The sequence below is a fragment of the Lycium barbarum genome, chromosome 8, assembly GCF_019175385.1.
Source record: "Lycium barbarum isolate Lr01 chromosome 8, ASM1917538v2, whole genome shotgun sequence".
Lineage (NCBI taxonomy): Eukaryota > Viridiplantae > Streptophyta > Magnoliopsida > Solanales > Solanaceae > Lycium > Lycium barbarum.
This window is the reverse complement of record NC_083344.1, coordinates 1,073,308-1,178,643: the sequence shown is the minus strand read 5'-3', so window position 1 is coordinate 1,178,643 and position 105,336 is coordinate 1,073,308. Positions and strand designations below refer to the sequence as shown.

Sequence of the window (105,336 nt, the reverse complement as noted above, 5' to 3'; positions counted from 1 at the left end):
TAGCTCGGACCCAAACTAAAGTTAAAATTTATATTTGTAAATATTTTTTGATATTTTTTTGCTCTTACTTCTTTATTTTTGTAACATAAGTTTGCACTTTTTAAAGACGTCTAAAATATTAAAACATAAAAAGGTATCTAAAATTTAAAGGGAAACATTTAGATTATATATTAGACTTAAAAAAATCAAACAAATGATAGCGCTTCTACTTTCTATTTTACTGAACTTTTTTGCGACTGTAATCTCTGATAATTGATCAGTCGTGAAATTACGCGATATTCGACGCTAATTCCTTAAGCTTTTGTGACTCCTTAAGCACTTTTGTTGTTACTTTTTGTGTTTTTATGTTGTTTTGTAGGAAAAGATGCCCGGAGAGCATAAAAGAGCAAAATGGATCAAAATGGACCAAAATGGAACAAAATAGAGCAAAACAAGCCAAGTAGCTGAAATGAGTGATCGGAAGAAACCAAGTGAAAAGAAAGTCAAAAAAGAGGCCAAACTGGACATTTTTGCAAAACTGTCAAAACTGGACAGTTTTGCAAAAACGGGACAGATTTGCAAAACTGTCAAAAGTGGACAGTTTTGCAAAAACGGGCAGAATTGCAAAAACAGAAATATGGGGGCAGATTTTGACATTCTTTTAAACTTGGAAGAATTAGAGGAGCTACAAAAGAGAGGCTTAGGGAAAAACATAGACATCTTTGGTCATTTTGCAAGTTTTGGAGGCTAGGGTTTCACCTATACAATTGGAAGAGAAGATTGGAGCACTTTAATGAGATAATTCTTAAACCTTTCTTCAATTCCTTGTTTTGTATTGAATATTTTAGTGTGTAGTATTTCATTTCTAGACTTGAATTTCGTTTATGAAAGTATTCTTGATTAAAGTTTGGATTAAAACTCTTGTTTTGCTTATATATTGAATGATTTTTATTGCTATTGAAGTGGGTCTTTGTTGATTTAATTAATCTCGTTCTTGAATGTTTCCAAAGGGATTAGCTAACCCTAGGACTCACCCATTTACTTAGATTGAGCTTGGAAGAGAAAATCTAGGTTGGGAAAGATTAATTAACAAGAATTTGGGTCATTAAACTCATCTAATAACTTGAGCTCGGAAGAGGATAGTTACTTGAGGTTAAATTGATTGTGCCTAATATCACACTCTAAGGCTTGGAAAAGCTTAGAGTGAAATTCATTGATTTGGTTGGAAGACTTTCAATGAGATTTGAGAAATCATTATCTATTGACACAAACCCGCTCTTAGTTGTAAAATCATAAAATACGTTGGATCGTTACTTGAGTGTAATTTCCTATTATCCAAACTTGTGGCCATTGATCATTTTACTTGCTTTCTAGGTTAGTTTACATTTCCGCATTAGTCATAATTTTCTCAAAAACCAAAATATTACCTATCGTTTGGCTTTAGCGTAGTTGGTGAAAATTCCTAATCTACTTAAATCACCTACATATTGTTCTCTGTGGGATTCGACCCCGACTCATAGTTGGGTAAATTATATTTGCATACGACCGTGCCCATTCTAATTAATAGGGTGGATTTGGACGTTATCAAAAATGGCGTCGTTGCCGGGGAACAATTTGGCGTATTTGAGTTAGTTTGGGATTTAAGCTAACTTGCTTTGGTTCAAACTTTCATTGCTTTATTTTATCTAAAAAAAAAAAAAAAAAAACTGACCAGTTTTGCAGAATTGCAAAACTGTCCAGTTCTGAAAAACTGTCCAGTTTTTGCTTCTGCAGAAACTGTCCAGTTCTGAAAAACTGACCAGTTTTGCAGAATTGCAAAACTGTCCAGTTCTGAAAAACTGTCCAGTTTTTGATTTTTGCAGAAACTGTCCAGTTCTAAAAAAAAAAAAACAATGGCATCATATAATGAAAATTGGTCGGATGGTAGTTATGCATACTTTGATGACCCTTGTCTTTATTGCGGAGGACCACACTCATGGCAAAATTGTTTGAATTCTTCCGGGGGCGGGTTGTGCGCACAATCCCAAACCTATGAGTGGAGTATATGTGATAGATGTGGTGGTCAAAATGGTCATTGGGATAATTGTGATTATTTGTCCTTCCCTTCCCCGAACCCCCACTATGACTATTCTAGTTTTGATTTTGATAATAGTAGGGATATGGAAATGGAAGAAGCCTCAAATGCTCAAAATGAGAGGATAATGCTCATGTTAGAGACCATTCTTGAAAAAGTTGAAAAACAGGACTTAGCGGTTAAAGACTTGAGGCAACCACTTGATGACTTGAGGCAAGCAATTAATTGCAATGACAAAGCTATTCACATCTTGGAGGATCAAATGAAATCATTGGTTCATACTTATAATTCTCAACAACTTGAGGGTGTTGAAAGTAGGCAAGAAAGTGACCAAAACATGAATGTCTCCAAGAGTGAATTTCTACAAGCTTTGAATGACTCTCAACTTGAAGAAAACCTTGACAAAGTGGAAATAGTGAGCCAAGATTGGCTTATGTCTCAAGCTCAACAACTTAGAGTCTATGGGGATCATCGAGAAGACATTTCGAGGATGGTGGAAGAATTTGTAAAAATCCATGTTGAGCAAAGGCAAGAGTTGAAGGAACTTGAAATTGCTATCCGTGACTTGAAAGCCGAATTGAATGCAAAAGTTGAGGTATGCAATACTCAACATCAAATAGTCATGGATAGTAGTTTTAAGTTAGTTTCCAATGAAAAAGTGGTCAACATTGATTTTCAAGAGCTAATGATGAATTGTCAGCCGACCAATCCAAATATAATGCAAGATGCCGAGATTGAAGAAATGATACTAGAGTTGCATAAAAAAGTTCATGCAATGGTTTTTGAAGACTCTAGTTCATTTTTGGGTGAGGATGTCAAAAATGAAGTGAATTTGAAAATGGAGCGCCTTAGACCACATTCCAACCATTTTTCAACATTGTGCTTGGTTGATGATATGGAAGTTGAACTAACCGAGCCTATGGAGAATTGTGGAAATGAAGAAGAAAGCGTTTTCATTTTGAAGTTTGCTATGCCAAGAAGACAAAATGGCATGCCTCACTTAAGGGCCAAGAAGTGCAAAATGCGACACCCGAGAGTTGGCCTCCTTGTTTTTCTACCACCGCCCCATGAGCGTCATCATGACCTTGATTCAAAGTTGGGGCGCAAATTCATATCTTCCAAATGGAAGGAAAAGTGGTAAAGGTAACCGTCGTGCCGCGACGTTAAATCAAGCGCTTGGTGGGAGGTAACCCATCGTTTTAAAAGTTTTTAATCGTTTTGGAAATTTTATTTTTTAGAATAGTTTTAGTTTATGGTTTTTGACTAATCCGCAAAGTTTCACAATTTTTGGAGTTGTTTTAAGCATATCGAATTTCCGGACAGCCTCCAAACCAGTAAAAGCTGCTAAAATTTTTTTTCAGCTGTCACAACCTGCGAATCGCAGGTCTAACCTGCGAGTCGCAGGTCTAATCGCACATGGTGACAGACAAAAAAAAAAAAAAAAAAAAAAAAAAATCGCTGACATCACCTGCGACTCGCAGGTCATACCTGCGATTCGCAGGTGGGGTCGCAGGTCATGACAGTGAGTGTAAAAAGAAAAAAAAAAAAAAATTTCTTTCTCTGTTTTGTTTTGATTATGTGCAGTGAGGACACTGCAATGTTTATAGTTGGGGGTGGCACGTAGTAGCGCATTATATTTTGAAACTTGCTCAAAAATTTTGAAAATTTTGTTCTTTTGACATGTTGTGGATTAGTCACTCTTATTATTTTATTTTCTTTCTTAGCTTCTTTCATTAGTCTTGTAAGTTTAGGTGTAGGTTCTCCTTTGAGGAAAAATGTGAAAACTCTTGGCTTGTTTGGTACTAATAGAGTTAGTCTCTTGCATGTGAAATTGAAATGTGAATACCTCTCCAAATTGTTGTGAAAGTTAAAAAGCAAGGTGCATAGGAAAGAATGATCTTTGTGACAACTTTTTGGCTCATTTTGTGACTCTTTACCTACTAGTGTGTTGACTTTGGATTATGAGATATTGCACTAGTTGTTCTTGCTTGGAAAGTGAAATTGATCCATCTTGACTAGTTCATATGCCATGTGTGTGAGTGTTTGTTGAATAAATCTTGTGTTTACTTTTATCATCTAGAACTTGCCCGGTTAGTCTTTCAATATTAATTTTGATCATATTGGTTGGAGAGATGACCTTGGGCTATCTTTGTGAAAAAAACCTCTTTAGCCTTTGTAGCCTACCATTGCATAAATAATATCACTAGTAACCCCATTTGAGCTTATGACCTTTTCTTTGATTGCCACATTACAAGCCTTTACCATGTTTGATGAAAAGTCTCTCTTTTGAACGTTTCCCTCCTTGAACATGAAATTGTGAATTTGAGGCCAAAAGCCTAAGTTGGGGGTGTTAGTGTTGCTTGAGAGTGGTGAAGGTTGGTGTTGTGAAAAAGTCAAAAGAAAGGAAGAAAAATTGAAAAATACAAAAAGGTTGCAAACTTTTTTGTGCAAAAAAAATGCATCTTTGTAAAAAAAAAAAAAAAAAAAATTGGCAGGTGACATCACCTGCGACTCGCAGGTCAGACCTGCGATTCGCATGTGGGGTCGCAGGTCGTGCCAGTGAGTAAAAAAAAAAAAAAAAAAAAAAAATTTCTTTCCTTTTCTATTTTTATGTTTTGTTTTGATTATGTGCAGCGAGGACACTGCAACATTTATAGTTGGGGGTGGCATGTGCTAGCACATTATATTTTGGAACTTTATAAAGGAAGTTGGAATAATTGGGGAAACTAGTATGCAAAGGAAGGAGTGTTGTTTTGAAATGAAGAGGAAAGTGGACGAAAGGTTTTGTGTAGTGTTCAAGGAGGGCGTAGTCACTTGTATCCCAAATACTTATCCTACCCTTCCCTAAGCCTACATTACAAGCTTAAAAAGTCCCTATGTGATCTCCAACTAAATGTTCTTGAGTTAGTGATGATTGAAAATAAGGGCAAGCTTATGGTGTGATATTTGTTAGCACTAGAATTTCTTTGTGAGTGTGAGTGACTTTGTGTATTTGTCCCTTGTGTTGTTGTTGTGAATACAGTGATTTTGGGACTTTCTTTCTTGTGAGGGCATATGGATTACGATAGATTGGTGATGTTGAAAAATCCAAAGTTGAGTCAACTGAGCATATCTAGTAAGCTAGTAGTTTTGAGTCACTTATTGAAACTTGAGTGTTGTTGCTTGATAGTTTTATATCTTTATTGCATTCTTGAAATTGTATTTTGAAATGAGGGAGTTATTTGGTTGAAGCTTCACATGCTTGTAGTCTAATTGTTGGTACCAACCAAAGTCATGTTTTTGTGCTTAAAGTAGTTCCTCATTGAGATTTTTGTTTTAGTTTGCTTGAGGACAAGCAAAGACTTTAAGTTGGGGGTGTTGATCAGTCGTGAAATTACGCGATATTCGACGCTAATTCCTTAAGCTTTTGTGACTCCTTAAGCACTTTTGTTGTTACTTTTTGTGTTTTTATGTTGTTTTGTAGGAAAAGATGCCCGGAGAGCATAAAAGAGCAAAATGGATCAAAATGGACCAAAATGGAACAAAATAGAGCAAAACAAGCCAAGTAGCTGAAATGAGTGATCGGAAGAAACCAAGTGAAAAGAAAGTCAAAAAAGAGGCCAAACTGGACATTTTTGCAAAACTGTCAAAACTGGACAGTTTTGCAAAAACGGGACAGATTTGCAAAACTGTCAAAAGTGGACAGTTTTGCAAAAACGGGCAGAATTGCAAAAACAGAAATATGGGGGCAGATTTTGACATTCTTTTAAACTTGGAAGAATTAGAGGAGCTACAAAAGAGAGGCTTAGGGAAAAACATAGACATCTTTGGTCATTTTGCAAGTTTTGGAGGCTAGGGTTTCACCTACACAATTGGAAGAGAAGATTGGAGCACTTTAATGAGATAATTCTTAAACCTTTCTTCAATTCCTTGTTTTGTATTGAATATTTTAGTGTGTAGTATTTCATTTCTAGACTTGAATTTCGTTTATGAAAGTATTCTTGATTAAAGTTTGGATTAAAACTCTTGTTTTGCTTATATATTGAATGATTTTTATTGCTATTGAAGTGGTCTTTGTTGATTTAATTAATCTCGTTCTTGAATGTTTCCAAAGGGATTAGCTAACCCTAGGACTCACCCATTTACTTAGATTGAGCTTGGAAGAGAAAATCTAGGTTGGGAAAGATTAATTAACAAGAATTTGGGTCATTAAACTCATCTAATAACTTGAGCTCGGAAGAAGATAGTTACTTGAGGTTAAATTGATTGTGCCTAATATCACACTCTAAGGCTTGGAAAAGCTTAGAGTGAAATTCATTGATTTGGTTGGAAGACTTTCAATGAGATTTGAGAAATCATTATCTATTGACACAAACCCGCTCTTAGTTGTAAAATCATAAAATACGTTGGATCGTTACTTGAGTGTAATTTCCTATTATCCAAACTTGTGGCCATTGATCATTTTACTTGCTTTCTAGGTTAGTTTACATTTCCGCATTAGTCATAATTTTCTCAAAAACCAAAATATTATCTATCGTTTGGCTTTAGCATAGTTGGTGAAAATTCCTAATCTGCTTAAATCACCTACATATTGTTCTCTGTGGGATTCGACCCCGACTCATAGTTGGGTAAATTATATTTGCATACGACCGTGCCCATTCTAATTAATAGGGTGGATTTGGACGTTATCAATAATCCAGATTGAGTTATTCATTTGTTTCTATGAATTGAACCCATATTGGCTAACTTATTTTTAGAATATTACAATATTCAAAATGTTGTATGATGAAATCAAAAGGTTGACTTATAAATAAAGATAAATAATTAAAATTCTTGGTATTGCAAGATACTTTTGTAGATGATCTTTCAAATTAAACCACACAAAAATATACTGAAAAGTCAATGAAATTAAATTGTTCTTATTTTAAGTTTTTTTTTCCTTCCAAAGGATGCATGTTAATTAATAATATTTTTTTCATTTTTCTTAATTTAATGTGAAGAAGCAAAATTTTGGAGGTTTAAAACAAATAGAGAGAAGATTATGGAGAGGACCATATGACATGGCTCATGTTTATATTTACAGTAAGACCTAATAAATGCTACTCCCTCCGGATTAAAAAAAGAGTCTACTTAGCCTTTTTTTCTAGGATAAAAAAAAGAGTCTACTTAGCAAATTTAGAAAGAATTAATCTTATTTTTTCATATTTGCCCCTATTAAGTGTTATATGATCAAATCCCAATGCCCATTTAATTAAGGGTAGTTTAGTCAAATTACCTATTTTTACTTAGGAGTTAGTGTTTTCTTAAAGGGTGTGCAAATGGCTAAGTGGACAATTTTTTTGATCTGGAGGGAGTATAATTACAAAAAGAAATTTTGCTCCAAAAGTTACCTAAATTAATGTATAAGGAAAAATAATGTTAGAGGTACTCCTCCAGTGTTATAGATGTTTTTAGCTTTGGCACACTCCTTAATAAATCACTCACTGCTAAAAGTAAGAAGTGTTTTGCCTAAAATATTCTTAATTAAATAATATCAATTTAATATGGATTCTTAATTATGTAAAAATTCACTTATTTAAATAAGGATAAATTTGAGAAAAAAATCTCTTTAGTTACATAAAAAATCATTTACTTTGAATTAAATATAGAAATTAAAACACCACATACTCCTAAGTAAATTTATACTTGAGTAGATGAAAAATAAGACAGTAGCAAATATTTTAAGGATTAAAATTGTTTTTAAGCTTTTAAATTTAGTTCTAAAATTATTGGTTATTAAAAAATATGTTATATTTTTGTCAAGAATACTTTAGGAATAGAAAATTTAAGTCTCGTCGGATTGCCTCTACGATCAAACAATTTAAAAGAAGGCCTTTACCCCCTGTTTGGATGGTGGTTTCCCGTGGTTCATTAATGTATGGTTTTCTAGGAAACCATGTTTGTTTTCATTGTTTTCTATGATATTCTCTTCATTTTTTTTAAAAAAAAGGTGATGTTTTTATCTTTTCATTTTGTTTCAAAACAAGTGGTGTTTTACATATATTTTGCTTCAAAATAAGTGGTATTTCACATAATCAAGAAGGCATTAATGATGTTCTTCCAATTTTACACTCATCTAAAACTAAAGAGCTACATCTTTTTCAAGGTATTTAAGGGTAAGTTAGTAAAAATACATCTTACTTTTTAGGAATGAATACTTTTGTAAAGGATGTGATCATGCTAAAAGCACCACTGATTTTGAAATGGAGGGAATATCACATGAGCACACATGAAGATCGTTTTGTTGGTAGATCAAAGTATTCACTTTCTCTTGTTGCCTTGTTTTTCTAACAGATTTATTGGATATTCCATCTTTTATTTTTAGAAATTTATGAATAACATGTGTTACATCTTCTGATGTCAGCTTAATACAAAACTCCTTCCTTCCCCAAACAAAAATTGATCGACTAAAATGTAATAAATAGATGCATTTAGTTTTTGAAATGTTGTATTTGTATAGTCTTTCTCCGTAATTATAAAGATATCATGTGTAAAATATAATAAATCAGTGAATTGGTATGAGAAAGTGGATACCATAATAGTCTGCAGTAATTCTTTAAACTAAAAATAAATGGAATCTACAGTACTGCTTAGAGGCCACAATACTCAATCTTTGGAAGTTACCGTGGAAAATGAAAATTTTGGGACCCACGTTTCTTGAAAGATGTACCTGACTACAATTCTTTAAAAAGGATATTGACAAACAAATTAAAATGGTCCGGTATTTTCGTCCAAATAGGAAAAAGCAACACATACTGCTATTGAGTACATCAGGCCTAAAGCAGACAAACTATTAAATTTCAAAGATGCCCCTCAGAGTTGAATTTAATGTCGTAGAAGCGCATACGTCGATTCGATTCTGAACTGACTCTAGCAGCTCGTGTTAGCACGGCCTAACAGTTTGTATAACATTACCTCTAGTTCAAAATGTCTTATGAGGCTTTTGTGAAGAAAACAAGAATTTCAAAAGCAATATAGTTATTTTCTCTTTTCAATTTATGTAACATTTTTCGTTTCTTAAGAGTCAATTTAACTAATCTTTGAATCGAAATTGGATTATATCATCTCAATAGTTTAAAATTAACATTTGCATACTCAGAAACTACTTGAAAAGTAGAATAAGTTACAGTAATTCTCATGTCAATATGATAAAAATATATATATGTTGTAAAGTATTGATCAAAAGTCGGTCAAAGTGAACATTTGTTTTGTGCGAACAAAAGCAATGTAGCTATTCTCTTCAATAAGTAATTGATTTATTCTCTTCTTTTTCATATTTATTCTATGTTCGTCAACAAACACCTCAAGAAGCATTTAGTTTGCTAGCTCAAGCGAAAATCTACAATTATACATTCGACGATAGTTTCTACAAATAGTTGCTCGAGTAGTCATTTAACATGTAATGATGAATGGGTCATTGATTTTTTAACAAAATCACTTGATAGTTGATATTCACCTCAATTTGATTTAAAAGTTACAGATTTTAATTTAGGTACTTGAAAAATATGTACGTACTATTCAATTTTAGTGAGCCATCATTTTGTTTAATTTGAAATAGCAAAATTGAGCAATCAAATTAGTGCGTTCACTTACGGTCTAGCATGTAACCATTAAATTAAACTATATATTTAATCAAGTAAGAATACAAAATGAAAATGAAAAAGGGAGTATATCGCTCCTATGTAGAAAATGTATATAACCATCCTTTCCCAACACGTGGCAGTATATTGGTTCAAAGAGCAAGTGATGTGTTGATTTTATCTAATCAACAATCTAGCAATTAACTGAGCCCACAAAGTGCTAAAGTGTCTTTGACAATCTAAGAATAACAAAACAACTACAATAACCACACAAAGCTAAACCAATTAGAATAACAATATAACCTGAAATGACTAAAAGAGGCTTTGGTCGACGATCCGGTGGTTAAAACTCCGAAATAATAACATGCTAGACAACGTATGCCCGTGCGCAACCCAATACTTTGAATTATAATGTATTTATGTGTATGTAATTGTGTTTGAGTAGTGATAATATATATTTTTTTATATTACTAATAAACATACATAAGTTTACACTGTTTTTATGCATATATATATATATACACACACACACTATGTTGAAAACACGATTAATATAACATTGTAGTTTGTGCTCCGTATCCAAAATTTTATTATATTAGTGTTTGCTACGCATACAAAGTTGGCAAAAATTTATTAATACTTTTTAAAAGAGAAGACTTGTTTAAAAGGAAATTATTTTCCTCTCTTTGAGATAAAACAATAACAATATTTAAGCATCAATTGATATTTTGAATTTTAATTCAATTAATTTAAAAGAGTAAAATATTCTATTGTTAATGTATGTAGATTGGACCTAAGCAATACTTATTATTTTTTATCAAATTTTGATTTGGATAATTATAATTCAAATTATTAAATTAATTTTATATGTTTAAAACGAAACAAAGTATAAATTTGATTTTATATTTAAACGAAGAACTACTATTTTTTAATTTTTGATAAATATTCTTGGTTTAGCTCATTTTACTTGTCATGTTGTCTTTTGCACGGTTTTTTAAGGAAACGTCAATTAGAATTAGAATTTGACTAATTTACCTTATTAATTATTTGATCTCCATTTAATATTATTTTTTATTTTATGACATTAATCTCTTTTCACATTTATTAGAGTAATAAAAATGAAAAAGTAATTAAATGCTATCTTATTTTAGAAATATAAATATTTTAAGTATATTTATTTAATAAACATAACAAATATAGCAAATACAACAATTAAATATTTAGATTAGATCTCAGGCTAATATAAGAAAATAAATGAAATTGTATTGTTTAGCTACTTAACCTTTTGAAGAAAAGTAATAATATGGAGTCCATGTTTTTTGCTGTACAATAATTTCATTTGCTCCCACTAATGGATTGATACACATGTGACAATGAATCCACCATTATTGACTTAATGGGGATACTTTAGGAATTACATGAATATTGTGTGATTTTTTAATATGAGGTGCACGTTTTTTTTTTTGACAATATGGGGTCCAATTTTTTTTTTTTTGTTTTACATGAGTTTGGAGATGATGGGGTCCATTTTTTTCGTTTTTTTTTTTAATATTGCTGGGTGTTTTAGTATGGGCCCCATCTTATTTATTATTATTTATTTTTTTAAAGAGTGGCTGACGACGAAGCATGGGTAAACCCATGTTTATTCCTGTGCTGCGCACGAGCCCAACACCTTGGATTATAGTGTATTATCACTTTGGGTTGTGATAATATATATATTTTATATTACTAATAAATATATACATAAGTTTGCACTGTTTTTATGCATATATATAGACACACACACACACACACACACACTATATTCAAAACACGGTTAATATAAGAAAAGAAAGGAAATTGTATGGTTTGACTACTTAACCTTTTGAAGAAAAGCAATAATATGGGGTCATATATATATATATATATATATACAGACACACACACACACACTATGTTCAAAACACGGTTAATATAAGAAAAAAAGGAAATTGTATAGTTTGGCCACTTAACCTTTTGAAGAAAAACAATAATATGGGGTCCAGCTTTACAATAATTTCATTTGCTTCTACTAATGGGTTCATACACATGTGGCAATGAATCCACCATTATTGACTTAATGGGGATACTTTGGGAATAACATAAATATTGTTTGATTTTTTAATATGGGGTGCACGTTTTTTTTTATATTGCTTGATTTTTTTAATATGAGGTCCACTTTTTTTTTTATGAGTTTGAAGATAGTGGGGTCTACTTTTTTTTTTCCTTTTTCTAATATTGATTGATGTTTTTAGTATGGGGCTCACCTTATTTTATTTTTATTTTTTATTTTTTTAGGGAGATGGACAACGAAGCATGGGTTTATATATATATATATATACACGCACACGCACATTATGTTCAAAACACGGTTAATATAGGAAAAGAAAGGAAATTATATGGTTTGACTGCTTAACCTTTTGAAAAAGAAAAAAATATGGGGTCCATATATTTTGCTTTACAATAATTTCATTTGCTCCAGTAATGGATTGATACGCATGTGGCAATGAATCCACCATTATTGACTTAATGGTGTTACTTTGGAAATAACATGAATATTGTTTGATTTTTTAATATGGGGTGCACTTTTTTTTTCTTTCTGGCATTGCTTTTTTTTTTAATATGGGATCCACTTTTTTTTTATATTGCTTGATTTTTTTTAATACGGGGTCCACTTTTTTTTCATGAGTTTGAAGATGGTGGGTCCAATTTTTTTCCTTTTTTAATATTGATTGATGTTTTTATTATGGGGCCCACATCATTTTTTTATTATTATTTTTTTAGGAGATGGACGATGAGGCATGGGTATAAACCCATGCTTCTATGTAGTAACTAGACGGCAGCACCGGCCCAATACTTTAGATTATAGTGCATTTATGTGTATGTAATTGTTTTTGAATAGTGATAATATATATATATATATATATATAAAGTATATATTATGTTCAAAACACAATTAATATAACATTATAGTTTGAGATAAAACAATAGCAATATTTAAGCATCAGTTGATACTTTCAATTTTAATTCGATTAATTTAAAGGTGTAAAATACTTATTATTTTTTACCAAATTTTGATTTGAACAATTCTAATTCAAATTATTAAATTAATTTTACATGTTTAAAACGAAACAAAGTAGAAATTAATTTTTTATTTAAACGAAGAAATACTATTTTTTTAATTTTTAGTAAAAATTATTGGTTTAGCTCATTTTACTTGTCATGTTGTCTTTTGCATGGTTTTTTAAGAAACCTTCGATTAGAATTATAATTTGACTAATTTACCTTATTAATTTTTTTTTGAACGCCTTATTCATTATTTGATCTGTATTTGATATATTTTTTTACGACATTAATTTCTTTTCACATTTATTAGAATAAGACGTTATGGGATTAACTGGGTATGTTGTTGTTGTTGTATTTATTAGAATAAGAATAAAAATAAAAAAGTAATTAAATTCTATCTTATTTTAAGATATAAATATTTTAAGTATATTTATTTTAGTAAACATAACAAATAAATGACATGGCGGAATAGCAAATACAACAGTTTAATATCTAGATTAGATCTCAGGCTAATATAAAAAAAGAAAGAAAATTGTATGGTTTGACTACTTAACCTTTTGAAAAAAAACAATTTCATGGATTGACACGCACGTGGTAATGAATTCATCATTATTTACTTAATGAGATACATTGAAAATTACATGAATATTGTTTGATTTTTTAATAGGGGGTGCACTTTTTTTTTTTACATTATTAATTTGCACTATTTTTATGCATATATATATATATATATATATATATATACATATACATATATACTATGTTCAAAACACGATTAATATAACATTGTAGTTTGTACTCCGTATCTAAAAGTTTATTAAATTAGTGTTTACTTCGAATAGAAAGTCTGTATTTTTTTTTTACATAATTTTTTTAATATGGGGTTCGTTTTTTTTTTTTTGATATTACTTGATTTTGTTAATATGGGGTCCACTTTTTTTTACCGTGAGTTTAGAGATGGTGGGATCCACTTTTTTTTATATTGCTTGATGTCGTTTAGTATGGGGTGCACTTTTTTTTTTTGGACATTATTAGTTTGTACTATTTTTATGCATATAATATATATACATATACTACGTTCAAAACACGATTACTATAACATTGTAGTTTGTGCTCCGTATCTAAAATTTTATTATATTAGTGTTTGCTACGAATATAAAGTATGTACTTTTTTTTTAACATTATATTTTTTTTAATATGGGGTTCATTTTATTTTTTTGATATTGCTTGATTTTGATAATATGGGGTCCACCTTTTTTTTCTCATGAGTTTGGAGATGGTGAGTTCCATTTTTTCTTCCTTTTTTTATTGCTTGGTGTTATTTAGTATGGGGCCCACTCCCCTTTTTTTTTAAGGGACAACGGACGTCGAAGCATGGGTCTAAACCCATGCTTTATATAATTTGTTTTTTATATTGCTTGGTGTTGTTTAGTATGGGGCTCACCCTTTTGGACATTATTAGTTTGCACTATTTTTATGCATATATATATATATATATATATATATATATATATATATATATATATATATATATATATATATATATATATATATATATATATACTATGTTCAAAACACGATTAATATAACATTATAATTCATGCTCCGTATCTAAAACTTTATTATATTAGTGTTTGCTAGGAATACAAAGTCTGCACTTTTTTTTTTACATTATTTATTTTTTTAATATGGGATTCACTTTTTTTTTTAATTTTGCTTGATTTTGTCAATATGGGATACTATGTTCAAAACACAATTAATATAATATTGTCGTTTGTGCTTCGTATGTAAACTTTATTATATTAGTGTTTGCTACGAATACAAAGTTTGCACTCTTTTTTTTTGACATTGTTTGTTTTTTAATATGGGATTCACATTTTTTTTTATATTGCTTGATTTTGTTAATATAGAGTCCACCTTTTTTTTTCCGTGAGTTTGGAGATGGTGGGTTCCACTTTATTTACTTCTTTTTTAAAAAAAACTATTGGTTGGTTTTTTTATTTTTTAATATTGTTTGGTGTTTAATATGGGGACCACACTTTTTTTTAAATGATTAATTGGTTGGTGTTTTTTTGAATTTTTTAATATTGGTTGATGTATGTTGTTGTACAATAATTTCATTTGCTCCCACTAATGGGTTGATACGCATGTGGCAATAAATTCATCATTATTGATTTAATTGTTTGATTTCCTAAGCACTTTTGTATTTTAAGTATGTTGTTGTACAATAATTTCATTTGCTCCCTCTAATGGGTTTATTCGCATGTGTCAATGAATTCATCAGGCTATATGGGCCCACAATTTTTTTATTTTTTCAAAAATTGGTAAACGGATATATATATATATATATATATATATATATATATATATATATAAGTATTTTAAGTATGTTGCTGTACAATAATTTCATTTGCTCCCACTAATGGGTTGATATGCATGTGGTAATAAATCCATCATTATTGATTTAATTGTTAGATTTTCTAAGCATTTTTGAATTTTAAGTATGTTGTTGTACAATAATTTCATTTGCTCCCTCTAGTGGGTTGATACGCATGTGGCAATGAATCCATCATTATTGATTTAATTATTTGATTTTCTAAGCACTTTTTTTAACATTGTTTGTTTTTTTAATATGGGATTCATTTTTTTTAATATTGCTTGATTTTGTTAATATGAGATTCACTTTTTTTTTTTCCGTGAGTTTGGATGTGATAGGTTCCACCTTTTTTTTTCTTCTCTTTTTTTTTATTACTGGTTGGTGTTTGATATAGGGCCCATAATTCTTTTTTAAATATTAGTAGTTGTTTAAAATATGTGGGCCACAATTTTTTTGTAATATTAGTAGTTGTTTTTAAATATTAGTAGTTGTTTAAAATATGTGGGCCCGCATTTTTTTTAAATATTAGTAGTTGTTTAAAATATGTGAGCCCACAATTTTTTTTGGGCCCACAAACGGACGACGAAAAAGATGCCCAACCCACCTTTCTATATAGTGGTAATATATATATATATATATATCCCATGAAGTAGGAATCAAAATATATCTACTCTCTCTGTCCCAAAAAGATTGTCCTCCTTTACTTTTTAATTTGTCTCAAAAAAACTGTCAGCTTTCTACATTTAGAAATAATTTAACTTTATGAGATGATTTACAGCCACACAAATATCTAGGATTGTTTTGGACCACACATTTTAAAATTTTTCCTTTATTTCTTAAATTTTGTGCCAAGTCAAAAGAGGACAATCTTTTTGGGACGAAGAGATTATATGTTTTTTTTTTTTAAATATATATTACATAGGGGGTAGGAGAAGGGGAAGGGGAAATGGGGAAGGGTAATCTACACAAAAACTTTCATCAACCCCTCAATTACAAACAAGTACATTTAACCCCAAATGCAAAGATTAAGACTTTTTTCATCAATGAGGACTAAATAGCTCAGAAAAGGGTAATCTACACCAAAAAATAGTTTCCTCAGCCCCTTAATTACAAACAAGTACAGTTACACCCAGATGCAAAGATTACAACTTTTTTTCACCATAAATGATTAAAGTACTAAGAAAAGGCTAAAAATGCTAGTCAAACCTGCAAAGATTACAACTTTTTTCACCAGTATGAAGAATCATGCCTCAATAAATTGAGGTGATTACATTTTCGGACTGCTCAAAAAAATATTAGCCAACAAAATGTATAGCTTTTGTAAATTAAATATAAATATACATATAATATACATATTTTAGACATGAAATATACATATAATATACAATCAATGTATTGGTTTTGTAAGTCACTTTTGAAAGAAAAATAAACAACAAAAAAAGGAGTATGCAATCAGTGTGTAGGATTATGATTATGAAGATATGGTTATGAGCACAAATATTCTTGAGAATACTATAAACAACATATATGATTATGAAGACTAGATGGCGTATGCCCAACACTTTGGATTATATAGTGTATTTATGTGTATGTAGTTGTGTACAATTGTAAAGATTTATGCATTGGATAGTGATAGCATATATATATTTTATACTGCTAAGAAACATATGCATATACATAGATGAAAATTAATACATATACACAAATGTTATTTGTTTATTAAGCGGGATTATGTGGCCATGATAAAATAGTGAAAAGTAAAAGTAGTGTAAAAGTGACACGTGGCTAAAAACATAATTAATACATGCCACTTGAAATGACATCATCTGTTCGGATGTAATTTTTATGAGCAGGGGAAAAATAGGGAAAGTACGAATATATTTAATACTAAGCTACAGTAAGATTCTACTTTTAACTAATGGAATTATTTAATGGCAAGTGCTTTGACCAAATTGCCCTTGCTTGCCCTTGGTCGAGATCCACTTCTTCAACTCATGCTTCTATATAGTTTAGTTTTAAAAAATGGAATTTGTCTATTACAAATTTAAAACTATAAAAATGGAAGAAGTTGCGTGAATTGTCCTTAAATGGGCTGGTATTTAATTTTTACCTTTAGCAATTAATTTTAGGAATAATTTCAATAATATACTTTGCAGCATAAAATATTATATCCACATAGTTATATTTTAAATTTGCACCTATATAGCCAACTTTTTTTAATTTACATTATATCCACATAGTTATATTTTTAATTTACATTTGTATAGCCAACTTTTTTTACAATAATGTTTATACACACGATATAAAACATTATACACTTAATGTAAATAATGTGTCGATCTTATATAAAAGTGTATAATAATGTATAAAAGGGCTATTTTGGGTAATATTACAAATATGAGTCATTTCAGGTAAATATTTTTTTCAAATAGACATAGGCTGTTATTTTTTATAAATTTTATGCCCAGTGGCTATATGTTTTTAATGGTGCGGAACATAACTCGTGAGACATTATGATGCAGAAATATAAATTTATACCCAATTTTTTTTTAAATTTTTTTTAGGGACAAAAATTAAACAACAACACAAAATAAGGGCATAAGTGACAATGAGCCTAAAAATTGTGGAGAAAGTTTTGGTAGGATCTATAGCACACATGTGGATACCCAACTTTTTTTTAGGAGGTGGACCCACCTTTTTTTTTTTTTTTTTTTTACATGAGTTGGAGGTGGACAACGAAACCACCTTCATGAATTTTTGTTTGGGGAAGGAAGGAGTTTTGTATTAAGCCGACATCAAAAGATGTAACACGTGTTATCCATAAATTTCTAAAAATAAAAGATGGAATATCCAATAAAACCGTTAGAAAAACAATACAGTTAGAAAAAGTGAATACTTTGATCTACCAACAAAGGGGGCCACTTTTTTTGGACAATCATTCAATAATGTTGCAAATGCAGCGCGTGGTATAGAAATCCAACTAAATGAATGCACCATTATTGACTTAATGGGGAATACTTTGAGAATTACATGGATATTACTTGATTTTTTAATATGGGGTCCACATTTTTTTATATTGCTTATTTTTTAATATGGAGTCCACCTTTTTTTTTTAATACATGAGTTTGAGGTAAAAAATAGCACCACCTTTTTTTTAGATTGTCTAAAAATGAATGATATATTTTTATGTTTAGAAATCATTTAACTTGATTTAAATTTACACAAATATCTATGACTTGTTTTAGACCACAAGTTTCACAGATCTTTCCTTTCTTTTTTAAACTTCGTGCCTAGTCAAATTATGTCACATAAATTATGACAGAGAGAGTACCTTTTAGTATTACAATTATGGAATTTTTACTACAGAAAGTATTATAATTCAATTAATTGAAAATATCAACAAATTATTTTAATTAGTCTGCTTCTCTCATAGATGACTTTCCTTATTTGGTTCTCCAATTGAAATATTTGAAATACATTTTCTCCTACCGAGTTTCATGCTATCATCTCTTTTTAATCAACAACACTGAAAAACGCTTTCATGCGTCAGCATCTACTGTAGTCTTAAATTTTTAAGTATAGACCAACTTCATCATTTTAAGAAAATATGTGTATACGTTTTTTGACCGTTTATATTTCGTCTTCTCGATGTTATTCCTCATTATTTGTGTGAGACGTATGTGTCTAAACTTCTACTATATAGAAGCATGGTTCTACTATTATAGAAGACTGGGCCCCATTTTTTTTAATTTACTATTATAGAAGACCGTTTATATTTCGCTTTCTTGATGTTATTCCTCATTATTGGTGTTAGACGTATGATATAAATTTTAAATCTTTTGGTTTTATGACTTCTTTAGCAATTTTTGTGTTCAATTTAAATCGTTATTTCTTTTTTCCCGAACTTCTCTTCTTTACATTTTCTCTAAGCGTACCTTTACCATTTTTTGAACTTATTATTACTACTAGTATAAGTATCAGCGCGATGCGCGAATTTAAAAGAATAAAGGAGAAAGTAATAATTATAACAATCTTGATTTGATTCTCTTTGCTTTGAAAATTAAATCTTTATATTCATGATCTTTCCAATAAACATTAATACCAACGCAACATGCGAATTATATTGAAGAACTAGTGTACGTGACCGCGCTTCGCGCGATTATAAAAGTAACAAACTAAATTTATAAAATACTTTTGTGGATGTAGCCAAGATAAAGGAGATAAAATATGTACGTACATACAAAATTAATTTTATAACTTGATAAATCACAAATATAGTAGCTTATCTTCATGGACAACTTGATTAATTTTCCAGAGGATGTTAGTACCTCCATTAATGTGGAATAATTGAGCTTTCCCTTAGTAGTGGTACTGGTTGTTGAACTCTTTAATAAGCTTTGTCAAAAAAAAAAAAGTTTTAATCACATTAAATGTATTTTAAGGTAAATGAAAATAAACGCAGAAATAAATACAGCAGAATTTGGATCAATTGGGTAATTTGGAAGTACGGAATTTTCACGAAGCATAGATGTATAAAGTCAATGTAATAATTGATATTGTGACTTGGGATATTTATATTTATTTGCTTACTTCAGTTTTTCATTTGTTACACTTATATTGGAATATCTTATGTAGTTTTAGTTTTGATCAAATGCACTTATGATGCTTAACCAGTTAGTCACTTTATATGACTACAGAGCTGCTCTGTCCTACTGTTCCTTGTCGAGTTGTCGGTCTCCGTTCCAATTTATTTGTCACATTTAATTAGAGGCAAAATTAAGGGGAAAAAAAGTTTTTGATACGTAAGTCAAATAAAATATCATAATTTTACCTGATAAACATGTGCTAACATTTTTTCAATTAGATAAAACAGAGACAGTCAAGTTAAAATTGAAATAAATTAGAAATTGAGAAGGAAAAAAGAAAAAAACTCAATGCAAGCTTTCTTTTATTATATTGATATCACCATCCCGTCTCATGGTTTGATTCCGACTGTTATCTACTCTCTCAAAATCATGTAAAAACAAAGAAAAACTGCCATATTATTACATCTCAATGATCAACATAGTGAAGGAGCAAATTTTAGTTTGTAAACCGATTAAACCACATATCAATATATACAAAATTAACTAACAATCAAAATTATCGTATATTTTATCACAAACTAAAAAACCTGACACAAAAGAAATTGCTACCATCAATAGGAAAAGAACTAACAACTGACATACTTAATACAATACAACATCGTAGCATTTTATCAAGCCAGCATAAAAAGAACCAGATAAGTTTACCATACCAAGCTCATAAGAACTTTATTATATGAAGCATTTTAGGCTTGATATTTCAAAGAAGTTTTTGGCCATTGCTATACAAAGCAAAAAATATGATTAATAATGGAAGCATTACCTGATAGTATCCAAAAAGAGAAGGACCGGAAGGGTTTTGTGTTGTCCTTGTTTTTCTGGAATACTTTTTCATTTTATACATGAACTTTAACGTTAGAGAAAGAGTTTGTCTTTACTGAGCTGAATGCAAATGGGCAGATTTTAATGTTCTTTGCCACCTCTTCAGATCAATTGTCGATAGGAAACGAAATAATTTTGGGGGATAAAATATGACTCTTTGCTGCCCTTTTACCGTGACTCTTCGTTGCCCCTCACAATTCTTCAATGCCTCATCTATTACAATAATAAATAGGAGTAAATAATTATTGGAAAAGGGGAGATGAGGGGGGGGGGGGGGGGGGGGGGAAATAGAAAAGAACTCAAAAAAATGACAAAAAAGATAAATAGCATTCTAGGCCATAGAGAGGTGCCACATCACCTTGTCTATGCCTAACTTTATATTATATATAGATATTAATCATGTTAAATTACAGGCTGACTTATTAATATGAGTATGTTAGATCACACTGTTTTAATAATATTTTAATTAACTATCCATTTTTTCAATGCATCGTGAAATTAAAGGGAGCGATCATATAGTCATCAAATAACTTTTTTTATGGACTTATCCACTATTCCTATTGTATTGATAATAATGAGTTTTTATTAACTTGTAACTTGGCTTAATATATTGTCTACTACTCCTGTTTGATATAACACACACACATATATATATATATATATAAACTTTTTACTATAAAATTTTTATTTTATTTTTATTTTTATATTTCTATATATTTATACTGATTTGTTTCCATTTAGACTCTAATAATGGGTTAATTTGGTAAACAACAAATTATTTTTTATAATCTTCAGATAGCTGCAAAAGTAAGACACTTTTTGAAATATTAAAACTAAAAGCTATGACTAAAACAGGTACTTCTAATCTATATGATTATGAATAATAGACAAAACGACTAATGTAAAAAAGAAAAAAAGCAACATTTTTCTTTTTTATTGTAACAAAGAGACAGAAATTTTGTCGTTTCTCTTTCAATCAAAAGCTGATGAAGCACAAAATATTGTTTATGGAAAAAGAAATATACTTACAAAATCTATGTACTTACAATCCCTGATGTTCTTCTTTCTTGCCTTTTATTCTTAATTAATAGATTGAAAACTTATTAGATTTTCTTAATGTATGTGTAAAATTATTTATTTATCGAAATAATACAATGACAAAATCAAACAATATGTCTCGTCTCGTAACATGACTTAAAAAAGTGATCAAGTATGTATATTTTTTCTTCAAATGATTTAGTCAAACACAAATTAAAAACTTTTAAAGTTAACATAACTCCACATGAATTATTGAATAATTATATAAACATTATGATGTTGGGAACTTTCCGAAGCACCAGTCACTGTTCTCAAAATTCAATATAAAAATCATAAGAAGCTTTAATATATTAAATAATAAAATACTTAACATGTATGATATTCATATGATTATGTTTGATAAAAACAGATTAAATTAAAACTTTACCAACATCCAGCTGTTTGCCTTTAAGATCTCACCATAATAGAGATGATCTCTTTCGGTATCCCATCACTATACATGTTGATATTATTCCTGCAAAACATAATACTTTTCTAAAATGTCCAAAAGAATATGAAATCAACATAAGTAACGAATCACAACCAAATCCAAATAGCAAGTAAATCTCGTATTTTTTGAAGTTCCGCAATACAATTAAGTGTCGAATCCAACATGCGTTCTGTTGAAAAAATAGACCTCCTTCACTATATTTGCAAATAATGGAGAATTTGGAATGAAAAACAAATATTATGTTACATAGAATATTCGGAAGGGAGGCTAAATCAAAAATGAAATAAGTCGATTTACCCAAAAAAAAAAAAAAAAGGAGTCAGTCGATTTACCAAAAACAATAAATGGAATAAGTGGTATTGATAACTTAGCAATTTAACAGCCGAAACAGTAGTTGTTATCAATGCATAAGGCCCACTCACGAATACTCCAGTGATCTAAGCCGTAGCAGTTATAGCTCCGGCATCAAAGCGGTCAGATATTTTACCTGCTAGGATTCCACCAACATAAAACAACGTCCAAGTTTCCAGCCTCCTCATTGGACAAATACTTGTATCTGAACCTGAAAAATCCTACAATTACTATAGAGATTATGCCAAAGATAAAGCTAATCACTTATCATCAAACCGTGAAATTCAAATTTTAAAACTTACAGCATGTATAGTATTCAAATTCCAAACTAATTAACTACCTTCAATTCAAAATGTGCAGTGCTTTAATTTTTTATTTTGTATTTTTAAATTTTGATTTTTTTGGTGATGACACTTGTCATCCTACCATGTATAATATTCTTTTCTTTTCATTTTTTTTGTTCTTTTTTATTTTAATTTATTTATTAAATACAAATTTTCTAGTGATGACACTAGTCATCTTATTATGCTTTTGCCTCTCCTATTATATATAGATAGATTTTTTTTTTGTTCTTTTTTATTTTAATTTATTTATTAAATACAAATTTTCTAGTGATGACACTTGTCATCTTATTATACTTTTGTCTCTCCTATTATATATAGATAGATTTAAATATCCTTTTTTTTTTTGAAATTGTCTCCTAATTCTCTACGCGGACCTTGCCTTAATTTTTTTAATCTCTACTATTATAGAAGAGTGAGCCCCATCTTAAATTTGTTTTTTTTTAAATTTTTCTACTATTAAAGAAGATTGGGGCCCACCTTTTAAAAAAAAAAAGATTGACTGACGATGAAGTATGGGTAAACCCATGCTTCTATATAGTAGAAAAGAAATGTGGTTATATCAAGCTATGATGTTGGATTTAAATTTTAACCAATTAAGATGTTGCTACTTTATGTGGGGCCAGTAGCTCCAAGAGAGTTTTAGAGTATTTGAAAATAAAATATATGCAGCTGGCCTGAAGGACCACCGATTCTGCCAAGCACATGCTCGTCCCAACACATAGACCAGGCAGACAAAACATATTTTTAAAACGGGTTTTGAAAATCAAGTACCCAAAGCTTAAAGTCTCACTTACCTCAAATTCACAATTCAAGCACACTTCCCAATAAATCAAAACTGCGTTTTCAAGTCTCCGGATTGCGTCAACTACACAAAAACGGATTTAGAATGGTAAAAAACTTTAGGGTAAACCACTTCTATATTTTTAAAGGCTTAAACGGTTAAAGTTAAATTTTAAAGGACGAAAACGCCCTCTGGTCAAAGTGTTCGAAACCCAACAAGACATATGTTTTCGGAAAGACCTTAATGAGAGGATTCCAACAATATATAGAAGTCTAAAATCTGACAATATTTGCCCTTTCAAATCCATGATTTGATTGAAAAAACTTAGAACTAAACTTTCTCAATTTCTCAAAATATCCCTATATTTTCACGATAAAGATTCACCCATAATTATGTAATAAACTTAAATAAAAGATTAAATTCATTACCTTGATAATTTGGAATGAAAGTTCTTATTTTTATACCCTCAATCCTTTCTTTTTCTCTGTTTCTTTCCTTTTCTTCTAATGGTTTTTCCCTTCTCTGTTGATCGTGCTCTTTTTGTTGACTTTCAGCTTGTACAATAATGCTTCAGCCATCAGACTTTTAAGGTTTTTTTTTTATCCTTTCCTATTCCTTTTTGGGCTTGACCTACTAAATTCCTTCTTTTCTATTTTCTTTTTAATTAATTCCTTTTGGCTAAAATTACCAAATAAACCCTTATTTAAAAAAATTGGGTTATTACAATCAATCAAGTTGGTTTTTCTTAATATTCAAATCAAACCAAACCATTATAATATAAATTCTATCGGTTTTATGGGTTTGGTTCGATTTTTGCGGGTTTTAAGGATGTATTTTATCATGTAAAACAATTGATACAAGTGAGGTACAAAAATTTCATATTATTCATAAATGGATAATGGAGTTCCAAAGTAATATTGACATACGCTTGAGACAATATCCAAAACATGTTTGAATTAAGAGACGAAATCAGAGAGGAAATAATTGGCCTCTTGAATCTACCTATGTATTTACTAAGTGGGAAGTTGTTGGTTAGAAGTTTCAAATCAAGTATTTTGGCTGAAGTGAATAACGTATAATTCATAATTGAAGGTTGATATTAACAATTGGAAAACTAAGAAAAGTTTAAATTTAGATGAAAAAACAAATGAGGGAAAATTCCATTTTTACCTTTAGCACTTTTTTTATTATTTTACCTTAAACATAAATGGGCTAGGGGAAAAAATGGGCTAGGCTTTCTTATCTAATTATTTGAGTATGTATTGAACTTGGAATGCCCTAAATTATGAAGAAGATAGATAAAATTGAGCCAATATATATAATATTTTAAATATGTATATATCTATCGGTTTGGTTCGGGTTTTTTTTGTGTGTAACACCAAACCAACCCACATGTTATCGATTTTTTAATATTTGAAATCAAATCAAATCAAACCGAGCCGGTTTTCGATTTATTAAGTCAGTTTGACTCAATTTTCCGGTTTGAATCGGTTTTTCGATCTCATTTTAACACCCCTAAGAAAGAGATAAAAGATGCAATATTTTCTTTGATAACAGTATTAGAAGATGTTTAATTCATTGGACTAATTATAATATTAAATTTTGAACTGATTATGATACTATTAAAATTTGATGTGATATTTCCTCTATCAAACAAAATTTTCAACTATTAATTTTTAGGCTTAAGTCATTGACTGCCCCTTAAGTTGTCACGCCCCGAACCATGGTCTGGGCGTAACACGACACTCGGGCCTTGCTTGCATGTGTCCGAGCGAACCTCATGGCTTGCTTGTCAATATGGGCATCAAAACAATACAATCTATATGATGCAATTTAAATAAATCATGAAAATGTAATTTGCGGAATAAAGTCTTGAAATCATCTCATAGCATGAAATATCATGGAAACACAATAGTTTGCAAACATAAAAGCATAACTGACTCTGTGAACTAACATATGTCTATGAAACCTCTAAAAACATGTCTGAATACTAACTACCAGGACATGGCCCTGGACTACCATAAACTAAATACTAATGCAGACTCCATGTTGAACCCCGAGAGAAGTGGGGCTCACCAATAAGCTGATATTTGAAGTGATCCTACTGCGCAGATGTATGCTCCTGAAAATCGGTATCTGCACCGTGAAGTGCAGGCCCCGGGCAAAAGGGACGTTAGTACATGGTGAATAGTACTAGTATGTAAAACCTGCTGAAATGAAGAACATGGCACAACATAGATATAGGATATGAACTGAAACTGAATGTAACTTGAACATGAACATGAAACGTGAGTGAAGTCTTAAAACAGTAATCAATAGAAATACTTGTACATAAAACTACTTTGTATCGTGGGGAATGCTATAGTATAACCGACAACATGGTCTGGTACTTGCGTCCTACCAGCAGAACACTCACAACCTTGCCAGGGATATGAGATTTAAGTAATAATAAGCATGTAAGGATCCAAACTGCATAATGAAGGTGTTGCCTCCTTGCTGACAACCCTTATCCTACGGTGGCTACGCAGTTTCAGGCTATCTGAGCCTTCTCGGTTAACTAAGCAATTCCCAAAAACATGAACATAATATAGTTGACTAAGAAGCCCATGATTTTCGTGAAATAACTTGTAAATAACTTGTAATCATGATTTCACGAAATAACTTGTAAACATGGTTTCATGAAATATCTTGTAATATGAATTCATGAGATAACTTGTCATAGTCTTGCAAACATGGTCTTGATTCATGAGTAATAACAATAGTTCATAATTATATATATAATTGACTTGAAAACATGCTTGTAACTTGTTACATAAAATCATAAAGTTTAATATAAACATAATGAGAATACATGAGGAAGAATTCATGATTCATGGATTAAGCTAGGGTTCCTAATAACCGTAATGGAAGATTAGGAATACAATAACGAATATAGATATAAAATTCATGTACATAAATACATAAATACGGGCTACCAATATGTTGGGTTTAATGCACTAGGGTTTGAACTTCATGGATATCAAGAAACGGAGCATGGGGAAGAACGTAGAGATTCCCACATGTGGATGGAAGTTCTACATACCTTAATTGCTCCAAAACTTGAATTAAAGACTTGAGCTTTGAAGAAGATTTCCAAAATCTTGAATCCTTGAACCTTGAGATGAGTTTTCTTGAAAACCCTAGTTTTAGAATGATAATTTCTTGTTTAGATTACAAGGATAGGTGTTAGAATTGAGTTGGAATAATTTGAGTAGGCTTACCTTGGTGTTCTTGATGTTGGAGGAGAGTAGGAGGTCGTTCTAGGGTTTGAAGGAATGAAAAATAATGAGTTAAACTGATATGGATGAATATATACTGTCCTGGGAAAATGCAGTTTATGTCCAGCACTGTGCTGGCCGTATTTTCAATTTACGGGTCGTAAACTGCAATACGGGCCGTATTTTGCAATACGGACTGCACTGCGTCTCTTCACTAAAATGGTCATAACTCTTTGCACAGATGTCCGTTTGACCCCCGTAAGATACCGTTGGAAAGGTATTTCAATGATCTACAACTTTCATCAAGGAAGTTTTCCAAAATTCCAAACACGTTTTGAAATACGGGCCGTAAAGTGAAATACGGTCCGTATTTAACCATATGACCTCAAAATGTCAAATTCCAGAATGTTCAGAAATTCTTGGTTTCAGTTTACGGGCACTGTTCATGGCCGTAAATTGAAATACGACCACTGTTCATGGGCGTAAACCACCATATCACAACTGAACGGAAAAATTTCAATTCCCACATTCTTTATCTGATGTTCTAAGTCTAGGATCGTGGTCAAAACTTTCGTTAAAGGTACGTGGTGTTACATAAGTTGTCCACATAATTCACTTAGACACCTCAACCTAGACGAGTACTTATTGAACACCTCTACCACTCCGTCTTTTAACCACTTGGACACTTAGAAGCTGACTAAACCAAGTGTTTGAATACAATCGCCAAAAAGCGCGTGACAACTTAAGTTGCCCATAAAATTTCGTTCGGATGACAGCTGACTCGTTAATTTCGAGGTGCGTTTTGATAAATAGTTGGTAATAGTTCAGATAAGAAACACAAACACCTGATAGTTCAGATAGGAAATTAACTCAGCAAAAATATGATACTTCAAGTGTGTTTTTGAACATTTATCTCTTAATTTAAAAAAAAAATATTTTTCAATTAATTCCTTTAATTACCCGTGTGGAGTACCATTTGGCGTCATTTTTAAACAAAGGGAGAGAGAGAGAGTACACTGCGCACCATCACATAGTAGCCTCAAAAATATTGCTGAAAATTTCATTAAAACTGAAGAATGAAGTGACAGCATAGATTATTGTCCATTCTTACACCATTTACCCCGGTCGTTACATAAATGGTGAAAAATGTAGTGGCAATTGCCAATGCTAGACAATGCCTACAACGTGTTTGATGAAATGTCTCAACTGAACTATTTAAGTAGCAATTGAGTAGATGGGCATTCGTTGTTTTGCGTTTTTTCTTTCTTACACAATTTTTGCTTCTTAGAAACCAAATAGACACGTGCTGTTCTAATTCTTGTAGTGGAAATTGCCAATGTTAAAAAATGTCTACAACATGTTTGATAAAAGTCTCAACTAACTATTTGTGAATATTGTCTTCTTCTTTTTTCTTTTTTTTTTTTGTCAAAAGAAAATGTGATATTATATTTTTGACCCCGTCTGTTTTTAATTATTTTGACAATTTTCGTAGAACCTAATCTTGAACGGGTACACAAAGTCAAAAATGGAGGCAAGTAATTTTTTCCCTCAATTGAGTCATTTTCTCTGGTGACTCTTGAATCAAATCAACCTAATCGAATGTTAGTTTAGCATAACACCGGATGCAGGTAAATTTTCTTCCATTTAACATGCATGTGTGCCTCTTCTCCGACACGTGAGCTTGCAGGCAGCATAAAACTAGTTCATTCATAATGAATTCCCATGATATAGATAATTAGTTTAAACGGTGAGTGAAGATTTATATAGCAATCATAACTTCTTTATTTTATTATTACAGAAGAAATTATTATTGCATAGTGGATTCTATTTGTTTTTAACTAATTGACAACTTGCTTGGGAACCCCGTCTGTTGAATGAATGAATAGAAAGGGGGAGGCAAGTTATTCTTTATCAATTGAGAGTCATTTTCGTTGGTTGTTCGATTTTGCCTTCTTTTTTTCTTTTCTTTTATTTGTCAAAAGAAAATGTAGTATTATATTTTGGACCCCATTTGTTTTTAATTATTTTGACAGCTTTCGTGGAACCTAATCTGTTGAACGAAACAAAATGTCAAAAATGGAGACAAGTATATTTTTTTCCCTTCAATTGAGAGTTATTTTCTCAGGTGACTCTAGAATTAAATCAACGTAATGGGATGTTAGTTTAGCGTAATACCGGATGCACATCTTCTAAAATTCTTGACAAACATACATTTGCTTAGGCCTGTGACAAACTTTTCTGTGACAGTTTAACATCTTCTAAAATTCTTGAAACATATTGTTCTATTGTCACAAAATCTTTTGTTTTTCCTTTTACAGGTCAAATCATTTTTATTAATGTACATCAATATGGTGTTAAGTGTTAACCATACACAAAAGTATTAAAAGACAATTCTTTTTTGTTAACCAATTGTCTTCTGCACAACCACAACTACTACAAATCGTAGTGAGAGAAAAGACCTTCCCTAACAAAGTTATTTGTTTGAATGTTTATCTGACTTTGCCTAGATAGCTTCCATGCTCATTTTAGCTGGAAACACAACTTTTGTTAGTAACTGGGCGACTTGCCATATAGTCTCAGTGTTGTTTGTAAAGATCATTTGGTAATAAAATCATCAGTTACCAAAAAAAAAAAAAATCAAAATATAATGGATGGATTCATTTGAAAACGAGTAGTAGTAGTATATTATATTAAAGTTGTAGATCTAGATTGACAGTTCATTGGTAATATTAAAATACAATTCATTGACTTGTCAAGTCTTTTTATCATCTTGGTCTTCTTAATCAATTGTGTAAATTATTTGCATGCCTCTTTTTTTGACAATATACAACAACAACAACAACAGGAGGTTAGGTAGCCTTTGTTTGAAATTATTTTTTCAACATTTTTTTTGGAAGAATTATTTTTCAACTAGACTATTGACGAGTGGTATAAATGAATCATTTCCGATAGTTCGATGACATATTTAAGCCTTTTGCGTAGTATTTATAAAAACATCATTATTATCTGAACCTACTATTATGAAAATAGTATCAAATAAAATGAAACGGAAAAAGTAATATAAAGTGAACAGAATATTATTCCTTTAAGAAATCCTGATTAGCTTTCTAATTAAATTAAACTAAACCTATTTGTCAATATCTGTCTGCTTTCTTTTTTTTTTTCCTTTGAGACTTTGTGGCAGACAAGGGAGGCCCCATTTATTCATGCTTTTGCTTTCTACTTTTATTTTATTACTACTTGGCATATCTAAAAGAAGTCCTTTTAGAGCCCGTTTGGATTGACTTATAAGTTGCTTATAAGCTGTTTTCAGTTTTTTTAAATATTTGGCTGGCTAGCTTAAAGTCATTTTGTGCTTAAAATAAGCTCAAAAAAATAATTGGGCCCATTTAACTTAACTTATCTAGAGCAGCTTATAAGCTGAAATAGATTATAAGCCAAAAAAAATAAATTAGATTACTCAACTTATTTTTTTTAGCTTATAAGCTGCAAACATTTTTTTGCGCGGATTGCCCTTCGTTTGGGGTGGTCTTTAAATTTTGCCCCTCAAATTTGTGGTCTTTAAATTTTGCCCTTCATATTTGTGGTCTTTAAATTTTGCCCTTTGCTTGGAAAGATGGGCGAATACATGAAGTTCTGGGTTCGAACCTCCGCTCATGCATGAAATAAAAAAATAATTTCGCAAGGCAGGACTGGGGGAATATATGCCGGATCCAGCATACAATCTTTAAGAAAAAGTTAAAGTTATGCCGGATCCGGCATAACTAAAAGTCTGTCCCCTCCAGCAGACTTTTAGTTAAACATAACTAAAAGTCTGCCGGAGGGGCATACAAAATTTAAACTTCGCCTTATAAGGCAAACTTTTAGTTATGCCTTAAAGGAAAACTTACGCCATATGGGGAATACTTTTAGTTATGTTTTATGGGCACACTTTTAGTTAAGGCATTACTAAAGGTTTACCTTGAAAAGTTAAAAAAAAATACATATATATGCTTCAAGGCAAAGTTTGTTAATTCCTTAACAAGTTTATGCCGATGGGGGCATACTTTTAATGGGCAAACTTTTATGCCGGATCCGGCATAAACTTGTGAAGGAATTATCAAAGATATGCTGGAACCGGCATACTTATGCCAAGTTTGCCCATAAGGCATAAGTATGCCGGGTCCGGCATAACTTTGCTAATTCCTTCACAAGTGTATGCTGATGGGGGCATTAGGGCTGCATATCGGTCGGTTCGGTTCGGGTTTCAAAGTTATCGATTCAACTTATCGGTTATCGGTTTGTAGACATGTTAAACCATTAAAGAACCGTTAAGATATCGGTTAATGGGTTATCGGTTAATCGGTTGTTGTTTGTTATCGGTTCGGTTATCGGTTTAACCGTTAAGATTTCACACAAAAAAATTTCAAGAACAAGGAACCCATCTTCAAAACTGAAAGTCGCTTCATCTCCTAAGACTATGCCGAACAAAAAAAATTCAAGAACGAAGAACTTTTTCTGCTAGGAAGTGATTTCCCTAATTTCCCAACCCCAACAAACACCCCAAAACAGAGAAATACAAAAACACATAAACAAGAGTGAGAATTGAAAGCAATGTAGAAGAAGTAAAAAATAGTTTAGTAAGTTTACGTTTTCAAGTCGGGCTTGCGTCTTGCGAGTTGGAGGAGAAGGGTTTCTGTTGTGATACGCGCTTGAGAGACTGAGTTTATGAAGTGGAAATCAAGTGAACCCTAAATTTAGTCAAGTGACTTTATATATGGAACGGTAGAATTATAATTAATAAATGGTTATCGGGTTATCGGTTCACCCGTTAACAAAAATGACCAAACCGTGACCCGACCCAATAAGCCAATAACCACAGGGCACCACCCGATACCCGAACCAGTAATCCATTAACCCAATAACCCATTAATTGGTTCGGGTTATTGGTTTAACCGTTAATATGCACAACCCTAGGGGGCATAGCGAAATTTAAATTTTGCTTTACGATTTTTTTTTTTAAATTTTGACTGTGTGGGGGTTCGAACCTGAAACCTATGGGATTTAGCGAAGGGTAAAATTTAAAGATTTCAAATATGAGGGACAAAATTTAAAGACCACCCCCAAAAGACCACCCCAGCTGCAAACAGCTTATAGGCATAAGCCCATCCAAACAAGCTATTAGTCTTTTTATAAACATTAAACCCAAGACAATTATTTGGTATTATTATTCCTCTTCTCCTCCACAGCATACTCTATTTTAATTCCAGAATTTTGAGCTTCTTGTTGAATCAACAAACAAACCAGCAAAGAGCATTCTCAGAATTTTCATCAACTAAAAGGGTTAGTCAACTCATTCATGCTCTTAATTAGTCTCAAATAGTTTGTTTAATTTTTGGTAATCTGATCTGTATTGAAGTAGAACTGTGCAATAGAAAGGAAAAAAAAAATCAGAAAGTATACCCATAAATCCCTTGATTTAGAATAATGGAATTGGGAAAATTAAAATTAAAATAAAAAATTGGTCGGTTGAATGGAATCTCAGGCTTAATACCTAGATGGACCCTTAAACTTGACATATTTTGTAAGATAGGCATATAAACTTACAAGTTGACCAGATAGACACTTAAACTTACTCAAAGTGTATTTTTTAAGTTTTCCAGTTATTTTGAAAACAAAAACTATATTTTCAAACACTCACAATTTTCATGGCCAAACAAGCCCTAAATATATCACAATATTTTTTTTTAAAATGCAAAAATAAGGCAAACGCATATACATGAGACTATAAATGTGCACTTAAACCAATAAATACTCGCTAATCGCAATTTTGCAGCTTTCAATTAACTCAGTTTTTTTTTTACACTTGAATAATTAAAAAACAATAACTTTAACCAATAAAAAATCTTAAAAAAAGAAATTTCAAATTAAGAAATTTATTTTTTTAAGGATTTTCTTCTCGGCTTTACAGTTTTCTTAATTTGAAATTTCTTTTTTTAAGGATTTTTATTGGTTAAAGTTATTGTTTTTTAATTATTCAAGTGTAAAAAAAAAATGAGTTAATTGAAAGCTGCAAAATTGCGATTAGCGAGTATTTATTGGTTTAAGTGCACATTTATAGTCTCATGTATATGCGTTTGCCTTATTTTTGCATTTTAAAAAAAAATATTTTGTGATATATTTAGGGCTTGTTTGGCCATGAAAACTGTGAGTGTTTGAAAAATATAGTTTTTGTTTTCAAAATAACTGGAAAACTTGAAAAATACACTTTGAGTAAGTTTAAGTGTCTATCTGGTCACCTTGTAAGTTTATATGCCTATCTTACAAAACATGCCAAGTTTAAGGGTCCATCTGGGTATTTAGCCGGAATCTCACTTGGAACTCTTTTAGCTCTTTCTAGGAAGATGAAAAAAATTCCCTCAACCAAAAAATAAAAAAAATTGTTAAATATATTTTTTGGAAAAAAAAATGTTTACAAAATTAATCGAATAAAAGCATAGATCATAAATGAAAAATTGGTTAAATCATATTTTCTTATATTAATCATAATTAGGTTAAAAGTTATTACAAAAGAAATTAAAATAAGAGATGCAAGCATAACCAAAAAAGAAGTGTTACGAAATCAAACTTGAGGGGAGGTTGGTGTAAAAATGTATAAACTCCCGCACAATCTTTTAGACTCCCAACAGTCTTAAAACATTTATGTGGTTATAAAACTTTTGAAACTTATGATCGTAAATATGTTGTAGAAATTGTGCTCAATATAAAATCTTTTAATTAAGAAATTATAAGAATGTCATTATTATTTCGGATTACGGGCTAATAAAAAAATAGTGGCACACAAAATGAAATGAAGGAAATAATATAAAGTCAGCAGAGTATTGTTTCCATGAGAAATTTTGATTAACTTTCTTTTCGTTTTCCTTTAGACTTTTGGCAGTAAGCACTAAGTTACAAATTCAATTTATCTATACTGATAATTTTTTTTATGAAATTAGTATATTTTAATCAGTTATAACATGTGATATGTTTTTTCGCACTAAAAGCATAAAACAGTAAATACACCTTCAATTTTCAATTCATGTGGCACCCTTTCCATTTTCGAACATACAAAATGTTTAACATCATTCTACTGCTATTCAACTTTTATAACTTTCAATAATTCAAATTCATTAAACTATTTATAATATTAAACTCTAATGTGATATCTCCTCAGTCAAACATTCAAACTAACTTTTCAACGTCCTTCCGTTCCAACTGATGTGAGGGTGTTTGACTGAACACGTAGTTTAAGAATGAAATAAAAACTTTTGAAACTTGCGGTCTAAAATAAGCTATAGATATTTGGGTGGTTATAAATCATCTCATTAAGGGTAAAATGAAAAGTTTAAAGTCAAATTATCATTGACTAAATATAGAAAGATGACATTCTTTTTAGGACTAACTAAAAAGGAATAAGTGCCACATAAATTGAGATAGCGGGAATATTAGTTTATATTTTTCTTGCACTATCACCAATAAAACTATTTTCACCAGTAAGGTTGAAAGTATTCACCCAACAATGCTCCTCAAGATTAAGGTAACAACTTATAAGCGAATATAAGTTAGTGGCTCGATCGACATGTAGATGATCAAGGTCATGGTAGTAAAAGTATATGAATGTTGTAATAGCTAGTAGTTTTGTGATTATATGTACTTTGTGAGGTATTAATTTATCCTAATTAGTCATTTTGATTAGCTATCATGAACCAATATATACGCAGCCTAATTGTGAGATATTAATTGATCCTAATTAGTCTACAATATGTTTGCCCTATACTAGTACCTCAAATAATTTACTTCTATTTTTGCTCAATATAAAAAGCAAAGTTAGCTTGTTATTTTCAAGGCATAACACATAGCAGACCCTCAAATTTGGTCTCAGCTGGCAAGTATGACCTCCAACTTTGGGTGTGCACAAGTAGGCATATCAACTTGTCTCCACCTTGTCAGTTGAACACCCCAACTTACAAAATAATCATCTAGACACCTCAAAAATTTATGTGCTATGCCAGCATTTGTGTTTACATGTTCAACTTTATACAAGTTGAGGCGCCTACTGTAGAACTCGACTTCAACAGATAGCTCAATAATTTAAAGGAAAAAAAAAAGGGAACAAAGAAGCAACGTGAAAATGTTTGCAGAGAAAAGTGGCTGGATACTTTATTCAATACTCTTGCTGGCCTTATATAGGCTTACAGATTTATTGGACTCAAAATCCCACTAAATCACTAAACTAAACAGATTCCCCTAAACTTTAGGAAGAGACATCTGCTACTCTAGAAACTAGGAAATAATACCTGCAACAAAATAACAACTTAAGCTAAAACATAGCTACAGTAGACTTGGTCAAATTAGAATAGGACTGATGTTAGCAGACTTAGTCAAATTAGAATAAGACTGATGTTGTACGACTTTAACACCCCCTCTTGACATCAGCTCCCAGTCTTAACCATGCCTAGCTGCTGACAGAAACTTTCAAACTTGCTGACACTCAAAACCTTTTGTGAACAGGTCTGCAATTTGATGATATGTTTTTATAGGCTAAAGTCATCGATGGACCCCTGAATTTGTCCTGATTTTTCATTTAGACCCCCCCAACTGAAACATTGACTATCTGGACCCTCGAACATAAGCTAAACTATGCCATTTGAACTCATCGTGCCAGCTTGGCACATGCGTGCAGTACACTGCTTTAAACAGAGCATGAGAGACCAATTTTTTTTTAAAATTTTTTTTAATCATTAAAAAGTAATTTTAAGAAAACTTTTGTTTTAAAATCTATTTAAATATTTAAAAAAAAAAAAACTGAAAAACCCAACCCATCCTCTCCGATAGCCCACTTCGCCTCCGCCTCTGCCGCCGCTCCACTTCAAAATCTATTTAAACAAATCTCCGATGAAAAACGACACCATTTTTTTAATTTTTTAAATAGATTTTGAAGCGGCGGCGGCAGTGGCGGCGAAGTGGGCTATCGGAGAGGATGGGATGGGTTGGGTTTTTCAGTTTTTTTTTTAATTATTTAAATAGATTATAAAATTAATTTTTCTTAAAATTAATATTTTTTGTTGACATGGCTTATTTTTATTGGCCTATTTTTCCATATCACAGCAAGTGTAGCTCACACCACACTTGATATGGACTGTGTTCAAATGGCACAGTTTAGCTTGTGTTTGAGGGTCCAGATGGTCAACGTTTCAGTTGAGGGATCCAAATGGAAAATCAGGACAAGTTCAGGGATCTATCGATGACTTTAGCCGTTTTTATATGCTCTAAACCAATCTCTCCTTGCAACACTTTTTCCCTGATAAAATGGTAATGCATCTCCACATGCTTCGTTCTTGCGTGGAAAACTGGATTTTCAGCCAAACAAATTGCTGACTGATTATCACAGTACAAAGGAACTGCATAGCCAACTAGTTGCTATAAATCCTTCATCAATTACATAAGCCATGTACTTTCTTGAGCTGCAACTGCTGCTGCCCGATACTCCGCTTCTGTTGTTGACAACGACACTGTTGGTTGCCTCTTGCTGCACCAAGAAATTGCACCATCTCCAAACTTAAAGACAAAGCTAGTAGTTGAACGACGAGTATCATGGTCTCCTGCATAGTCAGAGTCACAGTAGCTGACTAACTTGCATTCTTCACCTTTCTTATACAACAGACCATAATCAATTGTGCTCTTTATATATCTTAGCATTCGCCGAACAGCCTCCATATGATGCTTCTTTGGATTATGCATGTAGCGACTCTTCACTCCAACTACAAAAGAAATATCAGGTCGAGTCTGAGTTAAATTAATCAGACTACCTACCAATTGCTGATACATCGTCACATCTTCTAAATCTTTTCCTTCATGCGCACACATCTCGGCATTTGGTTCAATTGGAGTTGCAATTGGTTTGCATTCCAGCATTCCAAACTTCTTCAACAAATCTCTGGAATACTTTTGCTGATGTAGAAAAATTCCTCCTTGAGTATGATTAATCTCCAGGCCAAGAAAATGATTGAGTTGTCCAGGTTCTTTCATGTGAAATCGGACAGATAAATTCTCTTTTGTTTGGAGAATTTCTTCTTCATTATCACCAGTTACAATCAAATCGTCGACATTACTAGCACTATAGCTATCTTCCCTCCATCGACTTTAACAAACAAACTCGAATCTGTAGATGTAATAAAATAACCACTTTGAGTTACAAATTCAGCAATTTTACCGTATCAGGCCCTTGGTGATTGCTTTAATCCGTAGAGCGCCTTCCTTAGCTTACAAACATATCCAGGATTTTCTTGATTCTGGAAACCCATTAGTTGAACCATGTAAATCTCCCGATCTAGCTCCCCATGTAGAGGCGTTTTTAACATCCATCTGCCACAAATTCCAATCTTTGCTAGCAGCAAGTGCAAGTAAGACTCGCACAGTTGTAAACTTTGCCACTGGACTGAAGGTTTCATCGTAATCCAAATCATATTCTTGAGTGAATCCTCGAGCTACCAAACTAGCTTTATGCCTCTCAATTGACCTATCTGCGAGACGCTTTATTTTATAAACCCATCTGCAGGATATAGGCTTCACATCTTTTGGCTTTGGCACAAGTTCCCATGTTTGATTTTGTTCTAATGCAGCAATTTCTTCCTCCATTGCTCTAGTCCACAATAAATTTTGAGCTGCTTCTTGAAAGCTTTCAGGCACTTTTGCCGATCCATCCTCTACTGTTGCAGTATTGGCATATTTGGGATTTTGCCTCCGGATCCATTCTGACCTTCTTGGCTGAGATTGTGGAGCTGGTACTTTTACTTTACTTGTCTCAGTTCATTCACTCGGTGGCTGGTGAACAACTGGTTGCCCAACATTATGCGTTACACCTTGTTCAGCATCATCGTCTTCACTTGATCGAAAATATGCAGTTTGCAACTTATTTTTCAGATCAGTTTGGTCCGATAATATCTCCTTTTCCAAAGACCACCATGAAGAGGTCTCGTCAAAGACAACATGACGTGATGTATAACACCTTCCAGTTGTAGGATCGCAGCATTTCCACCCTTTTCTTTGATTTTCATAGCCCACAAAAATACATCTAACAGCTTTCTTGTCCATTTTGCTATGTAGATGATCTGGTATCAAAACATAACAGACACATCCAAATACTCACAAATAGCTGATGTTAGCTTTCATATTCCACAACTTCTCAAGGGGTGAAAGAAAACTTAACCTTTGTTGAGGAAGTCTGTTGATGACAAATGCTGCAGTCCTCATTGCTTCTGCCCAAAATCCTCCTGGGACATTGTTGGCATGTAACATAGTACGACAAATTTCTGCCAAATGCCTATTCTTCCTCTCCGCGACGCCTTTTTGTTGCAGTGTGTAGGCGCAAGTATATTGATGACGAATTCCGCATTCTCTTATGTACTGAGAGAACTCAATTAAGCTGTATTCCCCTCCGTTATCTGTCGTAGACAACCAATTTTCTTGCCCACTTATCCCTCAACTTTTTCTTTAAACTCTTTAAACTTAGAAAAAGAATCAGATTTTTCTTTCATAAAGAAAACCCAAACATACCTGGAGAAATCATCAATAAAGGTCACCATATACTTCATTTCACCAATTGATAATTGCTTGACCGGTCCAAACACATCAAAGTGTACTAATCGTAATGGTTCATTAGCTTTAAATTTGGACTCTTCAAATGGCAACTGATGCGCTTTACCGTATTGGCATCCAACACAAATGGTGTCTGTTCGTACTTCAAGTTGAGGAAGACCCTTGATCAGCGACTTTTTCATCATCATACTTAGCTTGGAATAACTCACGTGAACCAGTCGCATTTGCCACAAATCTGCGTTCTCATTCTTTTTCGTCTTTTCTACATATGCAGACTCTGCAGACATCACATAAATGGACTCTGATCTACGCCCCATCATAATTGGATTTTCTAATTTCTTGAGATCCCGATAAACCTTCACATCATGAGGACCAAACAAAACATAGTTTCCAGATTTTGTTGATTGTGACACTGAAAGCAAGTTTTTCTTCATACTGGGAACATGATAGACATTATGAAGTGACATCTGGTTGTCACCTTGTTGAAGAGAAACTGCCGTCTTACCAATATGAGCTATCGGTAACCTTGAATGATTGGCTGTCACCACAACCCGACTTCCTTTGTACGCTGTCAAGTTCTTTTGTTTATCACCCGTCATGTGATTTGCAGAACCCGAATCAATGATCCAGTCATTCTCATGATCAATTGATTTGGATATTTTTGCTGTGAGTGCTAAATCCTCCTCTTCTATAGCAAAAAATGCTTCAGCGTCCCATACATCTTCGCTTTTCTCATTTGAATTTGAGGTCGCAGCATTACTTTCCACAGACTTCTTATTGAACCAGCAGCCTTTTTCCATATGACTTCTTCCCACAATTGTAACACTTACCTTCAAATCTTTTATTGTTCCCGTGATTCCTCCAAGCTCCCTTTGAAGGAGAATTTCCATCTCTGTGAAAATTGCTCTTCTTAGATCCACCAGCGGTATGTTGCTTGACATTCTTGCTTTTGTTGGTGTAGACTGCTTCTTCTTCATTCTTCACCGAAGCTCCTGCCATTTGCTTTGCCATGGCTTCTGGACCAGCAAGCAAATTTTCAAGCTCAACAAGTGATGGTTGATTTGGCCATCCTTGTAGGGCAGCAACAAACCCTCTGTATTCAGGCCTCAAACCATGGATAATAATTCTTTTTACCCTGGTTTCCCCAATTGGAGCTGTTGAATCTAAATCTGAAATTTCACGGCATATCTTCTTAATTTTGGGGAAGTATTGGGCAATCGTCATATCAAGTTGATCGGTTGATAATAGTTCGTTCCCCAAAAGTTGCAGCCTTGCGTCATTCTTCTTTGAGAAAGGCGCAGCAAGTATGTCCTGCAGTTCTTTTGGCGTTTTAGCATCACGAATATGCTCCAACACATCTTCGTCGATTGTTGTTTTGAGAGCAAACAATGGTTTGCCTGCTGTGATCTTCCACTTCCGCAAAGTTCCATTTGTATTCTCTGCCTTTGGTTGTGTAACTTCACTTCCGCTGACAACTTCCCAAAGGTCTTGGCCTTGCATATAGGACACTATACACGTTGCCCATGTATTGTAATTCTGGTTATTGAGCTTTTTGATTCCACCAACTACTTGAAACTAGGAAATAATACCTGCAACAAAATAACAACTTAAGCTAAAAAATAGCTACAGCCGACATGGTCGAATTACAATTAGAGTGATGTTATCAGACTTAGTCAAGTTAGAATGAGACTGATGTAGTACGACTTTAACACCTACTTGTGCACACCCAAAGTTGGAGGGCATACTTGCTAACTGAGGCCAAGTTTGAGGGCTTTTTTATGTATTATGCTTACCTTCAATTGGTTTCTTTTTCTCATATTCCGTTGAGAGAAAATTTATGTTTAATTTCCTAGAACTTCCATATTTATATTTTATTATATTTAAGAGGTTAACTTTTATACATATAGAGTATTAAACAACTTTTGCATTAGATCACCTAATTACAAGATGACTAGTGACTACACGTAAGAATTACCATTCCAAAAGTGTGATTAGAACTGGAAAAATACGGCAGTTAAGAGAAATATTCTCGTTATCTCATGACTTGAATTTGCTCCTGAAGTATTAATAGCATAAGTCAATCTTGTGCCTTCTTGTAGCTAAGCAAGATAATGGACTTTTAATGAAAATTTATGAAAGCCGGTCCCATTAATCTGGTCCATTCCTCGAAATGAATATTATAGCAAATGAAAAATTCGAAAGAAAATAATATAATTATTGCCGTGGCCATTAGCTCGGCAAGGGACGAAATTTTAATCGTCATCATAGTGATAATTATAAATAGGAGATCAATAAAGATTTCAAAATTTGTCATCGATGTGGTATAAAAGGGCATTGAGCACATGACTGTTCGAACATTTTGTTGGCCCTAAGGGCTTGTTTGGATATGATCTGAAATCAGGTTGATTTGAAGTTGAAATGTTGTTTCAATATTCAATTTGAATTTCTTAAGTTGTATTTGTTAAAATAGAGACGAGGATGAGAATTTGTGAGAGACAAAAATAATGGGAGAATTCTTTTAGCTTTGTATTCATCATAATGATCTCTTATATACAAGTAAGTCACCTCCTTAAATTAATAAGGTAACCCTTTAATAGAACTATACATCCTATATTACCATAATTACAATTCATAAATAGACCAAAACTATTACAATTAGACTAGAATACGATTTGTTCACCGACGTAGGGTTTTTTCACCAACGTCACCGGACAAACTGGTCCGGTCACATCTCAATATACCGGTCTCAATAGTATTTTCTTATAAACATGATAATCCCATAATTGGTGAAAACTATCAAGACTTCCACAACCCTTATACAATCTTACCAAATAAGAAAATTATAGTTCATTCACAGGATATCCTGAATATTAAGGTGCCGCAATTGAGTGATTGTGGGAGCGAAAAGCTTAGGGGTAAAAAACACAATTCATTGATTAAAAGTCTAGATCTAGACTGACAGTTCTTTGGTAGTATTAAAATACAATTCTTAATCAATTGCGAAAATTATTCATACGTCTCTTCTCTTGAACAAAATTAATTGAACAAAAGAATACATCATAAAGGACAAATTAGTTAAATCATATTTTCTTATATTAATCATAATTAGGTTAAAAAATTATTGCAAAAGAAATTAAAATAAGAGACACAAGCATAACCACAAAGAAAGCAAGTGTTACGAAATCAAACTTGAGGGGAGTTTTATGTAATTATCCTGTTAGCTTTTTTGTAGCAATGACTTTACAGATAAATTAGTTTAATTTGAGTGACTTTGTTGATACGAAACAAACATAAGTGACTTTAATTAGCAGGAAGTTTGGATGACCATTCTAAGTTGTTCACTCGTATTTCATATAATATATATATCGCATGAAGTAGGAATCGAAATATATATATATGTTGACTGAGGTTCCTTTGTGGAATTGCTTTTTTGAACATATCTCATGAATTTTATGCATTAAATTACCCTCTTTAATTAGTTGGAGAGAAAAGTACTTGTGAAGGATCTAATTTCCTCTAGTAGCTGTAATTGCATTCATATTGGATCTTAAAATTGTTAAGTCGTACTACTTCAAACTTATTAAGTCTAAATCTTTATCTTGTCGATGCCAAAAAGAGACACAGTGAAAGTCGGATTTTATTATTAGAAAGTAGAGGAAAGAAATGAAGAGCTACTGAAGTTTTAAGAGTTGAATAAACAGACATTAAAAATGTATAAACTTCCCCAGACATTAAAATGTATCCAACAATCTGCACATGGGCATCTAAAAGCATCCACACAAAACAGCAGAATTAATAATTTAATGAATTGTTTTTTAATAATGTTGGAATTGTAAATCCAGATCTAGCTATTTTTAATTTTTTAATTTTTATAGATCTAGCTATTTGATTCTTCTTTCAACTATACTTTTTCAGCCAACTATTTTTATAGGTCTAGATGTAGATTGACAGTTCATTGGTAATATTAAAATACAATTCATTGACTTCTCAAGTCTTTTTATCATCTTGGTCTTCTTAATCAATTGTGAAAATATTTGCGCGTCTCTTGTCTTGACAATATACAACAATAACAGCAACTGGTCCAAACTTTATATTTTTATTAAAAAACTTTATTAAATATGTAAAAATTATAAATTTAAAACCAAAAATTTTAAACAACTAGAATTTCAAACTTATAAACTTTAAATCCTACCTTCAACTCTTAAACATAATGCATGAAGGTTCGGATGTGGATCACGAGCCTTATGGCTCAGAACCGTTCAAGTGTGGGCCATTTCTTTTTTTAAAATAATATCACATGTACAAGTAAGCAGTGACAGCATACCTACTCCACTTTCTTTTTTGCTTTATTTTGTACTATTAATTTAACATCATTATTTATAATATCATCATAAAATGTGTTATAAATTTTATAGAAAAAGCTCAAATATATCATTGAATTATAAAAGATAATTCATTTATGCCACTCGTCAATAATTTGGCTCATTTATGCCATCACAGTTATCAAAATGACTCATTTATGCTATTGTCATTACCAAAAAGGCTCATTCATGCCATTTTTCATTGACACCTGTTTTACAATACCAGATAGGACAAGTGGCCTCTAATTAGATGTCCACATCGTTTAATTAAACCAACCTAATTTTAATTCCAAATTCCATTAGGGTTTATCGGAAACAACCTCTCTACCCCCTCAAAGGTAGAGGTAAATCCTGCGTACATCCTACCCTCTAGACCGAACTTGTGGGATTACACTGGGTATGTTGTTGCTTTTATTTTTCTCTATCTTCTAGTGGAAATCTACTGAGGGATTTCATTTTTCGTCATTACTCAAGGATATAACAAGAAATATTTTCCTTTTGATTTTGTTGACTATTTAAGCATAATAACATGATGGGTGTGGGTAGAGAAAATGATAAAAAAGATCCCTTGTGTTTGGAGGAGGTATGAAATTATCTCTTAAATATACTTCTGACTAATTTTAATCCTTTATATTTTTTAAAAGTGAGCACTTTCGGACTTCTTCAAATCTAACAAACTCTGACTGTTAGATCTAAGGGGAAATATGGAAAAAAAAAAAAGATTTAACGAAAAACACCAACAATAGACCAAAAAATAGTAGAGACCGCAAAAACTACACCTCCAAGTTTAAGTTCCTGTCAAATCTTCTTTTCTCACAGTTACCGTTGAATTTAACAGCCAGAGTTTGTAAAACATTTAATGAATATCAAAACAGCTTGCTTTTAGCAAACTTAAAAGATCAAAACTGCTCAAAGTATATTTAAGGGACTATTTTTATTGTTTTCAATAAAATGATACTAATAAGTCATAGAAACAGGTAAGACTAAGCATATATACAGCCAGTTAAGAGTCTTAAAACTAGAGACATATATAGAGTCAGACAGCATAATATTACAACCGATCTAGGTCCCTTGATCACTCACAAATAGAAGCATCAAATATAGCTATGTCTTGAAAGTAATGGTAAATGAGCAAGTTTTTGGGAATAGAATTATGTGGTGATAGAAGGGTTTCTCAATAAGGGCCCTATGCGGCTAGAATCCACATTTTTCAGGCTCAAAATGGTAGTAGTAGAGTTCTATCAATGAGTGATGACATATATAACCCAAAATGGTAACGGCTGTGGCATTTTTGAGCCCAACTATTAACGAATGACATGAATGAGCCTTTTCTGATAGTTCGATGGTATATTTGAGCTTTTTCCCTGATAAGAGTGTCATTATTATCTGTATGTATGGGCTAATAATGAAAATGGTTTCAAACAAAATGAAACAGTGGAAATAATATAAAGTGAGCAGAGTATTGTTCCCATGAGAAATCTTGATTAACTTTCTTTTCATTTTCCTTTTAGATTTTTGGCAGCGCGCACTAAGTTACAGATCCTTCAATTTATCTATACTGATAATATAATTTTTTTTATGAAATTAGTATATTTTAATCAGTTATAGCACGTGATATGTTTTTTCGCACTAATATTATTTAGTTTACCAAATTAGACTCACTACGTATTGTTAAATACTCCTCCCGTTTCAATTTGTTTGGCTTAGTTTGAAAGAAAATAAATAAGGCTTTTGAATTTAGTGATCTTAAACTAAAGATGTGTGTAATGCATTAAAATATCTTTTACATCTCGTGGTCTTAAATATACCAATATAGGATGTTGGGGGTAGAGACTTACTACTAAATATAGGAAGTGACATGTTATTTTAATAAAACTAAAAAGAAAAGTAAGACAACAAATTGAAATGAGGTGAGTAATAATATATTCTTATTACACAGAATTTGAAACTCATATTGGAGTACTTCTATTCCTTTTTTAATTACTACTTGGCATATATTTAAAAGAAGTCCTTTTGGTCTTTTTATAAACTCTAAACCAGACAATGATTTGGTATTCTGTTTTAATTCCAGAATTTTGAGCTTCCTGTTGGATCAATAACAAAGCAAGCAAAGGGTATTCTCAGAATTTTCATCAAGTAAAAGGGTTAGTCAACTCATGCTCTTAATTAGTCTCTAATAGTTTATTTAATTTTTGGTTCTCTGATCTATTAAGGATATTTAACAAATGGCAAATATACTCTTCAACTTTGCGATTTAAAGCAGATATAACACTCCTTAAAATTTTTTGTAAATATACTCCTGCCATTACACAAATAGTGCATATATACCGCTGTTGTTACACAAACGGTGGAAAATTACCCTTTTCGCTGGCAGATTTAAAAAAAAAATTAGCTTATTTTTTTAACTAAAAAAGTACGTGACTTTAAAATATAAGTCTACCAATTTTTTCTTAGTAGATTTATTTTTTTAAAGCCACGAGATAATTTTTTTTCTAGTGGGTTGTCTGATTCGTTTTTTTTAAAAAAATCTCCAATATTACTCCACCTTCATTTCCCCAATGTAATTTTTGATTCTAATAAAAACCAGATTAGGGGGTTTGATAGACACACTTGAGGACGAGTTTAGAGGTTCAATAGGAACAACACTTAGTTGAGGTGCCAAAATGGAAAAAAAATGACAAATTTAGGGGGTCGCATATGCATTAAGCCTTTTTTAAAGCTAGGTGACATTTTTTTAATTAAAAAAATAAGCTAAATGATTTCTTAAAAAATCCATCAGCGAAAGGGTATATTTGCACAATTTATGCAACGACAGAAATATATATGCACCACTTTTTTAATGAGTGGTCTTTCTGCTCTAAATCGCAAAGTTAGAGAGTATATTCACACCTTTTTCCTTTAAGAAATACAAAAAAAAAAAAATGGTTTGAAGACGAGACTTACTAAGGGAAGATTTGGTTTTGTTAGAAAGAAAGACAGAAGAATTTCAAAGCTATAAGGTGGAATAGTAAATCCAAAAAACAGACTTTTTATGTGTGGTTATATCTGCAAAAATGTTTCCTGCCATGACTTTTTATGCTTCTTTCTTCAGTTTCTTTGTGTTCTTCCTTCTTCGAGAAAATGACAAAGATAGTTTCTTATCTTTGCTAGTAGGTTCAAAATACTGCTTGAGTATGACTTTGAACAATTTTGGTTCTTTAAGTTTGTCAAAGGTGAGCACTTTTGAGTTTTGATCTTCGTCAGATATTTAACAAACTCTGATTGTTAAATTTAATCAACTGTGAAAATGGAAAAAAAAAATAGCGTCAACTCACATTTGGAAGTATAGATTTTGAATTGATATTATTTTTCGTCTATTTCAATGAGGCACAATTTCTGTTTTTTTTTTTTTTTTTTTGTGTATGGTATATATATTTATGTTGCAATTTCTAGAATTTTAACGGGAAAATTCTGGTGTTGTGGGTTATCTTTATTTTTCCTCATAATTGCAGTTAAATTTAATAATCAGAGTTTGATAAATATTTAACAGAGATAAAAAATGTTCACTTTTGATAAACTTAATAAACCAAACTACTTAATTAATACTTAAGGGATCATTTTGAACCTACTAACAAAGATAAGAAACCATATTTGTCATTTTCTCTCCCTTCTTCCTCTTCTTTCACCTGATAAAGTTATTATCTACTTTTTATACATCAGATCCTGAGCATTTGAAAGGAAGGGAAGAAGGAAAAGTTACTTCAACATTGAAAAATTACAGTCATGGAAAGAGGACAAGAAAATGAAGGAGCAAGAGAACAAGGAGAAGCGAACAACTTTGAGGTATTATTGTTTTGCGAGTTTCGTACATAAATATTAAGTGTAAACGGTACACCCTAAACAATCGTGAACTCATATTAAATACCCAAGTGAATAACTTAAAATGGTCATCCAACTGTAGAAAGTTCCCTACTAAAGTCATTTATGTTTGCTTTGTATCAACAAAAGTTGGTTTCTCTCAAATTTAATTTCGTTACACTTCCTTTGTGGTTATCCTTGCCTCTCTTATTTTAATTTTTATAATAACTTCTTAACCTCATACAAAAATATGATTTAACTAATTTGTTTTTTATGATATAATTCTTTTGTTCAATTAATTTTGTAAACATCCTTTTTTTTCAAGAAAAAGAACATTTCCATTACCATTGTTATTCATGTGACATACATATATCTAGATTCTTTTTTTATTATTATTCTTTATATATCTTAGATTTAAAAAATTACTTAACAATGAGTTTCTTTTAATTTATAAGTTTAGAGGCAAGGAAGGATTTAAGCTGTAAATACAAAGTCAATGTGAAGTCAACCTAAAACTAATCAAAATACAAAACAAATTAGAGTAGAATTTCCCTGACAGAATGATAATTCAATCAACTTATTATTCCAAAGTCTATCCCACATGGATCATGAATAACTGCTTTTAGTAGAATTTTCACCGAACCGTCTAAACCCAAATTAGATTCAAGTTGAATGAATTAATAAATTAAATTACAGAACTATGTAAAGAATCGATTAAATTAAATAACTAACTAATTGATAGGAGTTCCTATTGGTGGAAGGTAATACTGAGCATAAACTCTCGGGGTTAATTTCACCTGTGATCATTGAACATTACTTATGTATTAGTAAAATTATAAAAACTATTTTTTGTCTCATGAACTTCACTAAACATTATGTGTTGTATCAGTATAAATTTATTTTTTAATCACTAAAGTCACTGAACTATGTGTTAATTACCCAGAAAGTATAATTCACCCAAATGTCAAATTTTCGGCATCGAAAAATAACATGTCAACAATTATTTTAATTTCCTTTAAAAAATCCAACTGCAACGAAAATGCATTCCTGGAGTAGACTATCATGCCATTCAAAACATTGAGTTGATGTTAACTTCTAACGGGGAAAGGTGCAAATATAACACTCAACTTTGCAACTTATAGTAGATTCATTCATGTCACTCGTTCATAGTTTGGCTCAAAAATGCCACAACCGTTACCAATTTTGGGTCATATATACCATTATTCACTAACAGAATTCTATTATTATCAGATTTTGCCACGTGACATTATCTAAATCTTTCATTTTATGAGTGGCGTATATGAGCCATTTCGTTAAGTTTAGGGGCATATTAACAGAGTGGACAAAAATAGTTCTGAATTGGGGTGGGGTGAAATTATTTGTTGATGGGTCGGGGGCGGGTCAACTTTTGGGGCATGGGTATTTTTAATTAAATGGTTAATTTTAGCTGAATTGAAGATTTCCATCCACTTAAGGGTACAGGTGTACACTTTATTAACGGGAGGGGTATATTTGACCACTTTCGCTAATGGAGGAAAAAATTGACTAATAAATTAAAGTAGAGGGGTATATTTGACCCTTTTCCCTAAAAAGTAGCTTCTTTTAGTAGAATTTTTCCTAACTATCTAAACCCAAATAAAAGAATCAAGTTGAATGAATTAATAAATAAAATTACAAAACTAAATAAAGAATCGATTAAATTAAATAACTAAAGAATTGATAGGAGTTCCTATGAGTGGACGGTAATACCGTGCATAAATTCTCGGATTAATTTCACCCATGATCACTTAACTTTGTTTTATCTTTTAAAAGTCACTCGACTTTGCCTAGTTAGCTTCCATAGTCATTTTAGCTAGAAATATAATTTTCCGTACTTATTTAATGATGTGACAGCTATAAATTCTTAGCAAAAATATTTAAAAAATTAATCAATAGTTAAATTTATTTAGGATCCAATTCATCATAATTAGCAATAATACTTAATTTTAGAATATTATCTATCATTTTTTAATACATAAAAGTAATGAACATATAAATATACACCTTTACTATACTAAAGGCACGAAAGCCATTAGCGAAATGTCAAAAAAGGGTAGTGCGGTGCATTAAGTTCCGGCTATGCGTGGGTCCAGAAAAGGATCGGGCCACGAGGGTCTATTTTAGGCAGCCTTGCCTTGCATTTCAATAGACCCTTAGTGAAATGTTGTTCGCCTTTTAACCCTTTAAAAATTGATTTCACACTTAACAAAATAATAATTTAACTATTTTTTCTAATATTTAGAACTTTGAAATCAACTTAAATTTTAGTCATCAAATCTTTCCTATTTGAAATAAGTATTCAAATTTTAGGGCTTTCAAAATCAATTAGAACTATTTGTATAGAAGTCATTTCCTTAAAAATTGCTTAATTATTAGTTTGTTTTTATTTATTATTCTACGCTTATTTGCGAGATATCTAAAAAAAAAAAAAAAGATAAGTCTCATTGGGCAAACTTAATAACAAGATCGTCACTTTAAGTTTTGGGATTCTTCTATAACCCAAGGCCAAACCAAATTGTACAATTTCTATTCAAAACAGAAGAAAAAAGAAAAATCCCCTCAAAAAAAAAATCTATCTATCTATTTGCATAAAATACAAATAAAAGTAATGCACATTAAATAAAAATACAATAGATATATAAGTTTTCAATAACTGCTATCATTATATCTTTTAACACAATATCGAATTCTAAAATATTTTCTAGATGATACGACAATTGCATGTCTAACATAAACTATTAAGTAATATTACATGATTTTAAAATTTTATATTCATTGATATAAGCACACACGCAAGTAATATTGTAAGACACATTTAGAGGTTGGGATTTATTTTGGATTTATTAGCCCAGTTGTTTAATTTAATAGAATTTTATATTTTTAGAATAAGTTCTTTTATTATATATGCCTTGCAATATTACTTGAGATATCTCATATAAGTATATATTTATATGTTCATTATTTTTATGTATTAATGACGAATAATATTCTAAAACTTAGCAATACTGTGTTTAAGTTGCTTTTGTTTGGATAGTAAAATGAAGGTTAAATGTGGACAACTTTCCAAAGTAAAGGAGTAAATCTGGCCATTTTCCCTTTAATTAAATCCACGTAGCTTTTGTTTCAACAAAAAATCAGAAAAATAATTTTACAATCGACTATTTCACTTCCCTTAGCTGAAAAGGGCATATTCAAGCCATTTGTGTAAATAGGCCACCTTTTGACGAAGCGTATATTTGCTCTAAACTGTATCGTACATGGATATGTTTGGACCTTTTCCCATCGTTTAACTTGTGTTGTTTGATTTTTTTTTTTAAAAGATAAAAGTATTTAACAAAGTATCCAATAATTTTAGATGAAGTAGTAGGTCACATAGATAACATCAATTTTCATAAGATATTCCTATAGGATAGCTATTCAAATTCACACAAAATACATGTGCACGTGACCAGTAACCTATTAAATAGAAAAGGAAAAAAAAACTTATTAGATGCATGTGTGGCAAGATAGACAAACAAGAAAGGCTTAATATCTACACTGACACATTTCCTTGTGCTGTGTTACATAATGTATATATACTTCGTTCTTAGTAATCCTTCTTAAATATTTATTTTCGTAGTTAGCACCTAAAGTATTGTATTTATACATTGCTTGCCTACTTGTTGTTAAGCTTATCGTAGATGAGGACATACAGTACCTAGCAAGGCCATCCTCTTAGGGCTATTATTGAAGATTGTAAGTATTTGCTTGAAGCTAGCAACGCCACAGTTAAACATATTTGGAGGGAGGGAAATCAGTTGCTCAAACGCTAAGAACACATACATAAAGAATTAACAATCTTTCTTACACATTCTTGTTTTGTGAAGTAATAAGTTATGACTGCAGGCCGAACATTTAGCTTATATCCGGTAGGCTATTTCGAAGAATCCTCTATGGCTATCTTTTAAAGCTATGTAGTTGCCTGTACAGAGTAAAATATTGTAATGTAGATATGTGGCTATGAAAATTTGATATGAAATTAATTTGGTCTCTTGGCAGGTGTCATTTTCTGCTCTTCGCAAGGACGTCCTCAATGTGTTGGATTTCCTGGAGAGGTTAAAAAATGAAGAATATCCAATATTTCTTCTCCTGGATCGAGTTGAAAAGCTGAAATCGGAGCTGGCATTTATTTGTATATATGTCCAGCTTTCGTATTCTGATTTTGAGCAGTTTGAAGATATTATGACTGCCAGAAGACAAGAGGTTGATAATCTGCTTCAATCAATTTTGGATGTTGTTGACATCTTCGGGTGTGAATACACCATGCATCATGTCCTTCCTAGCCTTACCGATAATATGGATGATTGTATCAGCACACATCATCATTCTAAATCAAGTGCCACAATGACCGAGGATCAGTTGAACTTCCTCCTCCTGAATCTCCATCATCTATCGATGTATCGTGCTGAACATATTCATCCATTAGTGACTGAATATGAGATTCTTCAGAATGTATGTCGTAACATAAGAGATTTTCATGGGTTGATAGTGAATGGCTGCATTGAACATGAGATTGTTGACTATGTCTTACCTCAGTTTCAACTAATGGCTGAGAGAGTAGGACTTTTCCTTTGGGATGATCAGACTGATGAAGACTCTCAACTCTCTGAGCTAGATGAGGATGATCAGATTAACGGATACTCTCGACTCTTCGAGCTAGCACATCTACTCATGAAGATTATTCCAATTGAATTGGAGGTCATGCACATATGTTTTACGAATTTGAAAGCTTTGACATCATCAGAAGTTGGACGCTTCATTAACCAGCTTCTAGAAACCTCTCCAGACATTCTTAGAGAATTTTTGATTCATCTACAAGAGCACATGGTAAATGTTATTACCCCTGGCACTTCAGGGGATCGAAACATTCATGTCATGATGGAGTTCCTATTGATTATTATTACTGATATGCCCAAGGACTTTATCAAACATGACAGATCATTTGATCTTTTGGCACGTGTTGTGGCACTTACCAGGAAGGTTTCAACTGTTGTTCGTGACTTAGCAGAGAAATCAAGAAATAAAGAGAGTACCGATGAAACAAACCGTGCAACTCTAAACTTTCTTGAAAATATTGAACTCCTCAAGAAAGATTTCAAACGTGTTTACTTGAAAGACCCAGACTCATCTCAATGTTGCTTCCCCATGAGTGATGGACTGCTCTTCATGCATTTGCTACACAGACACTTAAATGACTTGCTAGAATCCAATGCTTATTCAGTTGCTTTGATAAAGGAAGAAATTGGAATGGTGAAAGAAGGCCTAGAATCCGTAAGATCTTTCGTCGTGAATGCTGAGCCAGATTTATATAAAGATCTCTGGGAACGTGTTCTAGATGTGGCATATGAGGCAAAAAATGTCATTGATTCAATTATTGTCAGAGATAATGGTCTCTTACATCTTATTTTCTCGCTTCCCAATGCCATAGAGAAGATTAACCTGATCAAAGAAGAGGTCTCCAATTTACATGAGAAGATTCCCAAGTCCAGGGGCCTCACTGTTGCAAACTCTCCCAACAAGCCAGCCAAAAGCAAGTCCTTGACAACTGATAAAATAATTGTAGGTTTTGAGGAGGAGACAAACTGGATAATTAAGAAGCTCACCAGTGGACCGGCTGATCTAGATGTCATTTCGATCACTGGTATGCCGGGTTCGGGTAAAACTACTTTGGCGTACAAAGTATACCATGATAAATCAGTTTGTAGTCATTTCGACCGTCGTGCATGGTGCACAGTCGAACAAGAATATGACGAGAAAAAGTTGTGGCAGAAACTTTTTAATCAAGTTACTGGCTCCGATTTGAAAATCAGTGAGGATATTGATGTTGCCGACAAGCTACGGAGACAACTATTTGGAAAGAGGTACCTTATAGTCTTAGATGACTTGTGGGATACTACAGCATGGGATGCATTAACGAGACCTTTTCCTGAGTTTCAAAAAGGAAGTAGAGTTATTTTGACGACTCGAGAAAAGAAAGTGGCTTTGCATGGAAAACGCAACAGTGATCCCCTTAACCTTCGATTGCTAAAACTAGAAGAAAGTTGGGAGTTATTAGAGAAAAGGGCATTTGGAAAAGAGAGTTGCCCTGATGAACTATTAAATGTTGGAAAGGAAATTGCCCAAAATTGTGAAGGGCTTCCTTTGGTGGCTGATCTGATTGTTGGAGTCATTGCAGGGAAGGAAAAGAAGAAAACTGTGTGGCTTGAAGTTCGAAATAATTTGAGTTCCTTTATTTTCAACAATGAAGTGGAAGTGATGAAGGTTATAGAATTAAGTTATAACCATTTAGCAGATCCCCTTAAGTCGTGCTTTCTTTACCTTGCAAGTTGGCGGAAGGACACAACAGTTAATATCCTTTATTTGAAAGATTTATGGCGTGCCGAAGGACTTGTGGAACAAACAGAGATGAAGAGTGTGGAAGAAGTGATGGAGGTTTATTTAGATAATTTAATTTCCAGTAGCTTGGTAATTTTTTTCAATGAGGTAGGTGCTTTCCCGACTTTCCAACTTCATGATCTTGTGCATGACTTTTGTTTGATAAAAGCAAAAGAGGAAAAGTTGTTTGACCAGATAAGTTCAAGTGCTCCATCATATTCTTCAGATTTGATGCCACGTAAATTGAAAATTGATTATGCTAAGAAGTTGTTTGGGATTAACAATTTTGTCCTGTTCAGTTCAAAAAAGAAAAGGCATTCTGGTAGACACCTCTATTCTTTGGAGATAAAAGGAGACAAGATGGATGGCCGTCTTTCTGATATATGTCACCTAGGACACTTGAGGCTTCTTAGAGTGTTGGACCTGCATAGCTCTTTTATCAAGGTGAATGATTCTTTGCTGAATGAAATATGCATGTTGAATCATTTGAGGTACTTAAACATTGGGACAAAAGTTAAATCTCTACCTGCATCTTTTTCAAACCTCTGTAATCTGGAAACTCTGCTTGTGGAAAATGAAGGACCACCCTTGGTACTACTACCAACAATTTGGAATCTTGTAAAGTTGCGATTGCTGAGCATAGGAGATAGTTCATTCTTTGATTTGGATACAAATGAACCAATACTGATAGCAGAGGACTCAAAGTTAGAGAACTTGAGAATATTAAAGGAACTCAAGCTTTCTTATTCAAAAGAAACAGAGGATATTTTCAAAAGGTTTCCCAATCTTCAAATCCTAGTATTTTATCTCAAGGAATCATGGGATTGTTCAACAGAGCGATATTGGTTCCCAAAATTGGATTTCCCAAATGAACTAGATTACCTCTGGGTAAAATTTGAAAGTTCAAACAGAAATGACAGTGGGCCCTCTGTAGCAACAAATGGGCCGTGGGATTTTCACTTCCCTTCGAATTTGAAAAAATTGGTGTTGAAGAAATTTCCTCTGACATCTGATTCACTATCAACAATAGCGAGACTGCCCAACCTTGAAGAGTTGTACCTTGCGAACACAATCATCCAGGGGGAAGAATGGAACATGGGGGAGGAAGACACCTTTGAGAAACTCAAATGTTTGAAATTGAAATATGTGACTCTTGCTAAGTGGGAGTTTGGAGAGGAATCCTTTCCTGTGCTTGAGAAATTAGAACTGCGGGGATGTGATAAGCTTGAGGAGATTCCGTCTACTTTTGGGGATATTTATTCATTGAAAATTATCAAACTTGCAAGGAGCCCTCAACTTGAAGAGTCCGCTCTGAAGATTAAGCAATATGCTGAAGATATGAGGGGAGGGGACGAGCTTCAGATCCTTGACTGGAATAATATCCCGTTATTTAAATAGATTTTAAACATGTGAGTATAGACAAACTTATTACCTACTTCATTTCACGTTATGTGGTGGAATTTTACTGGGCACCGAGTTTCAAAAATGAAGGAATAGTGTTGGAACTTCTAGTTTTAACCATGCCATGTCATTTATGTGGCTATAAAAGAGTGTTATTAAGGGTAAAATGAGAAATTTAAATTAAGTTATTTTCAATTATGGAAAGGCGTCGGTCTTTTTTGTACATACTAAAAGAAACAGATTCCACATTAAATAGAGTAACTTTTTTTATTTCTTTTTCCAATTATTTGACCAGTTTAATTTTTCTTTGCAGAGGACAGTAGCAGCTTAAGAGGCTAAAGATAAGTCCTCAGAATACAGGACTTTTGGTCAATTTCTATGTGCCTATAGTTAATAACAACTACTCTTGTTCTTTCAAGATTTGTTCTTTCAAACTGTTGTTCTTGTATACTCTCCTCTCTTCTTTGGCTTGGCTTGAATTTTTTGCATATCATATGTTACGTAACAGACAAATTGAGCAGATACATTGATTGATGCCTTTGTTTTTCTTACAGTAGCAGTATTTTGTTACTTTATTTTTGTTGTTGCTATGTTGTTTTCAATCTGTCCTTAGTTTTTTCCTTTTGCATACACACCAATAATAAATAGGCGTTTGGCCATGAAAATCAAATATTTTTCAGTTATTTTTTTGGAATTTGAAAGTTGGAGTTGAAGATGGAATTGTGTTTTGTTATAGTTTTGCAAGAATATTTGATTATTTGAATGAATTGAAAGTGAAAAAAGTAAAAAAAGCGTTTTAGGTATTTTTCCAAGTTGTATTTGGAATTTTTATGGCCAAACGTTAATTTAGAAATAAAGTGAAAAAAATCTGGAAAAAAGTGAAAAATTCAACATTCCCACCACCTACAACTTTCATTTTCTCTTTCAATCTCTAGATCTTAGACACAAACTCCTCTAACTTCCACTTAAAAAGCACTACCACATTAGATGTAGTAGACCGCTTATAAGCTGTCAATGGAAGTGAATTTGGAATTTAAAGTTTATGAGATCACATAACAATCTCAAGTTAATATTTAAATCAAATATTTCTATTAGTCGACATCTTAATACATATACAGAGTTGGGACAAAGTGACAGAATTTACGTGAATCCATAGATTGTACGGACCTCCCTCACTGTATAAGTTGATATGAAGTCCCAACTTTAATCACAAATGCTAGCTTTTGAAGTGAAAGATTGTAAATTGATTATTAAGCTGTCCATAGCTCCCTCTCCTATTTTTGATGTAGGCTTCTCAAGCATCCGTAACAAACTTGGGTCGAAGTCTCCACCCCATTACAGAGCCGGTTGGCCATGAATAAAGTCTGAAATATTTGGTGATTATTTCAAATAAATGTTTGTTTATCAAACCAACTCATAATTTCAACTTCAAACTTGAAATGTAGAATTTGAAATTCAAAGAAATAAATTTTAGAAGTATTTCAATATTTTTCAAATTTTCACTCACAAAACTTAAACTCTATAGTATATTAAGGCCATTTTATAGATAGAGAACAAAGAATATTAGAACACCGAAACACCTTCTTAACAAGAGCCTACAACTAGCAGATACTAAAAGTTTAACAAATGGAATTCCATTTGCATCATGTAGCAAAGTCATGAAATGCACTTGAGAATGTTCTCAATTTAATGGTTTGGTTCACATTATTCTTCAAATTACAACTAAAATAACCACATATGATCGCAATTCCAGATAGCAAAGTCATGAAATGCACTTGAGAATGTTCTCACTTTAATGGTTTGGTTCACACTGATCTTCAAATTACAACTGAAGTACAACCATACATGACCACTAGTCCAGAGGTACGTGGACAACACCATTTCACCAGAAGAACAAGTCACTAGAGAAAGTTAAACAGATGCATAATGATACAAAATGTCTACAAATAGCATACACAATTGAACATCTACACTAGTCTTTACCGATACAGCACAACACAGAGAGTTTACTCTTTAATCGTAACTAATAGCTGTGAAGTCGCTCGACAAAGGGTAAAATTGAGCTGTGAAGTCGCTCGACAAAGGGTAAAATTGATAGCACATGACCTTCAATCCCACCATAACCAGCACTGCAACTACACAAGGCTCAAGCGAGTAAATTAATGACGTCCAAATCTACTCCTCAAAGTGAGAAAGTGTACATGATCGCCAACAATATAGTTAACCCAACTATGAGTCGGGGTCGAATCCTAGCCAGATGATCATTTTCTTCAATCTTTTGACTTGTTTTTCACTTGGTTTCTTCCAATGATCTTCTCAACTATATAACACCTGAAATATACTATAAAATCACAATAAGTGCACTATTTTTATCACCATTATTCACAAAAGTCTAAGTAGAAAGAGATACCAACTTATCATAAATGCGGGAGAAAGATTAACATAGAACTAATACCTGAAGTCTTCCTAAGCAGAAGCCACCGAGCAATTCCCGTTGCTATATCTAGTCAAAGCTTCATCTTCATCGATTATCCAAACAAAACCAGGAGTGTCAAACCTCCGGCCCGACACTGTCCTGTATATGTAAAGTTTCTCAACGGGCAACTTTCCGGTCTCGTATCCGGATGACCCCTCTCATCTATGACTTCAACATTAAGTTCTGGCAACTTTCGACCTAGCAGCTTAGATGCTTCAAAACTTACCGAACAATTAGACATCCAAAGGGATCGCATTGTCTCCAGCTTTGCAGCATTAGCCAACAGAGCCTCGTCGCCAAAAAGGCAATCTCTAATTTCCAACTTACGGAGGCTTTCACAACTAGAGAGCACGTAGTGGAGACCCAGATCGCTATCCCCAGCAAAATCTAAGGAAAGCATCTCTAACTTCTTAGCATGGGCCCCGATGTACTCGAACACACAATCCGTAAGGAGACCGGAAACGGAAAATCGTCGCAATTCCTTGCAGTGTTGAACAATGACACCGAAACAGGAATCAAGCGGTTCTAGGGTTAAGTAATCATGAGTTCGAGGTTTGATAATACACAAACGAAATCGGATCATATTAGGACGATTCCTTGCGATAGTAACCAAGGCGGCATTAGTCATTTGGTGACAAAAGTATAAAACTGACTGAAGTTTAGGGCAGCCGGCTGAGATAGCTACAAGACCTTGCTCAGTCAAGGATACATTCGGTCCCAGAGCAAATGGATCGGAAGGAAAAACCCTAAGCTCTTGAAGTTCTTTACAAGAGTTGGCAATCTCTTCAAGACCGCTATCTTCAACGTAATCTAGCACCTGCAGTACATACATTCCAAGTAACTTAAAAAACTTATGGAAGCATCTAAATCAGAGAGATTAACATGCCAATAGTCAAGAATTAAATAACTGAAAAAACTTGTCCAGATAACTACGCAACACTAAGCTTCAATGTTAAGTTATTCTCCATATGGCTGACCAGCAAATTATTCAGAGAATTGACTTGACTTTAATCGTTTAGCTATGTTATTTCTGTATAGACAGAAGTTTATCTACACTGTTTGTTTGAGTTTTTAGCCAAAATTGGCCCTTATCTATGGGAGTATGATCTATTTTGGTCATTCAAGTATAACCTTGAGCATCTTTAGTCCCTTAAGTTTGTTAAAGTGGAGCACCATTGATCTAACTAACATAATGGATTTAAAAACTAACGGTGACCGTCAATAAAACCAAAGCGAAGATGACTTTCAAACCAACCGAAAAACCAACCAACTCAGTCCAAAGTTTTTGAAAATAAAACTGACTGAGCTCGGTCTCTTTTTTTGATTTTTTTTTTTTGCGCCAAAGCCAGAAAATAAGAAACCGAGGACAATTTTGGCTTAAAATCCTGTTTATGTATCCCTGGCAAGTTATCAGAATCAGCATAACAATGAGTAAGTTACGATTATTTTTTCTTCTCTCGGAGACTTTTGCTTTCACAACTAGACAACAGCTCAGAAGGTATATTAGGATGATAACCATGACCATTTTTTATCTATTTCATCACCAATATAGTTAATATATCGAGTTAAACTATCGAAAACACGCAAACCTTACCCATAACCGCTGCAAATTCTGGCAGTCGCTGATGAGCTTGGCAAGTTCAGGTATTTGAATGGTAGCATAGCTTAAATTCAAAGAGGTTAGTCGGGAGTGGATCGGATATATAGATGGAAAGTAGGCTGGCACGGCTTCCCAAAACCCACTCAAGCCTTTGAGTTGATTGCAGGCCGAAAAAGCTTGAGATACGTTTACAAAAACTTCGGAAACATCAGCTTGTATGTCAGCAGAGTAGGACCCGGTACCAAATTCAACCAACTGGGAAGCATGGCGAAGTAGCTTGGGCAGTTTCTCGATGGACACAGCACGATTGAGCCGAAGATTTTTTAGATGAGGCGAGTGAGCAACTAGACGTTCCAAAGCTGAAAAGCTGACTTCAGAAGCCAAACAAGCAATGTTAAGTGACACGAGCGATGTGCAGCTATCAAGAAAATGACTAAGCCAATGGCCACTTAAGTCTTCCACTTCACTTTCTCCCAAGTCAAGTTCCCTCAGATTCCTGGAGCAAATTGTGTGTTACATAAGAATACAAATCTGAAGAAGGTTAAATTTTAAGCATCGTTTGGATGTCAAAGGGGGGTTGAGGGTTGGTAACCAGGTTATGATAAGTTAAGTGATTTTGCTACTTTAGGTAGGAACAGTAGCTCCATCATTCAATTATTGACATGTATATGGTACTCCCTGGAACCCAAAGGTGTGGCCTAGCGATCAACGAAGTGGATTGAAAACCATGAGGTTCAAATCCTAGTGAAGACAAAAACAAGTACAGTTACACCCAAATGCGAAGATTACAACTGTTTTCACCAATGAGGACTAAACTACTCAGGAAAGGGTAATCTACAAAGGAAAATATAGCTATGAATACTAGTTAACCTACAAAGATTACAACTTTTTTCACCAGTAAGGACTAAAGTACTCAGAAAAGGGTAATCTTTAAAGAAAAATACAGCTAAAAATGCTAATCAAACCTACAGTTAGCAGCAAGTCCGTAAAACCAAGACTTTAAAATTCTTAAAAGCCTTAGCAACCAACTCCAATGACTCATCACAAACAACCATTCTCTTAAGTCTAATTTCCTCAAGAAATGGATATGCTTTAGCCATTTCATCAACCCATGGATAAAAAAAATGCACCCCATCCTTCAGGTACTAAATCAAAATCAGCAAAATGTGGTTTCCCTTTAATGTTTATAGATCTAATATCTGGAAATCTTTTGATCAAGATTGATGGATTAACAGCATAACAGTTTCCTATAAATACATTTTTCCTACAACAACGTTCAGCTTCATACCAAGATTTACATACTAAGGATATTGAGTTCCTGTCTTTGTCTGATGTTATGTCTGAAAATATGTGTTCTAGTACTTCTAATGGAAGTGAATTTACCATTATTGTACAATAAAGAGGGGCTAAAGTTGACATTTTGTTTTCTTTTTTTGTACAGAAAGTTCAAGAATGTGGGGTTAAAATTCAAGAATGAGGGACTAAAGTTGACATTTTTTTTTTTGTCTTTTTGTAAAGAAAGTTCAAGAAAAGGATAATCTACAATGTAAAAAATAGCTAAAAATGCTAGTCAAACCTGCAGTTAGCAGTTAGCAGTTGGCAGCAATGGCAGTAAGTCCATCAGTAGTAAAACCTTCACAAGACAGTAAAACCAAAACCTTAAAATTCTTAAAAGCCTTAACAACCAACTCCAATGACTTATCACAAACAAAATAGCAATCAACTCCAATGACTCATCACAAACAACCATTCTTTCAAGCCTAATTTCCTCAAGCCATGGATAAGCTTAAAACCACACTAGTACTTCCTCTATACAGTTAACTGCAGATGCAAAGATTTGAACTTTTTTCACCAGTAAGAACTAAAGTACTCAGACAACAATGTTGTACTAAAACTACCAATTCTTCAACCCCATAATTACAAAACAAATACAGTTAACCCCAGATGCAAAGATTAAAACTTTCCTCAACCCCATAATTACAAACAAACATAGTTAACCCCAGATGCAAAGTTTAAAACTTCCCTCAAGCCCACAAATACAAACAAGTGCAGTTAACCCCAAATCCAAAGATTAAAACTTTCCTCAACCCCTCAATTACAAACAAGTGCATTTAACTCCATATGCAAAGATTAAGACTCTTTTTCACCAATGAGGATTAAAACTTTTTTCACCATTAAGGACTAAAGTACTCAAACAACAATGCTCTAACAAGACCCAATTTGCTCAGAGAAAGATAATCTACAAAGAAAAATAGTTAATCCCAAATGCCAAGATTAAAAGTTTCCTCAACCCGTCAACTTACAAACAAATACAGTTAACCCCACATGCAAAGATTAAGACTTTTTTCACCAATGAGGACTAAAGTACTCAGAAAAGGGAAATCTACACAGAAAAATAGTTTCCTCAACCCCTCAACTTACAAACAAGTACATTTACACCCAGATGCAAAGATTACCACTTTTTTCACCATTAAGGACTACAGTACTCAGAAAAGGCTAGTCAAACCTGCAAAGATTACAACTTTTTTCACCAGTATGAAGAATCATGCCCCAATAAATTGAGGTGATTACATTTTCGTACCGCTCAAAAGAATATTAGCCAACAAAATGTATAGCCTTTGTATATTAAGTATAAATATACATATTGTATACACGAAATATATAAATAATATACACAATCAGTGTATTTGTTTTATAAGTCAGTTTTGAAAGAAAAATAAATGTTCTTCAAATCGCTGCTTACAACAATAATGTAATGTTAGTGAAGTAAATAAAATCTCTCACAAGAAATTTAAAATCAGGAAAGCCGATGGGTTTCTTCATAGTAAAAATGGTGATCAAACAATGGATTCTTGTTTTCCCTTTGGGTTTTATCAGAGAGAGGAGAGAATGGGGAATGAGATAAATGAACTAAACACTTTTTATTTATTTTTACCATTTTGGCCTTTCATGATTGAGTTAAAAGACTGCTCTACCCTTGGTCGTCCCGCACTTCACTCTTCCATGTAGTAGAAAAAATGGAAAAGGGCCAAATATACCCTTGTATTATTGGAAAAGGGCCAAATATACTATACTTTTATGTCCAAATATGCCTTTGCCGTTATATTATTGGTTCAAATATACCCCTCCTCCGTTAAGTTTATCCCAAGGTGGACATCCAATCCTATGTGGCGATACATTTGATGAGGTGGATGCCACATAGCATGCCACCCCAAACCCATTTTGTCTCTCTCCTCTATTTGTTCTTTCACCGCTAAATTTTTTTTCCCCTCTACCACCATTAACACCTTTGACGAATTTAAAACCTGACAGCAAACATTTCCATTAAATCGTTAGTAAAAAGGATTAAATTTAATAACCTCTTCGAGAATGGTCAATATGATTAGGAGTTAATTAGACAAAAATTATGCCAAAATCATGTAGATAGGTTTACTAATTATTCCTTGAGGTTGATCTCTTCCGCCGGCAGCCTTTAAAATAAGTTAATTATCAGTTTCACCCACTATTTATGCATTTCTATGATAATGATAATTTCCCAAATCCTAATTTTAAGCTTCACTTCACTATTTTAAGGGAAAATAGTTTCCTCAACCCCTCAACTTACAAGCAAGTACATTTACACCCAGATGCAAAGATTACAACTTTTTTCACCATTAAGGACTAAAGTACTCAGAAAAGGCTAGTCAAACCTGCAAAGATTACAACTTTTTTCACCGGTATGAAGAATCATGCCCCAATAAATTGAGGTGATTACATCTTCGTACCGCTCAAAAGAATATTAGCCAATAAAATGTATAGCTTTTATATATTAAGTATAAATATACATATTGTATACACGAAATATGCATATAATATGCAATCAACATATAGGTTTTGTAAGTCACTTTTGAAAGCAAAATAAACAACGAAAAAAAAGTTTAACTGAGGGCTTCAAAAAGTAAACACATGACAGGTAACTTACTGGAAGAAAAGATGAATCTTCAGCATGAAATTCCACCTGATACAATAAATAATTCCTGAGAGAATTGAAAGATTATATGCGCTCTTTGAGATTATAATACGTGCCATTTTTATTCATCAATTTGCCTTTTTATATTAACTAAAGGATTAATATATGGCACTACTGACAGTAAACTTCATATCTCTATAATATCCTAGGTATATTAAAATTCACATAGTTGCAATAAAAGAATAAAAAATTCACATAGTTGCAATAAAAGAATTAGAAAAAAAATGAAGAAATCCCAAAAAATTAAGATTTTTTTTTTACTATTTTAACCTTATTTATGGCTAAGCTATCATATCTCTACATTAAATGTTCAAATTAATTTATGTGTTAATGAAGGAGTTTGTAGTCTTCAAGAATAACTCTACCAAGGATAAAATAAGAAAAAAATAATTAATTGTTTTTTGAACTCAAAAACAACAAATAATTTGAGATAATTATTTTTAATAATCACGATAAATATTTTGGAGACGGATGGAATAGTGTTGAATAGTTTTTTGCGAAGGAAGAGATTTTTTTGACATAGATGTTTGCAGAGAGAATTTTCTAGACACTGCAGAGTATTAGCTAAGAGGTGAAATTACAAAAATGCGATTGCTGAGAATTTACAGAAATACCCTTGGTCGTCCCTTTCTTCTATCTTTCGATACTGGATGTGCCATGTGGGCCTAACATTTTGAATTTGGGTTGTACAAGACTAACGCTTTGTGCTGCACATAGTCTAGCTCATTAGTACGTATTTTTCATGTAACTTTTTTTTTTTTGGTCTAGAAGAAGGTTCATTTGCATTATCTTGTTCTTAAATTCCGTTGTTATTTAATGTATAAATAAAGGTAACTTTGGGAATAAGGATATAAGAAAAAATAATTTCAAAATGTTAACACTCAAGACTTCATTTTAGTATTGTTTTCTTTATTACCTCTTACATAGGAACAAAAAAGAACATACGTTTTGTTTATCACTTTAATGATGAAATTTTGTATAATTACAATCATTCGATGAGATAATGTAAGTACTTGCAGAACACAATTTCCACCAATAAGTAAGCTAAAACAAGAATAAAGACTTTTACAACTTATTCCTGTTTTAGGAATTTGCATCTTGAGAAAAAAAAAATTGGAGATGGTATGTACACAATGAGCATTATTCCAAAGTATGTTCAAAGAGCTGCATCTCCATTAATGCCATTGGAGAAATGGTTCTCACCAACAATACCAATCGCTCACGCACTGAAATATTCAGAATGTATGAAATTAGATCTTGTTAAGCAACGAACAACTATCCTATTTCATCAACTACAATAACATTAGACAATGATGGCAATATTTGCACTAATAAATTATATGGAAAAGGGTCAAATATACCCCTGTACTATTAGAAAAGGGTTAAATATACCTCTTGTTATATTTTGGGTCCAAATATACCTCTTTCTCTCTCCTCTGTTCTCTCCCAGATCTGTCCAGATCTGCCCACCCGCCACCCCGTCCGGCGACCATACGTCATTACTGTTCAGGTAACGCCGGCGACCAGGTAACGCCGGCCACTTTTCCGGCTAGATTTACTTTTCTTCTCTCTTTCCTTTTCTTCTTCTCCTCTTCTTCTTCTCTTCTCCTTTTTTTTTTCTTTTTAAATCTGCTCCTGGCGCTGCCAGTACGCAGCTACGCCATCACCGGCGACTTTTTCCGGCCAGCTCTCTTTTTCTCTCCTTTTTCCCTTTTTCTTTTATTTTTCGTTTCTTCTTTTTTCCCCCCTATTCTCTTCTCCCTTTCAGGTATTTGTGAACATTTTTCCGGCTGTGAACAGTACTCGGCCGTGAACAGTGTTTTTCGGTGAAACCAGGTTCAGTTCAACTGGAGTTGGTACCTCCGGTTGCCATATCAATTATTTGTCCATACAATTGTAGTTATATTTTGCTGACTTTAGATCTTTGAATAATTTATTAGTTCATACTTATTTTCGTGGCTTTGGTTAGTGATGGTAGACTAGGGTCATGTTCTCATTCGGGGACGGGGGCGAGGGTTAGGAGGGGTAAGTGGGTTAAAGGAGCCTCTAGGTTGAGAGTAGGGTCTTGGAACATTGGGACGTTAACGGGGAAGTCCATAGAGCTAGTTAAGATTCTTAAGAAGAGGAAGATTAATATAGCTTGTGTCCAAGAGACTAAATTGGTAGGTCCTAAAGCTAAAGAGGTAAACGGGTATAAGCTGTGGTTCTCTAGTAGGTCGAAGTATAGAAATGGGGTAGGCATTTTAGTAGATAGTGATTTAAGGGACCAGGTGGTAGAGGTTAGGAGAGCCACTGATAGGATGATGTCGATTAAAGTGGTCGTTGAAGGACAAACTTTGAACATTATTAGTGCATATGCGCCGCAAGCGGGCTTAGGCGACGAGGAGAAGAGGCGCTTTTGGGAGGATTTGGACGAATTAGTGGGAGGCATACCGCCTACTGAGAAGTTATTCGTGGGAGGTGATTTCAATGGGCACATCGGGCCTATTTCGGGAGGTTATGATGATGTGCATGGAGGCTTTGGCTTCGGGGACAGGAATGGAGGAGGAGTCTCACTTTTGGATTTTGCAAGAGCTTTCGGGTTGGTGATAGCCAATTCGAGTTTCCCAAAGAAGGAGGAGCACTTGGTAACCTTCCGTAGTTCAGTGGCTAAGACCCAAATAGACTTTTTACTCCTTAGGAAGGACGATAAAGGTCTGTGCAAAGACTGTAAGGTCATTCCGAGCGACTATCTTACAACCCGACATAAGCTCTTGGTGATGGATCTAGGGATCAAGATGACGAGGAAGAAGAGGGTCGTGGATGAACGACCTAGGATCAGATGGGGGAGCTTGACCACGACTAGTGCCGTGGAGATGGGAGAGAAATTGAAGGTTGTGGGGGCCTGGGATAGTAGTGGGGATGCGACAAGTATGTGGGATAGGACGGCTAGTTGTATTAGGGCGGTAGCAAGGAAAGTGTTGGGGGTCTCGACAGGTAGTCGTGGCCAGCATCGAGGGGACTGGTGGTGGAATGGAGAAGTTCAAGGGAAGGTGGTGTCACGCCCCGAACCATGGCCTGGACGTAACACGGCACTCGGTGCCTGACTGCATATGACCGAGCGAACCACATGGCTTGCTGAATCATCATAATACATAACATAAGCGGAATATAACATGAATGCATAATGAGCCTTTATAAAACATGGTAAGTCGTAATACTTAATAAAGTACTTGTTTAAACATGAGTAAGCCAAAATGGCTATACGACTCCTAATGTCTGACATGACATGACTAACTTGTCTAGTCTATGAAACCTCTACCATAAGTCTGACTGGAAAACATACTTACTGGGACAAGGCCCCCAGCATACCTTTAGATGCAAAACTAAATAAAAGAGTACATTGTCTAAACCCCGAATGAGATGGGGCTCACCAATAAGCTGGTACGTGCAAATCCTAATGATCAGAAGCGTCGTCCTGTAGATCCGCACCTGCATCGTGAAATACAGGCCCCCGGGCAATAAAAGGGGACGTCAGCACATTGAATGTACTGGTATGTAAAGCAACTGAAAGAAACAACATGGGACATGGAATAACATAATAAGAACTGAAACTGAAAACTTGGACATTAACATGAGCATGAGCATGAGTACATATATATATAACATGAGTAAAACATAATAAGTAGGGAGAGCATTTCATAAACCGACACATGATATCACCACGTGGATACGTGGAGTCTGGTACCTCGCCGGACCAGCTGAGCCCCTATACCTTGCCAGGGTATAAGGTAGTAAAGTACCTGATGGAACCATTCAGTGTAAAATTAAGGTATCGTCCTAACTAGGCGGAGCGATCCTTGTCCTATGGTGGCTACATAGTTTCAGGCTATCTGAGCCTTCTCGGTAATGCGTGCAACTCCCAAAAACATGAACATAATATAGTTGGCTAAGAAGCCATGACTTTCGTGAATTTACTTGTACTTGTCTTGAAAATCATGAATTCACGAAATAACTTGTAAACATGGTTTCATGAAATAGCTTGTAAACATGTTCTTGATTTATGAGTAATACAATAGTTCATAATCATATATTTGTAGTTAACTTGAAAGCATGTTTATAACTTGCAAAATAACTCATGCAGTTTCATATGAACATAATGAGAACACATGAGGAAGAATTCATGATTCGTGGATTAAGCTAGGATCCCTAATGTCTGTAATGGAAGATTAGGAAATACAATAACGAACATAGATACGGAATTCGTATACATACATACATAATTACGGGCTACCAATATGTTGGATTTAATGCCCTAGGATTTGAACTTCATAGATTTTTTTTTTACGAAACGGATCATGGGGAAGAACGTAGAGATTCCCACATGTGAATGGAAGTTCTACATACCTTAACTTTCCGCTTTTGAGCGTATCACATGTCCTTCAACCCCTTCAACTTCAATCTATAGTAATACAAGTCATAGGGATTCTATATTAGCAACCATATCCATGTTTTGTTCATCTAAGCATTTTATCAAACACTTAGTAGGCATGAAGCTTATAACCCTCATTAATGGTGTTTTCTTCACCAAATCCCCATCCTTTTACTTCTAGATAATTCTACAATCTCCATTAGATGTAATTAACATCATTTTTCATCAACCATATGAATACAACAATCCCAAGTCAACAATCCAACAATTCTAGCATAATTCATATAATCATCTTCAACAAACCCAATTATTATTCTCCCAAGAATTCATCAATTCACAACTATAAGTGATTAGGGAATAGAAATATTACCTTTTGGGTAGTCACCACGAAATCAACACCCCCAAGTCCGATCTTTAGCTTAAAATGACGACAACAACTTACACTTTATCCTTCACGAACTTTGCGATTTGAGGCCTTAAAATTTGTTGATTTTCTACTTCTTCTCTCTAGATCTCCTCTCTCTATTTTTCTCTCTCTAAAAATCTGAAAATGTGGGAAATGGGAGCTGCTAGGGTTCACATTTTCTTTATATACCAAGGGGAAAATGGGTTGACCCAACTTGAAAACGGGTCAGGACCTATCTGTCTTAAAACGCCCATATCTCCCTATCCCGATGTCGTCTGTGAACCCACAACATATGGTTGGAAAGGTATTTCAATTATCTACAACTTTCATTCTTTAAGTTTTCCCAAATTCCCAAGTTATGATAGGGTTATGGCCTCCCGAAGTCAGGTGACCCGAAACGTACTTACGGACCAAGATACGGTCACTGTTACGGTCCCGTAACACAAGGTACGGACCGTAACTTGGTACCGTACCTTGGTGAAAATTTCCAGTGAGGTTCTGGAAATTTTTGGGACGTTACGGTCCACTGTTACGGCCCGTAACACGTGTTACGGTCCGTAACGTCACTGTTACGCTGGCAGAATTTCCAGCGAACAGTCTTCAGTAAAATGGGCATAACTCTTTGCACAGATGTCCGTTTGACCCCCATAATATACCGTTGGAAATATATTTCAAAGGGATACAACTTTCATCAAGGAAGTTTTCCAAAATTCCCAACGGATTTACACGAAACTCGACTGGAAGTCAGACGTGTCAAAAACTTAGCTGATTCTAGAGGATTTCAAGTATCTTACTATTAGCCATATTGAGACGATCATATCTCCTTGGTCCGATCTCTGATTGGCTTGGTCATTATATCGTTAGAAAGGTATTTCTACATACTACAACTTCATTGATAGTACCTTCCCAAATTCCAAACCGATCAAGGAGTTATCGCTGCCCGAAATAGGCCTATCACCCATTTTCACAAAATGTTCAAACCTTCAATGTTTTCACTAGAACTCTAATGATATGAGCTTAGACTCAGTTCCAAGATGCGGGGTGTTACAGGTGGAAGCAAAGAAGGTGGCGTATGGAAAGTTGATAGAAATCAAGGATGAGGTGGAGCAGTGGACGAATAGGGAACTTTATAAGATGGCGAGGAAGGAGGCGAAGTTGGCGGTTTCGACGGCAAAAACGGCAGCTTTTGAACGTCTTTATGCTGAACTAGAAGAGAAAGGAGGGGATAAAAAATTGTTCAAGCTAGCCAAGGCGAGGGAGAGAAAGGCACGTGATATGGTTCAAGTGAAGTGCATCAAGGACGAGCATGGCAAAGTATTGGTAGAGGAGACTCTCATTAGACGGAGATGGCAGTCATACTTCTCCAAACTCTTAAATGAAGAAGGGGACAGAGACATTGTGTTAGGAGATTTAGAACATACAAGAAGGCATCAAGATTTTGGGTATTGCAGGAGTATTAAGGTTGAGGAGGTTAAGGGTGCTGTTCGTAGGATGCGCAAGGGAAGAGCGACTGGACCTGACGAGATTCCTGGGGAATTTTGGAAGAGTGCGGGCCCGGTAGGTTTGAAGTGGCTGACTAGGTTGTTTAATGTCATCTTTAAGACGGCAATGATGCCTGAAGAATGGAGGTCGAGTGTAATGATACCTCTATACAAGAACAAGGGAGATATCCAGAGCTGCAACAACTATAGAGGTATTAAGCTGCTAAGCCATACTATGAAAGTGTGGGAAAGGGTAGTAGAGATGAGAGTAAGAAAAGGCGTGTCTATTTCAGAGAATCAGTTCGGATTCATGCCGGGACGCTCAACTACAGAAGCCATCCATCTTGTGAGGAGACTGGTGGAGCAGTATAGGGAGAGGAAGAGGGACTTACACATGGTATTCATCGACCTAGAAAAGGCCTACGACAAAGTTCCAAGAGAGATCCTATGGAGATGCTTGGAGGCTAAAGGTGTACCTGTGGCGTACATTAGGGTGATCAAGGACATGTATGAGGGAGCCAAAACCAGGGTAAGGACAATAGGAGGAGACTCAGAGCACTTTCCAGTTGTGATGGGGTTGCATCAAGGATCAGCTCTTAGTCCGTTCTTATTTGCCTTGGTGATGGATGGATTGACGCGACAAATTCAAGGTGAGGTGCCATGGTGTATGCTTTTCGCGGATGACATAGTCCTGATCGATGAGACTCGTAGCGGAGTTAACGCTAAGCTGGAGGATTGGAAACAAACTCTAGAGTCTAAAGGGTTTAAGCTGAGTAGGACCAAGACAGAGTACTTAGAGTGTAAGTTTAGTGAAGCACCTCAGGAGGCTGGCTTGGAAGTGAGGCTTGGTACCCAAGCCATCCAGAAGAAAAGTAGTTTCAAGTATCTTGGATCTATTATGCAAGGCAGCGGGGAGATTGACGATGAGGTCACACATCCTATTGGGGCAGGGTGGATGAAATGGAGGCTTGCTTCCGGAGTGCTATGTGACAAGAAAGTGCCACAACAACTTAAGGGCAAGTTCTACAAAGTGGTGGTTAGACCGACTATGTTGTATGGGGCGGAGTGTTGGCCAGTTAAGATTTCTCACGTTCAAAAGATGAAAGTTGCCGAGATGAGAATGTTGAGATGGATGTGTGGCCACACCAGGAGTGACAGGATTAGGAATGAGGATATTCGGGATAAGGTGGGAGTGGCCTCGGTGGAAGACAAGATGCGAGAAGCGAGATTGAGATGGTTTGGGCATGTGAAGAGGAGAGACACGGATGCCCCAGTACGGAGGTGTGAGAGGTTGGCCATGGATGGTTTCAGACGAGGTAGGGGTAGGCCAAAGAAGTATTGGGGAGAGGTAATTAGACACGACATGGCGCAGTTACAGCTTACCGAGGACATGACCTTAGATAGGAGGGTTTGGAGGACCCACATTAGGGTAGAAGGCTAGTAGATAGTCTCATTATCCTGTTTTATTAGTAGTCGCATTATCATAGTATAATTTTCTGTGCTCTGATTTATGCTATTATCTGTTATTTCCTGTGCTTTGATTATTCTATGTTATCTGTTTCACTTGCGCTACTTCATTTCCATATCACTTTGAATCTCTTAGCCTTATCTGACCTCTTTTTATGTGTTTATTGAGCCGAGGGTCTCTCGGAAACAGCCGTCCTACCTTGGTAGGAGTAAGGTCTGCGTACACTATACCCTTCTCAGACCCCACGTTGTGGGATTTTACTGGGTTGTTGTTGTTGTTGTTGTTGTTGTTGTATTATGCTTTGAGTCCAAATATACCCCTCTGTTATACTTTGGGTTCAAATATATCCCTCTTCCGTTAAAATTGTTCAAGATGGACATGAGATCTGACGTGGCGCTGACAACTCGGTGAGGTGGACACCACATGGCATGCCACCTCACCACTCTACCCATTTCTCCCTCTCTTCCCCTTCTTCATCCATCACCACCATCTCCCCCTTCACAACCTTTGCCACCATTAGCACCACTACACCACCATCTCCACCTTTCCTAAATTTTCTCATTAATCTCTCTATTTCATGTATCTAATTAAATTAATTAATTATTTAACCCTTATTCATTTCCCCAACTTTCCAAACTCAGGCGTTTCAATCAGAAAATTAGAAATATTTTCCTGGATAGCAAACACACCATAAGTACAAAGGTCAGTATACAGTAGCTAATTAATGATCAAATGAACAGAACATTTTGTCCTCAGAAAACTAGTCAAATATGTAAAGGGCACATTTTCTAGGACACTGGCTTTCGCTTTTTGTTGTCAATAAAGTAATTCTGGCTCTATTTTCTACTTTTTTAAGTTCTTAATCCCATGCGGTTCTAAACTAATAGTATTAAACATAAAGTATAAGTAAGACATATCCTCGCTTATATAGAATTTTAAAAACTACATAATGTATATCTAGACTGGATTAAAAAATTGTTTTCATGAGTACAGATTAAAATTTTCAAAGTAACAAACCACTTTGATCAGCTGTAGCACTTCAAATTGAACTGTACCATCAATATTCTATTTGCTTTCATTATTTGGGTTTAATCACTGAGTTTAAAATAATCAATTAATCTAAATAATATTATAATGGCGCTAATGGTGGCAAAGGTTGTGAAGGGGAGGAGATGATAGTGATAGAAGAAGAAGGGAAGAGTGGTGAGGTGGCATGTCATGTGCTGTTCACCTCACCGAGTTATCAGCGCCATGTCAGATCTCATATCTACCTTGAGCAATTTTAAAGAAAGAGGGGTATATTTGAACTCAAAGTATAACAGAGAAGTATATTTAAATCCAAAGTATAACGGGGAGGATATATTTAAACCCAAAGTGCAACGAAAGGTATATTTAACACTTTTCTAAAGTACAAGGGCATATTTAGCCCTTTTCTAATTATCCTTTTCTAATAGTACATGGGTATATTTGACCCTTTTTCGTAAATTATAAGGCTGGTAATACTTCAAAAAATTGTCAAAAGTCCAATGGTTTATCCCACTCACTCACTACTCTAGCATTCTCAACAAAATCTTAATTCTCGTGACAAGTGATGCCTTTATAGCTTAAAAGAAATTTAAATTTTCAAGAATATAGTTTCGTCTTGAAAAAATGAAAAGCAATGGATAAAGGTGAAACCACTGTTATAAATGAAGAACTAGAGCAAAAATTCTTACAACAGCGGTTCAGTATTAAGCTGGTTGAACATTTCTCTTTCAACTTTCAACAATCAGTTTAACAATAAGTTGCTCAGACATTCACACTTCAGTATCCACATTCAAATTTTATCAAACATACAATAAGGAGGCAATCAATTCTTATCATATAGAAATTGAGAAGGCAATATAGAAAATCTCCCTGTAAAGCACATACAGTTGTTGCTATCCTTAAAGTATTCATCGTTTATCCTGTACTACATTATCAAGAATCAATACTGCATTTAGTAGTCAGATCACATTACAAACTACAAAGATTGAAATGTTCTCGGGTGTCGGATCTGCCAGAGTAAAGCACTCAAACTACAAATGATAAAATCTCAACCAAGACCAAAGTTACATTACTTAAAACCATAATGATGAAATCTCAAAAGGTCCAAATTTAAGTAACTATACTTCAAGTGCCTTTTCCTTTCCTCCCTGACACGCCTCTACGCGTAACTTACCAAAACAAAGATCGCAGTTTGCCAAACCAACAACCGCCTGTAAATTAGTTCGGAGATACAAACCAAAGTAAAGTTAGTTATCAAGTAAGTCATTGTTCATAGAAAGCAAACTGTAACCCTTATTAGGTGTTTACCTCTTCTTTAGGCTGACAACAATAGATAACTTTTGCATCATCATTGAGGCAACTTTTACCAGCATGGATTTGAAAAGTCTCGATAGGAGTACCAAGAGTGAGATTTAAGACTTTCACAGTCATCCAATATTCAAAGTAATCTGTCACCGTACAATTCACTTTCTCAATCTTTAGAACCTTGAACTTGAAAACCTGCAAGGAGAGTCACTAATTATCACTTGTAGAGGAAACCAAGCCACAAAGAAACTAAAGACTGGAGCATACATTCCACTCTTTCTCATTATATTCCTGGATAGCGCCGTTAGACAGTTCCATGAATAACTCAGCATGCTTATTGAAATCATATAGTGATATTCCAGCACCAAAAGCCGGACCGGGATGGACATCAACATCAAAACACTGTCAAACAAGCCAACAGGGATGAAAACTATACAAATTGAAAGAAAGAGAGAGATCATAATGGAACATCGGATTCGAGCTCACAGAGCAGTCAATTATTTTAAGGGAGAAAGGGGCCAACACGGGGATTGAAGGTTTAATGCCAACCAAAACAATTCCCAGGTAGACACAGGATCCTCCAGTATACATATACATTCTAACAATTGGAATACCCCAAGTAAGAGAAAGGCCCAAAATAGTCCATTATAAACGTAAACATAGTGGACTATTACTGCTCCATGTGAAAGAATATGAACCAAAGATAATGGACTATTTTGGTAATTGATATTCATGGACAATGGGAACTTATTAAGATCTCCTTTGTTCGTATCAGAGATTGCAGTTTAGGAACAGAATTAGTGAAATAGGTTGGTTCAACTTTGATAAGATTTGACTTAACATGATATTAATATTGCCCATAAAGGATTAGCAACGAAATGTATACAGAGTTAGCAATTAATAGATAGATATATGAAGCTAGGAAACAAAAAAGAAAAGGAAGCATGAAACTTTTATACATAACATTAGACAAAAAACTCATTCAATCAAGAGAAAATTTAATCAACCAAGGAGTGAATGATAGCAAATAAAACCTACTATTATTTTATGAACTTCCTAAATTAGCAAGAAATAAGTATAAGACAAAACGCTTCCACCAGAAATAAAATGAAGCATAAAGCTCATATTAACAAATAAGCATCATCTTTACCCATCCATTCCTAATGAGTAATGAGTTCTATGTCTTGAACTACTGCGTGACTGTAGCATCATGCGACGTGTTGGCAAATCCTTCTTGCTAAGAGATTCTATGCACATAGATAATGGCACCAGTTTGCAAAGCCAACTGCACATGCCCACCTCAATCTGTGGGAATGTCCATAAGAAAATGAAATTGAAGAGACAAAATTCTTTAACCATACTAAATAAGCAAGTTGTTCTATCAAACCGGTTAGATGTCATAAGCTTCTTAAATCTTAACTACCAGCCTGCTATTTTGTCCTGCTATTCTTGATTTGATCATTTGAAGTGATTAATCCCACCAAAACAAAAACAAAAAACTGACAGCATTTGTTAGGAAAGTACACAGCTTAGAAAAACTACATTAAAATAGCATTTATTTATTGTAAAAAGGAAAAAGAATACCTTTTCGATTTTGTATGCTACTTTTAAATTCCTTGAATGTTCAGAGTTGTACCATAAAATTGGTTTATTTGAGAACCTTTTTAGAAACAACCAAGTTCGCTATGTTTCACGCCTCTAGCCTCATTGAACTCTTTCAATAAACCAGGTATATATATGGTTAATTTTTATATATACGGTTAATTTTTATATATACTTGATACTTTTTATGCCTTTTTGCTTAATGGGTAGTTTTTTTTTTTTGGTCAATTACTTGATGTGTAGGCCTTTCATGTTTTCTTGTTCCATTTTTGTTTGTCAGTGTGCAGCCCTGTGTAGAATGTAAATATGCTTGGTTTTAAAGATTCAATTTGTTTTTTTTGGGAACCTTTTATGTAGTTGGGATTTTTATATTCTTGTCAGGGCTAATTAAAGGAAATTGCACAGGAAGAAAGATTCAATGGGTCAAAGATCTCACCTGTAGTTCCAAGAGAACTTCAGTCGAGCACGGGGCCAACATTTTGGGTTCTCATTACTGCGAAAAGCAAGAAGCATAACAAAATAGTCGCATTAGTTGAGTCTAAGAAAGGCACATCTTCCTCAGTGCTTGGATTCTTTTTTACTGCAAGAAAGTGTAGCGGAGTATTAAATATTGAACTAACGACTTGTATTAAAGATTGAACTATGAAAATTTTCAGCTAGAATCACATATGAAAATGGCCTATTAGGATTAAGACACGAATTTATTACATATATAGAGAGCATTTTAACCCCAACCAGCATATCATGGAGGCACATCGTAACCATGGCAATGTCATACTCCCCCAAACCTTGTACACAGGTTTGTAGCCTTTGGTATAATTGTTCATCTTTTCAAGTGTATGGTGAAGCAAACCAGCAGTATCGTATAAAAGGCATGCTACAATAGCATTGACATTATGTAATTTTCCATGCCCTATTGCTTGGCCAAATTCTACTGAATGCATCAACAGCGACCTGCAGAGAGAGAGATAGAGAGAGAGATAGGGGGAGATTACATGAACGAAAATTAGATGGAAAAACAAAAATACAAAATATCCTTGAAGCAGATATAATATTCCAGACTACTGTGGTAGCTTCTTGGACCTGAAATTGAGCTCGACAACGGAAATGCCAAAAGAACCAGAAATTTAGAGATCTTTGACATTAATAGATGGAGCTGTAAAAGAATTAATAAATTCCTCAGCTTTCATAACCAACAAATATAAAAAGAGCAAAATTCAACAAATTGAGTTCATTCTTTACCTGATTTCTACTTAAAATATTTCTTTATTTTCCGATTCCTTTCGATACAGATTCCTGCATTTCAAGAATAACCAAATAATATAACTTTCCTTTTGAGGACAAAGTAAATGATTGAACTTGAACTACACAGGCTAAAATAGTACTTAGGCTCAAAATCCACATCATATTGCCAAGAGTTTAAGTTACATATACTAATTGCGTAAGGAATATTTACACCAAGTCTCATTTACCTGTTATAGAAGTAATTTTTCTTATCTTCAAGATCACATCCACAATTAAAGGAGGCATACCTGTAGTATATCCTTTGGCTGACCTGACAATGCAAAAAAAATTGTTTATACTAACGGTGTATATCTATATCAACGGAGCTGAAAAAGAATTAATAAAGCTTTTTATAAACAACAATGGAAAGAGGAAACTTTTAATAGATTGTTTTCATTCTTTATCTGAGTTCTGCTCAAATGTTGCTTTCAATTCAGAAACCTACATTTCAAGAAAAACCAAATGGTAGAAATTGAATTACACACATAGTACTGTATTTCAATTTTTCTTGCTCAATGGAAATAACTTACACTACAAAAAAAAAAACTGTGCCAAACAACAAGAAGAAAGCAACTGAATTGAAGAAGATTGCAAGGGCTACACTTGGAACCAATTAAAGACAAACCATTAGCTAGGAAAATGAAAAGCAAAGGACTATTGTGAAAGCCATAACAATTGAAAGATCATTTTTTTTTCATTTCTTGGTAATTGTTTGATCAAAAGCAAAATGAGGAAAAGATGGTCGTAATCCCAGGGGTAAAATCCTTAGGGGTCGTTTGGTACACGGACTAGATTATCCTGGGATAAAATAATCCTAAGGTTAGTGGGATAGGGTGGGATATCCCATCCTTAAGATTGTGCTTCATTTTATAAGCTGTTTGGTAGAAGGTATAAATTTATCCCATACCTTCTACCAAACATGGTACAAAAGATTAGTGCTAGGATATCCCAGCTTATACCATGCACCAAACGACCCCTTAAGGTTCAACCTATATTCTTGAACATATCAAATGGATAAGAAAAATAATTGAAACAAACAATTATACGACATGCACTATCAAGTGAGAAATTTAACTGGAGAAGTGTCACTTACAAGTGATGTTATGCCTTTGAAGCCGAAAAACTGTTGCAGGCTCAAATGAGTGTCGCTCTACTGGGATGAACTTCTACCATGTTCTCCTTTCTTGAGATACTTAAGTGCTTCATCGCACACCTCGAATGTATCAGCATATACTCAAATATCTGATACTGCAGAAGCCAATCATGAACAAGCCAAATAATACTGCATAACTACATAATACTGCAAAATTAATTATAAGCTTCGCGTGAAAGAAAAGCAAGTAACTTCAAATTCTGTCGTATGATAGAACTTGAACTACACACATAGTACTTTAGTTAGGCTTTCACGTTCAAAGACCTAAGTGAATGCCGTAAAACGTTAATACGACATCAACAAACTTCACAATGCCAATTCCAATGAAAATCAAATAAGTCGCACCTTCAATCATCTATTTTCCGTATAACAGGATAAGGTTAAGTTATTTCGGTAAATTACACCTGTGCATATCGACACCCATTTTTTGATTTTAAGACAAACACAAATGTGCATTATACATATTTTCAGCCATCTGCAGAGTCAGATTGCCCAATCATGCAAAATAATCAAATCCCCTTGCAGTAGTCTTTTACTATAGTTCAAAAAATCTTTTAATAGTCTCAATCTCTTACCTCCATGCTGCATCGTCAAAATCTTCTTCCATAAACACCTTAAGCATATATAATCTGCTGAAAGGAAATTGCACATAGAATTGTGCATGCAAATTAAGTCTTACCCATCACCTAGTACCAAATACCAAACGTTTTACGACAGAGAGTGAGAAAACTACATCTTTCTAATGCAGATATGCGATGTCATCAAATGATAAATTCCCTTAATTTTCCTAGTAAATTTTGGTAATGAATGAGAAGCTAAAGGCAAGTGCAGATAAAGAACTACTAAACACATCTATTGTCTGTAAACAAAATTACACCAGGTAGCTTTCTGCTTTATTTACTCCTTTGTCTTGGAGTGGGAGATATACCTACAGTCTGTGGATTGGAATCCAAGATTCTTTTGATCAGTTTCTTTGCATTAGAGGAAAACCACAGTGGACATGTAAATTCAGCTTAATGTATCTGCAATCAAATCAATTCCTCATTCTTGGACTTTTCTCTGTCAAGAGAAATACTCCTATATAATACAGAGTGCATTTTGGAATGACCAGAAATAAATGAGGACACCTTAAGGCAGATAGCCAGAACGATTCCCATCATATATTGCTAACAAAAATTTATGAACTATAAACTAAGAAAAAAAAACTGAAATTTAAGAAAAGATTACCATTGTTCGATTGCTTTTTAACCTCTAGAAAGGTCCTCAAATACCAGAGAAAAGCCATGAAGCTGCTGGTATAGGGGTTTGTCGATGCCAACTGCCAGGAATTGAGTTTTGCTTGCAAGAAAGTTCCTTTACACTTTCTTTCTGATAAGAAAACCGGGAGAGAAAGCAATCTGAGAAAAGGGAAAGATGGCGACAGAACATTACGAAGGAAAGGATGCTTCTAGAATCATGTCAGGCAAGCAATGAAGGATTTTTTATGATACCAGTAATCTAAGTTTCCATAGATTGAAAAAAAATAGAGAAATATAGGAGGAAAATATAGCTTTGAAACTCTTCGATACAAAGACTGATTAACCTTTGAAAGTATGAAGAGTAACAGGTAAGAGCAAAAGATGAAAGCCAACGAAATGTAGAGGTTGACAACTTCCAGTACTACATGAAAAGTAACTACTTGATTCAACTATATGTAGTAACACAGAACTGAAGACATAGTAAAATCATAGACGGTTAAGTATATCAACCTCTTGCACGTGATAATTAAAAGCAGAAGCTAGATAAACATTATACTGTTAAACTGAATCTTTCCACTACCCCAACTGCAAGAAAACTCTTCCTTCACATAAATAAATCCACATAAACTTTCATAATTTAATTTTAAAAAATAAAAGGGGTACTTTCGCCCTTCAAGAACTGATTCCCCCAATATCTGAGTTGTCAAACATATTTATTTAACATAGGTGGAGCCACATAGAATTACAAGTGAGAGGAGTCCATGTGTGCGGAGCGAAATCACTTTTAGAATTGAGCGAAATGACGGTTCTGCCCTTGGTCATCCCAAGTATGGCTCTTCTGTATAGTAGAAATATATATTCCTAGTAGAAATAGAAACAAAGTAACTTGTGAAGGATCTAATTTCCTATTGCAGCTGTAATTGCATTCATATTGGATTTTAATCAATTGCGAAAATTATTTATACGTCTCTTCTCTTGAACAAATTTAATTGAACAAAAGAATACATCATAAAGGACAAATTAGTTAAATCATATTTTCTTATATTAATCATACTTAAGTTAAAAAATTATTTCAAAAGAAATTAAAATAAGAGATGCAAGCATAACCACAAAGAAAGCAAGTGTTACGAAATCAAACTTGAAGGGAGGTTTATGTAATTATCCCGTTAGCTTTTTTGCAGCAATGACTTTACAGATAAACTAGTTTAATTTGAGTGACTTTATTGATGCGAAACAAACATAAGTGACTTTAATTAGCAGAAAAATTGGATGACCATTCTAAGTTGTTCACTCGTATTTCATATAATATATATCTCGCATGAAGTAGGAATCGAAACATATATATGTTGACCGAGGTTCCTTTGTGGAATTGCTTTTTTTGAATATATCTCAAGAATTTTATTCATTAAATTACCCTCTTTAATTAGTTGGAGAGAAAAGTACTTGTGAAGGATCTAATTTCCTATAGCAGCTGTAATTGCATTCATATTGGATCTTAAAATTGTTAAGTGGTACTACTTCAAACTTATTAAGTCTAAATCTTTATCTTGTCGTATTAGAAAATGAAGACGAATAAAATGAGAGGAATTTTCTATGTATCCATTGAAAAGAAGAGCTCTTATATATACAAGTGTATTATGCTATAAAATAAATATAAAATCTATACAAATTTGTCTAACTCCTATTGTCTATGCACAGAACACTATGTAACTAAATATTATTTCTCCATACTTCTTCCATACAATGTTTCATGCTTGTAGAATAACTAAGAGATTCTTTTCGTTCCATGTATATCCTTTGTATACAGTTGTCTCTGATCTGAAATATGATCTGGGTAGTGTGTCTTACATCTATTTTGGGTCAAATGATAAATTATTGAGAAGGATGCAATTGACTTGGGCCTGGTCCAATTCGTTTGATATACTTGGGCTCCTTTGTTGAAGTTATGACCCTTTTTCCCTTTTCTTCTTCTTCACAGTTTCTCTGCAAATGATCTGGATCAATTTCATTTTTATTCTTAACATCCCCCCTCAAGTTGGAAGGGGACGAAGAAACACCCAACTTGCTAAAGATGAGATGGTGATTTAGGCCAGAAAGTGATTTTGTAAAGAGATCGGCCAGCTGGTCCTTTGAAGGAACAAAAGTCAAAGCAATGAGACCGGAAAGGTATTGTTGCCGGACGAAATGGCAGTCAAGTTCCACGTGCTTCGTCCTCTCATGAAACACGGGATTTCGAGCTATATGTATAGATGCTTGACTGTCGGAATGAATTGGTATGGGAAGTTTAGGTGGAACTGAGAGATCGCTCAGTAGTCTAGTAAGCCAAGTCAACTCAGTCACAAGTCGGCGCATCGAGCGGTACTCCGATTCAGCAGATGACAAAGAAATGGAGTCTTGTTTCTTGGATTTCCAGGAAATGGGAGATCTACCTAGACTGATGAAGAACTTACTCACCGATTTTCGAGATTCGCGACATGAAGCCCAATCAGCATCGCAAAAGGCTTGAAGATGAAATGAAGGATGAGATGACATGAAGATACCTTGACCTAGGTCATTTCACAAGTAGCTGAGGACTCTTAAAGCTGCATAAAAATGATCCACACATGGTGTTTGCATATATTGACTAAGGGTAAGAACTGCAAATGATAAATCTGGTCGAGTGTGAGTGAGGTAGTTAAGTTTTCCTACTATATGTCTATAAACAGTAGGATCTGATAGCAAATTCCCTGATTTTGCAGATAATTTAGATGAAGGATCCAGGGGACAAGAAACATGAGGCATATGTGACACATCAAACTCACTCAACAGATCCAAGGTATATTTCCTTTGGCAAACTATAACACCTTGTGTTTCTCTGATGATTTCCATGCCTAGAAAATAGTGTAAAGGGCCAAGGTCCTTGATTTGAAATTCTGAATGTAGAAATCCTTTGAGGCTGTTGATTTCCATTGAGTGATTTCCTGTGATGAGAATATCATCCACATAAATTCCTACTATAGTAGTATATTCCCCTGTTGACTTATAAAATAGGGAATAGTCATTAAGTGATGAAATGAAACCTTTAAATTTGAGAGCCCCTGCTAGCCTAGCATACCATTGCCTTGAGGCCTGCTTTAAACCATATAAGGACCTTTTCAGTTTGCAAACAAGATCAGTAGAAGTAGGAATTAAACCAGGGGGAAATTTCATATACACCTCTTCTTGCAAATCCCCATGCAAGAATGCATTGTTAACATCAAATTGTGAAATTTCCCATCCCTTTTTTACTGCAATAGCAATGAGACACCTGATTGTGGTCATCTTGACTACTGGGGAAAACGTCTCATTATAGTCAATACCCTCCTTTTGAATATCCCCTCTAATAACAACTCTTGCCTTCAACCTTTCAATAGGGCCAAGGTAAAGCTTTCCTTCCTTGGGGTAGATTGACCAATTCCCAAGTTTGATTATCCTGTAATGCCTTAAGTTCGACTTCCATTGCCTTTTTCCAACCAGGATGTGTAGAAGCTTCATAATAACTATTAGGTTCTTTGATATTGGAGATAGAATGAAGAAAATGTTGATTTGGGACTGATAAAGCAGTAATAGATATGGTGGGAACAGGAATGGGTTGAGACATACAGTCCTGGTATCACTTGAGAGGATGCTCTGATACCAAAAAGAGACACAGTGAAAGTTGGATTTTATTATTAGAAAGTAGAGGAAAGAAATGAAGAGCTACCGAATTTTTAAGAGTTGAATAAACAGACATTAAAAATTTATAAACTTCCCCAAACATTAAAATGTATCCAACAATCTGCACATGAGCATCTAAAAGCATCCGCACAAAACGACAGAATTAATAATTTAATGAATTGTTTTTTAATAATGTTGGAATTGTAAATCCAGATCTAGCTATTTTTAATTTTTTAACTTTTATTGATCTAGCTATCTGATTCTTCTTTCAACTATACTTCTTCGGCCAACTATTTTTATAGGTCTAGATGTAGATTGACAGTTCATTGGTAATATTAAAATACAATTCACTGACTTCTCAAATTTTTTTATCATCTTAGTCTTCTTAATCAATTGTGAAAATTATTTGCATGCCTCTTGTCTTGAATAAATGGAAAACCCAACCCATCCTCTCCGATAGCCCACTTCACCGTCGCCACTGCCGCCGCTGCCTCTTCTACCGTCGCTGCTCCACTTCAAAATCTCTTTAAACAAATCTCCGACGAAAATGACACCATTTTTTTAATTATTAAAATAGATTTTGAAGCGGCAGCGGTGGGGGCGACGGTAGTGGCGGCGGTGAAGTGGGCTATCGGAGAGGATGGGTTGGATTTTTCAGATTTTTTTAAAATTATTTAAATATATTTTAAAATTATTTTTTCTTAATTTTTTTTTTGTTGTTGACATTTTTTTTTTTTTGAAACAGCTCACATGGCATGACTTATTTTTATTGGTCTATTTTTTCATATCACAGCAAATGAGTTGCACTCGTGTGCTCAGCTGGCACGAGGTGTTCAAATGGCACAGTTTATCTTATATTCGAGAGTTCAGATAGTCAACGTTTTAGTTGGGAAGTCTAAATAGAAAATCTGGACAAGTTCAGAGGTCCATCTATCACTTTGACCTTTATAATATCATCATAAAATGTGTTATAAATTTTATAGAAAAGGCTTAAATATATCATCAAATTATAAAAAATGACTCATTTATGCTACTCGTCAATAATTTGACTCATTTATGTCATCGCAGTTATCAAAATGACTCATTTATGAGGTCGTCATTACCAAAAAGGCTCATTCATGTCATTTTTCATTGACGCCGATTTTACAATATCAGATAAAACACGTGACCTTTAATTAGAGGTTCACATCGTTTAATTAAACCAATCTAATTTTAAATTCCAAATTCCATTTGTTTGTCTTAGTTGGAAACAAAAAAAATAGTATTCTTTTAATCCGTTATAGTATGTGATATTGTTTTTTCGCTCTAGTATTATTTAACTCATGTTGGTACTTCTATTCCGTTTTTAGTTACTACTTTAAAAGAAGTCCTTTTGATCTTTTTATAACATTAAACCCAAGACAGTGATTTGGTGTCATTATTCCTCTTCTCCTCTTTAATTCCAGGATTTTGAGCTTCCTGTTGGATCATTAACAAAGCAAGCAGAGGATATTCTCAGAATTTTCCTCAAGTAAAAGGGTTAGTCAACTCATTCATGCTCTTAATTAGTCTCTAATACTTTTTTTATTTTTTGTTACTCTGTTCTGTATTGAAGTAGAACTGTGGAGTTGGGAAAAGAAATTCTAAAAAGTATACCAAACACTCCATTGATTTAGAATTATGCAATTGGGAAAATTCTCAGAAAAGTAAAATAAAAAGAAATGGTGGGTTGAATGAAATCTCACTTGGATCTTTTTTAGTTCTTTCTAGGAAGATGGAAAAAATCCCTCTCACTAAATCATTAGTCTACCCATTTATTTTATAGGAATATGAAAAAATCAAACTTGACTCACCAGGAAAAAAAATACCATGTGATTTTAAAAAAATAAGTTTACTGATTTTTTTAGATTAAATTCTGTCAGCGAAAAGGTATATTTGCATCATGCAACAACAGGAATATATGCACTATTTTTTTAACAAAAGGTATATCTGCTCTAAAACACAAAGTTGGTGATATATTTGCACCTTTTCCGTTTAAGAAATACAAAAAATTGTCCGCAGACGAGTAAGTATCAATGTCTAGACTTTTAAGAAATACTAAGGAAAGATTTGGTTTTGTTAGAAAGAAAAGAAAGAAGAATTTCAAAGTTACAAGGAGGAACAGTAAATCCAAAAACAATGACTTTTTATGTCTGGTTATACCTGCAAACATGTTTTTTGCTATGACTTTTATGCTTCTTTCTTTAGTTTCTTTGTGTTCTTCCTTCTTCAAGAGAAAGTGACAAAAATAGTTTCTTATCTTTGGTAGTAGGTTCAAAATAGTGCTTGAGTATCACTTTCAACAATTTTGGTTCTTTTAAGTTTATCAAAAGTCAGCACTTTTGAGTTTGAAGTACAAATTTTATAATTTATATTTTTTTGTCTATTTCAAGAGTTTAGTGCAATTTTTTGAGCCACAACTTCTATTATTTTTTATCTATTTTTATTGTCTAGTTTTCGTCTATCTTTGTTTTGTCTATGCCAAAAAGAGACATAGTGAAAGTTGGATTTGATTATTACTCCTAGAAAGTAGAGAAATGAAGAGCTTATAACCAGATATTAAAATGTACTAAAACCTCCCAAGATAATTTTTTAGACTTCCAACAATTTGCACATGTGAATACATATTCCAACAATCTCCACATGAGCATCTACAAGCATTCACACAAAGCAACAGAATTAATAATTTGATTAAGAAGACTAGGTGTGGTAGAGACTGATTTTAATAATCTTGGAATTATAAATCTAGATCTAGCTATTTGCTATTTCTTTCAGCTACTTCTTTCAGCCAATTACTTGAACTACTTTGAAAAAATCTTTTCGATCCTATAGCTTACTCTCTTCGCCACTGTTCAACATTATTTCTCAAACAAAGAGTTCTATTACTACTTCAAACAGTGAAAAGGTAAGATCATGTTGCAAGTCTCTTGCTGTTCTTTTTCTCTATTCGTTTGAGCCGAGGGTCTATCGGAAACAACCTCTCTAACCCCTCAAAGGTAGAGGTAAGGCATGCGTACATCCTACCCTCTACACCGAATTTGTGGGATTACACTGGGTATGTTGGGTATGTTGTTGCTTTTATTTTTCTCTATCTTCTAGTGGAAATCTACCAGGGATTTCATTTTTCATCATTACTCAAGGATATAACAAAAAATATTTTCCTTTTGATTTTGTTGACTATTTAAGCATAATAACATGATGGGTGTGGGTAGAGGAAATGATAAAAAACATCCCTTGTGTTTGGGGGAGGTATGAAATTATCTCTTAAATATAGTTCTGACTAATTTTAATCTTTTATATTTTTTAAAAGTGAGCACTTTCGGACTTCTTCAAATCTAACAAACTCTGACCGTTAGATCTAAGTGGAAATATAGAAAAAAAAAAGATTTAACAAAAAACACCAACAATAGACCAAAAAATAGTAGAGACCGCAAAAACTACACCTCCAAGTTTGAGTTCCTGTCAAATCTTTCTTTTCTCACAGTTACCGTTGAATTTAACAGCCATAGTTTGTAAAACATTTAATGAAGATCAAAACAACTTACTTTTAGCAAACTTAAAAGATTAAAACTGCTCAAAGTATATTTAAGGGACTATTTTTATTGTTTTCAATAAAATGATACTAATAAGTCATAGAAACAAGTAAGACTAAGCATATATACAGCCAGTTAAGAGTCTTAAAACTAGAAACATATATAGAGTCAGACAACATAATATTACAACCGATCTAGGTCCCTTGATCACTCACAAATAGAAGCATCAAATATAGCTATGTCTTGAAAGTAATGGTAAATGGGCAAATTTTTGGGAATAGAATTATGTGGTGATAGAAGGGTTTCTCAATAAGGGCCCTATGCGGCTAGAATCCACATTTTTCGGGCTCAAAATGGTAGTAGTAGAGTTCTATTAGTGAGTGATGACATATATAACCCAAAATGGTAACGGTTGTGGTATTTTTGAGCCCAACTATTAACGAATGACATGAATGCGCCTTTTCTGATAGTTCGATGGTATATTTGAGCTTTTTCCCTAATAAGAATGTCATTATTATCTGTATGTATGGGATAATAATGAAAATAATTTCAAACAAAATTTAACAGAGGAAATAATATAAAGTGAGCAAAGTATTGTTCCCATGAGAAATCTTTATTAACTTTCTTTTCATTTTCCTTTTAGACTTTTGGCAGCATGCACTAAGTTACGTATCCTTCAATTTATCTATATTGATAATAATTTTTTTTTTATGAAATTAGTATATTTTAATCAGTTATAGCACGTGATAAGTTTTTTCGCACTAATATTATTTAGTTTACCAAATTAGACTCACTACGTATTGTTAAATACTTCTCCCGTTTCAATTTGTTTGGCTTAGTTTGAAAGAAAATAAATAAGGCTTTTGAATTTAGTGATCTTAAACTAAAGATGTGTGTAATGCATCAAAATATCTTTTAAATCTTGTGGTCTTAAATATACCAATATAGAATGTTGGGGGTAGAGAGTTACTACTAAATATAGAAAGTGACATGTTATTTTAATAAGACTAAAAAAGAAAAGTAAGACAACAAATTGAAATGGGGTGAGTAATAATATATTGTTATTACACAGAATTTGAAACTCATATTGGAGTACTTCTATTCCTTTTTTAATTACTACTTGGCATATATTTAATTACTAAACCAAACAATGATTTGGTACTCTGTTTTAATTCCAGAATTTGAGCTTCCTGTTGGATCAATAACAAAGCAAGCACAGGGTATTCTCAGAATTTTCATCAAGTAAAAGGGTTAGTCAACTCATTCTCTTAATTAGTCTCTAATAGTTTGTTTAATTTTTGGTACTCTGATCTATTAAGGGTATCTAACAAAGGGCAAATATACTCTTCAACTTTGTGATTTAAAGCAGATATAACACTCATTAAAAAAATTTGTAAATATACTCCTGTCATTACACAAATAGTGCAAATATACCGCTGTTGTTACTCAAATGGTGGAAAATTACCCTTTTCGCTAGCAGATTTTAAAAAAAGAAAAAATTAGCTTATTTTTTTAACTAAAAAAGTACGTGACTTTAAAATATAAGTCTACCAATTTTTTTCTTAGTAGATCTCCAATATTACTCCACTTTCATTTCCCCAATGTAATTTTTTATTCTAATAAAAATCAGATTAGGGGGTTTGATAGACACATTTGAAGACAAGTTTAGAGGTTCAATAGGAACAACACTTAGTTGAGGTACCAAAATGAAAAAAAAAAGACAAATTTAGGGGGCCGCATATGCATTAAGCCTTTTTTAAAGCCAGGTGATATTTTTTTAATTAAAAAATAAGCTAAATGATTTCTTAAAAAATCTATCAGCTAAAGGGTATATTTGCACCATTTATGCAATGACAGAAGTATATATGCACCACTTTTTTAATGGGTGGTCTATCTGCTCTAAATCGCAAAGTTAGAGAGTATATTCGCACCTTTTCCCTTTAAGAAATACAAAAAAAAAATGGTCTGAAGACGAGTAAGTAACAATGTCAAGACTTTTAAGAGCTAGATCTCTTACTTACTAAGGGAAGATTTGGTTTTGTTAGAAAGAAAGATAGAAGAATTTCAAAGCTATAAGGTGGAATAGTAAATCCAAAAAACAGACTTTTTATGTGTGGTTATATCTGCAAAAATGTTTCTTGCTATGACTTTTTATGCTTCTTTCTTCAGTTTCTTTGTGTTCATCCTTCTTCGAGGAAATGACAAAAATAGTTTCTTATCTTTGCTAGTAGGTTCAAAATACTGCTTGAGTATCACTTTGAACAATTTTGGTTCTTTAAGTTTGTCAAAGGTGAGCACTTTTGAGTTTTGATCTTCGTCAGATATTTAACAAACTCTGATTGTTAAATTTAATCAACTGTGAAAATGGAAAAAAAAAAATAGCGTGGACTCACATTTGGAAGTACAGATTTTGAGTTGATATTATTTTTGGTCTATTTCAATGAGGCACAATTTCTGTTTTTTTTTTTTTTTTTTTGTGTATGGTATATATTTTTATGTTGCAATTTCTGGAATTTTAACGGGAAAATTCTGGTGTTGTGGGTTATCTTTATTTTTCCTCATAATTGCAGTTAAATTTAATAATCAGAGTTTGATAAATATTTAACGGAGATAAAAAAATGTTCACTTTTGACAAACTTAATAAACCAAAACTGCTTAATTAATATTTAAGGGATCATTTTGAACCTACTAACAAAGATAAGAAACCATATTTGTCATTTTCTCTCCCTTCTTCCTCTTCTTTCACCTGATGAAGTTATTATCTACTATTTATACAGCAGATCCTGAGCATTTGAAAGGAAGAGAAGAAGGAAAAATTACTTCAGCATTGAAAAATTACAGTCATGGAAAGAGGACAAGAAAATAAAGGAGCAAGAGAAAAAGGGGAAGCGAACAACTTAGAGGTATTATTATTTTGCGATTAAGTGTAAACAGTACCCGCTAAACAATCGTGAACTCATATTAAATACCTGAGTGAATAACTTAAATGGTCATCCAACTATACAAAATTCCCTACTATAGTCTTTTATGTTTGCTTTGTATCAACAAAAGTTGGTTTCTCTCAAATTTGATTTCATTACACTTCTTTTGTGGTTATGCTTACCTCTCTTATTTTAATTTTTATAATAACTTCTTAACCTTATACAAAAATATGATTTAACTAATTTGTTTTTTATGATATAATTCTTTTGTTCAATTAATTTTGTAAACATCCGTTTTTTCAAGAAAAAGAACATTTCCATTTTCATTGTTATTCATGTGACATACATGTATCCACATTTTTTTTATTCTTTATATATTCTTAGATTTAAAAAATTATTTAACAATGTGTTTCTTTTAATTTCTAAGTTTAGAGGCAAGGAAGGATTTAAGCTATAAATACAAAGTCAATGTAAAGTCAACATAAAAGTAATCCCCGATCAAACTAATCAAAATCCGAAACAAATTATAGTAGAATTTCCCCTTGACAGAATGATAATTCAAGCAACTAATTTTGTAGAATTTTCACCTAACTGTCTAAACCCAAATTAGATTCAAGTTGAACCAATTAATAAATTAAATTACAGAACTAAGTAAAGAATCGATTAAATTAAATGACTAAATAATTGATAGGAGCTGAGTAGGACCAAGACAGAGTACTTAGAGTGTAAGTTTAGTGAAGCACCTCAGGAGGCTGGCTTGGAAGTGAGGCTTGGTACCCAAGCCATCCAGAAGAAAAGTAGTTTCAAGTATCTTGGGTCTATTATGCAAGGCAGCGGGGAGATTGACGATGATGTCACACATCGTATTGGGGCAGGGTGGATGAAATGGAGGCTTGCTTCCGGAGTGTTATGTGACAAGAAGGTGCCACCACAACTTAAGGGCAAGTTCTACAAAGTGGTGGTTAGACCGACTATGTTGTATGGGGCGGAGTGTTGACCAGTTAAGATTTCTCACGTTCAAAAGATGAAAGTTGCTGAGATGAGAATGTTGAGATGGATGTGTGGCCACACCAAGAGTGATAGGATCAGGAATGAGGATATTCGGGACAAGGTGGGAGTGGCCTCGGTGGAAGACAAGATGCGAGAAACGAGATTGAGATGATTTGGGCATGTGAAGAGAAGAGACACGGATGCCCCAGTGCGGAGGTGTGAGAGGTTGGCCATGGATGGTTTCAGACGAGGTAGGGGTAGGCCAAAGAAGTATTGGGGAGAGGTAATTAGGCACGACATGGCGCAGTTACAGCTTACCGAGGACATGACCTTAGATAGGAGGGTTTGGAGGACCCACATTAGGGTAGAAGGCTAGTAGATAGTCTCATTATCCTGTTTTATTAGTAGTCGCATTATCGTAGTATAATTTCTTGTGCTCTGATTTATGCTATTATCTGTTATTTCCTGTGCTTTGATTATTCTATGTTATCTGCGTCGCTTGCGTTACTTCATTTCCATATCGCTTTGAATCTCTTAGCCTTATCTGACCTCTTTTTATGTTTTTTATTGAGCCGAGAGTCTTTCGGAAACAGCCGTCCTACCTTGGTAGGAGTAAGGTCTGCGTACACTCTACCCTCCCCAGACCCCACGTGGTGGGATTTCACTGGGTTGTTGTTGTTGTTGTTGTTGACTAAATAATTGATAGGAGTTCCTATTGGTGGAAGGTAATACTGGGGGTAATTTCACCTATGATCATTGAACGATACTTATGTATTAGTAAAATTATAAAACTATTTTTTGTCTCACGAACTTCACTAAATTTTACGTGTTGTATCAGTATAAATTTAACTGTTGTATCATTAAAACCACTGAACTATGTGTTAATTACCCAGAAAGTATAATTCACCGGAAAGTCAAATTTTCGACATTGGAAATAACATGTCAGCAAGTATTTTAATTTATTTTTTTTAAAATCCAACTGCAACGAAAATGCATTCCTTGAGTATCTCGTGAGGGACTATCATTCCATCCAAAACATTTAGTTGATGCTAACTTCTAATGGGAAATTATTCAAGGAAATTTTTAAGCATCAAACTGTCCCAAAACCCCACAAGATGCCTAGAGCAATCGTACAAACCAATGTAAAAAATTTCCTTCCAGATGTGCAAACATATTTAATTAAGATTTGAAATTCAATAAAAGACTTCAATTTTATAAAACATTGATTTGGTAGATTGGGCGGGTCGGGTTAGCTGGGGCAAAAATCACAACTTTGCTGACAGTGGGGTATTTTAGTTTGGATATATAGTATAATAGAGTTAAATGTAGATAATTTTTTAAAGTAGAGGGGTGGTCATTTCCTTTAACTAAATCTACGTGGCTTTTGTTTAAACCAAAAAAAAAAAATCAGAAAACTAATTTTAAAATCGACTATTTCACTTCCGTTAGTCGGAAAGGGCATATTCGAACCATTTGTGTAATGACAGGGTTATAAATAAGCCACTTTTCTAACGGAGGGTATAATTGCACGTTTTCCCCTTGTTTAATTTATGTTATTTGAATTTTTTTTTAAGAAGATAAAGTTATATAACAAGTATTCGATAATTTTAGATGAAGTAATAGGTCACATAGATAACATCAATTTTCATAAGATATTCTTATAGGACAGCTCTTCAAATTCACACAAAATAAAATAAAAAATAATCACACAAAAATCATGTTAAATAGAAAAGGAAAAAAAAAACTTATTATATGCATGTGTGGCATGATAGATTTGTAGGAAACCTTCTTAAGTTTTTTCCTTAGTTAGCACCTAATGTATTGTATTTATACATTGCTTACCTACTTGATGTCAAGCATATCGAAGAGGAGGACATACAGTACCAAGCAAGGCCACAATTAAACATATTTGGAGCGAGGGAAATCAGTTTCTCAAACGCTAAGAACACATACATAGAGATTTAACTATCTTTCTTAAAAATTCTTTCTTTGTTGATGGAATAAGTTATGACTGCATGACGAACATTTAGCTCATATCCGGTAGCATATTTAGAAGAAAGCCCTCTACGACTATCTTTTACAGCTAATGTTAGTTGCCTATGTAGAATAAAATATTTGATATAACATTTGGTCTTTTGGCAGGTGTCATTTTCTGATCTTCACAAGGACATTGTCAGTGTTCTGGATTTCATGGAGAGGTTAAAGCCTGAGGAAAATCAAAAAGGTCTTGACGTGGATCGAGTTGAAAAGTTGAAATTGGAGCTGGCATTTATTTGTACATATCTCCAGCTTTCTTATTCTGATTTGGAACAGTTTAAAGATATTATGACTGCCAAAAGACAAGAGGTTGAGAATCTTCTTCAATCAATTTTGGATGATGTTGACAACAACGTTGGGCGTAAATACAACATGCATCATGTTATTTCTAGCCTCATCAACAATATGGATGACTGTATCAGCTCATTTCATTATTCTAAATCAAGTGCCGCCATGACCGAGGATCAGTTGAACTTCCTCCTCCTGAATCTCCATCATCTATTGAAGTATCGTGCTGAACATATTTATCCATTAGTGACTGAAAATGAGATTCTTCAGAATGTATGTCGCAACATAAGGGATTTTCATGGGTTGATAGTGACTAGTTGTGTTGAGCACGAGATTGTTGAATATGTCTTGCCTCAGATACAACATATGGCTGAGAGAACAGGTCACTTCCTTTGGAATGATCAAATTGATGGAAATTCTCATCTCTTCAAGCTAGCTGATCTATTTTTGAAGATTATTCCAATTGAACTGGAGGTGATGCACATATGTCTTACAAATTTGAAAGCTTCAACGTCAACGGAAGTTGAACATTTCGTTGAGCAGCTCCTGGAAACCTCTCCGGACATTCTTAGGGAATATCTAATTCATCTACAAGAGCACATGTTAACTGCTTTTACACCTAGCACTTCAGGGGCTCGAAACATTCATATCATGATTGAGTTCCTATTAATTATTCTTACTGATGTGCCCAAGGACTTTATTCATCATGAAAAATTATTTGATCTTTTGAAACGTGTTGGAGCACTTACCAAGATGGTTTCAACTGTTGTTCGCGACTTAGAAGAGAAATCAAGGAATAAAGACAGTACCGATGAGACAAACCGTGCAACTCTAGACTTGCTAAAAGATATTGAACCCTTGAAGGGAGATCTCAGGCATGTTTACTTGAAAGACCCAGACTCATCTCAACATTGCTTCCCCATGAGTGATGGACCGCTCTTTATTCATCTGCTACTCATACACTTAAATGATTTGCTAGATTCCAATGCTTATTCAGTTGCTTTGATAAAGGAAGAAATTGGACTTGTGAAAGAACACCTAGAATTCGTAAGATCTTTCTTCGTGAATGCTGAGCAAGATTTATATGAAGATCTCTGGGAACGTGTTCTAGATGTGGCATATGAGGCCAAAGATGTCATTGATTCAATTATTGCTAGAGATAATGGTCTCTTACATCTTATTTTCTCACTTCCCATTGTCATAGAGAAGAATAAGCTTATCAAAGAAGAGGTCTCCAATTTACATGAGAACATTCCCAAGTCTAGGAGCCTTATTGCTGCAAACTCTACCAACAAGCCAGTTGAAAGCAAGTCATTGGCAGCTGGTAAAATAATTATAGGTTTTGAGGAGGAGACAAACTGGATACTTAGGAAGCTTACAAGGGGACCGACAGATCTAGATGTAATTTCAATCACTGGTATGCCGGGTTCGGGTAAAACTACTTTGGCATACAAAGTATACAATGATAAATCAGTTTCTAGTCATTTCGACATTCGCGCATGGTGCACGGTCGACCAAGAATATGATGAGAAGAAGTTGTTGGAGAAACGTTTTAATCAAGTTACTGGCTCGGATGAGATTTCTGATGTTGCTGATAAGCTTCGGAAACATCTGTTTGGAAAGAGGTACCTTATAGTCTTAGATGACTTGTGGGATACTACAGCATGGGATGCATTAACAAGACCTTTTCCTGATGTTAAAAAAGGAAGTAGAATTATTTTGACGACTCGAGAAAAGGAAGTGGCCTTGCATGGAAAGCATAACAGTGAACCTCTTAACCTTCGATTGCTAAGACTAGAAGAAAGCTGGGAGTTATTGGAGAAAAGGGTATTTGGAAAAGAGAGTTGCCCTGATGAACTATTGGATGTTGGAAAAAAAATAGCCCAAGATTGTAAAGGGCTTCCTTTGGTGGTGGATCTGATTGCGGGAGTCATAGAAAGGAAGGAAAAGAAAAAAGTTGTGTGGGTTGAAGTTCAAAATAATTTGAGTTCCCTTATTTTCAACAATGAAGTGGAAGTGAAGAAGGTTATAGAATTAAGTTATAACCATTTAGCAGATCCCCTTAAGCCGTGCTTGCTTTACCTTGCAAGTTGGCGGAAGGACACAAAACTTCAAGTGCTTCTGCTGAAAACGTTATGGCGTGCCGAAGGACTTGCGGAACAGACAGAGATGAAGAGTGTGGAAGAAGTGATGGAGGTTTATTTGAATAATTTAATTTCCAGTAGCTTGGTAATTTTTTTCAATGAGATAGGTAAAAACCTGATTTTCCAACTTCATGATCTTGTGCATGACTTTTGTTTGATAAAAGCAAAAGAGGAAAAGTTGTTTGAACGGATAAGTTCAAGTACTCCATCTTCTTCTTCAGATTTGTTGCCACGTCAAATGGTCATTAATTATGATATGGAGCTGTTTGGGCTTAACAATTTTATCTTGGTCGGTTCAAAAAAGAAAAGGCATTCTGGTAAACACCTCTATTCATTGAAGATATCTGGAGACGAGCTGGACGACCGTCTTTCTGATATATGTCACCTAAGACACTTGAGGCTTCTTAGAGTGTTGATCCTGCATCCCTCTTTTATCAAGGTGAATGATTCTTTGCTGAATGAAATATGCATGTTGGTTCATTTGAGGTACTTAAGAATTCGGACAGAAGTTAAATCTCTGCCTGCATCTTTTTCAAACCTCTGTAATCTGGAAACTCTGGTTGTGGAAAATGAAGGACCACCCTTGGTACTACTACCGACAATTTGGAATCTTGTAAAGTTGCAAGTGCTGAGCATAAGATCTAGTTCATTCTTTGATTTGGATGCAGATGAACCAATACTGATAGCAGAGGACTCAAAGTTGGAGAACTTGAGATTTTTAGGCTCTCTCAAGCTTTCCTATTCAAAAGAAACAGAGGATACTTTCAAAAGATTTCCCAATCTTCAAGAGCTTGAATTTTATCTCAAGGAATCATGGGATTGTTCAACAGAGCGATATTGGTTCCCAAAATTGGATTTTCTAACTGAACTAGAATACCTCCTTGTAGAATTTGAAAGTTCAAACACAAATGACAGTGGGCCCTCTGTAGCAACAAATGGGTCGTGGGATTTTGACTTCCCTTCCTATTTGAAAGAATTGCGGTTGATAGGGTTTCCTTTGACTTCTGATTCACTATCAACAATAGCGAGACTGCCCAACCTTGAAGAGTTGTACCTTGAGAACACAATCTTCCAGGGGGAAGAATGGAACATGGGGGAGGAAGACACCTTTGAGAATCTCAAATATTTGTATTTGTACGAAGTGACTCTTGCTAAGTGGGAGGTTGGAGAGGAATCCTTTCCTGTGCTTGAGAAATTACATCTGTGGGGATGTGATAAGCTTGAGGAGATTCCGTCTAGTTTTGGGGATATTTATTCATTGAAAATTATCAAACTTGTAAACAACCCTCAACTTGAAGAGTCCGCTCTGGAGATTAAGCAATATGCTGAAGATATGAGGGGAGGGGACGAGCTTCAGATCCTTGACTGGAATGATATCCCGTTATTTAAATAGATTTTAAACATGTGAGTATAGACAAACTTATTACCTACTTCATTTCACTTTATGTGGTGGAATTTTACAGGGCACCGAGTTTCAAAAATGAAGGAATAGTGTTGGAACTTCTAGTTTTAACCATACCATGTCATTTATGTGGCTATAAAAGAAAATGAGAAATTTTAAATTAAGTTATTTTCAATTATGGAAAGGCGTCGGTCTTTTTTGTACATACTAAAAGAAAAAGAGTCCACATTAAATAGAGTAACTTTTTTATTTCTTTTTCCAATTATTTGACCAGTTTAATTTTTCTTTGCAGATGGCATGCAATGAACGAGTGCAGGACAGTAGCAGCTTTAGAGGCTAAAGATAAGTCCTCACAATACCGGACTTTTGTTCAATTTCTGTCCTTTTTCTTCATTTTGTGTGTCTGTAGTTAAAAACAAGTACTCATATGTTATGTAACAGACAAATTGAGCAGATTGATTGATGCTTTTGCTTTTCTTACAGTATGTACAGTAGCAGTATTTTGTTACTTCATTTTTGCTATTGCTATGTTGTTTTCAATCTGTCCTTCTCTGTCTTTAGTTATTTTCCTTTTGCATACACGCCAATAATAAATATGCATTTGGCCATGAAAATCAAATATTTTTCACTTATTTTTTTGGAATTTGGAAGCTGGAGTTGAAGATGGAATTGTGATTTGTTATAGTTTTGCAAAGAATATTTTGTTTGAATGAATTAAAAGTGAAAAAAGTAAAAAAAGCGTTTTAAGTAATTTTCAAATTGTATTTGGAATTTTCATAGCCAAACGTTAATTTACAAATAAAGTGGAAAAAATCTGGAAAAAGGTGAAAAATTCAACACACACCACCTACAACTTTCATCTCCTCTTTCAATCTCTAGATCTTAGACACAAACTCGTCTAACTTCCACTTAAAAAGCGCTACCACATTAGATGTTGTAGACCGCTTATAAGCTGACAATGAAAGCGAATTTAGAAATTGAAGTTTATAAGATTACATAACAACCTCAAGTTAATATCAGTAATAATTGAATTTACAATCAAATATTTATATTAGTCGACATCTTAATACATATACAGAGTTGGGACAAAGCGACAGAATTTACGTGAATCCATAGATTGTACGGACCTCCCTCTCTGTATAAGTTGGTCTGAAGTCCCAACTTTAATCACAAACGCTAGCTCGTGAAGTGAAAGATTGTAAATTGATTATTAAGCTGCCCATGGCTCCCGCTCCTATTTTTGATGTAGGTTTCTCAGGCATCCGTAACCAACTTGGGTTGAAGTCTCCACCCCATTACAGAGCCGATTGGCCATGAATAAAGTCTGAAATATTTGGTGATTATTTCAAATAAATGTTTGTTTATCAAACCAACTCATAATTTCAACTTCAAACTTGAAATGTAGAATTTGAAATTGGAAGAAATAAATTTTAGAAGTATTTCAATATTTTTCAAATTTTCACTCACAAAACTTAAACTCTATAGTATATCAAGGCCATTTTATAGATAGAGAACAAAGAATATTAGAACACCGAAACACCTTCTTAACAAGAGCCTACAACTAGCAGATACTAAAAGTTTAACAAATGGAATTCCATTTGCATCATGTAGCAAAGTCATGAAATGCACTCGATAATGTTCTCAATTTAATGGTTTGGTTCACATTATTCTTCAAATTACAACTAAAATAACCACATGACCGCAATTCCAGATAGCAAAGTCATGAAATGCACTTGAGAATGTTCTCACTTTAATGGTTTGGTTCACACTAATCTTCAAATTACAACTGAAGTACAACCATACATGACCACAAGTCCAGAGGTACGTGGACAGCACCATTTCACCAGAAGAACAAGTCACTAGAGAAAGTTAAACAGATGCATAATGATACAAAATGTCTACACATAGCATACACAATTGAACATCTACACTAGTCTTTACTGATACAGCACAACACAGAGTTTAAACTCTTTAATCGTAACTAATAGCTGTGAAGTCGCTCGACAAAGGGTAAAATTGATAGCACATGAGCTTCAATCCCACCATAACCAGCACTGCAACTACACAAGGCTCAAGCGAGTAAATTAATGTCGTCCAAATTTACTCCTCAAAGTGAGAAAGTGTGTACACGATCGCCAACAATATAGTTAACCCAACTATGAGTCGGGGTCGAATCCTAGCCAGTTTATCATTTTCTTCAATCTTTTGACTTGTTTTTCACTTGGTTTCTTCCAATGATCTTCTCAACTATATAACACCTGAAATATACTATAAAATCACATTAAGTGCACTATTTTTATCACCATTATTCACAAAAGTCTAAGTAGAAAGAGATACCAACTTATCATAAATGCGGGAGAAAGATTAACATAGAACTAATACCTGAAGTCTTCCTAAGCAGAAGCCACCGAGCAATTCCCGTTGCTATATCTAGTCAAAGCTTCATCTTCATCGATTATCCAAACAAAACCGGGAGTGTCGAACCTCCGGCCCGACACTGTCCTGTATATGTAAAGTTTCTCAACGGGGCAACTTTCCGGTCTCGTATCCGGATGACCCCTCTCATCTATGACTTCAACATTAAGTTCTGGCAACTTTCGACCTAGCAGCTTACATGCTTCAAAACTTACTGAACAATTAGACATCCAAAGGGATCGCATTGTCTCCAGCTTTGCAGCATTAGCCAACAGAGCCTCGTCGCCAAAAGGGCAATCTCTAATTTCCAACTTACGGAGGCTTTCACAACCAGAGAGCACGTAGTGGAGACCCAGATCGCTATCCCCGGCAAAAGCTAAGGAAAGCATCTCTAACTTCTTAGCATGGGCCCCGATGTACTCGAACACACAATCCGTAAGGAGACCGGAAACGGAAAGTCGTCGCAATTCCTTGCAGTGTTGAACAATGGCACCGAAACCGGAATCAAGCGGTTCTAGGTTAAGTAATCACGAGTTCGAGGTTCGATAATACACAAACAAAATCGGATCATATTAGGACGGTTCCTTGCGATAGTAACCAAGGCGGCATTAGTCATTTGGCGACAATAGTATAAAACTGACTGAAGTTTAGGGCAGCCGGCTGAGATAGCTACAAGACCTTGCTCAGTCAAGGATACATTCGGTCCCGGAGCAAATGGATCAGAAGGAAAAACCCTAAGTTCTTGAAGTTCTTTACAAGAGTTGGCAATCTCTTCAAGACCGCTATCTTCAACGTAATCTAGCACCTGCAGTACATACATTCCAAGTGACTTAAAAAACTTATGGAAGCATCTAAATCAGAGAGATTAACATGCCAATAGTCAAGAATTAAATAACTGGAAAAACTTGTCCAGATAACTACGCAACACTAAGCTTCAATGTTAAGTTATTCTCCATATGGCTGACCAGCAAATTATTCAGAGAATTGACTTGACTTTAATCGTTTAGCTATGTTATTTCTGTATAGACAGAAGTTTATCTGCGCTGTTTGTTTGAGTTTTTAGCCAAAATTGGCCCTTATCTATGGGAGTATGGTCTATTTTGGTCATTCAAGTATAACCTTGAGCATCTTTAGTCCCTTAAGTTTGTTAAAGTGGAGCACCATTGATCTAACTAACATAATGGATTTAAAAACTAATGGTGACTGTCAAAAAAACCAAAGCGAAGATGACTTTCAAACCAACCGAAAAACCAACCAACTCAGTCCAAATTTTTTTAAAATAAAACTGACTGAGCTCGGTCACTTTTTTTGATTTTTTTTTTTTTTGCGCCAAAGCTAGAAAATAAGAAACCGAGGACAATTTTGGCTTAAAATCCTGTTTATGTATCCCTGGCAAGTTATCAGAATCAGCATAACAATGAGTAAGTTACGATTATTTTTTTTTCTCTCGGAGACTTTTGCTTTCACAACTAGACAACAGCTCAGAAGGTATATTAGGATGATAACCATGACCATTTTTTTATCTATTTCATCACCAATACAGTTAATATATAGAGTTAAACTATCGAAAACACGCAAACCTTACCCATAACCGCTGCAAATTCTGGCAGTCGCTGATGAGCTTGCCAAGTTCAGGTATTTGAATGGTAGCATAGCTTAAATTCAAAGAGGTTAGTCGGGAGTGGACTGGATATATAGTTGGAAAGTAGGCTGGCACGGCTTCCCAAAACCAACTCAAGCCTTTGAGTTGATTGCAGGCCGAAAAAGCTTGAGATACGTTTACAAAAACTTCGGAAACATCAGCTTGTATGTCAGCAGAGTAGGACCCGGTACCCAATTCAACCAACTGGGAAGCATGGCGAAGTAGCTTGGGTAGTTTCTCGATGGACACAGCACGATTGAGCCGAAGAGTTTTTAGATGAGGCGAGCGAACAACTAGACGTTCCAAAGCTGAAAAGCTGACTTCAGAAGCCAAACAAGCAATGTTAAGTGACACGAGCGATGTGCAGCTATCAGGAAAATGACTAATCCAATGGTCACTCAAGTCTTCCACTTCACTTTCTCCCAAGTCAAGTTCCCTCAGATTCCTGCAGCAAATTGTGTGTTACATAAGATTACAAATCTGAAGAAGGTTAAATTTTAAGCATGGTTTGGATGTCAAAGGGGGGTTGAGGGTTGGTAACCAGGCTATGATAAGTTAAGTGATTTTGTTACTTTAGGAGGGAAGAGTAGCTCCATCATTCAATTATTGACATGTCTATAGAACTCCCTCGAATCCAAAGGTGTGGCCTAGCGGTCAACGAAGTGGATTGAAAATCATGAGGTTCAAATCCTAGTGAAGACAAAAACAAGTACAGTTACACCCAAATGCAAAGATTACAACTGTTTTCACCAATGAGGACTAAACTACTCAGGAAAGGGTAATCTACAAAGGAAAATATAGCTAAGAATACTAGTCAAACCTGCAAAGATTACAACTTTTCACCAGTAAGCACTAAGGTACTCAGAAAAGGGTAATCTTTAAAGAAAAGTACAGCTAAAAATGCTAATCAAACCTGCAGTTAGCAGCAATAGCAGCAAGTCCATCAGTAGTAAAACCTTCACAAGACTGTAAAACCAAGACTTTAAAATTCTTAAAAGCCTTAGCAATCAACTCCAATGACTCATCACAAACAACCATTCTCTTAAGCCTAATTTCCTCAAGCCATGGATAAGCTTAAAACCCCACAAGTATTTCCTCAAAAAAGTTAACCCCAGATGCAAAGATTTGAACATTTTTTCACCAGTATGAACTAAAGTACTCAAGCAACAAGAAACCCACTGGGTGCAAACAATTTCTGAGGGCCATCGGACTGGGTAAAACCCTGAATTACCCATGGTGCACTTGCGGGAAACTCCTTGCCGAGGGCCTGTGCACCCCCGGGATTAGTCGGGCTCAAAGACCCTCGGACACCCGGTGCTTAATAAAAAAAAAAAAGTACTCAAACAACAATGCTCTACTAAGACTACCATTTCTTCAACCCCTTAATTACAAAACAAATACAATTAACCCCAGATGCAAAGATTAAAACTTTCCTCAACCCCATAATTACAAACAAGTACAGTTAATCCCAGCTGCCAAGATTAAAACTTTCCTCAACCCCTCAACTTACAAACAAGTACAGTTACACCCAGATGCAAAGATTACAACTTTTTTCACCATTAAGGACTAAAGTATTCAGAAATTGGTAATCTACAAAGGAAAATATAGCTAAGAATACTAGTCAAACCTGCAAAGATTACACCTTTTTTCACTAGTAAGGACTAAAGTACTCCGAAAAGGGTAATCTTTAAAGAAAATACAGCTAAAAATACAAGTCCAACCTGCAGTTAGCAGCAATAGCAGCAAGTCCATCAGTAGTAAAACCTTCACAAGACTGTAAAACCAAGACTTTAAAATTCTTAAAAGCCTTAGCAACCAACTCCAATGACTCATCACAAACAACCATTCTTTTAAGTCTAATTTCTTCAAGAATGGATATGTTTTAGCCATAGCAACAACCCATGGATAAAAAATGCACCCCAACCTTCAAGAATCCTATAATCTTTATAAGGACTAATATACTCGAAAAACAATGCTCCACAAAACCAACTATTTCCTCAAAATAGGTGCCCCCAGATGCAAAGATTTACAACTTTCTTTCACCAGTAAGGACAAAATTACTCAGATCACAGTGACTCAACAAAACCCACTATTTCCTCAACCCCTCCACTTACAAACAAGTACAGTTACACCCAAATGCAAAGATTACAACTGTTTTCACCAATGAGGACTAAACTACTCAGGAAAGGATAATCTACAAAGGAAGATATAGCTAAAAATACTAGTCAAACCTGCAATGATTACAACGTTTTTCACCAGTAAGGACTAAAGTACTCAGAAAAGGGTAATCTCTACAGAAGAGTACAGCTAAAAATGCAAGTCAAACCTGCAGTTAGCAGCAATGGCAACAAGTCCATCAGTAGTAAAACCTTCACAAGACTGTAAAGCCAAAACCTTCAAATTCTTAAAAGCCTTAGCAACCAACTCCAATGACTCATCACAAACAACCATTCTCTTAAGCCTAATTTCCTCAAGCCATGGATAAGCTTAAAACCCCACTAGTATTTCCTCAAACAGTTAACCTCAGGGCAAAGATTTGAACTTTTTCCACCAGTAAGAACTAAAGTGCTCAGACAACAATGCTCTACTAAAACTACCATTTCTTCAACCCCTTAATTACAAAACAAATACAGTTAACCCCAGATGCAAAGAATAAAACTTTCCTCAACCCCATAGTTACAAACAAGTACAGTTAAGAGTTAACCCCAGCTGCCAAGATTAAAACTTTCCTTAACCCTAAATTACAAACAAGTGCATTTAACTCCAGATGCAAAGATAAAGACTTTTTTCACCAATGAGGACTAAAGTACTTACTACTCAGACAACAATGCTCTATAAAACCTAACATTTCCTTAATTTACAAAAACTTAAAATAATAACAAGACAAGTGGGAAGAGGAAAGAAGAAACTTTTACCTTCACAGTTTTGTCGGCATACATGACCCACCGTCCATGATCCTGACTATAGGCAAAATAGTGATAATGCTGTCCATAATAGCAAACCTGAGCAAATATCAAGCAATAAATTATCCACTTTTTTTAGAATGCAAATTATTGAATATTAGAATGTGACGGGTTCCAATAGTGCGAAATGCATAGTGAATTCATATAGCCGATCCCATCTCTCTTGATTGAAGAATAGTTGTTACGCTGTTTTTTTTTCTAATGGTGATACCCCTCCCCCCACCCCACCCCACCAGCTTGTGTGCACCTCGACTATTCCACAAAGTATCTATTACCTCCCGCTAGCACAGGTACCACAACACTCTATCCACCAAGAGTTAGACAAATTAGATGAAACTAATATATTTTTGTCCCTATTGAGATTTAAATTCTGATCTTCCATGGTTTTCACCCATTCCATTGACCGCAGAAGATCTTTTAGTGCAAAAAAAAACATCAAGATAAGAAATTGGACATCCTTTTGTTTCTTTTTTTCCTTTTGGGGGTTGGGGGGGGGGGGGGGGGTGGAATTGAGTAGTTATGATAAATAACACAGGCCACAAAAGAAAAATATGGAAAAGTGGATGGCAAGTACAACTAGATTATTAAAGTTTCGCAATATCAATCCAGCTCAAAAGCGGAAACACCAAACTAACATTATTGAAATTGCAAAACGGAAATTAAAAGAAATTTGGTATAATGGGGATGTCATCATTTAAACCAAAACCAATCAAGACTGTACCAAGCTTATCATATATGGCCCAAGGATATCACCAAAATTGTGTAATCAAAACCCTCAATTACAAAACAATTACAGTTAACCCCAGCTGCCAAGATTAAAACTTTCCTCAACCCCTTAATTACAAACAAGTACATTTACACCCCGATGCAAAGATTACAACTTTCTTTCGCCATTAAGGACTAAATCACTGAGAAAAGGCTAAAAATACTAGTCAAACCTGCAAAGATTACAACTTTTTTCACCAGTATGAAGAATCATGCCCCAATAAATTGAGGTGATTACATTTTCCAGAGTATTAGCCAACAAAATGTATAGCGTTTGTATATTAAGTATAAATATACATATTGTATACACGAAATATATATATATATATATATATATATATACACAATCAGTGTATTTGTTTTGTAAGTTGATTTTGAAAGGAAAAATAGTGTTTGCTGAAAGATGGCTGCTTACAACAATAATGTAATGTTAGTGAAGTAAATAAAATCTCTCACAAGAAATTTAAAATCAGGAAAGCCGTGAAAAGGATTCCTTGAAATGGAAAAGGAATCCTTTGAAGAAGATCTGAATCATGGAAAACAATGGATTCTTTTTTTTCCCTTTGGATATTTTTTTTTTTTATCAGAAAGAGGAAAGAGGGCACAAGAGGAGAGAAGGGGGAATGAGATAAATGAACAGATACTTTTAGATAATGTGTAAAACTAAACACTTTTTATGGATTTTACCATTTTGGCCTTGTATGATTGAGTTAAAAGACTGCTCTACCCTTGGTCTCCCCCACTCACTCTTCTATATAGTAGACTAGATGCACGGCCATATGCAACAATATAGACGAATGGGAGAACTATTGAAGTAATAATATCTTCTAATTTCAATGCAAGTCATTTTCATCCATCTAAATCATATTTCTGCTTCAAATACTTGTGACAGAGAACCATTAAGGATGAAAAGATTTGAATATTTTTCCCTGCAAGGGGATAACCTGCAACATATAAATTAGAAGGTTCAAAACCAATACTGGAGACCACTGGTATAAAACATTCTTGACTGGTGAAGTATAGAAGACAAAGTTAAAGATTCCAATTTGTAACATAGAGTGGACTGAAGAAAAAAAAATGAACACATGTAGCAGTCAAATAATACTTTGCTTCCACTTCACTTCCCAAGACATCCACAAATGATACCTGCTTATGGACTCGGAATCCTTCAATGACTAAAATCAAAAGGCAAGTGTGCTCTAGGGGAAAGGGAAGGAAAAAAAAAAAGATCTTTTAAACTCGCTATTTTTGAAACAAAGAGTTGCCTTCTGTATGATGTTAAAAGTATATATGAAGATAAACTATATGGTTAAGGAATATATTTGTAAGTGGGCATTTTATCTGGTTCATAGTGAACATAGAAAAATATTACTGGGGTAATATCAAGAGTTAGGAGATAGAAGCTTGCACATATATATGCTGCGTATATGGAGTAAGTTAGATCATGTAAAGTGTCTGCAATCCCACAGGCTATGATGCACATAATAATACTTGCAAAGGTGCTAATATAATCAGTTATAAAGAAGATTGTGACAGATGGAAATGACCAAAGATTGATGAGGCACAGAAAAAAACTTAGTGAACAGATTCTAAGAAAGCAATATAGTTATTTTCTCTTTTCAATTTATGTGACATTTTTCGTTTTTTGATAGTCAATTTAACTAATCTTTGAACCGAAATTGGATTATATCATCTCAATAGTTTAAAATTAACATTTGCATACTCAGAAACTACTTGAAAAGTAGAATAAGTTAGAGTTATTCTCATGTCAATATGATAAAAAAATGTATATTATAAAATATTAATCAAAATTCGGTCAAAGTGAACATTTGTTTTGTGCGAACAAAAGCAATGTAGCTATTCTCTTCAATAAGTAATTGATTTATTCTCTTCTTTTTCATATTTACTAGTATTCATACCCGCGCGATGCGCGGCGGGTATCAAATGAAACTAATCATAAAAAATTATTATTTTATTTATTTGATATACTAAAAAAAAATTATATATCATTGACATATTTAATTAAATTTTTGAAAAGGAAATTATAATTTTACTTATTTGAACACATTAGATTATATTAATTTAACAAAAATTTAAATCATGTTATGATCAACCTTATTCATCATGCAATCCTGATTAATTATTGACCTATGACATATAATATAAAAGATCATATCTTACAAAAAAAAAAAAATATTTGACACAACTATGGTTAAGTAACTCACTCTTAACGTGATTTTGAAAGCAAAAGAATTTATGAATGCTATGTTTTAGAGTTACCCACATGAGAAATTAGTTTATATTTTCAATTGTTTAATGTGGTACTTAAATATATTTATATCCAATATTTTTAATTTTGGTTCTTTTTATTAAGTCTTCTGTTATATGGTCTTATTCATAATTATAACTTTTTCATTATTATATAATTTCTTTATTTCAAATGCTAATAAATCTATACTCTCATACGTTCCTTGGGAAAAGTACTAAGACAGACATTTTGAGTGAAGTATGAGAAATAACCCATTCCCCCCTTTTTTTAACCATTTTATTAATAAATAATATCATCTAATCCCCC

The 105,336-nt window shown here is 33.8% G+C and overlaps 3 protein-coding genes and 2 pseudogenes across 17 annotated transcripts; 1 reads left to right on the top strand and 4 right to left on the bottom strand.

The window, feature by feature from the left end:
* Positions 1–32,001: 32,001 nt before the first annotated feature.
* LOC132605617 (putative late blight resistance protein homolog R1A-3) lies at positions 32,002–95,522 on the top strand. 8 transcript variants are annotated; one of them, XM_060318779.1, is made up of 6 exons: positions 32,002–32,160; positions 44,890–44,962; positions 45,972–46,030; positions 46,518–46,640; positions 50,733–54,517; positions 54,823–55,084. In XM_060318779.1, exons 4-5 carry the CDS (start codon positions 46,581–46,583, stop codon positions 54,504–54,506), a joined length of 3,834 nt encoding a protein of 1,277 aa, XP_060174762.1. In that variant the 5' UTR covers positions 32,002–32,160; positions 44,890–44,962; positions 45,972–46,030; positions 46,518–46,580; the 3' UTR covers positions 54,507–54,517; positions 54,823–55,084. The 8 variants fall into 8 exon arrangements, with proteins under 8 accessions (XP_060174762.1, XP_060174761.1, XP_060174765.1 ...); XM_060318778.1 differs by having other exon boundaries at positions 45,969–46,030; XM_060318782.1 differs by lacking the exons at positions 45,972–46,030; positions 46,518–46,640; positions 50,733–54,517; positions 54,823–55,084 and adding exons at positions 87,972–88,097; positions 91,248–94,978; positions 95,269–95,522.
* LOC132606025 (uncharacterized mitochondrial protein AtMg00810-like) lies at positions 36,298–37,497 on the bottom strand. Its single transcript, XM_060319322.1, has 2 exons — positions 37,127–37,497; positions 36,298–37,000 (listed from the first exon to the last, which is right to left on the bottom strand). The coding sequence occupies exons 1-2, from the start codon at positions 37,495–37,497 to the stop codon at positions 36,298–36,300; spliced, it is 1,074 nt and encodes a 357-aa protein (XP_060175305.1).
* LOC132605622 (protein TRANSPORT INHIBITOR RESPONSE 1-like) lies at positions 56,248–61,361 on the bottom strand (annotated as a pseudogene).
* LOC132605615 (uncharacterized) lies at positions 72,201–78,710 on the bottom strand. Of its 8 annotated transcripts, XR_009569243.1 has the most exons (11): positions 78,479–78,710; positions 77,958–78,127; positions 76,671–76,825; positions 75,766–75,848; positions 75,536–75,589; positions 75,002–75,247; positions 74,730–74,873; positions 73,842–73,996; positions 72,959–73,093; positions 72,695–72,886; positions 72,201–72,597 (listed from the first exon to the last, which is right to left on the bottom strand). XR_009569243.1 is itself a non-coding variant. In XM_060318773.1 (9 exons), the coding sequence occupies exons 6-9, from the start codon at positions 74,769–74,771 to the stop codon at positions 72,505–72,507; spliced, it is 462 nt and encodes a 153-aa protein (XP_060174756.1). In that variant the 5' UTR covers positions 74,772–74,873; positions 75,289–75,387; positions 75,536–75,589; positions 75,766–75,848; positions 76,671–76,825; positions 77,306–77,649; the 3' UTR covers positions 72,201–72,504. The 8 variants fall into 8 exon arrangements, 5 of the variants coding, with proteins under 5 accessions (XP_060174756.1, XP_060174754.1, XP_060174752.1 ...); XR_009569241.1 differs by lacking the exons at positions 77,958–78,127; positions 78,479–78,710 and adding an exon at positions 77,306–77,651; XM_060318773.1 differs by lacking the exons at positions 73,842–73,996; positions 75,002–75,247; positions 77,958–78,127; positions 78,479–78,710 and adding exons at positions 75,289–75,387; positions 77,306–77,649.
* A 1,182-nt stretch (positions 95,523–96,704) lies between the features above and the next one.
* LOC132605621 (protein TRANSPORT INHIBITOR RESPONSE 1-like) lies at positions 96,705–102,925 on the bottom strand (annotated as a pseudogene).
* Positions 102,926–105,336: the final 2,411 nt, after the last annotated feature.

Excerpts from the sequence above, each read along its gene's own strand:
- LOC132606025 (XM_060319322.1), bottom strand. The coding sequence starts at position 37,497 with ATGGAGGAAGAAATTGCTGCATTAGAACAAAATCAAACATGGGAACTT. Across the intron at positions 37,001-37,126 it reads AGAAAATCCTGGATATGTTT|TCGATGGAGGGAAGATAGCT; the intron begins GTAAGCTAAGGA and ends TGTTTGTTAAAG.
- LOC132605617 (XM_060318776.1), top strand. The coding sequence starts at position 46,581 with ATGGAAAGAGGACAAGAAAATGAAGGAGCAAGAGAACAAGGAGAAGCG. Across the intron at positions 46,641-50,732 it reads GAGAAGCGAACAACTTTGAG|GTGTCATTTTCTGCTCTTCG; the intron begins GTATTATTGTTT and ends GTCTCTTGGCAG.
- LOC132605615 (XM_060318773.1), bottom strand. The coding sequence starts at position 74,771 with ATGTTGGCCCCGTGCTCGACTGAAGTTCTCTTGGAACTACAG. Across the intron at positions 73,094-74,729 it reads AAGTTCTCTTGGAACTACAG|TGTTTTGATGTTGATGTCCA; the intron begins GTGAGATCTTTG and ends CTTGTTTGACAG. Across the intron at positions 72,598-72,694 it reads GTTGTCAGCCTAAAGAAGAG|GCGGTTGTTGGTTTGGCAAA; the intron begins GTAAACACCTAA and ends ACTAATTTACAG.